The 125,730-nt window shown below is 39.2% G+C and overlaps 3 protein-coding genes across 7 annotated transcripts in view; 1 reads left to right on the top strand and 2 right to left on the bottom strand.

Annotated features, from left to right (window-relative positions):
- The first annotated feature begins 4,290 nt into the window (after window positions 1-4,290).
- On the top strand, window positions 4,291-76,786 carry ANKRD42 (ankyrin repeat domain 42). 2 transcript variants are annotated; one of them, XM_036747140.1, is made up of 12 exons: window positions 4,291-4,303; window positions 12,393-12,556; window positions 18,909-19,016; window positions 32,491-32,610; window positions 38,963-39,098; window positions 46,411-46,611; window positions 50,852-50,977; window positions 54,093-54,198; window positions 57,235-57,410; window positions 60,096-60,222; window positions 70,282-70,426; window positions 76,697-76,786. In XM_036747140.1, the coding sequence occupies exons 1-12, from the start codon at window positions 4,291-4,293 to the stop codon at window positions 76,784-76,786; spliced, it is 1,512 nt and encodes a 503-aa protein (XP_036603035.1). The 2 variants fall into 2 exon arrangements, with proteins under 2 accessions (XP_036603035.1, XP_036603034.1); XM_036747139.1 differs by lacking the exon at window positions 4,291-4,303 and adding an exon at window positions 4,488-4,521.
- A 12,526-nt stretch (window positions 76,787-89,312) lies between these two features.
- Window positions 89,313-113,819, bottom strand: LOC118838009 (coiled-coil domain-containing protein 90B, mitochondrial-like). Of its 2 annotated transcripts, XM_036745204.1 has the most exons (9): window positions 113,683-113,809; window positions 106,062-106,181; window positions 105,774-105,877; window positions 104,127-104,228; window positions 103,035-103,076; window positions 102,865-102,936; window positions 102,724-102,777; window positions 96,414-96,528; window positions 89,313-90,234 (listed from the first exon to the last, which is right to left on the bottom strand). In XM_036745204.1, exons 1-9 carry the CDS (start codon window positions 113,801-113,803, stop codon window positions 90,179-90,181), a joined length of 786 nt encoding a protein of 261 aa, XP_036601099.1. In that variant the 5' UTR covers window positions 113,804-113,809; the 3' UTR covers window positions 89,313-90,178. The 2 variants fall into 2 exon arrangements, with proteins under 2 accessions (XP_036601099.1, XP_036601100.1); XM_036745205.1 differs by lacking the exon at window positions 104,127-104,228 and having other exon boundaries at window positions 113,683-113,819.
- Window positions 113,820-124,121: 10,302 nt separating this feature from the next.
- Window positions 124,122-125,730, bottom strand: part of LOC118838008 (coiled-coil domain-containing protein 90B, mitochondrial) — a 22,572-nt gene continuing 20,963 nt past the window's right edge. For all 3 annotated transcript variants that reach the window (XM_036745203.1, XM_036745202.1, XM_036745201.1), the window contains exon 9: window positions 124,122-125,044. In XM_036745203.1, coding sequence (XP_036601098.1) covers window positions 124,989-125,044 — 56 coding nt within the window. In that variant the 3' untranslated portion in view covers window positions 124,122-124,988. The remainder of the gene's footprint in view (window positions 125,045-125,730) is intronic.

Genomic DNA, 125,730 nt, shown 5'->3' with positions numbered 1-125,730 from the left:
TGCTTGAAAAATTCATTACCTTGTGGTCAAACTGGTACTGATACTATGCTAGCTATCGGGAATACAAAGGCAAAAATAAATTAGACCCTGCCCTCAAGGAGCTTACATTCTAGGAATAGGGATATAATTTAATGTTCAGTTAATAGATGGTAAGAAAGCACTGTCCATCATTATGCTAGTACCTGAAGCCTTTCTGGTTTGATAGATCTTGTCAGACCTCTACTTGCATAGGCTTTTGAGACCCCAATTCCACCTTGTATCATTAGGTGGGAATGGGGGTGGTGGTGTTGAGGGCAGATATAAAACTAAAAGGAACGTTGGGGGCCTTTTAGTCCAACAGGCTTAAAAAATGCCTTGCCTAAGAGTCACAGCTAAGTATTCATTGAACTTGGGTCCTCTAGAGTCTGAGTCAAAACTATCCACTATGCCATAAAGCCTCAAGGATTTTTAGATAGCAAAGTGTTCAGTAAATACTAGTTGAGTGACTAGTTGAGTTAACACATAATATCTTCAACTTCAAATAACATCCTATGATTTTATATTCATATTCCAAGAGTGAATGTGCTAAAATTGACGGCAATGTGGAATTACTGAGTTATTGCATCGAGTTCAAATGAATCTTGCAAAGAGCACCAACCTTTGCATCACAAATGATGGAAATCATATTGAAGACATTATTTGTTAATATTCCAATTAAATAAAATGTTGAAAATTTCACTCATTTCTTGAAAATATGCATTTTTGCCTATGTGTCCAGACTTTAGGAATACCCTGTATGTATGATTAATAATTGCCCTTATTAAAACAGGCTGGTAGTAAAAAAAAACTTAAAGAATTTTTCTAATATATATCAATGCTATGGTAGGTGAGCTAATATTGCCTGAATTTTTAAGTTAGAAATAAAAGTTGTTACTTACTATCCTACTACATTTTGAAATAATGTCTACCTAGTGTTGTTCAGTTGTTTTCGTGTTCCAACTCTGCGACCCCATTTGAGGTTTTCTTGATAAAGATACTGGATTTCCTTCTCCAGCTCATTGTGTAGATGAGGAAACTGAGGCAAACAGGGTTAAGTGACTTACCTAGGGTCACACAGTAAGTGAGGTCACATCTGAGCTCACAAAGATAAGACTTCCTGACTCTAGGCCCAGCACTTTATCCACTGTAACGCCCAGATGCTCCAAGTGATGGGTACACAATAGGAAATAGTGTGAGTGTAGGGCAGGATAGTCAAAAGTTCAATGGAAGAGGTAAAAGTTTCTTGTGCCACTGTCCTCACATGTCACCTTGATACTTAGGCCATGTTTAATTTCTCTCTCTTCATTCTTTCTCAGATTGAGCCAGCTACCCAGTCATAACATTTTTTTTTCTTGTCAAGTATCTCTACCGCTATATTTCTACTGCTTCTAGGTCCTTTAACCCTTCACATGTAGATTACTATAAGAAAAGCTGTTGTGGCTGTTTGGACTCCTGATTCTCTCCACTCCAAACTATTCTGCATACTGTTGTCAGATTAATTTCCTTAAATATTGCTGCCATTACTTACGTCACTCCTGTTAAAAAGTTCTACTGGTCCCCTATTTCTTACTGAAAAAAAAATAAAAACATCTCTGCCTGGCTTTTTATGCTGCATAGTGTGGTCTCATATCTATCTTTCAAGTAACTCCATTCGTATTGCTATCTTCACTTCCATAAAAATGAAATCCAGTTATGCTAATTCCCAACACTACATAACTCATGTTCTCAACTCTCCTCCTTTATTCTGCTTATAGTAAATAGAATCTTAAGACTGGAAGGGTTATTACAGGTCATCTAGATCCTGCGTTTAAAGAAAGGAGAAACTGATGTTTACTGAAGTGACTTGCTAGAAGTCACACCAATAAATATCAAAGACAAAGTCAGAAAATCATTATCTTCCATTAGTCTAGAGCTCTATTATACTACAATGCCTAATAGCATTTTTTATAACACTTTGGGGTTTCAAAGCACTTTACAAATATTATCTCATTTTATCATCCCAATAAGCCTAGGAGGGAGGTGCCATTATCATTCCCATTTTGCAAAGGAGGAAATGGGCAAACAGCTTAAATGGCTTGGTCACACAACCAAGTGGTCTGAGGCCAGATTTGAACTGTAGGTCCCCCTGACTAGCTGACTCCTAATAATTCAATTATTATCTGTTAAGCAGAAACTACTTCAAAATCTGCCTCAGACATTTAGTTGTGTGATCCTCGGCAAGTCACTTTACTCGGCAAGTCACTTTAGCTCATTTTCCTCATATACAAAATGGGAACGATATATAGTTATGTATATAATATATATTCTAATAATATATAATTATGTAATCTAGCATAGGATTGTGAGGATCAAATTAGATAAAATGTAAAAAACACTTTGCAAACTTTAAAGGGCCACAGAAATCCTAGCTATTTTATCATTATGTGTCTGGTACTGTGGGAAGTGGGGAATGCAGGAGAAATTGTAGTAAAATGAAGGATTTGGTCATCCCTTCCAATTCTAAATTTATGCTCCTATGACATGGTCTCTGCAAAGAGTGCTTCAGATACCGTACAACAAGATCACAAAAGAACACAACTGTAGGTATGGCACTGTTCAGGCATTCAGTTGTGTCTGACTCTTCCTGACCCCATGGAGCATACTGTCCTTCCACTTGGTTTTCTCGGCAAAGATGCTGGCATGGTTTGCCATCTCCTTCTCCAGTGGATTAAGATAAATTGAGATTAAATGACTCTGCTGGGGTCACACAGCTAGTAAGTATTGAGTGCCATGCCTAGAGTCAGGAAGACTCATCTTCCTGAGTTCAAATCTGGCCTCAGACACTTACTAGCTGTGTGACCCGGGGCCAGTCACTTAACCCTGTTTTTGCCTCAGTCTCACATCTGTAAAAATAAGGTGGAGAAAAAAATGGCAAACCACTCCGGTATTTTTGCCAAGAAAACCCCAAATTGGGTCACAGAGAGTTGGACATAACTGAAATCACTGAACAACTTTCTGGCTCCAAGTACTCACTGAGCCATCTAGCTATGTATAGCATATATACGCGACAATCAGTAAGTAGCTGTGACGCTGGCAAGCAACAGGCCTAAATCCCATAATCTCATCATCTAATGCCACCTCAATTTTGTACCGTCCTCCATAATTTATAAAGGGATTTTGCCACCATTACCTCATCAGGGCCTCCCAACAGGTCTGAGAGGCAGGCGGGACCGGTAATGATAATGGATTATTCTAGGTGGCAGGAAAACCTTGGTTTGAATCCTGCCCCAGACACTGGCGCGTGGAACCCTGGGGCGTCACACAAGCTCTCAGCATTGAATCAAAGGAAATAAAACGTGCCAAGAGCTTTGCAGTCTTCGAAGTGCTTTACAAATGCTGGCTGTTATTCTAAAATTCTAAGCAGAAAAGGACCTCTAGCCCAATCAACACCTTCATTTTTCAGATGAGGAAACTGAGGCCCTAAAAAGTGTGAGATTTGCCCCAAGTCTCTGAGCTAGGCACAGGGTAGCGATTTGAACCCATGTTTTCTGACTGACTCCAAATTCGACCGGCAATCTTTTCTTCTTTCCTCCTTCCCTCCTTTCCTTCCTCCCTCCCTCCGCTGGATGTTACAACCACGTTTTACCCGGGGAGGATGCCGAGGCCCAGAGGGTGGCAGTGACTTGCCCGAGGTCACACAGCTACGGAACGGGTCGAGCGTCAGTCCCCGCTCCACCACGCCCAGCAGCCCCCCGCGCCCCACCCCCGGCCGGGCCGGGCACCTACACGGAAGGCAGTCCGGGCCGTCCCAACGTCGGCGCTGTTCACACAAGCAGCGTCCGGGACGAGAGAGGAGCTGTCCAAGGCTGCCCCGCCACGACTGTTTGTGTGGATGAGGAGAAAGTTCTGAGGCCGAGCGAGAGGCGGCACCGTCCGGGCAAGCTCCTCCTCACTCAGCCTCGGGAAGGAAAGGCGGCTCGGCCCCCAAGAGACTAGGGTGTGGCTAGGAGGGGTGTGTGTCTATATATGGGTGTGTGTGAGGGTAGGGGTGTGGGGGTGTAGGAAGAGTTAGCTGGACTTCCCGGAAGCGGAAGTGACGCAACCGCCCCGCACGTTTACCCGTTCCCGAGGTAACCCGTACCCTCTAGATTGCTGGCTGTGGGAGTTGGTGGCTGAAAGCTGGAAACCTGTAGAGAAGAGAGAGACGACAGTGTCGCCGAGGGCGGCTGGGGGTCGTCTCAGTGGTCTCGGGATTACCCCTTCCCTGCGTCCTCCGCCTCCTTTCACGCTCCCATGACCGTCTCGAGTGAGTCCGCCCAGCTGGCCGCTCTCCTGGGCCGGGCTCCTGCTGCCTCCCGGGAGGCAAAGGCTTCACCGTTCCTCCCCCCCTCGATGGGCCCCAGGTGCGGCCGGGGCTGAGTGGGCTCCCCCTCCTCAGCTCCAGGCGCGTTAAGGGGCTGGGGAGCGAACTCGTAGCGCCCCCCTCCCCAATGGAACGACCCTCTTCCCCTGTCCCCAGTCTAGGTGCTCGCCAGCCTCTCCCTCCCAACCTCCGAGCTTCGCTTCTGTGCTTCTCCTTTCCGGGTGGCTCCTTCCCCACTTCTCTTTTTCTCTGCTAGGTGGGCTTATGTGCCCTCCTCCTGGGAACCCCTCCCCCTCATCCTTTTTTCTAAATCTTTCAACGTCCCCCTCTTCTGTCCCCCAACCCTTTTATTCCTGGTCGTCCTTTCTCTTCCAGTTTTTTGCTTCTGGTCTCTGTACAGTCCCACGTACATACCTCTAATTCTTTTTTTTTTTTCCTACCATATTAGTCCTCTTGGGAAAGAAGACAGAGACACAAAGGCACAGCTCTGATTCTTGAAAGTCAGTAAGCATTTATTGAGCTCTTCCTGTGTGCCAGGCACTTTGCTAAACACTTTCTTAGTATAAAAAAAAAAAAGCAGAACACAGCCCCCATTCCAAAGAAACTCACAATTTAATGGGGGAGACAACATACAAAAAACTATGCACAAAGGAGATGTGTACAGAATTATTTGCAAATAATCAACAGAAGGATAAAGAAAAGCTTCTTGTAGAAGGTGGGATTCCTGTTGGGACTTGAAGGAAACCAGGGACCCAGTAGGTAGACATGTAGAGAGAGAACATTCCAAACCTGAGAGACAGTAGTGGAAATGTGAGGCAGGTGTCAGAAGATGGTGAGTCTAGGAACAACAACGAGGCTAGTGTACTATCTAATTAGCCAAATAAGAATTTTCTTTGGTATGAAAATGATAAAATCAGAGTTTGTGGGCTGTGTGTGTGTATATGATAGAGCATCAGCCTTGGATGGAGTCCGGAAGACCTGGCTTTAAACGCTGACTAGCTGTGTGACTGTGGGCAAGTTACTTAATGTCTCATTGCTCCAGATAACTGTAAGACTATAAATTATAGATGAGTTACCTATCTATTTGCATTGATAAAGGGAATTTAAATACTACAGTTTCCCTACATTGATAAAATCACTTGGCTTAATCCAAAAAGACAGTGTGCATGTGTGTGTCCTCTTTCCACCTAAGTCCTTCTCTTATGCCTTTATTTGCTCTTGTTTCTCTGTCTTGGTGTGCAAGTAGCCCTGGGTTCTCAAAGGCTTGGCTAGTGGAACACAAAACCTTTTGTACCTTTCACCAAGCTAGAAAAGCTTCACATACGGCTCCTTGGACTTATGTATCTGCCATCCTAGGGACAAACTAGCAAAGTTTAGAAAAGTTCATTATGAACTTTGTCACCAGGTGATACATTTTTCCCCCCACAGTAACTCCTGATGATAGAGGAATGATAGGATTAAGATCTGCATTGATGAATGTAACATCCACACCAGTGAAATTTCAGATAATAGTTTTAGTCTAAAGGCCAGTGAAGAACATGGCTTACATAACTAGGGGAATATCATAGTTTAATAATAATATATATTTTTAAACTTTAGCCTAGAAATCATGAAAATTAGATTCTTGATTTGGCTGGGCTACTGATTAGCTTGGGCAAACCACATCACCTCTCTAGGCTTCATTTTTTCTTGTGTACATTGCACAGGTCTGACCTGATGATCTTGTAAGATTCTTCCTGGCTCTGAAAATTCTATAATTATGATTTTACGAACCTTCTTCCTTCTGTTAGAATTTAACAACATTCATTCAGTCAACCAACAAGCAATTAATAAGTACTTTCTATGTGCCAGGTACTGTGTTAAGCCCTGGAGATAGAAAGGCAAAAGATAGTTTCTGTTCTCAAGGAGTTTATGATCTAAGGGGGAGACAACATGAGAACCACGATGTATAGATGAGCTATGTACAGGATGAGTTGGAGATAATTTCCAATGGGAAGGCACTAGTTAGGGAAGATTTCTTGTAGATTGTGGGATTTTAGGTAGGGTTTAAAGGAAGCCAGGGAGGTCAGGAGATAGAGATGAGGAGGGAGGGAATTCCAGATATGGGGATCACAGCCAGTACAAATTCCCAGAGTCAGGACATGGAGTGTCTTATGTGAGGAATAGCAAGGAGGTCATCATCACTGGATCACAGAGTGCGTGGAGGTGGATGAAGTGTAAGGATACTGCAAAGGTAAGCGGGGGCCAGGTTACAAAAAGCTGTGAATGCCCAACAGAGGTTTTTGTATTTGATCCTCAAGGTGATAGAGAATCAACGGCATTAATGGAAGAGGGGAGTGGCATGGTTGGATTTGTGCTTCGGGAGGATCAAAAGATAGCCAGAAGTGCGCAAAGACTTGTGTCAGGGAGACCAACCACCAGGGTACCGTAATAATCTAGGTATGAGGTGATAAGATCTTGAACCAGTATGGTAACAGTGTGTAAAGGCAATCAGAATGTGAGAAGATCTCCCTACCCTTCCCCCAATGAAGGGAGGTCATGATTAGATCTTTGCTCATAAGTAGGTGCCAAATCCCTAATTACTAGATGGTAAGCCAGTGTGAGTGTGAAGCCCCCAGGGCCCTAAGGGGAGTTGCTAAGACCAGAGCCAATGGTATGTGCCTAAGTTCTGGTCGATCAGATGATATTCTAGTTGATCCGATGATGGCTAAGGACTGTATAAAAGAGAGAACAGAGCTTGGTGAAGCAGACATGGCAGAAGCAGGAGAAGGAGGAGCAGCAGAAACAGAACCAGCAGAAGGCAGAGCCATAGAAGCTGGAGGAGTGGAAGCTGAGGAGCAGAAGAAGCTGAAGAAGCCAAGAAGCTGAAGGAGCAGCGGAGGCTGGAGAAACTGAGGACTTAGGACCCATGAGTGATCTTCTTACAGGAGGGCCCTAGCATTGGGGGGAAACACAGGTATAGTTTGGCTTGCTGCCATAATATTTTTCTGTAACCCCTTGGTTATTATTGTGAGGTGGGCTTATTGGTCCTGGAAGATTTTTGCCACAACATAAAATTGGGGCATTGGTCCTTGGGTCTGGTACTTTGGAGCTTGAATTCCTCTGCCTTCTATTTAGAGAATTCCTTATATCCTGTGATTCTGAACCATTCAGGCATGCTCATGGTCTTCTTCGAAGTCATGAATTTTGCTTTAATGTTATATACAGTGTCAGCAGAAAGAATGGGGCATATTATATGAGTGAACAATGTTATATAAGTAAAATTGATAAGACTTGGCAACACATTTGATATGAGGAGTGAGAGTAAGGATTTGGAGTTTCAAGCCTGGGTGACTGGGAGGATGGTCCTACCTTGGCATGATGTAGGAATGTGTAGGGGGGTTTGGAGAAGGGGTGAAAGGTTTGGAGGGAAAGATAATGAATTTAGATCTAGACATGTTGAATTGGATGTCTGTAAGACATCCAGTTCAAGATGTCTAATGGGCAATTGGAGATGAGAGTTGAGAGATTAGTACTGAATATGTAGATCTGAAAATCATCAGCAGGGGTGGATAATAATTGACTCCATGGAAGCTGATGAGATCACCAAGTGAAACGGTATAGCAGGATATGAGAAGAGGGCCCAGGAAAGAGCTCCATGGGACACACATTTAGTGAGCATGACCTGGATGAAAATCCAGGAAAGGAGACTGAGAAGGAGCAGTCAGATAGGAAGAAAACCAGCCAAGAGTAGTATGAGAGAAACCTAGAGAAGAGTGAGTATAAAGGAAACAAAGGTGATCAACTGTTAAAGGCTACAGAGAGAATAAAAAAGATGAAGATTAAGAAGAGGGTATTCGATTTGGCAGTTAAGAGATCATTAGTAACTCTAGGGAGAGCTATAGAGTTGGAAGACAGACTGTAGAGAAGTAAGAAGAAAGGAAGAGGAAAGGAAGCGAAGGTGTCATTCAGCCTTTTCAAGAAATTTATGTAAGATAAGAGAGATACAGTATGCTATCAGGGATTGATGGATCGAGGGAGGGTTTTTGAGGATGGAGGTGATATGGACATGTTTGTAGGCAGTAGGGAAGCAGCCAATAGATAGGGAGAGATTGAAGGTAGATGAGAGAGTGAGGATGATAAAGGGGCCAGTCTGGTGGAGGAGACTGGATGGAATGAGATCTGTGATGAGATTTGTGCATGTAAAGGGTTTGCCTTGGCAAGGAAAAGGCGTTCTCATGTGAGATAGGAGTGAAAGAGGAGATAGTGGCAAAAGGCATCCAGATGATGTGAGAAAAGGTGAAAGGAGGGAGCTCTTGGCAAATAGCCTTAATTTTTTTCAATGAAATATGAAGCAAGACTCTCAGCTGAGAGAATGGGGAAGGGGGATCCATAAGAGGTTTGAGGAGGTCTGAAAAAGTTTGGAGAAGTTGCTATGGTCAGCGGGATAGTAAATTAGGTATAAAAGGATTGCTTTGCTACAGGAAGGGCCCAGTTGAGATTATATAAACTAAATTTGTAGTGGACCCAGTCAACAAGGTTTTGTAGATATTTCTCCAGCTTCACTCAGCTTTAAGTGAGTAGGAGTCAAGGTTGTGAATAGTGGGAGTAATCCAAGGTTTATGATTGGGCAAGATTGGTGATAGGATAAGGGGTCCAGGGACTTGAGAGATGAGGATAATATAGAGCTGAATGGATTCACCAAGGGATCAAGATAGAGAAGGACAAGAATATAGCCAGTTCATTAGTGTTAGCCTGGGAAAGAAGTGAGGGTCGGAGGGATTGGACATTATGGAGGTTGAAAAACAGGATTGGGATTATGAGGCAGAGTGAGAAGTGGAATGACAACAGATTGTTATAAGACAAGGACATTTCAGAGTTCATGAACATGGAAGTGGTACATTTGTAGCAAGAACAAAGTTATGAGTATCTCTGTGTGTAGATGAGGAAGGATGCAATATAAGATCATATGACATGAGCAGGAGGACAGGGTATGGGTATTTGAGGGAGTATCAGTATGTGTGTTGAAGTTTCCTACTATTAGGACAAGAGTTGTTGGGAAGAGAAGATAATATCCCAAGCACAAGAAAACTAGAGGATTGTCCTGCAGCAATTTCAGTGTGGTAGTGGATATGGATTGAGTGAACCTCAGAGGAAGAGAGGTTCCTGAATGATGACAGAGGAAGAAACTGGAAAAAGGAATAGGAAACAAGGAACATTTCACCAGTGATTGGAGGGAGTGCAATAATGCTGAAGAGGGTAGCCATTGAGGCTGTTTTCAGGATGGAGCCTGGTCTCATTGAGAGCCAGAAGATGAAAAGAGTGGGAAAGGAAAAGATTGAAGATGAAGCATGTTTGTTACCCATGGAGTAGGCACATTTATTTAACAAACTCCTGAAATCCAAGAATGTGTGAAATACTTTGCTGTGAAACAAAGCAAAGGCCAGATAAGATATGTTCCTTGCCTTCAAGGAGCTTATCCTATGTAGTATGACCTCTCATTACTTGTTTAAATTATGTCTGTCCTTTAAAGTCTCTAGTTCCACCTTTTCCATGAAGACTCATAGACCTAAAAAACCGAGACTTATAGAGGCCAACTAAGTAAGTGCTTTTGTCAAGTTAGTAGTGGAGCCTGATCTAGAGCTCTCATTTCCATGCTCCCTGGTTGAATGCTCTTTCCATCATAGTAGTTATAAGATAAGAGAATTAGTTGAGCCACTGAATCTGGGATGTGTGGTTACCACTTTGCTTCCCCATTGCAATCTGTCCAGACGCTGGAGCAACGCAACAGCAAAATCATAGGTTCATGTAACTATACCCCTTGTACTTCTGGTCATTTCTCCCAGGGGACTGATGACAAACCTTGCACATGTGTGTAGAGGCTGAAGGGTTGGCTACCTTGGAGTCTTAGACTCCTGCAACTGTAAGGCTTCCATGAGTTCTACCTAATCCCTGCTCCTTGCCTTTCCCCACTAGGTCTCTGCACTCTTCTGGATCAGTGCATTAAATAAGCATTTCCTTCATTACCTCAGAAATACAGAATTTTCAAGAAACATAGAATGAAGTTTGGTGGGCAAGTTGTTCAGTCGTGCCCAACTCTTCATGACCCCATTTGGGGTTTTCTTGGCAAAGATACCAGAATAGTTTGCCATTTCTGTCTCCAGCTCATTTTACAGATGAGGAGCTGAGGCAAACGGGGATAAAGTGATTTGCCCAGGGTCACACAGCTAGTAAATGTCTGAGGCCATATTTGAACTCAGATTAGTCTTCCTGACTCCAGGTCCAGCGCTCTATCCATTGAGTCACCCACCTGCCCCATAGGAAAGATATGGGCATAAATAAACTAAATTACAAAGTTGACTCTGCCAAGTAACAAATTAATGGTATAGCTTTTTTCTTCCCCAAAAGATTTTAAGCTCCTTGAGGACAGTGACTATATTACATATTTTTCTTGTAACCTGACATTTAGTATAATGAAAGGTCACTTAGGAGATACTTCATAAATGTGTGTTGTCTTCTCCTTTGCCAAGCTTGATATCCTTAACCAATATTTTCTATTCAGTGACTTCTCATCTTTCTGTTGCTATTTAGATACCCTTACATTCAGTTTGTCTAGTGCACAAAGCAGCTTGAAATGATTTGCAATATGATAGACTACACAGCTGGTGTATAGTATGTTGGATGACAAAATATGAAAGTATGAATGGCTAATTCATGGGTGTGTTACTGTAATTTGATATTATACTCATATTCCCATACTCTCAGAGAGAGTAACTTGGGAGCACTGACGGATTAAAAAGCACTGTAATTGTAGTTAGGAATGATTCATTCATTCATTCAGTAAACTTTTACTAAGTACCTACTGTGTGCCATGCAGTGTGCTAAATGCTAGGGATACAAAAGGATGCAAAAGATGGTCTCTGCCCTCAAGGAACTTATGATCTAATAGGGAAGACAATATACAAACAGAAATATACAAAGTAAGCTATATATAGGATAGGTAGGAGATAATTAAGAGAGGGAAGGCACTGGAATTAAAGGGGTTGGGGAAGGCTTCCTGTAGAAGGTGTCATTTTAGTTGGGACCTAGAGTGGTTGGAGTGGAGGAGGGAGAGCATTGCAGGCATGGGGAACAACCAGAGAAAATACCCAGAGCCAAGAGATGGAGTGTCTTGTTCATAGGATGGCCAGGAAGTGTCACTAGATCAAAGAGTACATGTCAGGGAGTTGGGTTCAAATCCTTCCTCTGATACATAGAAGCTCTGGGAGCCTGGGCAAGTCTTTTTACCTCTCTGAGTGTTAGTTTACTTATTGGTAAAGTAAGGTCAAATAATTCCTGTAGTACCTACTTCCTCATAGGGTATTTATGGGGATCAAATGGGGTCAGCTATATAAAGCCTGTAAACCTTACAGAATCACGTAAGTCCAGAGCTTAGGGCATCTAATCTAACTGTTACCCAAAACATGAATCCTATGTACAACATTCCTGACTTTTAAGTAGTTATCCTGCCTCCTTATGACAGTTATATCAGCCTCCCCTTGATGTAGCAGTAGTTTTTGAAAGAGAAAACTTAAATAAAATTCAACGTAAGTGCTTGCATCAGATTCTAGCTACTTGCAATTTTGGTATCACTAATGAAATAGGAGGAGACAACATAGCATAGTAGATACAGAGCCAGCCTTGGAGTTAGGAAAACCTGGGATCAAATCCTGCCAGCTGTGTGACCCCTAGCTGCTTTCTGTACTCTGTGCAATTCTCTAAGACAGAATAGTTGCCAATTTTCATTAGTTGAGGAATTTCCACACCACAGAGTTTCCTACACTGATGAAATCACACATGCAGACCAAAAAATGACATGTGTTTCAATAATTTTCATCCTATTATAGATTAATTTTGTGTAGACTGTGATTTAAAAAACAAGTAATTTTGCATATTTTTCTTCTATACAAATCATTGATGCATTCTTCTCCAATTTTAATTGCAATAATGTAGATGAAAGGACTCTATGTAAACTGTAATATTCTATAATCTTTTAAACTTCATGATATTTCAGATGTCAGGAAGAAGGTGCACTTTGTTAGTATACATGATGCAGTGAAAGCTGGTGATGTGAAACAGCTAGCAGAAATTGTAGAGAGTGGAGTCAACATTAATGAGGTTGATGTCCTCCATAAATTTACCCCTTTACATTGGGCAGCACATTCTGGAAGTTTGGAGGTAAGGAGCTTTAAAAATTCTTAAACTTATTAAAAGCGAATGATCTAATTATGGAATTTTAGTAACATCATGCATTCAGTTGAAATAATTTTTTTGTACTGGACCTGTGATTTCATTGGTATAGGAAACTTCTTTTTAAGTCATGATGGAAAATGCTATCCACGTGCAGAGAAAGAACTGTTGAGTCAATGCAGAGTGAAGCAAATGGTTTTATCTTTTTTCATTTCTTTCTTGTGGTTTTCCCCTTTTGTTTATGATTCTTCTTTCATAACATGACTAATGTAGAAATATGTTTAATATGATTGTGCATGTATAGCCTATATCAGATTGCACACTGTCTTGGGTGGGAGGGAGAAAAAAATTTGAAACTCAAAATCTTATAAAAGCGAATGTTGAAAACTAAAAATAAATAAAAACTCTTCTTTTCACTGGCAGATCTGTATCCTGTTTACAGTTTATAGTCTGAGATAGTTGCTTGGAGTATTGAAATGTCAAATAAATGACCTAAATATTCACCATTTACAAAGTTCAAAATAAGTGTTTGCATCTGAATTGGATAAAAATAGGATAATTTATCACGTCTTTGAATTTGATCCCTTTGGCCTTCTACTTATGTTTTCCCTTGTTACCCATTAAATTCTTCATTTTTCATATTTAACATTATTTAATATTAATGTTTCTCCTTTGGCTCTTCTGAGCTAGCATATGTTCTAAAAGAAAAGACAGTTAAAAGTACTTTAAGATTTTTTTTTTGGTCTAGTCGTGTAATCTTACTGCTTTAAAGGAATTCATGGTAAGGGAACTCCTTCTACTAGTTCAGGTTAGCAACTACTTGGAAGCTTAGCCTCAGAAAGAGTAGTTTGGGGGCTCTAAAAGCTTAAGTAATTTACTCAAAGTCATACAGCTAGTGAGTATCAGAAACATGAAGACCTTGAACCCAGGTCTTCTGACCCCAAGGTCAGCTCTCTGTCCATTTTGTCATTCCACTTCTTGCCTAAGGTTTATAAACTAACTCACATAAAATTACACTTTTTAATAAGACAGAAAAATGGTTGACTGACAGTTTTGGATATATTTCGGCAATTAAGTAGTACTCTGACAGTCTTTTACACCTTATACCCCACCACTTATTTACTCTTGGATCCAGTGACACTAGGCTCCAGGCTGTTTCTTGAACAAGACACTCTGGGCATTTTCACTGGCAGTCCTCCATTCAGGGAATATTCTCCCTCCTCATCTCCACTTCTTGGCTACCAAAAAGCTTCTGTAAAGGCTAGTTCAATCCTGGACTAATCAAGCCTGGACTATTCAGTTCATCTTTGTTGTCTTTTAGGAAAAAAAGCTTATGCTGGGGATGGGGGGAGGTGAGAATCCTAGTATGTCTAAGAATCAATTATATCCCATCCCATCATGGAAAGATCCTCAGGATTCCACCATTTCAATTTAACTTTCGTTGGATAATCCTGGCATAGGCAGTGCTAAGAGAAAAGGAAAAAGAAAAAATAGCCCCTGTCCTTGAGGAAATCACCATAAGGCAAAAGAAGAAAGAAGAAAAAGAAAAGTATAGTGGAAAACAAAAGCCAGAAATCCTAGGCTTTCCTTCTCTTGCTTTGGAAGGACCAAATATCAGATCTCCATAATCTTGCCCATGTGATGGGTAATGCCAAAACTTTTGAATTCACAGTTGGTCTCCCACTTAAGATGGTGATGATAAGCCAGAGGAGCACCAGGGACATCAGGGCCACTGTACAAATGATGGCACCTTGGGCACAGTCATAGATTCTTCATCATGAATCAGGCTGATCTGTAGTAAAGTGGATAAGGCATCATAAGCTTCAGTGTCCCAGGATCTAAGTTCATACCAACACTTTTCCTGTACAATCACCCACTCAGTATTCCTTGGCCACAGGAATTCCATCAGGGGAATGATAGCAAACCCTTTCCCCTTTAGATGCTTCTACTAAAGTGATTCCCTTTTTTTTTTGCAGGACCTGGGTAAAGACTGTCTCTTATCTTCTTCCAGGATTACCTTCAAGTTGTCTTAGGGGTAGTCTTTCTTCTGTATAAATTCACAGTCATCATTGGTAGGCAGAGGGTTTCACCTCCTTCATGTCGTTAGAAAGTAGGGTACCTCCCTAAAATTCCATCCTATGATGTACCAAAGCCTCTGTGGGAAGGAGCTGTCCAAACCATCTCTGGAAAAAGACATGTCAATTGGGGGGAACTGAGCTGTTTTCCCAGGGTGTATGGACCCTCTGAGGCAGCAGAGTCATTGAGGTCCAGGTGACTCCATGCAGGGAATGAAACAAGGAAGGACTTGACAAGGTCAGGTGGAACTATGTTCTTATCAAATAAGTCATCCTGGAAGCTATAACAAGAAGTCACTGAACTGGAGAACCCTCTGCCTTTCTGAGGTAATGTTGATTTGTTGAGGACATGGCTTCTGGGAGGTGGGACAACTAACTGATAGGGGCTGAGCAATGAAGCTGTTGTTTCAGAAGGCCATTCCAACATCTAACAGTGTCAGCTGTCTGAAGTAAAAGAGGTGGAAAACACAAGAGATAGGATGTTGGTAAGTGGGCCTAGTTGTGACTTTTCTTGAGGCGTTTGGGACAGGAGGCCCATTAGGAAGAAGGATCTATCCTGCGAGAGCTTGTTGCCTCAAGGGCAGATTTAACCAGTACCAAAATGCCATAGCTTGAATAGGTGTCATCTGCAGTAAGGGCATTGTGGAGGGGATTGATATAATACATTGATTAATTGGAAGCAGGTTGGGGACCACATGTGATAAGGCTGCACTGTTCTTTTTAGAAGTGGGTGCTCTAGACCGACTTCATTATATAACCTGGAAAGGTTATATGAACTGATGCAGAGTGAGGGGAGCAGAACCAGGAGATCATTATACACGATTACAGACACACAGTATCTGTAAGGACTAACTTGGATAGACTTGGCTCCTCTCATCAATACGAGGTTCAAAGACAGCTCCAAAAGACTCATGATGGAAAAAGCTGTGCACATCCAGAGAAGGAATTATGGAGTCTGAGTGCAGATGGAGGCAAACTACTTGCTCTCTTTTTTTTTTCCCTTCTTTGTTGGTTTCATTTCTCCTTTCTCATGATTCATTCCATTGCTTATAATTCTTCTTTATAACTGGACTATTATGTAAATAAGTTCAATGTGAAGGTATATGTGGAACCTACATTGGATTACATGCCTTCTTGGGGGGGAGGGGAGAGGAGAGGGAAGGAGAGAAAATTTGGGACCTAAAAACTTGTGGAACTGAGTGTTGTAAACTAAAAATAAAAAATAAATTTGTAATTTAAAAAAAAAGAAGTGAGTCTTCTAATTGGCATGAGGAGCAGAGGTGCGCCAAAGTGGCTACCTCATCCTTTGTCAGGAGGATCATATGGTTTTGCAACTTCCATAACATGGCATCTTGATTCTTATGTCCAGATTAGGAATGGACCCATTCCTACCTTTGCTGCTCTGGTAAGAGCATCACCTTCTTTCTGCAGTTTTGCTGAGGGCATATGATGTCTCTGATGCCCCATGAACAACTGTATGTGATGGGAGGCAATTGATCCTGACCCCAAAGAGGGAAGAGCTTTTGGCTGTCCAGTCCCATTCTTTCCAGTTTCCCAACCACTTGGCCACATCCATAACTACTTCCCAGGAATCAGTATAGATATAGATTTTATCTGCACTGTCCCTCAAGGCAAGCCAGCCTGGCTGAAGTAGCAGGGCACCCTGGTGGAGAGACAGGAGGCTACATGTGCCAGGCCAGTCAAATCACCACCATCTTTCCTCAGATCCTGATGGAATCAGCTCATACTCTGAGCCCAAGAGCCTTGGGAATAACAGTTCTTCAAGCCCACTGTCTGCAGTCATTATCCTAGGTGGTGACACCTGTGGAGATGTGGCCTGGTAACTGCTCCTGGAGGTGCTACAGCCGTAGCCACTGAAGACCCAAATGAGAACATTCTTGTCACAAGTCCTTGGCACTTTTAAATGATTCAAAATCAGAAACTGATGTGATTTTGTTTGTGGAAATGACATTAAAGGAGAGGCATTACCATCTGCTTTGCTACTGCACCTTAAGGATCATGGGACTTCATCTGATTTGCTTTTGAAACCTTCCATATATGTTGTCTCCCATATTAGAATGTGAGCTCTGTGAAAGGAGGGACCATATGACTTTTCTGTTTGTATTTTTCCATATGAAAAGCACAGGGCTTTTCATGTAGTAAGTACTTAATAAATCATTAATTAGTTCAAGGCCCTCACATGCCTCACATGCAGCCTGCAGTTCAGCCTTCCAGAAGGAATTGCCAGGACCCACATCCCTCAGAGTAGTCCCTGTTACCAAATTATGGGTGCTGAAGTCCAGTTTTGTGTAACTCTCATAATGGGTAGAGCTGTCAGCCAAACAGGTAGAATGGGGAAGAGAGGGGCAGGAAGGAGCATTTAAATTAGCACCTACTATGTATTAGGCACTATGCTAAGCGCTTTATATATATCTCATTTGATCCTCATTCCAACCTGATGATGTAGGTGCTATTATTATCCTCATTTATAGTTGAGGAAACTGAGGCAAACAGAGGGTAAGTGACTTGTCCAGGATCACACAGCTAATAAGTATCAAGGCAGACATGAATTCCGGTCTTCCTGACATTTTTGTGTGAGTGCGTGTTAAGGAAAACTCAAAGCTAAAGCCTGATGCCATTCAGGTCTGGGTTCACCCAGAAGGCTGGATCTAATTGCTCCGGAATCAGGCTGATTATAGGGTGTGCAGGCCTTGTTGGTGGGGAGGTGTTGTACAGATCAAATCTATCAAACCCATTCTCTTTAGGAACTTTATTCCCTCCCTGGTAGATCCCCATGGGGATTCAGCTGCAATAGGAATTCATATTTGTGAGGCTAGTGCCAATCTCTGTGACCTGAAAAGGGACAAAGGGAAGTTCTGGCCTGGAGCCTTTAGTTGATTTAGATGCCTTTGTTATAGTAAGTCCTCAGACAGTGCCTCAAGCCCTTGGAACTCTACTGCAGAAAAAGCTTATGCATTGTCTTCGTCAGTCCACTCTCTCAGGAGCTGTTGCTCCCGTTACTCATCAGGTTTCTATTTGATCTTCTCTTGCAACCTCCTCAGTTTCAGATGGTGAAAACTGGCTCACACCCTGATCCCTCAGTGAAAGCAATTACATTCTGGGGTATATAGAGTAAGACCTGTAGCAAATATGCACAGTCTAGCCAAATTCTTACATTAGCCATGTCCAAGAAAATACATCTCAGTTTATACCGAGTCAGTCATCTCTGTCTGGAGATGGGTAGCATGCTTTGACCTGAAATCTTTATGTTGGTCGTTGTGTTGATCAGAATTCTTAAGTATTTCAAAGCTGTTATTTTGTATACATTTTTCTCCTAGTTCCAGTAATACTTTTTAAATGTACAGACTTCACGAGCAACCAGTGAGTCTAAAGATAGCAAGTGTGGTGACTAGAAATGCATAGTCTTTCATTATAAAAATAAGGGACAATTATTTAGAGCAGAGGTGTCATACAACTGTTTAGCTCACAGAACACTCTGACTGAAGGTGAACCAGATTAAAATGTAATTTGGAAATATTAAGCAAAATAAATAAAAATATAATAAAACAAATAATGTTTATCTGCGGTTTTCTAAGTCAGTATGCAGCCTGCAGGGATCCTTATGCGTAATTTAGTAGCCCTTTTCTATTTAAATTTAACACAACTGATTTAGAGCAGTAAATATCATTTTATATGAATCTAAATAAAATCTACAAGTGATATATTTTGTGTGTTTAAATAAGCTTGTGGAGTTGAAATGTGGTCTCTGTTAAACTTCATTTCCTCATTGGGTTGTGAAGGGCAACCTGAGTTCTGGAAAGTTATACCAGTGGAATGCATACTCTGGTAGGCTCTATGAGTTGAAAAGTCTTACCAGTAAGACTAAGTAAGCTAACTGTGTTTGTCATCTGCCATCTTAGCTAAAGCTCAGAAAGGTTTATCACTAGAGGGTTGGCCACAACGAGATGAGTATTTTTGGCCATGGCAGCTCTTGAAGACTGTTTGCTAAGGTGTAGAGGATTGCAGTCTCTCTTATAGAGGCGTACCCATACAGATGAAATCACATATCTTTTGAAGTTTTGAAATAACATGAAAATCAAGGGTTTGGGGGCAGCATGAAAGATTTAGTGAATCACGTAATAAGCAGTTTACATATCCATAAAACTGTACCAAGTGGTGAATCTTTGATATGTTGTTATTGAGTTCCATTAGAATAATCTGTGTAATATAATTGCATTTTAACCTTTTCCTTCTCTTTAATTTAGTGTCTTCATTGGTTGCTGTGGCATGGGGCTGACATCACCAGTGTAACCCCAGGAGGTTGGACAGCAGCTCACATTGCTGCAATCAGGGGTCAAGATGCTTGTATGCAGGTAAAGAGAAATTCTTGTTGAATGGATTTAAAAAAATATTAATGAACCTGCTCACTTGAGTGCTCCTCTGTTGTTACACTCACCAGGTGTGTGCTAGCTCCTTCTCCTGGGAGCCATAGCTGGGAAATGTCTGGTCAGCACAGCTGTGCTTGGCATCCCATGACGGTGGAGAGTTCTTCATTCTTCTCCTACTCAGCCGCCAGACCCCACTGTGAAATAAAAGTTTCTGTGTCTGTCTGTCTGTGAAATAAAGGTTTCTGAGGCTGAAGTTGCCTCTCAGCCCAGATGCCCCCAGGGCTTGTTGTTTGTTGATTCGGAAGAGGCGTTTGCACTTCACTCTGGCCTAACCTCTGCCCCGGGGTCTTCTCAATTTATGTTAGGGGACTTATTTTCTTAAACATGTAGTACAGACAAAGAAATTACCTGACTCATAAAATCACAGAATTTTAGAGCTGGAAGGGCCCTTGGAGGGCATTTATTCCAACCCATGTGAGAGGATTAATACTTTTATGTAACATTTGATAAGTGATCCTCCAACTTCTGCCTAAAGATCTCCAGTGACAGAGAACTCACTACCTTAAAAGACTCATAGTATAGAACATTTAAAAGCCAAAACAGCTTCATTAGGTGATTAAATTTTTTTGTTAGAATGCTCATAGCTGAGAGGATTCTGGGAAGATGGTGGAGTAGGTTAGAAAACTTTCTGCTCTCCTGTTATGATCTGCTGCTAGATTCCTCCCACCGTGTGAGCCGGGGACTCAGGAAGCAGCCTCAGGAGCTTCCTGCTGCTGCTACTGCTACTGCTGCCCCAATTCCTCCACCCCCAGAGCTGGTGGCTGGACCACTCTGAACGCGGTCCCACGGTTTCCCCCTAACCTGCTCTTTGGCGTTTGTGGGTTGAGAAATCTGGTAACTGCCACAGCTCACTGTTTCATGGCCCCAAGGCCTGTTCCAGCTGGCTGATTGCAGGCCTGGTCTGTCCTGGCATGGTCCACACTGGGCTGCCCTCCGCTCTCAGCACCGCTTGATAGACCCTTCCTGGGTACCATCCAGGCTCTTCTGGGCTGGAGACCTGTTTCCCTCTGCTATTTCATGGGTTCCACAGCTGTAGAATTTGTTCAGAGCCATTTTTTACAGGTGTTTGGAGGGATTTGGGGTACAGCTTAAGCAAGTCCCTGCTTTCCAGCTGCCATCTTGGCTCCACCCCCAGTTTTTCCTGATTTCGAACTGGAATTTTCTTTTCATCTTCTACCCAGTTTCCCTGTTTCTCTCCTCTGGGACCAAATGAAAACAATCTAATCCCTTCTTCACATGACAAATACTTGAACACAGCTAAGATTTCCCTCTCCATGTTATCCCCATCCCCACCCCTTTTCCCTGCCCTGAGTCTTCTTTTCTCAAGGATAATGAAATCTACTTTATTCAAGTCATCTTCATATGACATGAAATCAAGGCCCTTCACTAGCCTGCTATCTTGGTTGTCCTCCCCTGGTTACTTCAGCATATCATTCTTTTCTTTTTGGAGGGGGGAGGGCAAGGCAGTTGGGGGTAAGTGACTTGCCGAAGGTCACACAGCCAGTAAGTGTTTCAAGTGTCTGAGGCTGGAATATCATTGTTATTCTTAATGGCAGCTAGAACTGAAATGCAGTACTCCAGATAAGATCTAACAAGGACATTGTGTAGTATACAAAACCTCCCTGTTCCTGAAAGCTATGCTTTTAAAAATGCATTTCAAGATCTTACTCACTTTTTTGGCTGCCACATCGTACTGTCAGTAATAATAATAATAATTCTTATCATCATCATCATAGCTGAAAAAGGAACAGCTCTTGTTGCAAGAGAACTCAGCAGGTATTGTATCCAAGTAATATCCCTGAGTGAAACAAGGTTAGCAAATGAAGATCAACTTACCAAAGTTGGAGCTGGATACACATTTTTCTGGAGTGACCACGGTGATGGAGAGCACTGTGAAGTTGGCATAGGTTTTGCAATCAAAACTTAATCTAGTCAGCAAGCTTGAACGCCTCCCAAAAGGAGTGAATGACAGGTGGTTAACAATGAATGATGGTAAATGACAGTATAATTGCCACTTGCAGGAAAGTGCCACTCTATCATCATTAGTGCATATGCTCCCACCATGACAAATCCTGATGAGGTCAAAGAAAAATTTTATGAAGACCTGGAGACCCTCATCATCTGTGTGCCAAAAGAAGACAAGCTTGTAATTCTGGGTGACTTTAATACCAGCGTAGGCACAAACTGTCAGACATGGTATGGGAGTCCTCTGGAGGAATGGAGTTGGAAACAGCAACAGTCACTACTGAAGACTTGTGTTTCTTATAACTTCATTATCAACACTCTTTCATTTGTCTAAACACAAGAAAACTTCATGGATCCACCCTTGCAGCAAACATTCGCATTCATTTAATAACTATGTCATAAGAAGGAGAGAGATAAGATATGAGAGGGATGAAAGCAATGTGTGGGACAAAGTGCTAGACCTATGATAAACTTATTTTCTCTAAGCTAAAAATTTACATTCAGCAAAAGTGGCAGCACCAAGGCAAGATGACTACCAGAAGATTTAATGTCAAAAGATTAGAGTGCTTTTCCAAGTGTGAACACTTTGTGCCTAACTTGGAGGGAAAGCTGAGCCACCACACAACTGGCAACAGTGGAACAGAAAAGGAGTGGACAGCTTTCAGAGGTTTGGTGTACAATATTGCATTTATTCATCTGGACCAGAACACTTGGAAACATCAAGAGTGGTTTGACAAAAATGATGGGGAAATTCAGAAGCAGCTAAAAGAAAAATGAGAATTCCATAAGGTTTACCAGTAGGATAGTTCATCTGTCTCTAAGAAAGTAGCATTTAACTCCATCAAAACTAAAGTGCAAGCAAAGTTTAGAGAGATGCAGGATTCTTGTCTCAGTAAGAAGGGAGATGAAATTCAGTTTATGCTGATAGTAACAATCCAAAGTGCTTTTATGATGCCCTGAAGGCTATTTATGGGCCAAAGACTTCTGGTGCCTCTCAGCTACACAGTGTAGATGGAGCCACATTGATTAGCGATTAAGGATGTGATCCTGGAGAGATGGACTGAACACTTATATAGTGTTCTTAACAGACCATCATTAATCAATGCTGAAGACACTGACCATGTACCTCAGGTTTAAGTTGAACTTGCAACTGAAGAAGGGGTTTTGAATGCCATTAGGCTCCTCTCTTGTGGCAAAGCACCTGGTGCTGATTCTGTTCCAGCTGAGATTTACAAGGCAAGGTAGTCTACTGCTCATACAAAAGCTGACTGAAATTTTTTGGATTATATGGCAAGAGGAGGTTGGTTATCCTTCAGGAGTTCAAAGATGAATTTATTGTCTATCTCTAAAAAGGAAAAGGAAATATGTGTCCTGTGACAATCAGGGGTCGGGGGTGTCTCTCTCTTAGTCATGGCTGGCAAGATTCTTACCAGAGTCCTCCTTAATAGGCTGATCCTTCACCTGGAAGATGATCATCTCCCTGAGAACCAATGTGGCTTCAAAAAGGACTGAGGAATACCATCTATACTTTTATCCAAGTCAGTGATAAAATACTAAATAGCACAGGGCCAAACCCTGGGGTATTCCACTAGAGACCGCCTACACACTGACGTTGAACCATTAACAATTACTTTTCCAGTCTGGCTATCCAATCAGTTCTCAATTCATCTGATTATAATATTGTCTAATCCGTATCTCTCCACCTTCTCCACAAGAACAGTATGAGATACTGTATCAAAAACTTTGCCAAAATCTAGGTAAATTATAGCTACTGCATCTACTAAGTTAGTAATACTGTCAAAAAAAGGAAATGAGGTTAACCTGGCCTGACATGTCCATGATGTCTTGCTGGCTCTTTTAATCATTTCCCTTTCTAGATGTACTCCAGCTGTCTCTTTCGTGACCCATTATGGTATTTCCCAGCAATCAAAACCAATATCACTAGCCTATAGTTTTCAGACTCTTTCCTTCTTTGAAAATCAGAGTGGTTGCCCATCTTCAAGCTTGTGCTTCGTTTTTTCTGTGATCTTTCAGATATCATTGATGGGACTTAGTAGGCAAATCTGTCACTTTTTTCAGAACTTAAGGATGTGGTTCATCTGAGCCATGTGACTTGAATTCCTCAAAAGTAGCTAGGCTTCTCTTGCTAGTCCTTTGCTTATCTTGTATATCAGCTGCCTTTTAGTCATTTTTGTTCTGTCATTTCTATTGTAATGGTCATCTTTTTCAGAGAAAACAAAATTAAAATAAGATTTGAGCAGCTTTGCTTTCTCTCTTTTGTCATACCTTATTTTCCTCAGCACCCCAAGCAAAAGCCCACTCTTTCTTTTGTCCTCTTTTTTCTTCCAGTAGAGCTGAAGAAAAGAAAAATCCCTTTTTTGTTGTCACTAGTTTCCCTTGTCAGGATCAGCTCACTCTGAGCTGTAGCATTGTTGACACTCTAAATGTTATGCCATCTTCTGTTACCTGCCCTTGCTTCCATAGGTTGTACGTTTATTTTTAAAATTTAGTTTGGTCAGCTCCCTTTGCATCCACACTAGTCTCTTCAGGCAACTCCCATTTTTCTTCCAAGTTGGAATTATCCTTGTGTATTTAGAATTTCATTGTTAAGCATTTCCCATGCCCCCCTGGGCTCATGTTCCTTGAATCATTTTACTTCTTGGTTCCTACTTTTTCTCTTAACTAATTTTAGTTTGGTTTCCCCAAATCTGAGGTGCATGAGAACAGTTGTGAAAGTTATATATTGAAAAGTAAATTCTACATAGAGATATAGTTTCATGTATAATATTCTCTGTTCTAGAATATTTGAAAATGCTTTTTGGTGTTTATTTGGTGTTTGTTAAGCTTAGAACTTTTTAAAAAATCAACAAAAACATCTAAAGTATATGTTAAACTATACCTTGATTTTTTTCCTCACAAACTCTAGGATGGAGTGGTGACTTTACCCAAGAGTTGCAGTCATATCACACTCCCAGTCCCCAAGTAGCCAGTTCCTTTCTCTTTGTAAAATAGAATAGAATTTTCCTATATTGGTTCTTCCATCTTTTGAAGGACTAAGGCAAATTAGGAAAGTTATTAGCTGTTTTGCTTTTGGCTGAGAGAGAACTGCAGCAGATTTTTATTAATTGAAGTTCCCCATCACTATGGTGTCATACCACTATGCCAGAGTCTTGATCTGTTTCTCAGATTCCTCATTGGTTTTCTTTTTCTGTCCATATGGTTTGTAGTATACAAAAGCACTTCTGTTTCTCTCTCCTTTGGCCTTCACCTAAGTACCCTCATACTTTTTCCCTCTGGATCTTCAATTTCCTCACATGAATATACCTTTTTAATATGCAGTGCTATCTCTGCCCACAACTTTTACTTGTCCTGTTTTCTGTGGGTTTCATCTAACCAAGTCTCAGTGATATGTATGAGGTCAAATTTGCCATTGTTAGGCCCTCTTGTTTGTTGTTTAAACTCTGGAGATTTATGTGTTAATACTTGATGCCATGTGTTTTACATGTACCTTCCTTGTATGTTGTCTACTGTGAATTTGTGGGTGTCCTAGCTGCTCTTCTATTTTGTTTCTTTGTGGTCTTATGTTATCTTATGATATTTAACTTTGTGACTATACCTAAACAGTTTACTCTTTACCCCATTTTTTTTAGTTTAAAACTATTTTGATTAGGTTTACAAGATCTTTGGTTCTTTTTTGTAAATTTACAAAGATTTTTACCAGTCTATGTATTTGTTTATTTATTTATTTAGTATTTTTTGTTTTCAGCATTGATTTCCACAAGAGTTTGAATTAACAAATTTTCTCCCCATTTCTACCCTTCCCCCACTCCAAGATGGCACATATTCCGGTTGCCCTGGTCCTCAGTCAGTCCTCACTTCTGTCACCCCACTCCCGCCCCCATCCCCTTTTCCCTTACTTTCTTGTAGGGCAAGATAGATTTCTATGCCCCAATTGCCTGTATATCTTATTTCCTAGTTGCATGCAAAAACTTTTTTTTTTTTGACCATCTGTTTTTAAAACTTTGAGTTTCAAATTCTCTCCCTTCTTCCCTCCCCACCCACCCTCCCTAAGAAGGCAAGCAATTCAACATAGACCACATGCGTATCATTATGTAAAACCCTTCCACAATACTCACGTTGTGAAAGACTAACTATATTTTGCTCCTTGCTATCCTGTCCCCCTTTATTCAGTTTTATCCCTTGACCCTGTCCCTTTTTGAAAGTGTTTGTTTTTGATTACCTCCTCCGCCTATCTGCCCTCCCTTCTATCATCCCCCCTTTTTATCCCCTTCCTCCTTTCCTGTGGGGTAAGATACCCAATTGAGCGTGTATGTTATTCCCTCCTCAGGTCAAATCCGATGAGAGCAAGATTCACTCATTCCCTCTCCCCTTCCCCCTCTTTCCTTCCAGTGGACTGCTTTTTTCTTGCCACTTTTATGTGAGATAGTTTACCCCATTCTATCTCTCCCTTTCTCCCTCTCTCAATATATTCCTCTCTTATCCCTTAATTTGATTTTATTTTTTTAGATATCATCCCTTCATATTCAACTCACCCTGTGCCCTCTATGTGTGTGTGTGTATGTGTGTGTGTGTGTGTGTGTGTGTATGTATGTATGTATGTATATTCCCTTCAGCTGCCCTAATACTGAGATCTCATGAATTATACATATCATCTTTCCATGTAGGAATGCAAATAAAACAGTTCCACTTTTGTAAGTCCCTTATGATTTCTCTTTCTTGTTTACCTTTTCATGCTTCTCTTGATTCTAGTGTTTGAAAGTCAAATTTTCTATTCAGCTCTGGTCTTTTCACTGAGAAAGCTTGAACGTCCTCTGTTTTATTGAAAGTCCATATTTTGCCTTGGAGCATGATACTCAGTTTTGCTGGGTAGGTGATTCTTGGTTTTAATCCTAGCTCTGTTGACCTCTGGAATATTATATTCCAAGCCCTTCGATCCCTCAATGTAGAAGCTGCTAGATCTTGTGTTATCCTGATTGTGTTTCCACAATACTCAAATTGCTTCTTTCTGGCTGCTTGCAATATTTTCTCCTTGATCTGGGAGCTCTGGAATTTAGCAACAATATTCCTAGGAGTTTTCTTTTTGGGATCTATTTGAGGAGGTGATTGGTGGATTCTTTCAATTTCTATTTTACCCTCTGGCTCTAGAATATCAGGGCAGTTCTCCTTGATAATATCTTGAAAGATGATGTCTAGGCTCTTTTTTTTTTTAAATTTATTTATTTAACATATTTAGTTTTCAGCATTGATTTTCACAAGAGTTTGAATTACAAGTTTTCTCTCCATTTCTACCCTCCCCCCCACTCCAAGATGGCGTATATTCTGGTTGCTCTGTTCCCCAGTCAGCCCTCCCCTCTGTCACCCCACTCCCCTCCCCTCCCCCTTTTCCCTTCCTTTCTTGTAGGGCAAGATAAATTTCTACACCCCATTGCCTGTGTATCTTATTTTCTAGTTGCATGCAAAAACTTTTTTTTTTTGTTTTTGAACATCTGTTTTTAAAACTTTGAGTTCCAAATTCTCTCCCCTCTTCCATTCCCACCCACCCTCCCTAAGAAGTCAAGCAATTCAACATAGGCCGCATGTGTATCATTATGTATAATCCTTCCACAATACTGTTGTGAAAGACTAACTATATTTTGCTCCTTCCCAACCCATCCCCCTTTATTGAATTTTCTCCCTTGACCCTGTCCCCTTTCGAAAGTATTTGTTTTTGACTACCTCCACCCCCATCAGCCCTCCCCTCCATCATCCCCCCCCTTTTTTTTAATCTTCTTCCCTCTTCTTTCCTGTGGGGTAAGATTCCCAATTGGTTATGTATGGTATTCCCTCCTTAGGCCAAATCTGATGAGAGCAAGGTTCACTCATTCCCCCCTCACCCGCCCTCTCCCCTCCTCCCACAGAACTGCTTCCTCTTGCCACCTTTATGTGAGATAATCCACCCCATTCTATCTCTCCTTATCTCCCTCTCTCAATATTTCCTCTCTCATCCCTTAATTTGATTTTATTTCTTTTAGATATCTTCTCTTCATCTTCAACTCACCCTGTGTCTCTCTCTCTCCCTCCCTCTCTCCCTCTCTCTCTCTATATATATACATATATATATATATATATATATATATATATATATACACATAGATATATACATACATACACATTCACCCGTATATATACATATACATATATGTATGCATATTCCCTTCAGCTACCCTAATAATGAGGTCTCATGAATCATACACATCATCTTTCCATGTAGGAATGTCAACAAAACAGTTTACCTTTAGTAAGTCCCTTGCAATTTCCGTTTCTTGATTACCTTTTCATGCTTCTCTTGATTCTTGTGTTTGAAAGTCAAATTTTCTATTCAGTTCTGGTCTTTTCATTGAGAAAGCTTGAAAGTCCTCTATTTTATTGAAAATCTATATTTTTGCCTTGGAGCATTATACTTAGTTTTGCTGGGTAGGTGATTCTTGGTTTTAATCCTAGCTCCATTGACCTCCGGAATATCGTATTTCAAGCCCTTCGATCTCTTAATGTAGAGGCTGCCAGATCTTGGATTATTCTGATTGTGTTTCCACAATACTCAAATTGTTTCTTTCTGTCTGTTTGCAGTATTTTCTCCTTGATCTGGGAGCTCTGGAATTTGGCAACAATATTCCTGGGAGATTTCTTTTTGGGATCTATTTGAGGAGGTGATCGATGGATTCTTTCAATTTCTATTTTTCCCTGTGGCTCTAGAATATCAGGCTAGTTCTCCTTGATAATTTCTTGAAAGATGATATCTAGGCTCTTTTTTTGATCATGGCTTTCAGGTAGTCCAGTAATTTTAAAATTATCTCTCCTGGATATATTTTCCAGGTCAGTGGTTTTTCCAATGAGATATTTCACATTGTCTTCCATTTTTTCATTCCTTTGGTTCTGTTTTATAATATCTTGATTTCCCATAAAGTCACTAGCTTCCACTTGCTCCAATCTAATTTTTAAGGTAGTATTTTCTTCAGTGGTCTTTTGGACCTCCTTTTCCATTTGGCTAATTCTGCCTTTCAAGGCATTGTTATCCTCATTGGCTTTTTGGAGCTCTTTTGCCATTTGAGTTAGTCTATTTTTTTTAAAATTTAATTTATTTAATATATTTAGTTTTCAGCATTGATTTTCACAAGAGTTTGAATTACAGATTTTCTCCCCATTTCTACCCTCTCCCCCACTCCAAGATGGCATATATTCTGGTTGCCCTGTTCCCCATTCAGCCCTCCCTTCTGTCACCCCACTCCCCTCCCATCACCTTTTCCCTTCCTTTCTTGTAGGGCAAGATAAATTTCTATGCCCCATTGCCTGTGTATCTTATTTTCTCGTTGCATGCAAAAACTTTTGTTTTTATTTTTGTTTTTGAACATCTGTTTTTAAAACTTTGAGTTCCACACTCTCTCCTCTCTTCCCTTCCCCCCCACCCTCCCTAAGAAGTCAAGCAATTCAACATAGGCCACATGTGTATCATTACGTATAACCCTTCCACAATACTCATGTTGTGAAAGACTAACTATATTTTGCTCCTTCCTAACCTATCCCCCTTTATCCAATTTTCTCCCTTGACCCTGTCCCTTTTTGAAAATGTTTGTTTTTGATTACCTCCTCCCCCATCTGCCCTTCCTTCTGTCATCCCCCCTTTTTTATCTTCTTCCTCCTTCTTTCCTGTGGGGTAAGATACCCAATTGAGTGTGTATGGTAATATGTCCTCAGGTCAAATCTGATGAGAGCAAGATTCACTCATTCCCCCTCACCTGCTTTCTCTTCTCTTCCTACAGAACTGCTTTTTCTTGCCACTTTTATGTGAGATAATTTACCTCATTCTCTCTCTCCCTATCTCCATCTCTCAATATATTCCTCTCTCATCCCTTAATTTGATTTTATTTCTTTTAGATATCTTCCCTTCATCTTCAACTCACCCTGTGCCCGCTCTCTCTCTCTCTACATATATACACATACATATATACGTACATACACACTAACATATACATATATATACATAAACATATATATATATATATGCATATTCCCTTCAACTACCCTAATACTGAGGTCTCATGAATCATACACATCATCTTTCCATGTAGGAATGTAAACAAAACTGTTCAACTTTAGTAAGTCCCTTGCAATTTCTTTTTCTTGTTTTTTTTTTTGATTACCTTTTCATGCTTCTCTTGATTCTTGTGTTTGAATATCACATTTTCTATTCAGCTCAAGTCTTTTCACTGAGAAAGCTTGAAAGTCCTCTATTTTATTGAAAATCCATATTTTGCCTTGGAGCATGATACTCAGTTTTGCTGGGTAGGTGATTCTTGGTTTTAATCCTAGCCCCTCTGACCTCCAGAATATTATATTCTAAGCCCTTCAATTCCTTAATGTAGAAGCTGCTAGATCTTGTGTTATCCTGATTGCATTTCCACAGTACTTGAATTGTTTCTTTCTGGCTGCTTGCAGTATGTTCTCCTTGACCAGGGAACTCTGGAATTTGGCAACAATATTCCTAGGAGTTTTCCTTTTGGGATGTCTTTCAAGAGGTGATTGGTGGATTCTTTCAGTTTCTATTTTACCCTCTCGTTCTAGAATATCAGAGCAGTTTTCCTTGATAATTTCTTGAAAGATGATGTCTAGGTTCTTTTTTTGATCATGGCTTTCAGGTAGTCCAATAATTTTTAAATTATCTCTCCTAGATCTATTTTCCAGGTCAGTGATTTTTTCCAGTGAGATATTTCATATTGTCTTCTATTTTTTCATTCTTTTGGTTCTGTTTTATAATTTCTTGATTTTTCACAAAATCATTAGCTTCCATTTGCTCCATTCTAATTGTAAAGGAATTATTTTCTTCAGTGAGCCTTTGGTCTCCCTTTCCATTTGGCTACTTCTGCTTTTTAAGGCATTCTTCTCCTCATTGACTTTTTGGACCTCTTTTGCCATTTGGCTTAGTCTGTTTTCTAAGGTGTTATTTTCTTCAGTATTTTTTTTTTGGTCTCCTTTAGCAAACTGTTGACTTGTTTTTCATGATTTTCTTGCATCACTCTCATTTCTCTTCCCAGTTTTTCCTGTACTTCTCTTACTTGATTTTCCAAATCATTTTTGAGCTCTTCCATGGCCTGTAACCAATTTCTATTTTTCTTGGAGTTTTTTGATGTAGGAGTTTTGACTTTGTTGTCTTCTTCTGGTTGTATGTTTTGATCTTTATCACTAAAGTAAGATTCTGTAGTCTGAGTTTTTTTTAACACTGTCTGCTCATCTTCCCAGCCAAATACTTGACTTTTAAACTCTTTTTCAAGATAGGACTCTGCTTCCAGTGGGGGTGGGGGTGGGGATGGGAGTGTGTATATTATCCCAGGCTTCAGGGGTTTTGTGTCAGCTGCTTAATCCCCCACTGTCTGTGGGCCCAGAGCTCTGGAGATAGCTGCTGCTGTTGCTGCTGCTACCGCCATTTCTCCCCGCCCCCCACTTCCCACCTCCCCCACCCAGGTTCCACAGAGCTTTCCCACAGATCTTCTATGCTATCTTTTGCGTTTGTGGGTTGATAAGTCTGGAAACTGCCACAGTTGCCAGTGATTCAGTCCTCTGAGGCCTGCCCCAGCCCTGTCTGTTCTGGTGCGGCCCATGCCAGACTGCTCTCTTCCCCTAGCTTGGTGCGATATACTCTTCCTGTAGTCTTTCCAGGTTGTCTTGGGCTGGAGATTTGTTTCACTGTCATTTTGTGAGTTCTGTAGCTCTGTAATTTGTTTAGAGTCATTTTTTACAGTATTTGGAGGGGTTTAAGGGGAGAGCTCAAGTAAGTCCCTGCTTTTACTAAAGTGTTTTTTGTAAACAACTTATTGGATTCTAGTTTCTAATCCATTTTTCTATCTGCTTCTGTTTTATTGGCGTTTTCATCCCATTCACATTCACAATTATGAATACTAGCTGTATTTTCCTATTTTTTCTGTTTATCCATCTCACTTTTTACTCTGTCCCTCCTCAAAAGTCTGTTTAGCTTCTAACTACTGCCTCCCCTAATCTGCCTTCCCTTTTATCACTCTTCCATCCCTACTTTATCCCCTTCCCCACTTGTTTCCCTGTTGGGTAATATAGATTTCTATATCTGACTAAATTTGTATATATGTTCTTCCCTCTTTGAACCAATTCTGCTGAGAGTGAGAGTCAAGCATTACCTAGCATACCACCTCCCCATTCCCTCTTCATTGTAAAAGCTCTTTCTTTTTGTGCCTCTTTTATGTGAGACAATTTTCCCCATTTTTTTTCTCCCTTCCACCTTCTTCCATCTTCCTTGATGTCCCATGGCTGTCCACTTGCCCACTTCTAATTTTTAAGAAATTGTTTTTTTCGGTGAGCTTTTGTACCTGTTTTTCTATGTGGCCAGTTCTACTTTGTAAGGAGTACTTCAGTGAATTTTTGTGCTTTTTTAACCATTTGGCCAATTCTGTCTTTTAAGGTGTTATTACTTTAGTATCTTTTTGTGCCTCTTTTACCCTGATCTCTTCTCATAATTTTCTTGCATCACTCATTTCTTTTCCCAAATTTTCCTCTACTACTATTACTGCCTTTTTTTTAAACTCTTCTAGGGCTTGTATCCAATGCACAATTTTTTCTTTTGAGGTTGTAGCTGCTTTAATGTTGTTGTCTTCTTCTGGGTTTGTGCTTGGTCTTCCCTATCACCACAGTGGCTGTTTATAGTCAGATTTTTTTGTTGTTATAAGCTTGTTTCTTGACTTTGAACTTTATGTTAAAGTTGGTCTCTGCTTACCTGGGGGGAGGAAGCACATGACACTGTCCTGTTTCAGGCTTTTTCACACTGCTGTTCTCAGAGCTAGCTATGGGGGGGTCTGTAAGTTTTTGGTGCATCCAGGAATGGTATGATCTGGGGAGAGGTGTGATCACTGCTCTCCTGGTCTGTGTTCTAATCTTTACTCAGGAAGGGCCTCTGCTCCCCTATAGCTGCAAGTGCTAGTGCTCCTCTCTGCCCTAAACATCTTTTGGCTGAGAGTTCCCAAAGCTACTATTGCTGCTGCTGTCACAGCCTCCTCCAAGGGCCTACCACTGTGGGCTGGCCCTTACCGTGGTGTCAGACCCCTCCTTCTAACCTCCCAAGTTGTCTTGGGATGGAAAAATGTTTCACTCTGACCTTTTCATGGCTACACTGTGCCAGAATTCAATTTAACGTGTCATTTTAAGGTTGTTTGGAGAGGAACATTGGGAGGGTTTGGCTAGGTTGCTGCCTCCATTTCACCATCTTGGCTCCCCCATGTGCTAGCTTTCAAACAGTATCTGTAATAATGCCAATATTCTTTATGAATAATATCCATTAGTACTTTTAGGAAACAAAAAGATAGTATCAATATTGACTAAATCTTGTAATCAAAGATTCTGTTTTGTGTATTTTTAGGCTCTCATAATGAATGGAGCAAACCTTTCTGCTCAGGATGATCGTGGATGCACTCCATCACACCTTGCTGCAACACATGGACATTCTTACACATTACAAGTTATGCTCAGAAGCGGAGTGGTAAGGAATTCATATTAATTTTGGAATATGTAATTTAGTAATAATAATGATAGTTCAGCTTTTCATATTGCAATAGAGTTTACTAAGTGCTTTCCTCAGAACACCTCTATGAAGGGGGTACTGCAAGTAGGATTATTATATCCATTTTACAGATAAGGAAACAGAAGCTTAGAGAGGTTAAGAGATTTTACTATAATCACACAGCTAGTAGATGGAAAAGCTGTAAGACAAATCTAGATTTTCTTACTCCTTTAGTAGTGTATGCCAGGCTGCCTCTTAGTAGTATGTAGAATATAAGCCTAGAGTATAAGTTGAAAGTTCTGTAATCTCTTTCTAACTCTGTCATTGACTTGCTAGAGAACTTGTGGGTGTCGGTGAAAGGTGAACACAATGGTTTTGTTGTGTCCAGATGAGACAGACAACTCTGGAATGTTGGTGTGGACTAGAACTACCTCTGGTGTGCATACTGGCCCAGGACCACAGGCAATAAACTGGGGCTCAGTGCCTGAGCACCGTGATAATCCAGATTTCTTGTGCAGAATCTTAAAAGGAATTAAAGGACAGTACTGGCTCTGAATCCTCCAATTCCTGTGGTTCTAGAAAATTTAAGCTTGGGAGATTCTCCAGTGTCCTGATTATGGAAGGATAATCTGAGAAAAAGGCTCAGTGTGAAATCTGGTTGATTGTCAGAATGTGAGTGGGATATAGAAAGTACCCAGGGAACAATGCACATGCTCTATCTCGGAGACTATTTGACTTTTTAGTAATCATCATAGATTGTTATCCTCTCAGAGATGGACCTCAAGAACCATTGCCAGTAGCTGTTAATTATTGTCATTCCAAAGATCTGTGGTTTACATGCCTGTAGTGCTGGTAAGTAGTAGAAACCATGGAAGATTAGGATTTATTGTGGATGTGTTAGGCTGTGTGGAGTGTTGGTCTTCAGATGAGAGAATGAAGGTGGATCAGTATACCATACCATAAGTTCAAAATGCTCTAGACTGTCTCCCTTTCAGCCAGTCATTTCACTGTTATATCTGTGCAGCTATATACTATTTATTCCCCATGGTGCCAGATGATAAGGAAAAGACAGCTTTCACCTATCCAGTGGCATTTTACCAGTTTCAGCACATTTCCCAATTGATTTTTTAAAAAAAGCTGGTCAGTTGCATTAACTGTCCGTTTTAGAGATGAAGAAGATGAAGGAGAACATGAGGAAAAATACTGAAGGTATTAGATTAATGAGAAACCACCTCTCTAACACTGTCAGTGACGAGTACCAGTTCTGTAGAATCTCGTCACATAGTATATTATCAGGAAGTGAGTACTGACCCTGAAAAAATAAATGTGCTCCCTTGTCACTTAATTATGTCTTTAGAATTTATCAGGAAGTGAAAGTTTTTTCTAGGATTTGATGGCTGTGATCCAAAGTTTGAAAACTATGCTGTCATAGCAAATCCTCTCAATGATCTCATCCATAAATGTGGTTAAGAAGAACCAAAAGTAGAAAGGTAAGAAGGGGATAATCTGTACCTTCTGCTTCATTGCTTTACATATGTTGGCTTTTGTAAATTCAGGCAGTCCTTTTGTCTTATACACTTACTCCAGTTGAGAGTGCTTAGGAACAGTTTTATTCCAGAAAGAGGATGGCCACCAAAAGTTAACCATTGCATTTAGTAGAGACTCATTGCCCATGAGCCTTGGCATTTTACCCACAAGTTGGGATTGTTAGCTTTGAAGTAGGCTGTCATCAGTAAGCTCCACAACCTTAGCTATGGCACTTGGTTTCAACTATGAACAGGAAACAACCAAAGACTTAATTCTGATGAGGGTCATGTTGGATGCTGCCTGCCAGCCATGGATAGTTGCTCTAGCCAACTATGAATTTATTGTGCTGGAGAGGCAAGTCCCATGGGGGTGTATATGCTCTGTCACTTAGCTGCACAGCATTTGCAACTTTGATGGTTCCCATGGAGGGGTGAAAGTAAGACACATAAGGAGCAAAATTACTCAACACAAGGTGGCACCTGCACCCCTGGACAGTATAAAGTTGTAGCACCAAGCCTTGATTGTTCTTGGATGGTTGGTAGAGAATGTAAGTTGAGGTTGAATGTCTATGAGTGGTGATAAAGACCAAGAAAAAAGGACGTGACCCTGGAAAGCTCAAGCTTACATCCTTACAGACACTCTGCTGTTGAAATAATAGCAAATGGTGACATGCATAGGGTGCTGCATCAGATTATTAATGATCCTCTTTGGGGTTAAAAGGTAGTTGATTGGGGCAGCTAGGTGGTGCAGTGAGTAGAGCACTGGCCCTGGAGTCAGGAGGACCTGAGTTCAAATCCAGCCTCAGACACTTGACACGCTTATGTGACCTTGGGCAAGTCACTTAACCCCAATTGCCCTGCCTTCCCCCCTGCAAAAAAAAAAAATTAGTTTTAAAAAGGTAGTTGATTCTACCAGAGGCTTCTCATAAAAGTGCTCCCTTATGATTTTAGATACTTGGGCCAAGGGAAGACTCTAGAGCTGACCTGGAATAGGTTCTGTGGGCTCAGGACAGCAGCAGTTATGTGTAAGAAATGTGCAACCTGTGCTTAATTTGTTTAAAGGAATGTGCTACCTTCTTGGACAGCTAATCTAGAAAGCATAAGAAGTAGCAAGACTTGGAAGTTAGTATATATAGACTTTTTGTCTCTAGAAGAGGATAGAAAGGACATAAGCAATATCCTACCCTGAGGGATCTCACGTTGTTAGCAACTGATTTATTTGGGAAGTGTGAACTATTTTGATTACTTATCTTGGAAGACTTCCTTGAAGTCTCTTAGCAAACTTTTTGAGGTCTAATTGCTTTTCATATGTCCATCTCTTGCCTTGAAATAGCATCCTCAATATTACTGGATAGAACATTTTGGTTTATGTAAGTTTTATTTCAGTTTCTCCAGTTGCCCTTCATCTTCTGTGGGAAGACTGCTCTGATCTTGGTTACTATTTCTAAGTAGGTAATTTAGGGCTTTCTTCAAACAGGCCCAGGTATTTTTTTCTTATTGTTATTGTTGTGCCCCCTCTGAGGCACACTGTGCTTGCTTCCAGTCTAGTTTTATTCTCTGGGTCTACAGGCCTAAAACTATGGCTCACAAGCCTATACTATTGTGCTTACCTTTAGTAAACCCATAGACACAGTTAGTTCAAAGCAAAGTCATTGATTAAGATAGTATAATAACAGCAGTACCTACTAAACACCATCCTAACCCGTAATAAGACATTAGCAACTTGTCGCCTCCATTATCTGCCCCTTCTTCAGATTGTATCATCTGGGATGAGGGGTAAATCATTTGGTAGGTGTCCTAACCAACTCCTGCCTTCCATCTTCAACCCCTTTCTCTCCCAGTTAAGCAGTTGCTATTCTCAACAAATGACCTATGATGCTTTGGGCCTAGTTTTCCATCTTCCCAATTCTAGATAGCACTGTAGGGACCTGGGCAGGCTCTAGAGTCTCTCAACAGAATCCATGTGATCAAATCAAGTCAAGTCATCAAGCAGTGATTAAGCACATAGTTTTAAAATAACATAGAAATGAATAGTCTTCTGTGAGGGCCCAGGCCTTTCATAGCTAGAAATCCTAGAGATTTATATTCACCCCCCAAATATATGGTTATATGAGTCAGTAAATAAAAATAATTTTACAAAATCGTCATAGCTTGTTGCTTGTCTTAATGCTTGTTAAAGGCCTGCACTAGCCCGAACACAATAAAAAGAAAACTGAGCCTTCCGGCCCCATCAAAGGAAAGGCCTGGTTCCCAAAGAGCTCCCAACAAGCATGGGAAGACCTGGGGTTGACTGGAAATTACTCCTTTGTCTTTAGATAAGAAACCAAATTGTTCTCGGTAAAAATTATTTTTTGTCCCTGTGACACACCGAACCCCTGAAATTTCTTTAGTAATTCCATACGACACACATGGCATTCCATGTGGAGGTCCAAACTCAACCTTCACTAGGACAGTTAGGTTAGCTTAAAAAGAAAATTAAACTCAAAAAACTCCCAAAGAAGCCTTCCCTCTGGAGATTATCTCCAATTTATCTTTTATATATTATCTTGCTTATATGTAGTTGTTTGCATGTTGTCTCCCTCATTAGATTTTGTCCTTCTTGAGGCCAGAGACTGGTTTTGCCTTTCTTTCTATCCTTATTGCTTAGTACAGTGTCTGGACAACAGTAGGTGTTTAATAAATGTTTCTTGACTTGACTAAGCTCTAAAGGCTGATTGCTCAGGGTTTCTAGGCCAGTAGGCAAAGTTTCTCTTATGGGCATGTAGTACAAAAATATTTCAGACAAGCCATATGGACTCATGTAATAATAATAATAATAATAATAATAATAATAATAGTTAACATTTATATAGCATCTACTACCTACTAGGTATTGTGCTAATTGCTTTACAAATACTATCTCATTGGATGCCCTACAACAGCTTTGAGATGTAGGTGCTATTATTATCCCCATTTTACAGATGAAGAAACTGAGATAAATACAGTTCAAGTGACTTGCCCAAGATCATATAGGTAGGTATCTGAGGCTGGATTTGAACTCAGGTCTTTCTGATTCCAGGTCCATTGATCTGTGCTACCTAGCTGCTCCCATGTCACAATAAAGCAACCATCTAATAAATCTGCTTGAAAATGTACAGAAAAAAATGAACTTAGATGAGTACTCATAGTGTGCTTTAGGTAAATTGGTAAGTACTAGTATTCAAGGGATACAACAACTATGCTGCTCATGTTAGCTACCATACTTGTAACAGGCACGTTAGTATAAAGATAGGAGTAATTAAGTTTTTAGCCATGTAAAAGTTGTCTCAAAGCAAGTGGTTTGACTTATAAAAGGAACACACCAGAAAAATGATTGTCTAATTATAGTCTGAAAATTAAATCAAAGAAACAATACTAATTTTTTCCCCCAGTGGATCCTTGCAAATATTGGGATGTCCAAGAAGTAGAGTCCTTGATGGAGATTCTCTCTGATGAGTTCAGGGCATCCCAGATTTACCCGAGATGAAGTCTGGCTCACAGTGTAGTACTCCCTCCAGGAGTTATTTCCCAACTTGTACTTGCTGGTTGAGTCCTCGCAGTGGGTAGTTCCCTCAGATTCAGAGTAACCTGTGGGTCTGCTTTCCTGAAACTGTAACTCAAAACCCTCCAATAGTATTACTTTTAATAGTCTGCCAGTAAATAATTAGTTCATTGGTATTTATTAAGTTGGTGTAGTAACAGTAGTAGCTACAAAACATTTCCCCCCCAAAACCTGAGATTCCTGCACTAGTCCAGTTACCTCATTTTATAATCGAGTAAACTGAGACCCAGAGATACTCATAGATTTGCTCTTGGTCAGCCAATTACTTTAATTCCTAATCAGGACAGTTAATTAAGATGCCATAGTTACTAACTTTTGTGTCATAGGTACTAACTTGTAAGACAGCATCCACTATTAGAACAGTGCTGGATGTGGAGACAGAAGACCTGTGCTTGAGTCTTGCCCATGCTTCTTAGTTGCTAGGTGCCTTGGGCATATAACTTCACTGAGTCTTCATTTCTTCATCCATGAAACTCAAATAGTACTACTTGCATTACCTACCTTGTAAGATCGTTGTGATAAAAGCACATTGTAAATAAACCTCAAAAGCTATATAAATGTGAAGGCAATAGAAAGATGGATGAATGTTGGGAAGAAGCAGATTGCAGCATATCTTCAGTGATGAACTATATGTGAGAAGTGGTAGAAAAGATATAGATGCTTTGAAAAGGTGGGCTATCCACATAGTGAGAGTGAGGGGTAATCATTGTTGCATTAGTATCTACAAAATATCCAAAGAACTAAAGGAAGGTCTCTGTTCATTGGAGAGATTTTCTATGGAGGATTTATAGAAAGATGAGTGGGATTGGATAGGTTTTGGACAGGTTACTCACCCTGATAAGATCATGGGTCTACTAAAGGATTGATATATAATTAATATTGTTCATAAGTGAATAATTGCTTTGTTTTTATCCAGGTTCTGCTTTTATTTCATATGTGGTGATTGCTTATTGTTTTTTTAAAATTTTTAATTTTTTGGAGGCAGTTGGGGTTAAGTAACTTGGCCAGGCTCACACAACTAGCAAGTGTCTGAGGCCAAATTCAAACTCAGGTCCTTCTGACTCCAGGGCTGGTGCTCTATCCGCTGTGCCACCTAGCTGCCCCTGCTTTTTATTTTTCAAAGGCTACAAGCCATTCTGATTTGTAGAATTAAGGTGTTGGGTACATAAAGTGCCTCCTAAATTATAGAGCAGAAAAATTTAGTAAATGTGAATGTTGTCTCCAGGATCCCAATGTTTCTGATAAGTGTGACTGGAAACCTGTGCATTATGCTTCTTTTCACGGGCGCCTAGGCTGTGTGCAACTTCTTGTTAAATGGGGAGCCATTATAGAAGATGCGGATCAGAATGGAAACCTTCCAGGTACAACTTCAAAATAAAAAAAAGAAGCAAATCTTTGAGTTTTGATTCCTTAGTGCTGTGAGTATTTAATTTCTGACAGTGTTTCTGGAATTTGGACAATGATCATTTGACAGCCCATGCAAAATTATGGACATAAATGGTTTACATTAAAATTCACTCAATGCCTTTTTCCAAACATTTGTTTACCAGTTACTAAATGAGATATGCAAAGATAAGCAAGACATAGTCTTTATCCCCAAGAAGCTTCCAAATGTTGGGGGTGAACAGAGATAGATGGAAGGTATAGGGAAAATAAGACATAGGCACAAGTAAAAGTCAAGATAGACATGGGTATAAGATTTATAGACAAGATGCAGAAGATAATTTAGTAGAAGTGGACAAGACTTTTTGACTGGAGATAATCAGAGAAAACTTCACTTAGAATGTTGCTTTTATATGTCCTTTGAGGGAGGTATAGGTAGAGCCCTGCTAGGGACTGCATGTGGGCAATTGCCTTTCAGACAAAGGGCATGAGTAAGGATATAGAGATAAGAAAGTATAGGATGTGACTTTTAAAAATATGAATTTAATAATATTTTTATTTATTGTTTTAAATTAAATTTTTTTTCAATTAACCAAATCGACCTTCTCTCCCTCCCACCTACCTTACCATCCAGTTGAAAAAGAAAGAAAAAACAAAGCTCTTGAAAAAGATATGTATGATCAAGCAAAACAAATTTCTGCATTGGCCAAGTTTCAAAAATATTTGTCTCAGTCTGTGCTTTGAGTCCATCACGTCTCTATCAGGAGCAGGGAACATAGTTCTTATTGAGTCCTTAGGAATCATGGTTGGTCATTTATTGTGTTGATTAGCATTCCTAAGACTTTAAAAGTTGTTTGTCTTTACGATCTTGTTTTTATTATGTGTTATTTTCCTTGCTCTGATCATTTCACCCTGCATCAGCTAATACAAGTCTTCTCAGGCTTTTTGAAACCATTTCCCTTATCATTTTTTAAAAATAATGTTATTTTTTCCCAATTACATGTGAAGACAAAAAATTTTTAAGTTCTAAATTTTTCCCTTCTTCTCATCTCCTCTCTCCCTAAGAGGGTAAGCAATTTGATACAGGTTATATATGTGCAATTATGTAAAACATATTTCCATATTAGCCATGTTGTGAAAGAAAAAATAGACCAAAAGAAAAAGAACGCCACAAAAATTAAATAGTATGCTTCGATCTGCATTCAGACTCCTCAGTTCTTTCTCTGAAGATGGGTAGCATTTTTCATCATGAGTCCTTTGGAATTGTCTTTGATCATTGTATTGCTGAGAATAGCTAAGTCATTCACAATTCATCAAACAACATTGCTGTTACTGTGTACAGTGTTCTCCTTGTTCTGCTTGCTTCATTTTGCATCAGTTTGTGTAAGTCCAGGTTTTTCTGAAATCAGCCTGCTCTCAATTTCTTACAGCATGATAGTATTCCTTTACAATCATGTACTATAACTTGTTCAGACAGTCCCCAGTTGATGGGCATCCCTTCAATTTCTAATTCTTTGCCACCACATAAAGAGCTGCTATAAATATTTTTGTACACAGTTTCCCCCTCCCCCCTTTTTTGTCTTTGGTATACAGATCTAGTAGTGGTATTGCTGGATCAAAGAGTATGCACAGTTGGATAGCCCTTTGGACATAGTTCCAAATTACTCTCCAGAATGGTTGGATCAGTTCACAATGCTACCAATAATTCATTAACGACCCAATTTTCCCACATCCCCTCCAACATTTGTAATTTTCCTTTTTTTATCATAATAGCCAGTCTGATAGGTGTGAAGTGGTACCTCAGAGTTGCTTTAATTTGTATTTCTCTAATCAGTAGTGATTTAGAACATTTTTTCGTAAGACTATAGAAAACTTTAATTTCTTCTTGTGAAAACTGCCTCGTCATATCCTTTGACCGTTTATCAATCCCCTCATCATTTCTTACAGAACAATAGTATTCCTTCACTTTGTATACCATAACTTACTCCGCTGTTTCCCAATTGATGAACATCCCCTCAGTTTCCACTTCTTTGCCACCACAAAAAGAGCTGCTATAAATATTTATATATATGGATCCTTTTCCTTTGATTTCTTTGGGATATAGACCCAGTAGTGGTATTGCTGGATCAAAAGGTATGCACATTAAAATAACGTTTTGGACATTGTTCCAAGTAAATCATGAGGTACATTCAGGGAAAGGCAACTAGTCCAGTACAAATGAAGTTTTAAACTAAGTTCTTAAAAAAAAACTTCAAAACTTTTGGTGTCTTGATAATCCTGTAATTTTCAATAACAGTTTATATTTATATAGCCCACTATAGTTTATAAAGTACTTTAATAACCCTGTGAAGTAGGAGTAGTCCTACTTTACAGATGAGAAAATAGGTTCTCTAATGTAGGAAGGAAGAAAAGAATGAATGAAGAAAAGAGTAAGCCTTTATTAAGTGCCTATTGTATGCCAGGCAAATATTATCTCATTTGGTCCTTATAATACCCTGGGCACGTGGGGTTGGGAATAGGTGCTATTATCTCTATTTTATGGTTGAGGAAACTGAAACGGACAGAAGTTAATGACTTGCCCAAGGTCACATAGCTAGTAAGTGTCTGAGGTCAGATTTGAGCTAAGGTCTTTCTCACTGCAGGTCCAGTGCTCTATCCACTAAGCTACCTAGCTGCCTCTGTGTAGGTGGATGAGATGAGACTCAAAAGGTAGTTTTGAGTCAGATTGTTGATACTCTTGAATGTCAGGAAAAGGGCTAGAATTTTTTTCAGTAGACAGAGTGATTTGATGGTAGCTGTCTAAATTAGTCAGTTACAGTGGGAAGATGAATCAGAGAGAGAAGAAGTTGGAGATAAGGTACTGTTACCTATTTTTTTTTTATTGTTCTTTTACAGTTTCTTGAAATGTATCTATTACCTTCGAATTTTTATGTTTTTCTTTTTACGTATGATTCACTTTTTGGGAGGATCATCTTACATTGATGAATCACTGAAACTAGGATGTAGTAAAAGAACACTAGGAGTCGTGAAAACTTGGGTTTGAATATCATCTCCAGTACTTCCAAGGTTTTTTAATGTGGGAATGTCACCTACTATCCTTGTGCCTTAGTTTCTCCATCTAGTTAAAAAAAAAGGGTGATAATACCTGTAGTACCTTTCTCATAGTGCTACCAGATGAGATGATATATAAAGCACTTTGCAAGCCTTAAAAGTGCTCTATAAATGTCACCTTTTATTAGTAGTAGTATGATAATCATTCGGTTTTACCTTTCCTTGCTACCATTAATAATTCTTTCTTGATTTTTTTTTGGATGAAGTAATAGGCTTTTGTTCAGTTTAGCAAGTGTAGGATAGTTGAGGCCTAGGTTTATATAAACCTGTCAGCCTCCCAAAAAATTTCACTAGTCCTTTCTTTCTCTAGTTATCAAATACATAATGATGATGCGTCTGATGGTTACTAATGTATCTAGAGAGGTGTACAGAGACTATTTTATTAATTTAATACTTGAAATATCTTGAGATTTAATACATGTGGGTTGTCTCTTCAGATGTAGAGATCACCTCTTCTACCTTTTAGTAGAAAGTTTTAGTGAATCATAGTTGAAAAAAATTCATCAGATTTTCTAGTAATGGGCCTTTCCAAATTTAGTAGGCTGGTCCCTGGATAAATAAACAGATAGTCTGTCTCCTGGTACATATTTGAAACCTTTCCAGTTTTTTGAAAATTTTATAATATTAGTATCTTATTTTTCCCAATTACATGTAAAGATAGTTTTCAACATTCATTTTTGTAAAATTTTGAGTATTAAATTTTTCTCCCTCCCTTCCTTCTTTCCCCCTCCCCAAGACAGCAAGCAATTTGATATGGGTTATATATGTAAAATCATGTTAAACATAATTTTACATTGGTCATGTTGTGAAAGAAGAATCAGAACAAAAGGGAAAAATCATGGGAAAGAAAAAACAAGAAACAACAAAAAAGTGAAAATAGTATGTTTCGATCTGCATTCAGACTCCATAGTTCTTTAAATGTGGTTAGCATTTTCCATCATGAGTCTTTTGGAATTGTCTTCAATCATTGTATTGCTGAGAAGAGCTAAGTCTATCATAGTTAATCATCACACAATGTTGCTGTTACTGTGTACAATGTTCTCCCGGTTCTGTTCACTTCACTTAGCATTAGTTCATGTAAATCTTTCCAGGTTTTTCTGAAATCTGCCTGCTCATCCTTTCTTACAGAACAATAGTATTCCATTACATTCATATACCACAACTTCTTCAGCCACTCCCCAGTTGATGGGCATCCTCTCAATTTCTAATTCTTTTCTACCACAAAAAGCTGCTATAAGTATTTTTGTGTATGTGGGTCTTTTTCCTTTTTTTTTGTTTTTGATCTCTGGGATACAGACCTAGTAGTGGTATTGCTGGATCAAGAGATGCACAGTTTTAATAGCCCTTTGGGTATAGTTACAAATTGTTCTCCAGAGTGGTTGAATCAGTTCACAATTCCACTAACAGTACCTTAGTGTTCCAATTTTTCCACATTTCTCCAACGTTTATCATTTTTCTTTTCTGTCATATTAGCCAATATGATAGGTGTGAGATGGTATCTCAGAATTGTTTTAATTTGCATTTCTCTAATAAATAGTGATTTAGAGCCTTTTTTATATGATTATAGATAGCTTTAATTTCGTCATCTGAAAACTGCCTCTTCATATCCTCTATCCACTTATCAATTGGGGAATGGCTTGTATTCTTATAAATTTGACTCAGTTCTCTTTATATTTGAGAAATGAGGCCTTTATCAGAAACATTGGCTGTAAAAATTGTTTCCTAGCTTTCTCCTTTCCTTCTAATGTTGGTTGCATTGATTTTGTTTGTGCAAAACCTTTTTAATTAAATGTAATCAATATCCATTTTATATTTCATAAAGTTCTCTATCTCTTGTTTGGTCATGAACTCTTCCCTTCTCCATAGATCTGACAAGTAAATGATTCCTTGCTCTTCTAAATTTACTTATGATGTCATCCCTTATGTCTAAATCATGTACCCATTTTGACCTTATCTTCATATAGAGTGTGAGATGTTGGTCTGTGTCTAGTTCCTGCCATACTATTTTCCAGTTTTCCCAGCAGTTTTTGTCAAATAGTTCTTATCCCAGAAGCTGGAGTCTTTGGGTCTATCAAACAGTAGATTACTATAGTCATTTACTATTTTGTCTTGTATACCTAACTCGTTCTACTGATCCACCACTCTATTTCTTAGCCAGTACCAATAGTTTTGATAATTGCCACTTTATAATATAGTTTTAGATCTGGTATGGCTAGGCTACCTTCCTTTGCATTTTTCCATTAATTCCCTTGATATTCTTGAACTTTAGTTCTTCTAGATGCATTTTGTTACTATTTTTTTTCTAGCTCTTTAAAATAAGTTTTGGTGGTTTGATTGGTATGGCACTGAATAAGTAAATTAATTTAGGTAGAATTGTCATTTTTATTATATTAGCTCAGCCTACCCATGAGCAATTGATGTTTTTTCTAGTTGCTTGGATCTGACTTTATTTGTTTGAAAAGTGTTTTGTAATTGTGTTCATATAATTCCTGAATTTGGCTTGGCAGGTAGACTCCCAAACATTTTATATTGTCTGCAGTTATTTTAAATGGAATTTCTAGTTTGATAGGACCTACCCACTAGAGATTGTGCTTTATTCTCATAACCTTAGGGAATATTGGGCCATCTTTGTACTACCACATGGTGCTGAAATAGGGTGTAAGTGAAGGAAATAGAGTCATATTTTTGATTTTTAAAATGGTTATACAAATAATCACTTGCCCACTGCATATTTCAAGTTTCAACCTGATTTCTTTCAGATAAAGAATCATAAAAATTTTATTGCTGTTGTAGCCTCATAAAAAGTCTCTACTCTCAGAACCAGAACAAAAAGCGAGCATTCTGACAACCTACTGAAGAACTGAGTGTGGAAAGTTCCAAGAAATTTGGTTCAAATTTACTTATACGCTTCTTTTCTCCATCTATAGTGTCACCTGGAGGGACTGAATTGAGAATCCCAGTAGAATAAAATATTTTTCCTAAAGAGATACATAGATATTTAATTTCAATAACTATATGTATATATAAATATATATACATACACATACATACATATATGAGATTGGAATTTTCCTAATCTGCTCTCTGTGAATGTGGAATGACATTGGAGAGGTAGAGATTTGCATACTCATTGTATCCAATACAATATAGTCTGAACCCCCAAATTAAAGTAAGAATTGGCATTTACAGAATACCAAATATGACATTAAAAATTTATCAGCCCACATTATAAATGGAAAGGAAGTAGATTTCTCTTCACTCCAGGTATTAATTTAAAGGACGTAAAATATAAATAGATTACTGTTGTCCTGTTGCTAGTCAGTCAACAAGCATAATGTATCAGGTACTGAGCTAAGTCCTGGGTGTACAAAGAAAGGCAAACAAGTTCCCCGCCCTTAAGGAGCTCATATGCTTATGGGGGAGACAGTGTACAACTGTGTGCAAACAACAGCTATGTAGAGTAGAGGGAAGGTAATCTCAGAGCGAAGGCACTAGTGGGGTTGGGGGGAGAGGAGGAAAGACCTTCTGCAGAAGGTGAGATTTGGGCTGAGTCTTGAAGGCAGCCAGGGAAGGTAGGAGGTAGAGATGAAGAAGGAAAGCATTCCATGTATGGGGAACAGTCAGAGAAAAAGGCAGAGAGAGCTGAGAGACCGATTGTCAGATGCAAGGAACAGCAAGGATCAGTGTATCTGGATGATAGTGTGTGTAGAAAGGAGTGAAAAATAAGAGGATTGGAAAAGTAGGAAGGAGCCAAGTTGTTATGAACCAAACAGATGATTTTGTGTTTGATTCTAGAGGTGATAGGGAGCCACTGAAGTTTATTAAATATGGAGGTGACAGGTCAGACGTGTTTTAGGAAGATCACTTTGGCATCTGAGTAGAGGATGGATTGGAGTGCGGAGAGATTTGAGGCAGGAAAACCAACCAGCGGGCTGGCTATTGGAGTAATCAAGGCATGAGGAGGTACTTAGTCAACCATTTTATTGCCTCTTGTCAAATGACAGGGGATTGGAAGTGGGCTAGAAGAAAGGATGCTCAGGATGGCAAAGTTATATATGATGGGAAGACTCAACTCCCATATTTATGCAGTCCTTTGAAAGTGAAAACTGGTGTGTGGTGATTATTTTTTAAAACAAAAACTTCAGTTTTGATGCTAATTTTGCCCCCTTTATTTGACAGTTCATGTTGCAGCCATGGAAGGTCACCTTTATTGTTTTAAGTTCCTACTCAGTAGAATGAGAAGTGTCAAGCAGGCCTTAAAAGTCTTCAATGATAATGGAGAAAATGCAATGGACCTAGCACAGAGATTCTTCAAAGATAACATTGTACAATTTATACAGGGGGCTGAATTTGAAGGAGATAATCAAAACAATCAGGAAAGTAAGTAATTAATAAATTTAGAATTTTTCTAGTTTATCATACTAGGTTTGGTTGACTTAGATGGATTTTTAGAGCTTTGATTTCTTCTGTGGGGTTGTTTCCTTTATTAGAATAAGTTCTAAACCATCTGCATATTTTCACTCTGCACATTTCAGTCTGCATGTTCCAAAGAAGATCCATCCAATATGCTGGAGATCTCCCTCTGAGGCATTCAGTCAATAAGCAGTTCTAAGTGTTATTCACTGGAGATTAAAAAAAAATTTATAGCAGCTCTTTTTGTGGTGGCAAAGAATTGGAAATCAAAGGGATGCTCATCAATTGAGGAATGGCTAAACAAATTGTATGAATGTAATAATACTATTGTGCAATAAGAAATGATAAACTGACGGACTTCATCGTAACCTGGAATGATTTAAGTGAACTGATTCTGAGTGAGGGGAGCAAAACCAGGAGATCATTATACACGATTACAAGACACATAGTATCTGTAAGGACTAACTTTGATAGACTTGACTCCTCTCATCAATACAAGGTTCAAAGACAGCTCCAAAGACTCATGATGGAAAAAGCTATGCACATCCAGAGAAAGAATTATGGACTCTGAATGCAGATCGAGGCCAACCATTTGCTGTCTCTTTATTTTCTTCTTTTTTGTTTTCTTTCCTCCTTTCTCATGATTCATTCCATTGGTTATAATTCTTTACAACTGGACTACCATGTAAATAACTTCATTGTGAAGGTATATGTAGAATCTATGTCAGATTACATGCTATCTTGAGGGGGGAGGGGGAGGAGAGGGAGGGAGAGAAAATTTGCAACCCAAAAACTTGTGGAACTGAATGTTGTAAACTAAAAGTAAAAAATAAATTTAAGAAAAAAAATTTTGATAACTGTAAAAAAAAAAGAGGGAAAAGACAGTCCTGTTCTCAAAGAGTTCATAATCTAATGGGAGAAACAACATGTAAGCTTGAATGTACAGACAATCAATATACAGGATAAATAGGAAATGATCAACAGAGGCGAGTCGCTAAGAGGGTTGAGAAACACTTCCTGTAGAAGGTTTAACATTTGAGTTGGGACTTGAATAAAGTCAGGGAGGTGACTAGGCAGAGATTAGGAGGGAAAGCATTCTAGGCATGGGGAATGGCTAGAGAAAATACCTGGAGCAGAGCTGGAGTGTCTTTTTTGAGGAACACCTAGGAGGCCAGTATCACTGAATAGAAGAGTAAGTGGGGTGGACGACAGGGTGTGGTGTATGAAGCATGGAAAGATGTGGGCAGGGGTGTGTGTGGGTAGATTATGAAGAACATTGAATGCCAAATAGAGCACTTTATATTTCATCCTGAAGATATTATAGAGACACTGAAATTTTTTTTGAATGGGGTGGGGATGACAATGTTGGGCCTGTACTTTAGAAAAATCACTTTAGTGGCTGAATGGAGGATGGATTGCAGTGGGGAGAGAGACTTGAGACAGGCAGAGCCACCAGCAGGCTACTTCAGTAATTATTAGTGTTGAGGGCCAGAGCTAGAGTGGTGGCCGTGTCAGAGGAGAGAAGGAGGCATATATTGAGAGATATTGCAAAGGTAAAATCAGGCCTTGGTAACAGATTGGATATGGAGGGCAGGGAAGATGAGAGAATGAAGTTGAAGATGACACTTTGGTTTCAAGCCTGGGAGACTTGGATACTGGTGTTGTCCTTGACAGTAATAGGGCTTGGAGGAAAGATAATGAGTCCAGTTTTGGACATGTTGAGTTTAAGATATCTGTATGTTGGACCTCTAGTTTAAGGTGACTAATAGGCAGTTGGAGATGAGACTAGAGGTCAACAGAGTTTATAAGTTTACAAATAGTTAATAAGTAGGCTTCATAAATATAGGCATGCCTTGGAGATATTGTGGGTTTGGTTCCAGACCACTGCAATAAAGTGAATATTGCAATATAGCGAGTCACACGAATTTTTTGGTTTCCCTGTGCATATAAAAGTTATGTTTACACTATACTGTTGTCTGTTACATGTGCAATAGTATTGTGTCTAAAGAATGTACATACCTTAGTTTAAAAATACCTTACTTTTAAAAAATGCTTCATCTGAGTCTTCAGCAAGTTGTAATTTTTTTTGCTTAGTGGAGGGTCAGTGTTGTTGGCCGCTCACTTGTCAGCGTAGTGGCTGCTGAAGGTTGGGGTGGCTGTGGAAATTTCTTACAATAAAACAACATAAGGTTACCACATCAATTGACTCTTCCTTTCACTTGATCACTTAGAGGCCATTGTAGGATTATTAATTGGCCTAATTTCAATATTGTTATATCTCAAGGAATAGGGAGGCCCAAGAAAAGGGAGAAAGACAGGGGAATGGCCTGTTGGTGGAGCAGTCAGAACACACACAACATTTACCAATTAAGTTCACTGTCTTATGTGGGCATGATTCATTGTGCCCCAAAACAATTAAAATAGTAACTTCAAAGATCAGTGATCACAGACCACTATAACATATAATAATAATAATGATAATGAAAAAGTTTGAAATATTGCAAGAATTAACCAAAATGTGACACATAGATATGATGTGACCACATGCTGTTGAAAAAATGGCACTGAGACTCAGTTGACGCACAATTACCATAAATCTTCAATTTGTAAAAAATGCATTGTCTATGAAGTCCAATAAAGTAAAGCACAATAAAACAAAGTATGCCTCTAGATTTGAGAATCATCAGCTTTAGGATGCTAATTGAATCGTAGGCTGCTGATGAGATCACCAAGTGAAGTAGTGTAGAGGAAAAAAAGAAGAGGGCCCAGGACAGAGCCCTGTGGGAAACTCATGCTTAGTGAGTCTTTTAATATGTCCTGGGTGCCATTGTACCACTTGGCTTTCTATATATTTCCTTTCATTTTCATTATGTGAGTGAATGGCCTTTTTTTTTTCAAAAATACTTGATATTGATGATGTCTTTTCTTCCAATTCTTGTGTGTAAGTAATCATTGGTAATGTGGTACACCCTGCTTAAGACATATTATGTCTATTTCCATTGCCTTTCAGGTCACTGGCAATTTTATTTTTTCAAGATTCTGGTGTTCTGTGATTCACATCCTTCTAAGAATCCAAAATATTTGTGTTAATGATAGGCATTTTTGGCAGGGAGCACCTTGGGGTCATTGAAAGTACATGTAATTTTCCAAATGTGATACAATTTCTTCTTCAAATGCTTTTTCTAAACTAGACAAACACCAACAAATGTGAACATTTCTACGTATAAAGAACAGAAAAAGAGGATTGTATATGTAACCAGAAATCTGAATACATATATCTTCCCAAAACAAGTATATAATATAGCACATTAGTTCCCTAGCTGTCAAACTTGCCTGTGTTGTCCAGTGAATCCTCCTCATCTTTTCTGTGCCTTTTCCTTAAATGCTTTGTTGACACAGTTTTCTTTCTTCATTTTTGCCATTGCTCTCATTACATATACATTTAGGTAGTGTTGTGGGGAAGGGATAATCTGCTTTTTCCCATTTCTCTCATTTCACATGACCTCAGTACCCATGTTACCTTGAGTATATGGCAGAAAGCTGTGCTGATACATGAATTGTGTGAACCTGATTGAAACCTTGGTTTTGAAGTCTTGGATGAATAATGGTTTGTGTATGATAAATAATACTCTTACTTTAGGATTCTTGCTTTATTGCTTTGGAGAAGCATAGGTTAGCTGGAAAATACTTAAACTTAGAGTCAGAAGACTTGTGTTTGGTCTCAATTTTTTCCCTACCTGACTGTGACTTTGGATAAAGCACAACCTCTCTGAAACTCAATTTCCTCATTTGTAAAATGGGATTAATAATGCTTACCATATTTATTTCACAGACTTATGAAAATCAAATAATATGATGCATATAAAGCACTTTATAAAGTTCTATATAAATGTTGTCTTTTTTAACTTGACATTGCATTTGCTAAAGTAATTTCAAATGTGAGAGTGTAATATACCTGAGATAACATTAAGGGCTAATATTTGAAACTGTTCATGGAAAGTCAAAGAATAAGAGTGTGTGTATGTGTGTGTGTGCATGTGTGCACGTAGGCCATAATAAGTTTTTGTATATATGTAGTCCATATATGTAAAAACTTATTCTTTGCCGTTCTGTGAACAGTTTCAAATATATGCAGACCATCTATCTATACATATATGTAATGAAATGTTGAACATTTTCTTGACATCTTATGAATTTTTTTCTACAGATTTAGCATTTCCAGGTCATGTAGCTACTTATAAAGGAGATTTGGAGATGCTTAAGAAATTAGTGGAAAATGGAATAATCAATATTAATGAGCGTGATGATAAAGAATCTACTCTTCTTCACAGAGGTTGGTAATCATGTTTCTCATTTCTTTTTAAAAATTATTTAATATTTTATTCCTTCCCCAGTTACTCATAAAAACAATTTTTAACATTCATTTTTAAAATTTTGAGTTCCAAATTCTCTCCCTCCCTATTTTCCCTCCTCATTGTAATGGCAAGCAATCTGATATGTTATACATGTGCAGTCATGCAGAACATATTTCCATATTAGTCATGTTGTAAAAGAAAACACAAACAAAAAAAAACACAAGAAAAATATAGTAAAAAAAAAGCCTGATTTGATCTGCATTCAGACTCCATCAGTTCTTTCTCTGGATAGCATTTTTCAACATAAGTTCTTTGGAATTGTCTTGGACCATTGTATTTCTGAGAATAGCTAAGTCATTCACAGTTGAACGTTGTACAGTATTGCTGTTACTATGTACAGTGTTCTCCTGGTTCTGCTCATTTCATGTAAGTCTTTCCAGGTTTTTCTGAGAGTATTGTGCTTCTTATTTCTTATAGCACAATAGTATTCCCTAACAATCATATACCACAACTTGTTGAGCCCTTCCCCAGTTGATGGGCATCCCTTCAATTTCCAGTTCTTTGCCACCACAAAAAGAGTTGCTATAAATATTTTTGTACACATAGGCCCTTTCCCCCACCTTTTTAAAAAATTTCTTTGGGATACAGACCTAGTAGTGTTTGCTGAGTCAAAGGGTTTACACAGTTTGATAGCCCTTTGGGCATAGTTCTAAATTGCTCCCCAGAATAGTTAGATCAATTCACAACTCCACGAACAATGGATTAATTTCCCAATTGTCCCATATTCCCTCTAATATTTTTCATTTTTCTTTTCTGTCATGTTAGCTAATCTGATAGGTGTAAAGTGGTACCTCAGGGTTGTTTTAATTTGCATTTCTTTAATCAATAGTAATTTAGAGCATTTTATCATGTTATTATAGATGGCTTTGATTACTTTGTCTGAAAACTGCCTATTCATATCCTTTGACCATTTATCAATTGAGGAGTGGCTCTTATTTTTATAAATTTGACTCAGTTCTTTATATATATTTGAAAAATGTGACCTTCATCAGAGAAACTTGCCATAAAATTTTTTTTTTGCACTTATGATTACCAACTGTTATTTCCCTCCATCTTATTTTTCCCACTGTTTATTCTACTCTCTCTCCTTCCACTCTCAAAAGTGCTGCTTCTGACTACTGCCTTCCCAAATCTGCCCTCTCTTCTATCAGTGCTCTCCTCTTTTATCCCCCCCCCACTCCCCACCCTTCCCATCCCCTTGCTCTCCTATTTTCCTGTAGTGTAAGATAGATTTCTATACTCAGCTGAGTGTTTTTGTTACTCCCTCTTTGAACTGCTCCACTCTCACCTCAGTACCATAGACCTTTCCTGCTGAACTTCTAAGTTATCTTGGGCTGGAAAATTGTTTTACCCCATCCTTTTGTGGGTTCTGCCACTCTAGAATTGCTTACATTTTTCTTCTAATTCTGTTGATTTTGCTATCAGTTTGCAAAAACTTCTATTTATCTGTATTATTCATATTTTGTTGTTTCTTATGGTATGATATGGTATGATATTATTCTATTACATATGGTACATATGGTATGATATTATTCTGTTACATTCTTATGCTGTCTTTTATTTAACCTTTCTCAACTGAAGGACATTCGCCTTGTTCCTGATTTTTTTGCTAAAGCTTACAAGTAGTTGGCTATTTTTGCTTTTTGAATGACTTCCTCTTTTTAGTGTCTGTGCCTGGAGACTCATGTTTCTCCACTACTTTCTGGATGTGGTATTTCCTTCTGGTTGAGTAGCTGTGCTTTAAATTGACATGGTCTATGGGGATGGTGGGAGGACAACAGATCCCTTTTCCCCCTCTTGTTGCCCTGTAGTAAATATGCAGGGGTCTCTTCCACAACCACATGAAACTGACAAACTATCCACCTGCTGGAGAGAGGGTCTCCTGCAAGAGTGTACCCCACTGTGAGATTCCATGACTGATGAGAGGGGTGAGGAAGAGAAATGCCCTCGTCTCCTTTTTTTGTTGTTGTTATTTCAGTTGTTTCTGACTATTTGTGACCCCATTTGGGGTTTTCTTGGCAAAGATACTGGAGTGGTTTGCCTGTTTCCTTCTCCAGAGGAAACTGAGGCAGAGTTACGTGACTTGCCCAAGGTCACACAGCTAGTAAAGCCAGATTTGAACTCATGCAGAGGAGTCTTCTTGACTCTAGGCCCAGTTCTCTATCTACTGCAGCACCTAGCTTACTTACCCTAGAGCAGTGGATTCTTTCTCAGGGCCCAGGTTCTTCTCACTATTGATTCCTAACCTGCCCTCCCAGCCTGATTTATGCTCCCCTCAAAACATATTGTCTCTATGGGTTAGCTTTGCATAGCCATGCAGGGATGTGGCTGAGTGGCCTTGCTCCATTCCAACTGAATCAGAGGCATTCATGCTTTGCGAAGGGAACATTTGGGGTGTTAACACACTAATATCCCATCATCTGTTATGATATCCAATGGATAGAGGGGAATCAACTGATCAAAGACCAAATTCGCAGACAAAAGAGAGTAAGTTATTTCAGGTGGCAAAAAAGAAAAACTAAACTAAAGTTACATGAAAGAATGAGGAGACCACCCTGGCTGGGATGGAAGGGTTATTTGGAGGATATAGAGTGGAATAGGTAACATGGAGCATGATTTTCCAAAGCTTTGAATGCCATGTTCAGTACTTCAAAAATCCCCATGATTTTATAGTTGTGGAAGAGCTCCATTAGTGAAGATTGCAAATGTTCTGTGCCTTAGTAGGCATACTCCAATATATTTTGTGTCCAAACTAATACTGTATGTCATCACCTGGTGGCCAGCTTTGCAGTTATTAGCCTTTTCATAATTTTCACACTCTGCTGGTTTTTGGAGGACAGACTCACAATCAGGGGCCAGGTAGGACCTGCCAGGGCTTGTATAGCTGGCTTTGAGATCTCAGGGTCATCTTCACAGCACAAGGAGGCTTTAGAAGAGGTTCTCCCATTTTATGAGAAAAGAAAGCGTAACTGCTTGTTTGTTTGATTCAGTAATCTGTAACCGCCTCTCTTTATGTTTTCTGTTTTACTTTAGCTGCTGGTCAAGGTCACATAGAATGTTTGCAGTGGCTGATTGAAATGGGAGCTGATGTTAACATTACCAACAAAGATGGGGAGACTGCAGCTGACACAGCTAAGAAGTAGTCAAGACCACCTATTTTATACAGATTTTTTTTCCCTCCAAATTTTATATTTGTTCTCCTTTGTACTTTTCAAAGCTAACAGATAGCTTGTATTAATGAAAGACTGTCAAATGAGATAATATATTTCAAGCTCTTGGACAGCCTTACAGCGCTACATCCTTTTTCTCTTCTTCCTCCTCTTCCTTCTCCGTCTCTTCCTCTCCTCCTCCCTTTTCCTCCTCCTTCCCAACTCAGTTATTTTCTAACGTGAAAAAAGGTGTTGGTATGAAAAAGTCATATGCACTTGTTTTTTTTTTTTGCTTTTTGGCAGGGCAATCGGGGTTAAGTGACTTGCCGAAGGTCACACAGCTAGTACATGTGTCAAGTGTCTGAGGTCGGATTTGAACTCAGGTCCTCCTGACTCCAGGGCCGATGCTCTACTTACTGCGCCACCTAGCTGCCCCAATATGCACTTGTTTTTGAACTATATTTTGATACTTGGATTTGGATATAAGTACATTTGAAGTTTAGGGAATTAATGACACTTGACCAGTGAAGATATTCTTTGAATTGTCATATACCAGAGACATCTGGAAAGCGACCTAGATTTCTTCTCTTGCTCCCTTGCTTAACTGCATCCTTTTTAGCACTTCGTGTTGGAATTGGATAGCATTACCTCTCTGGCAAAACACTGTACTAGTTTACACAGAGCTATACTCCCCCACCAAACTCCCCCTCCTCCCCTTTCTGTCTAATACCTTCCCCTAAATGATTTGTTGTGGAAGGCCTTTCCTTCCATTTTTTATGGAGCTGAAGAAATGGTAATAATACAGAATTTAGAATACCAATTACATTATAGGTTCTAAAATTCAAAGGTAAGATTTGCCCTCAACAAGTTGCAGTTGTATATAATAAGCCTCCAAGGGATAGGTTAATAGTGACTGCTATAGCAGTTGGTGTCTTGTCTTACTTCAAAAAGCTTTAGATCAAAAAGGGTAAGATGATTAGCACTGGAGTAGATTCTTACTCCTTTGCACTTGTACCTATATATTTTTCTTTTTTTCAAAAGATTTTTCAAAAATAATTTGGAAACTTTCATCTGTCATCTTTGGGCAAGGGTAATCAAATTGAGCTGGTAATCTGGAGGTAAAATATTAAAACATTTAACCTTGGAAGCACCTCCCTTTCCTTATGATTTCTTTTCTACAATCAGCTGTACCACATTCCCTTTTCAAGGTTAAGGTCAGCGCATAATATTCATAAAAGTTAAAATCATAGAGACAGAGAGCAGATGGTGGGTACTTCTAACCACAAACAACCCTCACCTGTTTAATCTTCATTTCCTTTACAATACAAATGGTTAGATTCTGTACTTTTGACCTAAGAGCAAAATTCTCTAAATGCAACTCAGTGAAAAATGAACATAACCACACAGCCCAAAAAAGTCTTTTAAAACTTAAGTCACAAAAGCTTGTAATAGAAAATAGAGGAAATTGAACTGTTAGGAAGAAGTTGAAATATCTAAATTGAACTGAGACAGTGTGGCTGTATGGGAGGGTCCTTAGTTAGGATGAATACCTGAGGCTGGAGACGGCTTAGTTGGTGACTTAGTAATCTTCGTTACTCCTAAGAGTTTGCTTTCCAACAACTTTATCCTCTCAGCTTTGTGCAGGCGATGTCAATCTCTGTAGCCACTGGCACAGAAGCTACTGGTTATTCTCATCAGTGGCTTATTTTGGCTAGTCTGACAAAATCAGGTCCCTTTAATGAAACTAATTTTTATAATTGTCTTCATTTAGTTAAACAACTGAAACTAAGCAACATTGTAGTGATTGATTTTCATTTATTAGTTGTCCACACGTGGGAACTATACCTCTCCTCTCACCACCACCCCCATTATAGAGATATTACAAATAAAGAGCCACATCCTAAATTATGTTTTCCCTACATTCATCCTTCCATTCATTCAACAAACTACATATGTAATCAACAGCTATATATGTAAAGGACTATGTTCTTAAGTCTTTTCTAGCCTAAACACATTTAGATTCACCTAATCTTCATATGACATGTTTTCAAATCTATTTATTACTCTGGTCTCCCTCCTCTGGTAACACGCCAGCTTGTCTGTGTCAGTCATTAAATGTGGCTCCTAGAACTAAATAGAATATCCCAGGATAAAATGGTGGCAAGATAGGATGGGGTAGAGAGGAAGGATGGGGAAATAAGAGAATGGAGGAAGACTGACCTACTTTCTACCTATTTGACCTTGGGTTAATCACTCCAGCTCTTTGGGTCTTAATGTCCTTATATGTAAAATGAAGAGGTTGAACTAGATGATTAGTTCATTGTCTATAGCTTGGAGGGTCCCTTCTAACTCGTAAGTACTATAGTCCTATCACACTAAGTACATGGAAGTATATTATTCTACTTCCCGTAAGTTTTAAAGTTATGCAAAGTGTTTCAGACTGCATGGGGAAAGAAAATTTGAAGTTTGAAGTAGGGGTCAGTTATAGAAGTGGGGCCAGAGCTACTTGAAGTATTTGGGTTTGTTCAGACATGGGTCTGATATCTAGGAAGGCAAAAGGTAGGGAGTAGAAAGAATTAATCACTGTCACTATGGATTTTTGCTGTGGTGTTCAATTCCTTTTTTTTCCTACCTGCTGAGTGAAGGCGTTCTATAAGTTAATACTTCATATATTTATTTGGGGGGCAAACTAATATAATATAAGACATAAAATTATTTGTCTTGTGGTTAGAAAATTCTTCCCCTGTGATCATTGTGTCTGTAATGCTGTAGAAACAGTGTCTGACCTTAAGTGTCCTATAACTGGTTATGTTTTCCATTATCTGATCCATCTCAAGTTGTCGTTGATTCTTATACTTTCTCTTTGTTACTCACTTTTGGTTGGTTTACTGGTAGGTAGTCATGTGGAAAGCCTTAAATTTTGTTTAGTTAATCGTGTAGTGCAGTTACCAGAGCATGTTAGTAGTTCTTGCTATGATGAGGAGGATCTTGAATCACATCAGCTTGTGATTTTTTTTTGTCTCCAGGTTTGCCCATTTGTCCGCAGTGTCACTTTTAGAGGGGCTGCAGAAATATGAAGTTGAAGAAAATACTGAAATTGATGACCAAGATGTGAAGTTTTTTGAAAGACATGGTGTCGAAGGAAGCACAGATGCAAAGGATGAGTTATCTCAGAGTGAAGCAGAAAAAACAGATGCACGAAGTGAGCCTGTTTTCTTTATCTCAATGTACCTTTTATCATCATCCATATTATTAGCCTTGAAGAAGTACTATAACCAAGGACTTTTTTTTCTCTTATGTAACTGCTTTCTGCAAAGATTTGGATATGATTCTAAGGAAAATCACAGTTCAACCAAATAAAAAAGTATTTTGTACCAGTTGGGTGCAATGTACTGTATTTGGTGCTGTGGGAGTAAAACAAAGATGAATAAAGGAGAGGGACCATTATCTAAGAAGCCTGGAAATACGTAAACATCCATTCATCCTTCCAGTCATTCAGCAAACTATAGATATAGAGAGGGACTATGCTTTCCAGTCTTTTCTTCTAAAAGACTTTAGAAAACCTAAATTAATGGTTCCATATTTAACTAACAACGGAAGAGTTGTTACATAGTAGCATATGATTAATTGCCAAATGAATTGTTATGAAAGTTGAGAGGGAAAAATCACTTGAGGCTGCATGGCTCATATCAGACTTTACAGAGGCAGTGGATTTTAGCTAGATCCAGAAGACTTGCAGGATTTGGATAGATGGGGCGGGGGGGGGGGGAGGGGGTGGAAGAGTACATTTCAAAAGATATCTCATTCATTTGTTTTCCCAAATATTTGAGAGCCTGCTGTGTCACACACTTAGGATCATGTCACACAGATTCAGAGCTGAAAGGAACTTTAGAGAACACCTGGTCCAACCACCTCATTTTATGGATGGGGAAAGGAAGTGATTTGCCCAGAGCCATGCAGGTTCTAAGTGACAAGGCCAGGATTCAAACCCAGATTCTCTAATTCCAAATCCAGAGATCATTTTGAGAGTATTGTGAAAGCACATTAGGAATAAAACTATCTAAATTGTAAGTACCTCTTTTGACATACCTGTTTATGTTTCATTGTAAAGTAGTATTTGATGTTATAAAAATTATATTTTATCCATTCTTAATTTAGAAACATTTTTAAATTATTAAATTAAAGTAATTTTAGTTTTGAGCTATTTGATTCACATAATAACAAACTTAATCATCTCTCTTAGGTCTATATAATAATAATTTCTCAAAATCATTCAATATTTCTGTATTTTTAATTTTTGTTTTTATTCATTTCATCATTTCCTATGTTTAAAAATGTCAAGAGATTTTAACTTTTTGTAACAACCAAAAAAACCCTAATTCTAAGTTTGAAAATGTGAGTATTCAAAATTAGTATTTTTAATAAGTTAATTTATTTATTTTTAGCTTTTAACATTCACTTCCATAAGTTTTAAATTTTCTCCCCCTCCCTCCTGTCCCCCTCCCCAAGACAGCGTGCAATCTGACATAGGCTCTACATACACATTCCTGTTAAACATATTTTCACATTAGTCATGTTGTATAGAAGAATTAAAATGAATGGGAGTAACCATGCGAAAGAAAAACATAAAAAAATTGAATAGTCTGCTTCTATCTGCATTCAGTCTCCATATTTCTTTTTCTGGATGTGGATGGCATTTTCCAACATGAGTCTTTTGGAATTGTTTTAGGTCCTTGCATTGCTGAGAAGAGCTAACTCTATAAGTCAGTCATCACATACTGTGACAATATTGCTGTTCCTGTGTACAGTGTACTCCCGGTTCTGCTCACTTCACTCAGCATCAGTTCATATATGTCTTTCCAGGTTTTTCTGAAGTCAGCCTGTTCATCATTTCTTATAGTACAATAGTATTCCATTACATTCATATACCACAGTTTGTTCAGCCATTTCCCAGTTGATGGGCAGCCCCTCAATTTCCAGTTCTTTGCCACCACAAAAAGAGCTGCTATATAAATATTTTTGTACACATGAGTCATTTTCCCATTTTTATGATCTCTTTGGGATACAGTCCCCAAATTAGTATTTATAATACTAATAATATTTGTATTCAAAAATAATATTTATGTTAAAAATGAGCAGGATAGTTAGAGAAACTTGCCTTATTGGGTGATGTTGTTGCAAATCTGTTGCCCTAAACCATCAGGGGAACTTTCTTTCTCAGTCCTACTATCAGACCAATTTTTACAATCTCCATGAAATACTTTCTTCTTGTTCAACTGGCAAATTTTAATTCTTAAGGCAAGCACTTATCAAATGCTCTCTTGTCCTTGAATGATGGTGGTAGTGGAGGATAATGGGGCTGATAAGGCAGGAAAATAGGTCAATTCAATGGGCTCCAGCAAAAAAATCCTTCTGAGGAATAATGGCAACACACAGTTTGCTAAAGTAAACAGGTCAAGCCAGAGTTCTCAGGGTAACAAATCCAAGGTAGACTGAAGGCAGGAAAAATGTTCATAGTAATTGGTGAGAACTGGGGAAGTCCCATAGATTCACAGGGAACGTTAATAGGGAAGGAATTTATAGGTATTGATGAAATAATACTTTATTTCACACAGTTTATCTCCTAAAGGCAGCAGATAAATTCTGATGGCGATGTGTTAGCTATGGTCTCTCTTTAGCCTTAGTACATTATGTAATAATAATACTGAAAGCCCACATCTATATAATCCTCTAAGGTTTTCAGAGCACTTTGACCACAGCAGCCACATAAAGTAAGGATAGGATTTTTTGTTTGTTTATTTGTTTTTTGTTTTATTGGTCTAGCATCCTAAGGAAGAGCATGTAGCCCTAATCTAATCAAGATTACAACACCACATTTGTTTTACAGTAAGAGCTTATGAAAAGGTTGTAGAATTGAGACGACTTCTAGAAATTGCTGAAAGTAACTATAAACAGCTGGGAGGGATATCAGAAGGAGACATAAGACAGAAGAAAGAAGAGCAAGAGTCTGAAAGGTAATGTCCTCAGGAATTAATCATTTTAAAAAGTTTTTGGATACCTTTCCAAATATTAGCTGAGGACTTGTCGATCAGCAGTTTTTACCTATACCTATTAAAATGGTATTAGATTTAATCCTTTCTATTTCCTCAGAATTCTGATAAAGAATAAGAATCTGCTATTTTTCAAGAACTCATCTAACTTTTATCTGTAATATAGCAGGGCCTTGCTACAGTTTCAATTGCAAGTATGTAAAGAACCCTTGCATAGTGATAATGGGGTGATTACCTCATAACCAGAGATCCACCCCAGCCTCCTTGAGCTGTTTTTCTTCCCCACCCCCTATCTCTCACCAAGGCGGTATATGTTGACTATAAGGGATGATGCCAGCAGTGGTTTCTCTTTCACCTTTCCTCTTCCTCACTACCATGGTCTTCATTTCTCATTGTTCTGCCCTTATCTGGTTCTTTGCCTTGTAGCTCACTGCCTACCCTTCCTCCCTCATTAATTTATGATGTAAGGGAGTTTCATGCATCATTCAGGTAGGTGACTTTTTATATCCTGGCAGTTATAATACCATGCTTCTGATTGTTACTGCTAGAACATGAGAGGAATGAACTTGCAAGGGTAGTGAGTCTTTCCTCCCACTACCAACTTGCCTGCCTTTCTTCTAGACAGAGTGGAGGTAGGAGCAAGGGGTTACAAGGTCTACTGCTTAGCAACTTCCAGTCTTCTGTGGGAGAACCTTGGTAAACCAAGCTGGGTTGTTTTGAGGTCTCCTCCTCCCCACCCTACTTTGCCCTTTCTAAATCTTTTCATACCTTAGTGTCGCTTGTCTCTCCCCTAGTCTTCTAATAACCTCCCAGTTCTTTCTGCTGTCAAATAGGATTTCAAAAAGGGAGCTGACACACTCATATGAAACTCAAGTTGCTGATAAGGATCAACTGAGTTTATTCCTCAAGGAGTATTTGCATTTTAAAGATCCCTGGAAGCTAGTAGAAGAAATATTTGGGGGTGGGAGGTAGGGCTGCATGGCCTTCCAGACTACTTTGAAGTCACTTGCTGAATAGACTCTTTCTGCCTACATATAAACTCTGACCCTAATTCAAGGATGTGGGTTTTAGAGAAGTCTCTTTCTATTTGGAAAATGCACATTTTAGCCATTGGTAATGTTTCCAGCATGATCCTGATATCAAACAGGAGGTATTGCAAAGTATTTCACATGGGAGCAGTACTTTCCCAGATGATGTACATAGATTTCAGTTTCCCTTGATTTTTTTAAAAGCATAAGTCAGACCTTTATTTTTAGATTCATTAAGTTTTTAATGGACCTTAATGGAATATTAATAGCCTACATTTACATAGCACTTTAAGGTTCACAGTGTGCTTTCTTCACAGTGATGCTGTGAGGTATATATGGTGCAAGTACTACCTCCATTTTCTATAGGATCATGCTCGGGTTCACTCATAGGTAAAGTTACCCCTTGGTGGAACTAAGATTTTGGATCTCTGACTTGAAGACCAGTGTTGTGCTATCTTGCCTTTGACTATATAATGTTACTAATGAAGCGATAGTGATGTTGATGCAAATGATTTTATATATATTTATATATGTGTGTGTGTGAATATATGTTATACACACGCACATATAATTTTCCCCCCAGTTACATGTTAAAACAATTTTTTAACATTTGAGATTTTTTTTAAATTTTGAGTTCTGTATTCTGTCCCTCCCCTCCCCGCTCCTAGAAATGGTAAGATATATGTTATACATGTGCAATCATGTAAAACATTTCCATATTAGTCATTTTGTACAAGAAGAAAAAGAATGAAAGTGAAAAATAGTGTGCTTCAGTCTGTATTCAAACAATATCACTTTTTACTCTGGAGAATAGTGTGCTTCATCATTAGTCTTTTGGTATTGTCTTGGATCATTGTATTGCTGAGAATAGCTAAATTATTCACGGCTCTTCATTGAACAATATTGCTGTCATTTCGTACAACGTTCTCCTGGTTCTATTCACTTCATTTTGCATCAGTTCATTTAAGTCTTTTGAGGTTTTTTTCTGAAATCATCCTGCTTGTTATTTCTTATAGCACAGTAATATTCCGTTACAATTATATACCACGGCTTGTTTGGCCATTCCTCAAATGATGAGCATCACTTTGATTTCCAATTCTTAGCCACAACAAAAAGAGTTGCTGTAAATATTTTAGTACAAATAGGTCCATAGGTCCTTCCCCTACCCCCCCCCCAGTTTTTTTTTATGTCTTTGGGATATAGACCCATCAGTGGTTATTGCTGGGTCAAAGGATGTGCAGTTTTATACCCCTTGGGCATAGTTAAAATTGTTCTCTAGAGTGGTTGGATCAGTTTACAACTCCACCAATGGTGCATGTATCCCAGTTTTCCCACATCCCCTCCAACATCCATCATTTTCCTTATTTGTCATATTAGCCAATCTGATAGGTATGAGATGGTACCTTAGATTTGTTTTAATTTGCATTTCTCTAGCCAATAGTGATTTAGAGCATGATGCAAATAATTTTCAAAGAGATTTTTCTTGTCCATGCAGATTGTCAAACATTTTTAAGGGTGCTTTGTTTTATATAAACAATGGGCCCCAGAAAAACTTTGGTTCCTCTCTTGAATTTATTCTATTTGCATTTTTTCCTTATAGTAATGACAGCATTCAATCCCTGAATCTGATTCTGATATTTCAGCAAGTATTAAGTGTCTACTATGTAGGCACTGGGGATACAAACACAAAAATGAAACTGGCCCTGCTTTCAAGCAGCTAACATTTTCCAAGGGGGGCCTGGGATACAACATGTACATAGACAAGTAAATAGGTGGCAATTTGAAGAGGAAGAGAACACTGAAATCTGGAGGGATTAAGAAAGACATTGAGAGGGAGGTGATACCTAACATAAACCTGAAAGAGATCTAGATAGTCTAAAAGATCTCTAGGTAAGAAGAGAGTAATTTCTAGACATAGGTTGCACCCTACCCAAAAGAACAGAAGTAGGAGAGAAAATGTGGAATTAGGAGAAGGCCCAGATTGTTTGGAATGTGGAGAATGTGAACAGAAGCAGAGTGTAATAATTCTGGAAAGGCAGAGGACTTTAAAAGCTAGGTGGAGGAGTTTGCATTTTATCCTGGGAGAACTAGGGGAGAGAGTGAAGATTTTTGAGTAAGGAAGTGAAACAAGTGAATGCATGGATGAATGAATGAATAAGGCGTTTTATTAGGCTCTTACTATGTGCAAAACACTGGAGATACAAATAGAAAAAATAAGGGGCAGCTAGGTGGCACAGTGAGTTAGAACATCAGCTCTGGAGTCAGGAGGAACTGAGTTCAAATGCTGCCTGAGACACTTGACACACTAGCCGTGTGACCTTGGGCAAGTCACTTAACCCCAATTGCCCTGCCTTCCCCCCTCCAAAAAAAAAAAAAGTAAGACAGTCTCTGTTCTCAAGTAGCTCACATTCTAATGGGAAAGACAACACATCTGGAAGGTTTCATGTACGAGGCAGGTGGAAAAGCCCACTACAGCACAATGACATAGCAGGTATTAATGCTTATTCTTCAGTGTCATTTCAATTGATAAAAATATCAGTTTCTGATATTGACTCATTCGACAATGCTGAGGAATTTGGTAGCAAGAACTTTCTTTTTTGTGTTGTCAGTAACAACAGCTGGGGTACCTGTGGAGCAGGGGCCAGGATGCATCTCTTGGGGCGGAGGGGGCAGGGCGCTGCTTCCCATGATAATGACTGAAGGCACTGGGCTGGAAACACTGCTAATTTCCTGGACTGTCTCTACTACGGCCTGAGGGGATGTGATGGTCAAGGTGGTGGCGGTTTGACTTCCTTGGCACATGCTGCCTCCTTTCTCTTCTTCAGGGTACCCTGCTGCTTCAGCAAGGCTGGCATGTTTGCTATACTTGCTTTTATGGCCAAACTTGTGCCTGAGAAAGATTATTTTGACAGCAAAGTGGATTAGAGAGTTGGGAAACTAGAGCCAGGGGGATCAACTGGTAGGGTAGAGAGATAGTCTAGGTAAGAGGTGATGAACACCCGAATGAGGGTGGTGGCTGTGTGATTCAAAAGAGTTAGATGTGAGATGGCATGTAGGTGAAAGTGAAAGCCCTGTTAACTTGGTGGATGTGTAGGGAATGGGGAGGATGGGTATAGTCGTTCATGGATGAATCAAAGGGTACAAACTTGTGTGACCAGAAGGGTGTGATGCCCTCAACTGAAATAAAGGAGGTTTGGAGGAGAGATCTGTTTAAGGAAGAAGGTAATAGGTTCTGGTTTTGACATGTTGAATTTGAGCCCATGAAACACTCAAGCGGACATATCTAGAATAAAAAGGATGCTTGAAAGAGCCTTGCATAAATACCAGGGCCAAGTGGCTGGGATATGGACAATCAGCAATGGAGACTAAGAAGGACTTCATTAGTTTAATGAACATATGCAGACCTGCTCTGAAACTTATGTTCTTAGAAACTTCCTGGAGGCACTGTGAGCAATTAGGCCCCACTGTAGTTAATTGATCAGGAAATTTCATGGTCAGACTTGTGCTATAGGTAGGGTAAAAAAAAAATACAAAGTAATATTTTGTTGGAGGCATTAATAGATGTGGAAATCAGAATGGACCTCATGTAAGAAGTGTTTTTTGAGGAAGGAAAGAAACAAACACTTATTAATCATCTGCTGGCATATATGCTGGGCACTGTGCTAAGTGCTTTTCAAATATTATCTCATTTTATCCTCACAATAACCCTGGGAGGTAGGTGTTACCTACCTATCTCCACTGATATAACTTGCCCTATTTTATAGTTTGAGGAAACTGAGTTAGGGATGAAGTGACTTGCTCAGGGTCACATGGCTAACTTGTAAGAAGTGTCTGAGGCAGTCTGAGCTAGTGCTCTGTCCACTGCACCACCCTAGCTGCCTGAGCTATCTGAGCTGAGCTTTGAAGGAGGCTGAGGAAGAAAATTTAAAGAGATGGGAGATGGAGGGTCTTGTGTGGGGACCAGTAAGAAGGCCAGTGTGACTAGACTGACCTATTCATGTAAGGGAATAATGTGCAGTAAAGTCAACAAGCATTTATTAAGCACTTACCATGTGCCAGGCGCTGTTCTGAGGGCTGGGAATACCAAGAAAGGGAAACACAGGGCCCCTGCCCTTAAGGAACAAGCACACATTCTTATGGAGGAGACAGCATATGTCCTCTCCAGGTTTTCATGAAACTGTTCTCTCTTGGCTCTCTTCCCTTCTGTCCAACTGCACCTTCTCTGTCTACTTTGCTGAGTCTTTATCCATGTCTGGATTCCTGACTAGAGTCTTCCCCAAGCTCTGTCTTGGATTCTCTTGGTGACTTCTCAGATCTCGTGAGTTTAATTATCATCTCCAGGCAGATGTTTTGCATAACTATATGTTCTTCCCAAACTCTGTTTTGAACTCCTGACTCACATCATCTTTTAGAGATTTCAAACTTGTCCCATAGACACTAGAAACTCAATATATCCAAAACAGAACTCATTATTTTGTCCCCCAAACCCTCCCCTCTTCCCAAGTTCCCTCTTATTGTTGGGGGCATCATGATTTTCTTGGTCACTCGGGTTTGAAATCTCATTCTATTTCTTGACTTTTCCCTTTCGTCCCACATAGCCAGTCTGTTGCTCAGTCTTATCAGATCTGCCTTAACAACATCTCTTGAATGTGTCTCCTCTTTTCTTTACTCACACAACCACCTTTTTAGTTCAGGCATTCATCACCTCTTACCCAGACTATGGCAATGCCCTAATCACTCTCCCTAACTCAAGGTCTCCCAACGGCAGTCAGTCCAGCTGTCAAAGTGATTTTCCTTAAGTGCCTCTCTGACCATGTCACTCACCTACTCAGTAAACTGAAGGGATTCCCTATTGTCCCTGGGTCAAAATCTCTGTTTGGCTTTTAAGGCCCTTCACAACCCAGGCCCAACCTGTCTTTTCAACTTCGTTATATATCATTCCCTTTTTCACATACTACAGCTCAGATAAACCGAGCATCTCTCTGTTCTTCATACATGACACTACATAACTTCATGGAATGAGGCAGCTGGGTGGCACAGTGAATTGAGCTCTGGGCCTGGAATCAGGAAGACCTGAGTTCAAATCCTGCTTCATAAACTTACCAACTGTATGACTCTGGGCAAGTCACTTTGCCTCTTTTTACCTCAGTTTCCTCATCTTACAAAATAGGGATAATAATAGCACTTTATCTCCCAGAGTTGTTGTGAGGATTGAATGAGTTAATATTCATAAAGGTGCTTAACACAGTGCTTGGCACTTAACAAATGCTTGTTTCCTTCTTCCTTACTTCTTCATAGAATCCTTTTTTTTTTTCAAGATTCAGCTTAAGCACTGCCTTCAACATGAAACCTCTGCTGATCCCCCCATTTATTAGTGCCTTTACTCCCTAACTACCTTCTGTCTATTCTTTCCCTGTCTGTCTGTCCTCTCTCTCATTCTTGTTCCCCTCTCTCTCCATATATACAAATGTATGCATATTATATCTGTCAATATGTACACACACACAAACACACATGGTCTATACTTTTATATTTACATGTAGAATATAAGATATTTGAGAAATGAGGATTACAGCATTTTTTTGTATTGTATCTCTAGCACCTATTGGACATAGCAAGTCCTTAATAAATGCTTGTTGATGGATGGATTGTTTGATAGAAGTAGTGGTGGAGAACATAGATAAAGGGGGGTGGGGTTTGTGACAAAAGAGTGATAGGTGATATCACTTGATGATGCTTACAGCTGATGACCAAACAGAAACCTAGTGAGTGGGGCAATGACAACCCAGGACAAGGAGAAGTACAACTTGTTCCAGCAACAGTAGAGTATGGGGGACTGACATCCCTTTGTGGGTTGGGGTGGGGTGGAGCAAGAAAAAAAAAACATCTTTACAGTTATCAGAGCAACCTTTTTTTTGTCAGTCAAATATGGTGAAGCTGGAAATGTGCTTATTAGGCTCAGAGATACAGCATTCTGACAAAAAAACAGTAACATTCTTCCGTTGTACCGCTGGGTGATAGCCAACACACTCAACAGTAAAGACAGGATCCAAAAAGAGCCTGACAGACTGAAGTATTGGACTCAGTCTAACTCAGTGTCATTCAGTTCTGTTTTCTGAGCTCAAGTCATACATCACCTATTGGACATTTCCAGCTTGGATTCACATAGGTATCCCAGACTCGACATTTCCAAAACAGAACTTATTATCTTTACCTGAAAATCATCCATCTTCATGTGTGGGATGAAAGACCCTTACCAATTAAATTTATAATAAGGAGCCATCTCAGGGTGGGAACAGAAATAAATTTTATTCAGTTCTCAAGAATAGGGCATCCTCTGCCAGAACAGATCTAGCAAGGGAGGCGCTTTTCAAGGGGCAAAGTACCAATAATTATACCTAACACAAGAGAATTCCTGCCTGCTTCTGACCCTTCTCACCATTGGTTGAGAGGCAGGCTTACAATCTGAGCATGAAAGCTAGACAAACAACCAGGAAATTGAGGCACAGAAACTCCAATTCCCATTCCCTTAGTTAATGATTACAACTGAGGTGACATCTATAAATCTAAAGAAGGAGAATAGGATAAGGGGAGGGAGAGACCCTCTCCATTCTCTTACAGTGCTTTTACAGTAAAGGAAAGCAGGTCACAGTGACCCTATTCTTACTGAGCAAATCTTTAAACCAGAACCAGAAGAAAGAACAAAAAGTTTCAGGGTAAACTTTCCCAGAGCCTGAGCCATCAATCTCTCACGGCCTCAGAATTTTTCCACTTCCCTATTTCCCTATTTCTTGATATTTAAACATTTCTTAGTATAGATATAGATTTATACTTATCTTACCTATGAAGTCTTCACATTTTATTTACCTCACACATTCAGAACTTCCTTATTTTTGCCAGGGGTTCCAAACCATCTTTCTAGTCACCCAGGGTAACAATTTCAGAGTTTTACTCATAACTCTCCCTCATCTCACTGTTCATTAAATCGCCAATATTGTTGATTCTGCTTTCAAGACATTTCTCATGTCTGTTCTCTTTTCTCTACTAAGATGAGCATTATCCTAATTCAGGCCCTTATCACCTGCCACTTGGACTATTACATACCTCCTAATTGGTTTTCTGGCTTCAAGTCCTTCTTTCATCTAATCCATTTTACACATAGCTCATATTCTTGAAATACGGATCTGATCGAGTGCCCTACTCAATGAACTCCAGTGGCTCCTTTGACCTTTGGGGTCAAACATGGATTCCTCTGTCATTTAGGGCTTTTCACAGTTTAGCATAAACCCACTTTTCCAGCCTTATTATATGTTACTGCATTTCATACATTCTTCAATTTGAGTGAAATTGGTCTCCTAGCTATTTACTGTCCTGACTTTGTGCCGTTGCACAGGCTCTCTCCAGGTAATGACACTCTGCCTCACTGCAGCCTGGTCCAATTCCTAACTTCCTCCTAAGTTCTACTCCAGTGCCCCTTTTCCTGATTCCCCAAGTGGTTAGTGCCTCCAATCAAATGACTTTGTATTTATTTTGTGTATGCTTTTAAACATGCACATACTCGCGCCCCTCTTCCTTCCCTTCCCCAGTATGATATAAATTCTTTAAGGGTAAGGACAATTGATTTTGGTTTTTGTATCCCCAGTGCCTAGAGTATAGAGAGTACTAAACGAATGCTTATTGATTGATTGACAATGAAATTCAGTAGGGTTCCAGGTAAATTTTTTTTTAAAAGGACAAGATGGGGGAGATAGAATCAGGAAGAAATTTATCTGAAAATGACCCAGGGGACTAAGTGTGTTTTCTTTGTGCTCTCCTTGTTAGCAGTGTGATAAGACAGCCCAAAACAGCTCATAAAATATTGATCTGCATTCAGTGATGCAGGCCTCTTGGCTGCCCCTGTACTCTGTCCTTATCATACCTCCTCTGAACGTTGTGTATGGTCTTGGTTTCCAGAGTTTAGGAAGGACATTGATAATTTGGGGAGCATCTCTAGGGCAACAGAATGGTGAAGGGCGTTGAGTAGTCCATGCCATAGAAGGAATGGTTGAAGGAATTGGAGTTGTTTAGCCTGGAGAAGTGAACACTTGGGTAGGGCTGGGGTATAAGATAGCTATGTTCAGATGAAGAAATTGTATGTGCAAGTAGAATAGTTCTGTTTGACTGCAGAGGGCAGATCCAGGAGCTGTGGGTGGAAGATCAGAGGATCATCTCTGTAAGATGATAAATATGGATCTAGAATCTACCGTAGAGGCCATTTAGCCCAACCCTTTCATTTTACAGTTGAGAAGACTGAAACCCAGGGACATTAAGTGATTTGTCGAGGGTCACACAGGTAGTAAGCAGGATTTAAACTCATATCCTCTGACTTCCTTGATGCAGGAAGAATCTTCTAATAATAAGATCTATCCAAAAGTAAAATGGACTGCTCAGGGAGATAGTAAGTTACCTGTCATTGGAGGTCTTCCAAACCAGCCTGGATGATGGTATATTAGAGTGGGGATTTCTCCTTTCAACTCTAAAATTTTGTGACTCCTTCCTAGCTGAATTATAGCAAGTGAATTCCTTTCACCCCTCATTGTACCTAGGTTCACCTTCATCAGCACCTAAGTTATACCAGTTACCTTGAAATTTGGGTGATAAGCATCAAGGCAGGGATTCTTAACCTGTAGGTCTGTAAAGTTGTTTTAAAAAATATTTTGATAATTATATTTCAATATAATTAATTTCCTTTATGATCCTACATATTTTATTTTAAGCATTTAAAAACATTCTCAGAAGGAGTCCATGGATTTTGCCATGCCAAATGGGTGCATGTTACAAAAAAGATGAAGAAACTTGCCTTAAGGAGACTGTTAACAGTGCTGGGGGAGAGGAGCAGTTGGCAACCATTGACCTGCCTTCCTGCTGCCTCCATTAAAGGTCCCTGTCTTTCTCACACAAGTATAGTTTTATGTTGACTGTAGACATAAACTTTTTTTGTTTGCGTTTTCGACAGGGTGATCAAAGAACTGCAGGTCCAATTGGAAGATGAACGATTACGAAGAGAGAAGCTGGAGTGTCAGCTGGATGAATTCCGAGCAGAGGCCAGTCATCATCTAACCCCTATTGGTCAGATTCGCCTAAACAATGTTGTTTCCATGGTGAGCTCATTAAAAATCACTCTCATGACATGATAATAAGGCTTTGTGGTTTGTTTGGTTTATTTTGGTAAAAAATTTTTTCCAATTACATATAAAAATAATTTTTGACATTTTTTTTTAAATTTTGAGTTCAAAGTTCTCTTCCTCCCTTACTCCTTCCCTCCCTCCCTCTCCTGCCTCCTCCTTGAGAAGGCAAGCAATTCGATATAGGTTATAAATGTACAGTCATGCAAAACATATTTCCATGTTAGCCTTTATTGTGAAAGAAAACATAGACCAAAAAAAAAACTCAAGAAAAATAAAGTTTAAAAAAGTATGCTTTGATCTGCATTCAGACTCCATCAGTTCTTTCATTTTTCATCATGAATCCTTTGGAATTGTCTTGGGTCACTGTATTGCTAAGAATAGCTAAGTCATTTACAGTTGTTCATTGTACAATATTGCTGATATTGTGTCCAGTGTTCTGGTTCTGCTTACTTCACTTTGCATCAGTTCATGTAAGCCTTTCGAGGTTTTTCTGAAAGCATCCTGCTCATCATTTCTTGTAGGAAATAGTATCACAATCACATACCACTACTTATTTAGCTATTTCCCACTTGATGGGCATCACCTCAATTTCTAATTCTTTGCCACCACAAAAAGAGCTGCTATAAATATTTTTGTACAAATAGGTCCTTTCCCTTTTTAAAAAAAATCTATTTGGGATACAGATCAGTAGTGGTATTACTGGATCAAAGAGTATGCACAGTTTGATAACCCTTTGGTCATAGTTCCATATTGCTTTCCAGAATGGTTGGATCAGTTCACAACTCCAACAGTGTATTAGTGTACCAATTTTTCCACATCCCCTCCAACATTTGTTATTTTCCTTTTCTGTTATGATAGCTAATCTGATAGGTATGAGGTGGTACCTTGGAGATGTTTTAATGTGCATTTCTCTCATCAATAGTGATTTAGAGCATTTTATTATATAACTATAGATATCTTTGATTTCTTCTTCTGAAAACTGTCTGTTCATATTATTTGACCATTTATCAATTGGTGAATGACTCATATTCTTATAAATTTGACTCAGTTCTCTATATATATGAGAAATGAGGTCTTTATCAGAGAAACTTGCTGTAGTTTTTTCCCTGTTATCTGCTTTCCTTCTAATTTTGGCTGCATTGGTTTTGTATGTACAAAAACTTTCTAATTTAATATAATCAAAATTATCCATTTTACATCTCATAGTGCTCTCATCTCTTGTTTGGTTATAAATTCTTCCCTTATCCATAGATCTGACAGGTAAACTATTCCATGCTCCCCTAATTTGCTTATGGTATCACTCTTTATGTCTAAATCATGTACCCATTTTGACCTTATCTTAGTATATGGTTGAAACAGTAAGGCAATAATAACAATGTAGCTGATAATTGTCAAAATGCCTATGTAGTTCTGTATCACAAAGAATACGAGACTCTCCACATAGAAGGTAGAAGAAGTAAATCATTTATTCAGACATCAGAGAACCATATCCCACGAGCCATTTATCCAGTCAGTCCACTTCATCATAACAGCAAGGAACCCAAAACATTCAATATACAATATAACAACCTGGACCCTGGCCATCCCAAAACCTCTCTGACCCCCTGTTGGGGTCTTCCCCAAAACAAACTCAGTACAGCTAAGTCAGCCTGTTCAGTTCTAACAATCACGAGGGTGGCCATTAGCAGCCATAACATCTTTTTTCTCTCTCAGCATTTCCCGTGACATAACTTCCTTTTCCTGTCAGGAAGCTCCTCCCACCATGTAACTTAGGCTTCCTGCGATGTAAGCAGGTCATGTGGCCTATTATTGGATGGGAAAGATCTTCAAATCTAATTGCTACTGCAATTTGCTAATGCAAATCTGCAAAGAATGATAGTTTTGTTTCTTCATTGCCTATTTTAATTCCTTTTTCTTCTCTTATTGCTAGAGCTAGAATTTCTAGTACAGTATTGAATAATAGTGATGATAATGGGGCATCTTTGCTTCACCCCAGTTTTATTGAGAAGGCTTCTAGCTTATCCCCATTACAGATAATGCTTGCTGATGGTTTTTTTAAATTAATTTTTAGTATTTTATTTTTCCCCAGTTACATGTAAAAACAATTTTTTTTAACATTTGTTTTTAAAACTTTAATTTCCAAATTCTTTCCCTTCCTCCCTCCCTACCTCCCCTCCCACATTGAGAAGGCAAGCAATTTAATATAGGTTATACATGTGTAGTTATGCAAAACAGATCCATAATAGTCATATTGTGAAAGAAAACAGACAAAAAAAAACCTCAAGAAAAATCATGTAAAAGTATGCTTCAATCTATATTCAAATACCATCAGGTCTTTCTCTGGTGATGGATAGCATTTTTCATCATAAGTCCTTCAGAGTTATCATAGATTGTTGTATTGCTGAGAATAGCTAAGTCATTCACAGCTGATCATCTTACAATATTGCTGCTACTTTGTACATGGTACATTTCACTTTGGATCAGCCCAAGGAAGTCTTTCCAGGTTTTTCTGAGAGCATCCTGCTCATCATTTCTTATAGTACAGTAGTATTCCATCATAATCACAGACCACAATTTGTTCAGCCATTCCCCAGTTGATGGGCATCCCCTCAATTTCTAATTCTTTGCTCCCAGAAAAGAGCTGCTATAAATTTTTTTATATATATAGATCTTTTTTTTTTTCTTATCTCTTTTGGGATACAGACCTAGTAGTGGTATTGCTAAGTCAAAGGGTATGCATAACTTTATAACCCTTTAGGCATAGTTCCAAATTGCTTTCCAGAATGGTTAAATCAGTTTAAAACTCCACCAATAGTGTATTAATGTCCCATTTCTTCCACATCCCCTCCAACATTTGTCATTTACCTTTTCTGTCCTATTAGCCAGTCTAATAAGTATGAAGTAGTACCTCAGAACTGTTTTAATCTGCATTTCTCTAATAGCTTTAATTACTTCATCTGAAAACTAATCATACTTTTTGATCATTTATCAATTGGGAAATGGCTCTTATTTTTATAAATTTGACTCAGTTCTCTGTATGTTTCAGAAATGAGACCTTTATCAAAGAAACTTGCTTCACTTTTTTTCAGTTACTATTGCTAACTGTATTTCCCTCCATGATATTCCCCCCTCCCCATTTATTTTGTTCGCTCTCTCTTTTCACCCTGTCCTTCCTCAAAAATGTTTTGCTTCTGACTACCCCCTCCCCCAACCTACCCTCCCTTCTGTCACTACCTCCCTCCCCCTTCTCTTATCTCTTTCCCCTCTTACTTTCCTTTAGGGTAAAATAGATTTCTATACCCAACTGAGTGTGTATGCTATTCCTTCTTTGAGCCAGTTTTGATGGGAGTAAGGTTCACTTATTCCCTCTCACCTCCCTCCTCTTCCCTTCCACTGTAAAAGCTTTTCCTTGCCTCTTTTATGTGAGATAATTTTACCCCATTCTACCTCTCCATTTCTCTTTCTCCCAGTACATTCCTCTCTCACCTCTTAGTTTTTTTTTTTAGCTATCATCCTTTCATATTCAACTCACACCTGTGCTTCTGTCTATATATACTCCTAACTACCCTAATAATGTGAAAGGTCTTAGGAGTTACAAATATCTTCTTCCCATGCAGGAATGTAAACAGTTTAAACTTATTAAGTCCCTTATGATTTCTCTTTTCTGTTTACCGTCTTATGCTTGAGTCTTGTATTTGAAAGTCAAATTTTCTATTCAGCTCTGTTCTTTTCATCAAGAATGCTTGAAAGTCCTCTATCTCACTGAATGACCATTTTTCCCCCTGAAGGATTATACTCAATTTGGCTGGGTACGTGATTCTTGGTTGTAATCTTAGCCCCTTTGCCCTCCAGAATATCATATTTCAAGCCCTCTGATCCTTTAATGTAGAACCCGCTAAATCTTGTGTTATCCTGACTGTGGCTCTACCATACTTGAATTGCAATATTTTCCCCTTGACCTGGAAACTCTGGAATTTGGCTATAATATTCCTGGAAGTTTTCATTTTTGGATTTCTTTCAGGAGGTGATCAGTGGATTCTTTGAATTTATATTTTACCCTCTGCTCCTAGAATATTGGGGCAGTTTTCCTTGACAATTTCTTGAAAGATGATGTTGATGCTCTTTTTTTGATCATGGTTTTCAGATAGTCCAATAATTTTTAAATTATCTCTCCTGGATCTCTTTTCTGGGTCAATTGTTTTTCTAATGAGACATTTCACATTGTCTTCCATTTTTTTATTCTTTTGGTTTTGTTTTATTGTTTCTTGATTTCTCATAAAGTCATTAGCTTCCACTTGCTCCATTCTAATTTTTAAGGAATTATTTTCTTCAGTGAGCCTTTGGGTCTCCCTTTCCATCTGGCCACTTCTGCTTTTTAAGGCATTCTTCTCCTCATTGGCTTTTTGGACTTGTTACACCATTTGGTCTGGTCTGTTTTTTAAGTTGTTATTTTCTTCAGTATTTTTTCATGTCGCCTTTAGCAAGCTTTTGACTCATTTTTATGATTTTCTTGCGTCACTCTTATTTATCTTCCCAGTTTTTCCTCTGCCTCTCTTATTTGGTTTTCAAAGTCCTTTTTGAACTCTTCCATGACCTGAGACCAATTCATATTTTTTGGAGGCTTTGGATGTAGGAGCTTTGACTTTGTTGTCTTCTTCTGGGTGTGTTTTTTGATCTTCCTTGTCACCAAAGTAAGTTTCTATAGTCAAGAGGTTTTTCCCCACTGTTTGCTCATTTCCCCAGCGTATTTCTTGACTTTTATCTGTTTGTTCAAGTAGGGCTCTGCTTCCAGGGTGGAGGGTACACTATCCCAAGCTTCAGGGGTTTTGTGCAGCTGTTTTCAGACATACTTCCAGGGACCTCTAAGTTTTCAGTTCTTCCAAGGTGGTATGATCTAAGTGTTTACTACTCTCCTGGCCTATGCTCTTATCTGTGAGTGACCACAAGTATTCTTTTCTGCCCTGGAACTGTGAGGAGGGTCCCTCCTCCACTGTGGCTGCAAATTCTGCTATTCTATGTGCTCCTCCTCACCCCAGGACTGTCACCCAGGACTGCAACCCAGATCCAAGCATGGGCAAAGCAACAGTGTCCTGCCTCAGTGCTGGCACAGCCTGTGTTCCTCTTTCACCCTGGTGTGACAGCGCTTTCCTGCTGACCTTCCAAGTTGTCTTGGGCTGCAAATTTGTTTCACTTCATCTTTTTGTGGGTTCTGCTGCTCTAGAATTCATTTAAAGTCATTTTTTAAAAGGTATTTGGAAGATTTGGGGGGAGAGCTCAGGTGAGTCCCTGTCTGTACCCTGCCATCTTGGCTTGGCCACTGTAGTCATCTTAAACTCAGCATGTTCAAAACAACTCAGTATCTTTCCCCTCAGGTCCTCCCCTATTCAGAACTTCCCTATTACTATTCCCTATTACACCATCATCCTTTCCAATCTCCCAGGCTCAAAAAGAGGCAAAAATTGGCTTGATGTCAGGAAGAATATTATGATAATTGAATTCTGATAATACAGAAGTGAAATGTGCTGTCTTAAGAAGTGGTAAGGTTCCCTTTTTAGCAGTCTTCAAGAAGAGACTGAATGACCCCTTATTGGATATGGGTTGGATTCAATGTCTGCCTGAGGTTACTTCCAATTCTCAAAAATTTTGAAGTGTCCTATGTTTGATGATAAACTTCTTGAGGACAGGGACCATGTTGTTTTTGTCTTTATATATTTCACAATGTAGTAGGTACTTATTAAACATTTTGTTGAATAAATATTATACGCTAACAGAATATATAGTTTAAGCAGTATGTGTTTTAATACTTAAAATTGGTATTTTATTTTGGTTTGCACAGTAATTGAACATTTATTTAGAGGCACCTAAGTAGAGCAGTGGAGAGAGTGCTGTGCTTAGAATCAGGGAAACCTGAGTTCAAATCCCACATCAGACACTTACTAGCAGTGTGACCCTGGACAGGTCACTTAACACTCATTTTCCTCACCTGTAAAATGGGGTTCATAATAGCACCTACTTCCCAGGGTTGTTGTGAGGATGAAATGAGATAATAATTGTAAAGCACTTAGCATAGTAGCTGGCACATAGCAAATGCTATATAAATGTTATTATTAAAGATCCTACAAATATTAGATGTTTCTTTTCCTTTTGGTACAAAAGTAATATTTCCTTTGGGGGAAAACGTGGGAAGGTGAAAGTCTATGCTAAAGTAGTAAACTTATTTAAAATCTTCTCCATTGTCCATAGGAGGATGATGCTTCTGACTCAAACAAAGATAAGAGAAAAGTGAAAAAAAAGATCACATCCTCTGGAGGGATATTTATGAGAAGGTCATAATCAGTGAGTGATGTCACTTTCAATGAAAATACCTGTTTGATTTTTCCCTTTCATGTTTATATTGACATATCTCCCTTTGCTCAGTATTCCTCCATAGGGCAAAGACCTGTGTTGTTACTTGATTGCAGAAAGCAAAAATTTAAATGAACTGTTGTAAGGAATTTAAAGTATTAGATTAGTAGTATCATTCCTCCCCCCCATGCCCCCATACACTTTTCAAATATCTTCGTAGACAATGTCAAAGATTCAAAAACAAGACTTACATATGAGATTTAGATTTATATATGTTGATAAAATTAGTTTTATAAAAATATAAAATGAACCAGTTTTTGTGATTGTTTCTTCTTTAAACAGAATTATTATTACCTTGCAATAGACGCTTCTCATTTAAAAAAAAAAGCTTACTTTAATGAATTTTGCCATGTAGATAATTTTATTAGCAGCGCTATTATTTATCATAATAACTCAAATTTATAAACTGCAGCTCTGAGAGTGGTTAAATCCGGAAATGAATACTTGAGATATGATTTAAGGCCATATCTCTGGACTCCAAATGTGAAGTGCCCTCTCTACTTTGCCAGTTTGCTTCTCATGTGATATTGATGCCAGTGGCTCACCATTCAGAGGACATCTGCCCTTTACATTTTTAAAAAATAACTTTTATGTTTTTTAATAAAATAAGTACCTACTAAAACTGGGGCCAAGGTTCCAAATAGAGAGTATTTTTACATTGGAGAAGAGTGCAAGTTTACACAACCAACCATCACATATTTAGTGAAATTAATGTTAACTTGCCAGGAAATTTAACAAGTAATCATTATCTTCTAAAACAAAAAAAATGCAAAGAGAATTGAAATATTCTAGAATTATTAGCTTTTGTATTTCCTTGCAAATTTATTCAAGGTGCATTATTGTATTTTCTTCTCTTTCTTTGAGTTTCAAAGTTAGTTTCTCCTTCATGGCACAAGAACCCTTGAAATTTCCATTTGGAATTTTTTTTAAAGTAAAGGAATTTTGGTTTCCTACATGCCACCACTTGTTTTACTTGGCGCAGTGGAAAGAACACTGGGCCTGAGGGTCACTGGGATATGTGTTGAATTTAGTCCTGCTGCATATTACCTACCTTCCTATAAGCAAGTCATCTAGTCTTGGTTGAGCCTTTATTGTCTTACTTGTAAAACAGGTGTTATTGGAACTAAGTACCTCAAAGGGGTTGTTGTGGAAGAAAACACTTATTAAATGTCTGTTTAATTGAATTGAACATTACAGGAGCCAGTTATTTCTAAAGGAAAATTATTGTAAATGGGATAATTGCATAAATGATGAACTTTGTTCATAACCTACTAATGATGTTGTGATACAGTACTGCCCCTTTTGGGGGCAGCTTTATGTGTGTCATAACTACATGGTGATAGATTTTTTGGTTTTGTGACCCATTCACACACTCACCTGGATCCAGATTTGCAGAGTGGTTGGAAGGGATGTAGTGTGTGGCTTTGGGACAAAAGGAAGATAAACCAATTTATCAATAAGCATTTATTAAAGACTTACGATATGCTAAGGCACTATGGTGGGCCTTCAGGATACAAAGACAAAAATTAAATGGGCCTTGCCTTAAGGAATTCTATCAAGCATAGTTGACTCTGATGGAGGCTTCACATACTGTTCTAACCATTGAGCTAATCAGCCACAAACAAGTCTACTAACAATTAAGATGAGTATCAGGAGCCTATAATAAATAAATTTTTTTCTACTCCAAGAAAAATCTTCCTTAAGGAAGCAGCTGGACTTAAGAATTTCTAAGGTGTGTGTATATAAACACCATACATATATCTATATCTATCTATATATATATATATGTACATATACATGTATCTATTATATGTGTGTGTATGGGAGTCTATGTGTAAAAAGGTAGATTTCAGATGAATCTTGAGGGGGGTCTGGGAAGCCAAGAGGCAGAGATGAGAAGGGAGACATTCTGGACATTGGAGACAGCTAGTGAAAAGGTATGAAGTTGGAAGATGTGAAGTGTCTTTTGTAAGGAACAGCAAGGAAGCCAGGGTCAGTAGATCCTAGATTATGTGGAGGGGAGTAAATTCTTAAAGGATGGAAAAATAGGAAGGGGCCAGATTGTGAAGGGCTTTAAATAACAAACATTTGGGAAGTTTGAAAGAGGGGAGGGTTTTGAGGAAAAGATGAGTTCTGTTTTTACCATGTTGAGTTTGAAATGTCTGTAGCATATCCAGGTCAATATGCAATTCAAAGTGTGAAACGGGAACTCAGGAGAGAGACCAGACATAGAATCATCTGTATAAAAATAATCATTGAAACAGTGGGAGTTGTTGAGATCACCAAGTAAGATGGTGTAAAGGGAGAAGAAAAGAAGATCGAGTTATGTGTGTAGGACACCCACAGTTGTTAGGCCTGGCCTAGATGAAGATCTGCAACAGAAACTGAGGAATAGTCAGGCAGGTAGGAAGAGAATCAGAGAGAGCAGTGTCATGAAAACCTAGATCAGAGAGAGTATACAGGAGAAGAGAATGACTGCTGATAGATTAGAAAGATGAGGACTGGGAAAACACAATTAAAAGACCTTAGGTTAACTTTGGAGACCTTCGGTCTGGCTTCTCCAGCTAGTCGCTATTGGACATCTACAACTGGCTGTTTGTAGACAGCCTACCATAGGCAGCTTAAACTCACCATGTCCAAGAGAACTCATTAACTTTCTCCCCAAACCCTTCCCTCTTCCCAGTTTCCCTGTTACTGTCAAGGGCACCAGCATCTTCCCAGTAACTCAGGATCACAACTTAGGTGTCATCTTCAACTCCCCACTCACTGCTCATATCCAATTCCTGTCCTTTTTACCATTGCAATGTTTTTTGTATGTTCTCATCTCCGATAGAACTTCCACTTTGGTACAGGCTCTCATCACCTCATTCTTAGATTATTTTAATAGTCTTCTGGGTGGTCTCCCTGCTTGAAGTCTCTGGCTGCTCTGGTCCATTCTCCACTCAGCTGTTAATATACCTAAAGCACAGGTCTGACTACGTCATCCCCTTACTCAATAAATTCCACTGACTCCCTATTACCTCCAGAATCAAATATAAAATCCTTTGGCATTCAAAGCCTTTGATAGCCTAGTCTCTATCTACTTTCCATTCTTCTTGTACTTTATTCTCTTCCTCATGTTATAAGATCAATAACATTGGTCTCCTTGCACATAAGGAACTGCACTTCCCACCTCCACACCTTTTCACTGGCTTTCATGCCTCATACCTAGAATGCTCTCCTTATCTTTACCTCCTTCAAGACTCAGCGCAGATCCTCTCTTCTGAAAAGGGATTTTCTTGGTTCTCGTCCCACCTTACCCCCCAATTTCCATATATCAATATCTGTCTATATCTATCTATCTATCTATCCATCTATCCTCTATCTTTTGTGTGTGCATAGTTGTTTGCATAGTGTCTCCTTATTAGAATATGAGCTCCTTTGAGGGCAGGGTCTATTTTCTGCCTTTCTAGCCCAAGTACTTAGCACAGTCCCTGGCACATGTAAGTGCTTAATAAAGTTTGTTGACCTCTTGAATGATAAAGTCAGAAAGCCAGATTGCAAGGGGTTGGAAGAGGGTGAAAGGAGAAGTGGAGAAACTGAGTGCAGTTAGCTTTCTTGAAGAGTTTAGTGGAGAAAGGGAGAAAAGATTTAGGGCTGTAGCTGGCAGGAATAGTTAGATCAAGTGAGGGTTTTGTTTTTAAGTATGGAGGAGTACTGCATGTGTTTGTAGGAAGCAGGTTAGGATTCTGTAGAAAGGAGAGCTTAAAGATTAGTAAGAGAGTTGGGATGATAGAGAAGGGGCAGTCTACTGAAGAAAATGGAATGGGAGTGGAATCAAAGGTTCATGTACAAGGGTTTTCTTTGGGAAGAAGAACTACCTCTTCATAAGAGATGGGTGAAGGAGGAAATGTTGGGGTAGATGAGGAAAAGGAGCTCTTGACAAATAGCCTCAATCTTTTCATTGAATTATGAGTTGAGGTCTTCAGAGGGTTGGGGAGTGGGTCCTGGGGGTGGCTTGAGAAGAGAGAATGTTTGGAAGAGACATTTCCAATGAAATAACAAATTGATTAGGGAGGTATAAAAGTATTGCCTTGGGGCAGTGAGAGACAAGTTGAGAATATGTAACAAATTTGTAGGGGACCCAGTCAACGTGATTTTATGATTGTTTTTTCCCCTACTGCATCCAGGAGTGAAGGAGATTGATTTTGGAAGTAAGCCAAAGTTGGGACTTGGTAAAGTGTGATTGCAAGGGAGTCTAGTCTAGAACTGATTACCCAAGGGGTGGAGATAGTGAAGGGAAGACAGTATAGCCTCTGAAATGGTGCTGGCCTCGGAAAGAATAGAGGGGTGGAGACATTGGAAGTCACTATAAAGACAAAGAACAGTGTTAAAGGTAGTATGACAGCCAGAAAGATGTAAAGATAAAAGATTTCTGGAAATTCAAGCCACAAGGGAACTAGGAAATTAAGCTGGACAATAGGCCCTACCATTTATGTAGCTAGAACACAAACGTTTCTTTGATTTAAGTACACAGTATATTACTATGGAAGGCTTTAAGTACCAGTGACCTAGTGAGGGGTGCTTGGGTGCTTGTGCTTGGACCCTAATTCTAACATTTCTCCTTAGCCTCTGCTTGGGTGCCCATGCCTGGACCCCAATTCCAAAATCACATCCAGTTCTAAAATCACATCTCTCCCTGTTTTAAAAGCATTGGCCCTAGCACTTCCTCTCCAGTTCAAGCGCAGCATGCCTTAGCAAAACACTTATCTCTCCTCCTGATACTGCAGCCAGCTGCACCTATAGGATTTATTAGTTTGGATTTCCTGTGTACATGCTAATTGGCTATGCACTGAGCCATAATGATATTTACTACTTACCAACCTTACTGTTACGTATCCTAGTGTTTCAACAATCTGGCTAGCAGCTTCTGTGGGAGTATAAGATTCACCCACAGCCAGCACCCAGAAAGCTGCCAACAGCACAGGTTCTTCTGATCTGCTTAATTAAGGAAAGCAAGGTGAAGGGGTTGACAAGCTTACTTTTAATTCAGCATTCAAATATCATTCAGTTAGTTCAGGGGAAAAAACCAGTACCCTGAACTTCAAAACAAAATGCAAACAAATTACAAACATCAACAGCCTTTGTCTGATTCAAATCCCAACACATAGTTACCAGAGTTCAACAAAGTTTCAACATCCGGGTTTACAAGCTGGAGGGCTCCTTAGCTACAGCTGCCCAGAGTCTCCTCATCAACACCATCTCCAGAGCCCCACACAAATGGCTCTGTCCTCCCTTCTTATAGGGCTTCAGACATCTGACATCAGACATCATCTGAATCTGATTGGTTCTTGAATTGGCCCCTCCCCTTAGGGCCCTAAGAGGTTCACATCCACATGGATTACGTTAACACCTAATGGGGTTTGGGCCTGGGGCTTAGCACCTAGTAAAGCTCACTGAGATAAATTGAGTCACTCAAAGAAAACAAAGGCCATTGTGGTTACACCTAGACATAGTCAAATGTATGCTCCCTTACATTAATATTGTCTAACAAGACATTTGATGAGAGCCACCTGGATATTTCCAGTCAGCCCTGAGTGTTAGTTGATTCAGTGACGGTTCACAGTCAAAACCACACCTCCAGGTCATACCCCCCCTTCCCCCCCCACCTCTTGGGCTATGTAAGATACCTGCGCAGTAGATGCCAAAAGTGCATGTTCCTTTCAGAACTGACCACCCCTTAACCACTCCCTAATCCCACCCCAAAACACTTAATTGATATGTTTCACCCCAAATCTTGTATAAAAACTTTCCTGCACCCATGTAAGGTTTCAGGTTACCTAAGAACTCTTGCCCGCTGTAAAGCGTAATAAATCTTTGCTACCTTGACTTAAAGAATGCTTGAGATCGTGAATTCATTCCAGTTGGCCCTGACCCTCTCCAGTACTTGGAGCCTTGAGGGGTACTCCCCCTCAATGACCCCATCTGGGAGCTCCAGTCCTGGGAACTTTAATTTTGGGATTTTTACCCTCAACACTAGCACTTGGAAGTCACCCAAGTGTATGAAGGAGGCTTAGGCCCTCCTCAGAGCTGGCAAATTCCTCACCCTGTGTAAAAGCCACTATGAGAGCACATCTCAAAGGGGAATATGGGAGCCACAGACCACCTGGTGGTTACCACATCTAGGATTATCCTTGTGTCTGACAATTGTATCCATGCATATTAAGGAAACCTATTTGATAACTTTTATGTTAGGTCAGTCATTTGTACCACTGTGATATCTGAGTTTAGGGCCTCTGATACAGCAAAGAAAAAAAGTACAATAGAACCTCGGTTTACGAATTTAATTTGTTCCAAGATTCTGTTCGTCTTGCGATTTGTTCATATTACAAAGCACATTTTCCCATAGGAAATCCCCCAAAATATTCACATAAAAATAATTATGTATAATTTTAAGTAAGTTTTTTGTCCCTAATGCACCTGAAATACAATAGCAATGATTAATACACAATATAAACTGAAAATAAAACAAAATTTTTTGAGGCTGTGACCTACACACATATTTATTTGGGATCTTTGTACATTTAAACCAGTGAGAGTCGCCTGGCTCCAAGCACACATTTTTGGTCTTTAAAGTGACAAAAAGAAAAAACCCCAAACCCCCACATCCCATGTCTGTTCTCTGTACTTGGCTGTGACACCAAAGAGTGGCAAACTGGTCTGGGCCCCCAGCTTGGAGGAAGCCCCCATGGGCAGGAGCCGGAGTGGAAGACCAGGTCATGCGGGCAGGAGAGGCAGCAGCAGCGGGGTAGGGCTCCTGCCTCAACTCAAATGGCAGGAAGGAGGTGAGCTGGGGGGGGGGAGGGGGCATGCTTTAATTAGCAAAGCCCCAATGAAAACCAAAAAAAATCCAAATAAAGTTTTCTTGGGGGTCTGTTCTCCCCACGCTGTTCCAGCCCCCAATTCCAAGTCCTGAGTCCAACAGGGTGGGGTCCCTGGGGGTCCAAGGCACTTCCCCCACCCCACCATAGACAAATCCACCCCTGCCTCCGGGGTCCCAAACAGTCCCAGGGGAATGCAGCAAAAAGGCACACTGGGCACCTTGCTACAAAGTTTCCATCTTGCCCCAGGGCTGAATTCCGAGTTTCTGGGTTCCTGGTCATCCAGTTCAGGCTGGCCTCTCCTGGCTTCTGTCAGAATCACAGTTGCTGAATCACAATTCTCCACCTTTGAGCTCACCTCACCAAAGTCGGCTCCAAGGCAGCTCATGGGTCTCACCTTTCCAAAGTTCTCATGCAAGCAGTCTTCACATCGCTCACTGTCGCAATGTGAATCACAATCTCCATGTAGATGGTTCTCCACCTTTTCCTGATCCAGCAGAGCAAATGTAAACCAGGTTACTTGTAATCTGAGGGTCTTCTGTATTTGTTTCAATACGGGCCAAGCACTGGGGAGACAAATCTGAAAATAGTCTCTGCTCTCAAGGGAGAAACTTACATTCTAACTGGAGAGGGATAACCGGTGTAGGGAAATGGGGACCAAGGATGCTGATTGGGACATAGGGAAGTAAATTGACATAGCCTTCATTGTCACATGAAAATACTATGCACATGCTCATGGGTAGGGTGAGCTAATATAATAAAATGACAGTTCTACCTAAATTAATTTACTTATTGCCATACCAATCAATCTACCAAAAAATGATTATATAGAGCTAGAAAAAAATAATAACAAAATTCATCTGGAAGAACAAAAGGTCCAGAATATCAAGGGAATTAATGAAAAGAAAAGCTGGGGAAGGTGGCCTTATCATACCAGATATTAAATTGTAATTTAAAGCAGTAATCATCAAAACTACTTGGTACTGGCTAAGAAATAGAGTGGTGGATCAGTGGAATAGGTTAGGTACACAAGACACAGTAGTCAATGACTATAGTAATCTACTATTTGATAAACTCAAAGACCCCAGCTTCTGGGAGAAGAACCCCGTTTGACAAAAACTGCTGGGAAAACAGGAAAATAGTATGGCAGAAACTAGGCACAGACCAACATCTTACACCCTATACCAAGATAAAATCAAAATGGGTACACGATTTAGATATAAAGGCTGATACTATAAGTGAACTGGGAGAGCAAAGAATGGTTTACTTGTCAGATTTATGGAGAAGGGAAGAATTTATGACCAAACAAGAACTAGAGAACATTATGAAATGCAAAATGGATAATTTGATTATATTAAATTGAAAAGTTTTTGCACAAACAAAGCCAATGCAAGAAAGATTAGGAGGGAAGCAGAAAACTGGGAAAGATTTTTTCCAGCCAATGTTTCTGATAAAGGCCTCATTTCTAAAATATACAGAGAACTGAGTCAAATTTATAAGAATACAAATCACTCCCCAATAAATGGTCAAAGGATATGAACAGGCAGTTTTCAGAGGAAGAAATTAAAGCTATCTATAACCATATGAAAAAATGCTCTAAATCATTATTGATTAGAGAAAGGCAAATCAAAATAACTCTTAGGTACCACAATCATATCTGTCAGATTAGCTAACATGACAAAACAGGAAAATGCTGGAGAAGATATGGGAAAACTAGAACACTAATGCATTGTTGGTGGAGTTGTGAACTGATCCAACCATTCTGGAGAGCAATTTGGAACTATGCCCAAAAGGCTATAAAAATGTGTATACCCTTTGACCCAGGAATATCACTTCTATCATAAAAATGGGAAAAAGATGCACATGTACAAAAATATTTATAATAGCTCTTTTTGTGTTGGCCCAAAACTGGAAATTGAGGGGATGCCCATCAGTTGGGGAATGGTTGAACAAGTTGTGGTATATGAATGTAATAGAATACTATTGTGCTATAAGAAATGCTGAGGAGGCAGATTTCAGAGAAATATGGAAAGACTTCTATGAACTGATGCTGAGTGAAATGAGCAGAAACAAGAGAACACTGTACATAGTAACAGCCTTATTGTGCTATGACTAACTTTGATAGACAGCTTTTCTCAGCAGTGCAAGGATCTAAGGCAACTCCAAAAGACTCATGATAGAAAATGCTGTCCACATCCAGAGAAAGAACTATGGAGTCTGAATGCAGGTTGAAGCCTATTACTCACTTTTTTTTGTTTTTTTTTTCTTGTGGTTTCTCCCCATTCATTCTAATTCTTCTTTACAACATGAACAATGTGAAAATATGTTTAATAAGAATGTATATGTAGAGCCTTTACCAGATCATGTGATGTCTTGGGGATGAGGAAGGGGGGAACATTTAAAACTCAAAAGCTTGTGAAGGTGAATGTCGAAAACTGAAATAAAATTAATTTAAAGAGGGGAAAAAAAATACTGTGTACAGAGGAAATGGACCAGGTGTTATTGGTTGCTCTATTGACCGTTGGTAAATTACTACTAGATCAGGATTAGGGTACTCAGTAGCTCTTTGAAAACAAAATTTTAAAATTATATATGTGTTTGTAAATATATGCTGGCATCAGGAAATTAAAACAGGCAGTCATACATATGAAAAGTTCTTTCTTTGGTTCACTGCCCTCTAAAACTGGCTTCAGGTTGGGAAACCCAGCGCGAGGGGCACAAGGGGCCCTGATGACATCTTTCACTGCAGTTACTCAGAGTTCCTCATTAGTCATATTTGCTAACTGCTCACACCCAGCACCTACCTTCCCACTGTTCTCTGTGAAAATCCTTTTCAATTCCTCAAAGACTGTGATGTCCCATGCCTTCCAGCCACATTACAATGGGTGAATAAAGGGAGGAGTATAATAAAATGGGAATTAACTTGCTTTTAAAAAAAAAATACCAGGGGCAGCTAGGTGGCTCAGTGAGTAGAGCACCGGCCCTGGAGTCAGGAGGACCTGAGTTCAAATCCAGTCTCTGACACTTGACACATGTACTAGCTGTGTGACCTTGGGCAAGTCACTTAACCCCAATTGCCCTGCCCCCCCCAAAGCAAAAAAACAAAAACAACCAGAGCAAAAAATGAACATGTCTTGTCATCATCTTATTTTGCCAGCAACGTAACTCTGCAGCTGCTATTCAGATTTGCCTGTGAAGCATCAGGTTGGGCTTGCTTTCACACCTTCATGTCCTAATATTCCCTGCATCCCAATTCCTTCATGGATTTTGCTGTCAATGGGTAAGGGGGATAGGCACTTGATAACTGCTAAGTGAATTTCTTGTGTGTGCCTGCAGGTTGTGGATGGAGACCAGCCATTTTCCTCATATAGATGTTGCTACTTGAGCGCTCTACTTTAGCCTTGTTCTTTGTCATTCAGAGAGGGAGGGAACCACACCACCAGCACTACCCATGTTAATTGAAGATGTCTGATAGTTTCCATTTGGCTGTATCCCAATGACCAAGAGCCTTTACTTGTCTCTGCTTGTGATGATTATAGTAGCTTTGGTGGTGACTCAAGGGTCTCCTTTGACCTACCCTACTATCTTCTACACTATTGCAGCAAATCTCTGTTTGGTCAGTACTGAAGTCTATCTAGCATTGGTCTGTTCTGGGCTTCCTTACTGCCTTTCCTTTCATGCTTCCTGAGACCTATAGCTCATCTTTTTCCTCTCTGTCACTGGCAGTCTCACTGTTGGCTCCCTTCCCCATGTGAGGCCTGTAGGTACTATTATAATAACTCCTTCAGGTTTTTGCTGCACACTCAGTTTTCCATATGAAGGCCATCTAGGTTTATTTTGGCTGGTCATGATTACTAGGTGACCTCATTTCCATAGCTAGAATATTAGGGGATTATAGCTTTAGACCTAGAAGGGTTGGACCTTAGAGGTCAATAAGTGCAAACCCATCATTTTCAGATGAAGAATGAAGAGGCTGTGACTTGTACAGAGTCACAGAGCCTTTAAATGATTGAGGCAAGATTTGAACCTAGGTCTTCTCCTCTGGGCAGCTAGGTGGCACAGTAGATAAGAGTGCTGGGCCTGGAGTCAGGAAGACTCATCTTCCTGAGTGCAAAACCAGCCTCTGATACTTCCTAGCTGTGTCACCCTGGGCAAGTCACTTCACCCTGTTTGCCTCAGTTCCTCATCTGTAAAATGATCTGGAGAAGGAAATGGAAAACTACTCCCGCATCTTTGTCAAGAAAGCCCCAAATGGGGTCATGAAGAGCTGGATATGACTGAAATGACTGAACACCTTCTGACTCAAAATCCTGAATCCTATCCACTAAGCTATTATTATTTCTTTAAAATTTTTTATTACTATCTTTTGTTTTCTGAAATACTAACCTGCCCATTAACTAAGTCTGGCCAAATTCAGCATCCATAGTTTCCACTTCTGACAAGAAAGGTGGGAGGCCCATTGTCTTATCATCTCTTTTTCTGGGCCAAGCTGGGTTATTAATAATTAGTGTTCAGTTTGTTTTGTCTGGATTTTCCATTTACATACTTGTAGTCATTGCATATGCTGTTTTCCTCATTCTGTTTACTTCACTTTGCATCAGTTTCTATTTTCTCTTTCATTTCTGAATTTCTTGTGTTGTTTCTTGTGGTAATAATCCATTACATTATAATTGAGGGGCGTCTTTGGTTCTAGTTTTTTGCTATGACACAAAGGGCTACTAAAACTATCTTGGTGTATTGAAACGTTTCTACTTTGAACTCACTGGAGTATATGCCTAATAGTGGGATCACTAGGTTAGAGGGTGGCAGGCAGGAGTGTGTCTTCTCCAACTTCTTGTAGGAATTCTATTATTTTCATTTTCCTACTTAAAGAAAAAAGAAAAGTTCTAGCAGCTTTATTGTTATCTTGTGGTAACTTAAAGTTTACAAAGTCCCAAAAACTTACTATATTTATAATGTTTCTCTATAAGACAAACTCTAATCTGGCAGTCTGCCACCAGAACTTTATTATTCTTAGTAATTCAAAGTGGCATTCCTCAATATTTGCAAGAATGAAACCTGGAGGAAAATAGTAGAGAGTAAGACAGATTACAAATCCTTCTTATATTTCCTCATGTGGTAGATCTGGACTTCAAAATGGTATACCCTATCCTAATTACTACTTCTCCAATACATAGATACCATTTCTAAATAGCAGAGGATTTAAAAATCTTTGCAAAGCATTTTGATAACTGGTGGCATTTTAGAGAAGAAGAAACCAAGTCACAGAGGTTAAGTGACTTGCCTAACTAAAATAAAACAGTAAATAATACCTGCGACTGGAATTGGTCTCCAGACCCAGCCTAGTGTTTCCCTGAGACCACACTTAACTTTTTTTCTGGCTCCAAACAACTCCAAATACCTTCCAACTTTCATATCTTTTGACTTCAGATATGCTGGCTTTTCAAAGTCCACTAAAACTCAAATAAGCTCTGAAGTAAAATAAATCACAAAGTAGAAGTACACAGGTAGCAATGGGAAATTATGGTATTTCCCTCCACTTAATGTTTCAAAGAATGTTTCATCTGTTGAGTCATCAGAGTCTGAGCACAAACATGGGCTAATTTTTAATTACTTCAGGTGGGAAATAGGATTTCTAATAATGAATTCATTTTTAGCACAATTCCATGACAATAAAACTTAGGTGTCCCTTACAGTTTGTTATAATGGTTTGCATGTATATACTAAATGGAGAAAGAGGTTTTACAGTAGGTTATATAATACAAAAAGCCTGAAGAAGCACAAGTTTTCTATTATGGCCCTGCTGGCTGTTCACAGGGACAAGTTGCTTGGTCTTTCTCTGCTTTGTTTCCTTAGTTGTAGTAACTTATACCAACTGACATATATCAATTATAACATACATTAAAAATCATTGCTTTTGGTCACAAAGTAAATTTCAGATTCAGATATTAAGACTTAAAATTCAATGAGTGAAGTTATAATAGCCTTTTATTTTACTTAAATATGTAAATATGAATATAAGAATTTTTCTTACTACTTAGTTAAAAAAACCCCAGAAATAGGATCAAGTCATGATGAAAAATGAATATAGACACACTGAGTACTTAAGTTTGGAGAACAGCTTACTCATATGTGGTCAAAACCATCGAAGATGAATCCAGGCCCAAACTGCATAGGTTATATACATAGGTTAGGTTATGCAAGGACACAATGAACAAATTATGTTTCCAACTCTGTAAACTACCTGCAAGTATAAACTGTAAAATACCTTTCTATCACACTGCAATTAGGTTCTGAATGACAGCTTTTTGGCATCAGGGAATAAAGGCAAATAGATTTATTCAGGAACTGAGACAGGCCAAACTGAATCTGTCCCCAGAGTGTTATACAAAAGCAAAGATCTTCAAATGTACCAAAAAGCAGCCTTACTCCTGCTGGTGGTGATACTGAAGAGCTGCTGTTATTTCCAGAAGCGGTAAAATCCCAGTGCTATGGCCAGGCAAGTAAAAACAGATGCTGTAAAAAAGAACAAATTATTACTACAGTACGTGGAGCAGTCATGGCCCCTTTTCCAAGGGTGCAGCAAAAGCAATTTTATCCTATTTCTAAACAGGAAGCAAAAATCTAAGAGGTCAGCAAACTAGCCTTCTAATCCATATTCCTCAAACTTGTCCAAGTATCATTAAGGACCATGTGGGTGAATCATCCTCATGTGACAATTTACAGACTTTTCAGCCTCATTCAGATTATAGCCATGTTACAAATAATCTATAACTGACAGTGAAACAACATTTTGAAGAACAAGTTTATACAATTATTAATTGTGGCAGGTTAAAAGAAAACTGTTGTATGGCTAGCAGAACAGAAGCCAATATAAGCTGAGAGGAGAAATCTGATTTGCCTTTAAAATGGAATTCATAGATGAAATTTATTTTATTTTAATGGACAGGAAATATCTACTGATATGGGAGTCACTATGTAGACAGACCACTGACTTGTTAGAAAAAAGCCCAAAGTTAATACAAAGCTAGAAAAATAAAAAATGAGACAAAGATATGGCATACAATTAAAACAACTCAAACCTGACCTATTTAGACAATTTATTATTGCTGCAATATGGTATGTGGATGGAAGAAAGGCCCTAAGCACAATTAAAGTAATTTCTAATTGATGTAAAATCAGTTGCTGTACACAGGAGCCCCAAAAGGCCTAGAAACACCTCAAACAGCAAACACCTGACTTCCCTGTCAAATGGAGAGATATAGTAAGCAAGATCAATCCTGCTTAATTATATAAGCCTATTTATAAAACTTTATAGAGAATGATAGCGAAAGATTGGGAGCATTAATGTTCCATAAAACAGTGAGGCAGTGGAGAAAACCCTTGGTTAACAGACCTTAGTAAAGTCATTCCAAAGTCACTTAAGGATGGCCCTGATAGTGTAACACAGCACTCAAGCAATCTACAAAGAATTTTATGACAAACGCTTTTCATCATAAATCAATCTCTCTCTATTATAAAATTTCCAATGGAAAAGTACACAGCGAGTATAAGCTAGCCGCAACACATTAAAAACAAATAATTACATAGAAAATTATATGTCAAAGATTCCATATAAAAAACCTAGGAGTAAAATATATGGGCTGGTCACATGGCAAAGTGTGCGGGATGACCAATGGGTCCCAAAGCACAATGGGAAGATCCTTTGTAGTGAACTTAAGAAAATGGAAAAGAAATGTACCAGGTGGGCAACCTGGATGGGTGGTGATCTCTGCTGGCAGGAGTCCTTAGATCAATGAGATCATAGATCTATTCTCAGTATCTTGTGGTATGCAGGTGAAGAAGGCTGCAAACTACCAAATGAGGTGACGTGCAATGAATAATGTTGGCTTCAGTTGTCAGAACTGTGAGACCTGGGGGAATACTTGCAGAGTCCCTATTTAGGCTGGACGTAACAAAAAAAAAACCCCAAAAGTCCTAATAATTAGAGCTGTCCAAAACTCGAATTGGCTGTGTTGGGTTCATGTGATTCCCCATCATCAGAAGCTGCCAAGCAGTGGATGACTCCTGTCATCAAGTTGTTGAAAAGATTTATGTTTGAGTACAGGTTGGAAAAGATGACTTCTGAGGTGCTTTTCAACAATAAGATTCTTTATGGGAAAGCACTTTTAAACATATAAAATGTTATACAAATGTAAGGTATATTAACATCTCATTTAGGGTAGTTGTTTTTGATAGTTATTTCTAAAATGTACTATTTGTACCAAAATATACAGCTTCCTCTCCTTCTTAAACAGAGGGTATAAAATCCAATTTGACTTCTTGGTAAATGCATGGTTACCATTATTATAATACACAGCAGTTAGTGTTATCTGAATTTTCCATCTCCTTCACTATTATCTCTTACATCAGAGGGCTGTCAAAAAAGCCTATTCTGTACATTCCTCCCACTTCCCTTTTTAATTTGCTATTTCTCATCTTCTAGGATCAATGAGATTCTAAGAACTCTTCTTCAGAATTAAGTAGATAAGCTTTAGAGTGCATTTTTTTGGTTTGTTTGGTGTTTTTTTGGGCCGGGCAATTGGGGTTAAGTGACTTGCCCAAGGTCACACAGCTAGTACATGTGTCAAGTGTCTGAGACTGGATTTGAACTCAGGTCCTCCTGACTGCAGGGCCGGTGCTCTACTCACTGCGCCACCTAGCTACCCCTAGAGTACATATTTTTTAAAGGATAATTTAGGGCTGTATTCAGATGGAATGAAGTTGCTAAATTATGCCCGCCAAAAAAGTAAGTGGAAAGAATTACTGTTTAATTATTGCCACCAATCCTTCTGGGTACCTGAAGGAAAAGGAGGGAAGGAAAAGGAAAGGGAGTGAAGAGATTATGTTACCCTTTAACTGTAAGAGTCTTTTAAAAAAGCATGTCAATCTGAGGAATGACACTTGGATGGTGAGGAAAGAGAAGAGTCCTTGGTACTGTTTCAAACAAATGTTTCTAAGTAAAATGATATGAGAAAATAGCAAAAGGTGCCCAAAGAAAATATGTAAAGTGTGGAAGAATTATCTAGACATAATTCACAAATGTTTATCAATTATTCAAGCTTCTCAATTTTAGACAAGTAAAATATTTCAGAGGCAGTGCCAATGAGTGATCTTCTAAAGTAAAGCTGCCACCTTTAGTCTGCACAGAGAAATTAAATTAAAAGAAAAATGTAGCTAACTCTACACCCCAAGAGCTAGAGCCTGGCTGGCAGGTAGAGGGAAAACAGATGGCTCTCACAAGGGACTGTCATACAATGCAAATATCAAATCACCCCAAAATGTAAAAAGCTTATGCTACACCACAGATGTAGAGTTCTGTTCTTATAGAAAAATATTCTTGTTCAGAACTCAAGTACAGTCCCCTAACATGCATGTTCTAGTGACATTTTTCATTGGTATATCAATACAGGCAGTAGTACCTATCATTCCTTTGATTTAATACTCCATTTATCTTTGGAGGAATGTTACCTCTCGACTCAGAGAACTTTTTAACTCCACCATTTATGACTTTGGGTGAGCCATATACAATATCCTTGGGATGGAGCAACTAAATAACCCTCTTGGAGGAGAGAACAAACTTAAGAGGGTTTTGATTTTACAAGCAGTAACTCTTTTTAAAAAAGAAAAAGCAGTCACATTACAAAGCAAAATTTAAAGAATCCACCTTTGCCCTCTCTGCCAAATGTAGTTAAAAATCACATGTCCCCTCTAATAACATCACTGTTTGCTTCTACCCTGTTATTTGACCAATTCTTATCAGAATGTTATGGGGAGAGTCTCAATGGAAGAAACTCTTTTGTCCAAAGGAGAAACCTCTCCAGAAAAAAAAAAAACTCTCCTGTCCAGGCTTGCAATCTTTAACACTAGTGAGAAATTGGGAGTCATTTTATCCTCCACATTGCCAGTTACATGGTTATTAGCAATGTGTAATGTAGGAACTACAGAAGCTACTGGAAAAGGGGAATGTAGGAGGAGTCTATAGTTCCAGTCTTTCAGTGAACATGGGCTGTTATGGCTGGTGTGTATCTACCAGGTGCACTAAACATGAATGTGCCAGGGGAGCTACAAGAAAGTGTCAGATTGTTGCATGTTAGGGCCACATACATATTACTGGTGAGTCTTCTGGATTGGAAAGCTGCCTCCTCAAGTGCCACATATGGACCTTTATGTGCTTGGTACAGAGGAAGCACTGGATGGGGAATGAGAGCTAGGCTTGGCATCGGGAATAAAGGTGAATCCTGGTTCCACCCCTTATGGGCTAAATGCCCTGAACAAGCTTCTGATCTCTCTAAGCCTCAGTTTCTTTCTCTACTAAAAAAAAAAGGGTATCATAATATTTCTACTACCTACTTAAAAGAGTTGTGATAAAAGTACTCTATGAGCCTGTAACAGGAATGGTTACATATGGCGTAGTCTTGGTCAGGATCTGGCTTTAACAAGAGAGCATGGCATTTTGGGGTGCTGGGTTGGCTGAATGTTTCCTTCTTTTTGGATTGCTCTTTGTACTTGAGGTGGCTATGGTTCTGTGGAGCCTCAGGAGCAAGGAAAACAGGCAGGTGCTTTGGAGCCTAAGGAGCAAGTGGAAGTGCTGGGCGAGGTTTCCCAGGGGCCCAGAGCAGGAGATAATCCCTTCCTCCGAGGGCTTAAGCTGATAAGCCTGGCCCTGGAGGACTGTGCTGAAAGGGCCAATATCCTGAGATTATATTGTACATGGAGTTTTGAAACAGGAGCAAAAGGGTCTTGCTCCATTGATAGAATAAAGTTGGGAGCTAAGGTATGGGTAAAATGGAAGCCAGATGAAGTCATACTCAGAGGGAAGGTGGCCTCATGTGATTAACAGAGGAAAGCTTGTACATCTGGGGACAGGCTGGGAGGACAATCCTAGTCTCCATCTAGGGTGGGATCCTCTTGGCTTCCTCAGCATGTTCCTTTTGAAAAGAAACATTTTCCACCTGAGTTTGGCTTCTGATATTGGATCTTTGCATAACTGAAATCTCAACCAAACTGGAGATGATTGAAGGATAATAGCCCATACTTGCCTACTTTTTTTTTTGTTCTATGAGATGATTTTATTTAAAGGATAATAGCCCATACTTGCCTACTGTTTTTGTTCTTTGTTTTGGTTAACTTTGTTGCTAGTTCTGTCTCCTTTAGGCTTAAGTACCCTGCACTTTCCGTTGACTGCCTAAGCCTAAGCATATAGGTTCTTGGAATTCCTGCCAGCTCGCTGAAAGAACTGACCTCTGGAATGGGACTCTTTGGGGCAGGCACAGCTCTACGTCCAATTTCAGCATGAAGAAGCTATGGAAAATGAGACCTTCACCCCTTACCCCAAGATTTTGAGCCCCAATTGTTTGGTGGGGGGGGAATGATGATAGTGTCCTGAGTACTTATTTTGTGTTATCCTTGCTATATTGTTTTATTGTTATGATATTATTGATCCTAAGTAATGGATACAAAGATCTATGGGTGAACATTTGAATTATTAATAATTATTTTGGGATGATTGATTGAAGAGATTATCTGGTTGGGATCTAGGGGTGGATTACATTTGAATCGTAAACCAATATTTGGGAATGTCACCGAATGATATGTTTTGCTTTATTGTAAATGATATGTTTTAGTTTCCTTCGTAATTGGATAATAGTGTGTGTGCTCTAGGATACATAATCTAGTCAGACATGTATCCTAGAGCACAAGGGGTGGAGTGTAACCGGAATGGCCTTTGTTTTCTTTGAGTAACTCAGCTTACCTCATTGAGCCTCTGGATGCTGTGGCTTGCTCTTCTGGGGCAGGAAGTCAGCGACTGTGCCAGGAATCAGAACTTCCTGTGTGATGAGTCATGGGGCTGGCTGAGGGGAGGTGTTAGCTCCATAGCCACACCCTATTGGGTGTTAACCTGGTCTACGCTAGGGGGAGGGGTCAGCTCAAGAACCAATTGGCTCTGGTCATTCAGGTGGCGCTTGATAATGTCAAAAACTCTATAAGAGGGGAGAGGACAGCTTGAAGAGCTCTCTTTCCTTTTCCAGTTGGTGTGGGAGCAAGCGGGGAGCGTGACTGGGCCAGCCCTTGCTCTCGGGCTGAGCCTAGATGTTGGTAACTATGAATTGTATTGGGTCTGTCTGTTGATATTTGTAATTTGTTTGTATTTTGGTTTTGAGGTTCGGGATGCTGGTTTGTTTTCCCCCGAACTAAATGAATGTTTTGAACCTCAGGGTGCTGGTTTTTTCCCCTGAAGTAAGTCAGTGAATCTGTATTTGGTCTGTCTCTTGATGCTTGTCTCTTTGCTCCCCTGAACTAACTGAATGCTAACTGAATGCTGGCATTTTTTTCCTTGAACTAAATGAACGTTGTCTGTATGCTAACTGAATGCTGGATTAAAGTAAGCTGGTCAACCCCTTCACCGTGCTTTCCTTGTTTAAGCAGATAAAAAGAACCTGTGCTTTCCCGGCATTCCGGCAGCCTCCTGGGTCCCGGCTGTGGGGGGGGATCTTACGCTCCCACTGAAGCTGCTAGCTGGGTTGTTAATACAAAGCCTTAAAAGTATTTTAGAAATATAACCTCAAAATGTGAGTTCTTAACATCCTATCACAAACCTACACATTGTAGCAGTTCTTAGATTGTACAAATCTGAAAAAACTAATAGTACTTACCTGCGAGATAACGAATTGTCTCATGTTTGTTTGACTCCATCAGAGTTTTTAGTGAAGCAATTTCAATGTCAATTTTATTGCTGGTCTGTGAAATAACATTTTTGATATCGGTATCCTGAAATACATAACACAATTTTTAGTAATTTGCTCTCTATGGTATTTTAAAATAAATTGTCATAATGCACAATTCTTTTAGCTCTTTGACACAGAAAAAAATTTTTTTAAAGGCTAACATACATTAAAAGCATAACCTGGGGAAAACTAAATATTGGGAAAAGTCAGAGTAACATTACAAAAAGAATGTTTGGTAAATACTGCAGAACAAGAAACATTTAGGAAGTGCCTGCTTTGTACAGTTCACCATGCTAAGTGCTGGGGCAAATGCAAAGACTGGATAATACACCTTCCCCTGCCCCAAGGTACTCTGAGTCAGCAGGTATAATGATACAAATCCTTCATTGGAAGTCATGAAACCCGAGTCATTTTCTGCCACTAAGCAGCTGTATGTCTTCTAATACCAATGAGTAAGTGTCTTCTAAATGCCAAGCAATGTGATAGGAGAGATAAAAAGATTAAAAAAGACAGAGTACCTACTCTCATGGAACACAAAACCTAGTACATCTGTACAAATTCCTTCACAGAACCGCAGAGTTTAAAAATCTAACTCATATCTGACCAAGAACCTGCTCTATGACATAGCTAGCAAGGTCATCTAGCCTTCTCTTGAAAGCCTCCAATGAGAGAAAATTTACTACCTCCCGAAGCAGCCCGTTTCAGTTTGGGCTGTGAAGAACTTCCTGCTTAAGTAGATGCTAGATCTGCCTCATCACCACTTCTGCCTATTAATCCTATTCCTGCCCTTTGAGGCTACACAGAAAACTCTAGTCCCTCAAATACTTGAAGACTGCAATCAAGTCTCCTCTCATTGTTTCACCATAAGACTGTTCTTTTCTAGGTCAAAATCCCTAGTTCTTTGAACCCATTTTTTGGGCATGTTCTCCAGGTTCCTTGCCAGCCTTATTCATCACTCCTGGATTTGCTTCAGATGGTCAATGTCCTAAAAATGTGGCACTGAGAACAATACAGTATTCTAGATGTGGTGTGAGCAGGGCAGCATAGAGCAGGAGCAGCACCTCACTCAGCCCTGCACACTGGCTTTCCAGGAGATGGTCAGCAGACAGCTGATAAGCAATAGTTAGCATTCAGGAAAGAGGTTAGGGTTACATGCTGATTTCAGAGTTCTCTATGTAGAGATGACACTTGAACCCTGGAGAGGGGAAGAGATCCCCAAGGAACTGAGACTCTAAGGCAAGAGACAGATGATTCAGCAAAGCAGAGTGAGAAGGAATGATCAGACAAATGGAAAGAGAATCAGAAGAGGTCAATGGTATCAAAAGTTACAGAGAAGTCAAGGAAGATAAAGAGTGAGAAAAGGATAGTAGTAGCAATTTCCTTAGTGAAGTAGGAGGCTACGCCACCTGCTTACAAGGGTGTATGGACTTTGGAGCTGTATCAACAATGGGAATTCCAACTGCTATGGAGGTGAAAGACCAACAAGAGCACACAGGAGGGCTGGTAGGACAGGTTCTTTGATCTGCTTTTCTTTTTTTTGTTGTTGTTGTTGTGAAAGACTAACTATATTTTGCTCCTTCCTAACCTATCCCCCTTTATTGAATTTTCTCCCTTGACCCTGTCCCTTTTTGAAAGTCTTTGTTTTTGATTACCTCCTCCCCCTATCTGCCCTCCCTTCTATCATCCCCCCTTTTTTATCTTCTTCCTCCTCCTTTCCTGTGGGGTAAGATACCCATTTTGAGTGTGTATGGTATTCCCTCCTCAGGTCATATCTGATGACAGCAAGATTCACTCATTCCCCCTCACCTGCCTTCTTTTCCCTTCCTACAGAACTGCTTTTTCATGCCACTTTTATGCAAGATAATTTACCCCATTCTATCTCTCCCTTTCTCCCTCTCTTAATATATTCCTCTCCCATCCCTTAATTTGATTTTTTTTAAATGTTATCCCTTCATATTCAACTTACCCTGTGCCCTCTGTCTATATATGTATAAACATACATATATACATACACACACACATATATACATACATACACATATATGTGTGTATATATATGTATGTGTGTATATATATATATATATATATACACACACACATATATATATATATATGCATATTCCCTTCAGCTACCCTAATACTGAGGTCTCATGAATCATACACATCATCTTTCCATGTAGGAATGTAAATAAAATGGTTCAACTTTAGTAAGTCCCTTGTGATTTCTTTTTCTTGTTTATCTTTTCATGCTTCTCTTGATTCTTGTGTATGAAAGTCAAATTTTCTATTCAGCTCTGGTCTTTTCACTGAGAAAGCTTGAAAGTCCTCTAATTTATTGAAAATCCATATTTTGCCTTGGAGCATGATACTCAGTTTTGCTGGATAGGTGATTCTTGGTTTTAATCCTAGCTCCACTGACCTCTGGAATATCCTATTCCAAGCCCTTCGATCCCTTAATGTAGAAGCTGCCAGATCCTGTGTTATTCTGATTGTGTTTTTACAATACTCAAATTGTTTCTTTCTGTCTGTTTGCAGTATTTTCTCCTTGATCTGGGAGCTCTGGAATTTGGCAACAATATTCCTAGGAGTTTTCTTTTTGGGATCTATTTGAGGAGGTGATCAGTGGATTCTTTCAATTTCTATTTTACCCTCTGGCTCTAGAATATCAGGGTAGTTCTCCTTGATAATTTTTTGAAAGATGATATCTAGGCTCTTTTTTTGATCATGGCTTTCAGGTAGTCCAATAATTTTTAAATTATCTCTCCTGGATCTATTTTCCAGGTCAGTGGTTTTTCCACAGAGGTATTTCACATTGTCTTCCACTTTTTCATTCCTTTGGTTCTGTTTTATAATATTTTGATTTCTCATAAAGTCACTAGCCTCCACTTGCTCCAATCTAATTTTTAAGGTAGTATTTTCTTCAGAGGTCCGTTGGACCTCCTTTTCCATTTGGCTAATTCTGCCTTTCAAGACATTCTTCTCCTCATTGGCTTTCTGGAGCTCTTTTGCCATTTGAGTTAGTCTACTTTTTAAGGTGCTGTTTTCTTCAGTATTTTTTTCTGTATTTTTTGCGTGTCCTTTAGCAAGTCATTGACTGATTTTTCATGGTTTTCTCGCATCCTTCTCATTTCTCTTCCAAATTTTTCCTCTACTTCTCTAACTTGCTTTTCCAAATCCTTTTTGAGCTCTTCCATGGCCTGTGACCAGTTCATGTTTTTCTTGGAGGCTTTTGATGTAGGCGCTTTGACTTTGTTGACTTCTACTGGCTGTATGTTTTGGTCTTCTCTGTCACCAAAGAAAGATTCCAAAGTCTGAGACTGAATCTGAGTGCGTTTTTGATGCCTGGCCATGTTCCCAGCCAACTTACTTGACCCTTGAGTTTTTCATCGGGGTATGACTGCTTGTAGAGTAAAGAGTTCTTTGTTCCAAGCTTGAGGGGATGTGCTGTTGTTTTCAGAGCTATTACTATACAGCTAGCTCTTCCACACCAGCACTCCTCCTTCCCCAAGAACCACCAATCCGGACCTGATGCAAATCTTAAGCAGGCTCTGCACTCCTGCTGTGATCTGCCACTTAATTCCTCCCACCAGGTGGGCCTGGGGCCAGAAGCAACTGCAGCCATAGTTCTGTAGCTGCACCACCTCCACTGCCTCTGGGGTGGTGGCCGAACCGCGAACTCCTTTCACTCTATCCCCACAGCTTTTCCCACTAACCTTCTCTGTTGTTTTTGGTGTTTGTGGGTTGAGAAGTCTGGTAACTGCCATAGCTCACTGATTCCGGGTGCTAAGGTCTGTTCTGCCCGGCTCCAGGTCTGGTTGGTCCTGCCGCCACCCATGCTGGGCTCAGCTCCCTTCCACTCCCCTCTGCTCCCAGTTCCGTGCACGCTAGACCTCACCCAGTGACCATCCAGACTGTCCTGGGTTGGAGCCCTGCTTCCCTCTGCTATTTTGTGGATTCTGCAGTTCTAGAATTTGTTCAGAGCCATTTTTTATAGGTTTTTGGAGGGACTTGGCAGGGAGCTCTCGCAAGTCCCTGCTTTCCAGCTGCCATCTTGGCTCCACCTGCCTTGATCTGCTTTTCTAAGGAAAGCAACTTTAAGGAGTTAACAATCTCACTGTAATTAAACATACATATATCATTCACTTAATTCACGGGGAAAAAGTGAGCACCCTAAACTTCTGAGCAAATACAAATAGAAATTACAAGCAGAAATTATATAAACAGAGCAAAATAACAGAAATCAGCAGACAAGCTTCTAGCTGTCTGTTCAAGGACTACATAAACAGTTACCAGAGACAGAAACACCAACATGTGGGTTTTTAAAGTGGGGAGGGGGGAAGCTCTTGACGGCTACCCAGAGTCTCATCTGGCCAAATCACCAACACTATTCCAATGAGTGAAACCCTCAAAAGCAAAACCTCAGAGCTCATACACCCTGTTCAGGGCCCTGAGGGCTGAGTGCCTACTTAGCAAAAGGGTGTGGGAAAGATCTTTTATCAGTTGCACTGCATCATATACATGGTTTCCAATCAATGACTCTTGGTTCAAAGAAAGACAAGACTCAAAGACACCCAATTGCCTCAGTGGTGAGAAGTAACCCCCCAAAAAAAAACCAGCAAAAAGTTCCACTTTGCTAGCCATTACATTTGAAAGGCAAGACTCAAAGGTACATGATTACCTCAGTGCCAAGAAGCACTCCAAAAAATAAGACAACAAAAGGTCCCATTTTACCTGCCCAATTCAAATAAAGGCAAGACTCATTAAAGGCACTTGACTACCTTAGCATTCCAAAAGAGAAAATAGAAAAAAAAAGTCCCTCCCTGATTACCAATACAGGAGCTGAAGGAAAGTGGAAAGAGTTTTTTTGCAGACTAGTAACAACTCTTTGTCATTAAATGCATCAAGAAGCTGGGTGAGAAAAGAGAACTCAGAAGGACAGATGAGACCTTTCTCCTGATAAGTCACAAGGAAGAGGCAGTCAAGTCTTACTTGCTGGAGTGAAAATGAAAAGGTAAAAGAAAAAATGTAAAAATACACTAAAATTAGCCCCAAAATATAAAAATACCCAAATATTGGAGGCACAAATACTGGCAAGGGCTTTTGTTTCTTAAGATTTAGGGTGAGTTCTAATGTACACAAATCAAAGAAAGAAGAAAAGGACCCATATGTACAAAAATATTCATAACAGTTCTCTTTGTGGTGGCAAAGAATTGGAAAGTGCTCATCAATTAAGGAATGGCTAAATCAGCCAACCAACCAATCAATAACCACTTATTAAGCACCTACTATGTGCCAGGCACTGTGCTAAATGCTGGAGATACATAATGAGGCAAAAGAGAGTCCCTGCCCTCAATGAGTTTACAATCTAATGGGCGAGGCAACATAGAAACAAATATACAGAAAGCAAGGTATATACAGGATAAATAGGAAATAAGGGGATACATTGGAATTAAGAGGGTGGGATTTTAGTTAGGACATAAAGGAAGATACGGAGGTGAATAGTCAAGGAGGACAGCCAGAGAAAATGCCTGGAACTGAGAGATGGAGGTTCTGGTTTGTAGAACAGACAGGAGGCCAGTGTCACTGTACTGAAGAGTAGGTGTTGATGTGTAAGGTGTATGAAGATTGGAAAAGCAGAAGGGGGCTAGGTTATGAAGGACTCTAAATGCCAAGCAGAGACAGCATTTTGTATTTTTTTTCTGGTGGCAATAGGAAGTCACTGGAATTTATTGACTAGGAGGTGACATGATCAGACCTGTGCTTTTGCAAAAATCACTTTAGTGGCTGAATGGAGGAGAGATTGGAGTGGGGAAAGACGTGAGGCAGGCAGATCCACCAGTGGCCTACTGGAATAGTTCAGGCATGATGTGATGAGGGACTGCACCAGAATGGTGGCAGTGTCAGAGGAGAGAAGGAGACATACTGGAGAGATGCTGCAACAGTGAAATCAACAGGCCTTGGTGACAGTTTAGATATGGAGGGGTTGAGAGACAGTGAGAACTCCAGGATGACTGCTAGGTTGTAAGCCTGAGGAACTGGGAGGATGGTGGTGTCCTCTGTAATAATAAGGGTAGTAGGAGAGGTGGAGGGTTTGGGGGAAAGATAATGAGCCCCATTTTGGACATAGAGTTTTAAATAATTAAGTTTAAGAAATCCTAACCCTAGAAGGGAACAAAAAGAGTTGATGGATCCAAGGAAGTTATACTCATAATTAATAAGGAAACATACCCTAACTTACCCTTTTGCTCAATTCAGTGGTTGCTTCTCTGAGTTTCTTTTCTTGATCTGACAACTGAAAATTTTAAGGCAGAAAGTGATTAAAAACTGAAGAAATGAAAAAGAACAAGTAACTAAGAAAGAAATCTTAAATGAACATTACCAGATCTGTCATTCTGCTCCTCTCTAGGTTTATATCCAATTTATTATTTGCTCTGATTCGGATAGTTTCATTCTGTAAAGAAAATGAAAAATATATTTTAAAATGACTTCTTATTCCTTTTGGAATTTAGAATTGGTTTTTGTATGGCAAAAAGGAAATGCTTTACTTACTATTAATTGTTGTTTGAGTTGGTCCAATTCAATTTTCATTTTCTAGGTATAAAGAGGACCACTAAACATTAGTACTAATCAAAAGACCATCTTCCATCTGACCTAGAAATTCTATAACATAAGATTACTAAAAATCTGTGCAGTCTGTGGATTTCTACAATAGATTTACCCCAAGATTAAAATAGAAACCACAGAAATTCTCTGAAGATTATAATTGTGGCTTGTCCTTTGTTCTCAAAGAGGACCATGACATCAGGAAGATCATGCCATGACATGCAATTGACTTAGATTTGAGTGAGGGAGGGCTGTGCGAAGTCATCAGCCTTACTTTCTCCTCTGGAGCCATGTGGTGCCAGTGGCCATATATAGATTAGGACAGCTAGAGACAGCCCAGTTCTCTGAAGATAGCTCATTCTTTTTTTTTTTTTGGAGGGCAAAAGGCAGGGGGATTGGGGCAAAGTGACTTGCCCCAGGTCACACAGCTAGTAAGTGTGTCAAGTGTCTGAGGCTGGATTTGAACTCAGGTCCTCCTGACTCCAGGGCCAGTGCTGGTGCAGATAGCTCATTCTTAGAACTCCAAATTAGATTTACCTTAAAAGCTAGATTTATATCTGAACACTAATCTTTTTAAATTACTGTGATCTTCTTTTAAATGAGAGAGAATCTGTATTATCTTTTATTTAAAATGAAATTCTCAGATTGATAAGTAAAAGAAATCCTTTTACCTTTTTGAGGACAGAGGAAATTAATGGAAAACTAAAATGTCTCAGTTAGGCATAAGATTCAAGTGAATTTGAAATAGGATCTTGACAGGTTTTTTTTGGTATTGATTTAGTAAGAAATGTACACAGGGCAGGAGAAACTTCATTAATTACAACTGTGTGTGTGTGTGTGTGTGTGTGTATTTCTCCCAACAACTATGAATTAAATATAAAGGTTCAGGTTTCTTATAAAATATTATTGTGAAATTTTTTTTATAATTGTGAAGCATGAAATGTAATTTTGCTATCTTCTTAAAACATTTTAAAACACCAAATTTCATGATATAATATATTCAGTATAATGTGTTTATTATTTAAAAGCTTATATCACCTCATTCTGTGCTCTCAGATTTGCAAAATCACTTTTCTCTAGGATGACCATATCTTTCCGGATTGAGTCCAAATGTGTCATTACTTGCTGGACAGTAATTTCCTAAGAAATAATACAGTATTTATATACTGAATTAAGAAATGCTAGACATGGTATTCATGGAAATTAAGATAATGTATTAACATATATAAAAATCATAATGTTGTTTCACTAATCTGAAGAACAGTAACAAATATGATAATTGTTGTATATTTGGGGAACAAATGTCAAAGGTAAGAATATTTCCCAGAAACTGAAAAAAATGGCTAGGTTTTACCAAAGTATGAGAGAAAAATTTTGAAATTCATTTCTTTAGCTTTAAACACAATGCTATCAGAGGTGAGAAAGGCAATACAAGTAAAGATCACTGGACTTGGATTCAGTCCTGGATTTGAATTCTTACTCAGATAGTTACTAGCTGACCACATACACATGTCAGAAACTCTCTGAACCTGAATCTCCTTATCTACAAAATGATAGTAGTAATTTTTTTACTGCTTACTTTTCACAGGGTTGTCAGGTTAGGCACTTTGTCAACCAGTTATTGGTGTTAAGGGGCCCTATGAACTTGTCTTCTTGAGGAGCCATATTTTCCAGACACACTGGGCTCTGAGAATGCAGGAGGCTCTAAACGTTTCAAGAACAAAGACCCCCACCCTGAGCTGACATAATTTGTTGTTTGTATGCCAAGGTGGACTCCCTGTGTGTCCTTGGGAGTCAAGATAGGTACCAGTCAGGTTACACCAGACTGAGAAACTGCAGCTGGGACCCTTGTAGATATGCAGACTAAACTATCTTCATAGTTTAGCAGTTCCCAAGAGAAAAGAATGTGCCTTTTGTCATCCAACTTTGTTAAGTTCCCCCTCCCTTTCTTTGCTCTTTCTCCTCCTCTTCAAGAGGGGATTAATCCTTTCCCCACCCCTGCTGCTCTATTCCTCCTTCCAAGCCACTCCTATTTAGGAGGGGGTTGCTGTCCACTGCTCCCTCTTTGTTGCAATTTCATAAATATACGAGCGTTTGTTTGGATTATAAACTACTTGCACCCTTCTAGGAGTTCCACATGAACATTCGTTTCTCATGGACTTGTGATATTTTTTCAGTTAACATAATAGGAAATCCCAAGGTACTTTATGGCACCAGAAACTGATAATTAAACAAAACTGGTTGGAATATGTTTGTCTAATCACCTTGGCCATCATTTCAGCAGGATAAATTATGGGTCATTTATTAGGCATCCTCACACTATGCTTTGTATTGGAGAAAACACATTTTAAAAGGTGGTTCCAAATCCACGGTTGAGGATGTCACATGGCATTTATAAGGTTTCACCTAGCTAGAGATACCACTTACAAAGAGTAATAGAAAAGATAACAGTTCAGAATATAAAACCGGTTTAAAGAAGCTAGACCTTTATTTCTAAAAACTGAATAACTATAGGTCTGTTTTATTGCCTTAACCATCTGGACATGAATGATTTGGGTTTTCCAGGAATAGGAACTTTTATATCTTAGGTTTTATGGGAAACAGATTAAAAAACAAGTTAAAGGGCAGCAGATGTGATCTAGTTTTTTTGGCTTAAGGTATTATAAATAATAAATAACCAATTACCTGTTGAGCTCCAGTCACCATCTCCTTATAGACTGTGTCTAGGCTGATATTTGCCAGAATCGTTAATGCAAATACAATGGTTTCTGCTTGGGACTTTTCAAATCCTGTAGAGAATAGGCATTAGCATTTTAAAATTTGTAAATCTTTATCAGAATAGAACTTTATGGCACACTATAACTTTTTGCAGCTTATAAGTGAATCATAATCAATGTGATGAGATAATGGATTATTTTATGACTATAATACTATTTCATCTTTAAAGTATGTATTCAATAATCATTTTCTCACCCTGACTTTCGAAGTCCTGAATCAATGCACGGGAATCAAAAGTTAACTTCCTTTGATCTAGAGGAGTTATGTTTACCCTCCTCATGTCATAATTTTTCTTGGAGCCAGTGGTCAGAAAACCTGAAAAGAGAAGGTGAGGGTCTGGTTTTTCTTATGAAACTGATTTATCAAATGTCAAAAAACTTCTTTTAGAGGCTATAAAAGGAGGAAAGGGTAGCTAGGTGGCACGGTGGATAGAGTGCCAGGTCTGGAGTCAGGAAAACTCATCCTCCTGAATCCACATCTGGCCTTAGACACTTACTATGTGACCATAGGCAAGTCACTTAACCTTGTCTGCCTCAGGTTCTTCATCTGTAAAATGAACTGGAGAAGGAAATGGCAAACCACTCTAGTATCTTTTCCATGCAAACCAGAAATGGAGTCAAGAAGAGTCAGACACAACTGAAGAACCACTGAATAACAAAAGGAGGGGAGCTTTAAGGGTATTTGTAAACTGCTTACATATTACAGGTACTTCAAGCAATAGACATTTAAGTGCCTATTACGTGCAATGTAGTGCAATGCTTTGTTATGGTTCCTTTGGAAAACCATTACCCAAGGAGTCAGTCCAAAATGGAAAATTGTGATAACCAGTGCCTGGCCAGGAACACTTCGTCACTAATAAAAGGAGGGAAAAAGCCTTAAAAACCTGTTAAAAGATGACTATGTTCTATTTTGAAACCATGCCTTCATTATAGTAGGCCCTGAATAAATCTACCTTGAATAAATTCCTTATATTTCCTGCAATAGTTTTTTGTTTTTCACTTTTTACCCTGATAACTTTTTGTTGAACGCAAGAAGTTTGTTATTATTACCTGTGTTGCTACCTTATATTTAATCAACAGTGAAAGACTGTGAGAGGCATAAAGTGCATAATGCATAGAGTTGGCCTCAGAACCAGGCATATCTATTTTCAAATTCTATCTCTGACACATAATGGCTGTTGGAGCCTGGCCAAGTCAGTGCTCTAGGTAGCTCTCTAAGGCTCTTATGTTGAGGAGCAGGCAATGAATCATCTGTATTGGTGGAGAGAATTCCCTCATCTGAGAGTACCCTGTATCAAAGAAATCAGAGGTCCAGTCTATTTTATTACCCTTATTCAATTAAATCTCTTTTGACCTATTTAACCAAATTATTGATGGCAAAAAATGACATATGGATAGAAGTGCATATATCAACTAAAATAATTTTATCCATAAGTTAAATGTAAATCATTTGCCCTAACAAGGAAGAAAAGAGGCTAAACAGTGGCTTACTGAACAAAAACTTGACTTGCCAATAGGAGAGCTATGGAAGCTAAATGCAATACCACTTTACAATAGAAACTTGTTTGTAAAATGTTGGAAAAGAATTTAGATTATAAGCACTATCATCTTTCATAACAGAGAGGGAGTGGAGGGTGAAGTCAGTTTAAAGACTAGAGAGAGATAACTAAGCAATGTCAGCTTGAGAGCATTGAACGATGAAAATGGAAGGGTGGGTGACAAACAGAAGAAAAATGGAGAAAATCTGCAAAGATTTTTAACTTTTCACCTGAAAGAAAGCAGAGCTGCAACACCTTAAGACTCAAACATTACTGTCCTAAATATGCTTAGAGTGGAGATAGAAACTAAAGAGAACACAGACAAGAAAATCAGCTAGTTTAGATCACATCTTCATTATCACATAATTGACTAAAGAATATAAAACCTCACTGTACTTATTATTTATGGAGTGTTTTAAAAAATTTGAATTTAAAGGACAAAAAATATTATTGCCTTAAAGGCACTTCTCATGTATACATCAAAATTATTCAGGATTCCTTTTAAAAAAAATTTATTTGTTCCATTTTAAAATCTTAACTGTCTCCCTCCCTCCCCACCCCACACTAGAGGCAACCCTATGTATGTGTATATATATGTAAAGTCATACTAAGCATACTTCTATATATCAGTTCTTTTTCTGGAGGTGGATAGCATTTTCCTTCATAGGTCCTTTCTAGTCGATCTGAATATTTATACTTCTCAGAATCACTCAGTTGTTCATAGTTGTTCTTGGAACAATATTGCTATTATGGTATAAAATGTTCTCTTAAGGTCTGTTCTTCTCATTCTTCATTATTTCATGCAAGTCATTCCATTTCCAAGTCTTTCTAATATCAATCTGCTGATCATTTCCTACAGAATGGTAGTATTCCATCACAATCATATACCACAATTGTTAAGGCTATCCCCAATTGATGGGCATCTCCTTAATTTCCAGTTCTTTGCCACCACAAAGAGAGTTGCTAAAAATATTTTAGAACATACAGATTCTTTTCCTTTGTCCCTGATAACCTTGGGAAACAGACCTAATAGTGGTATTGCTCACTTACAGGGAATAAATAGTTTTATAACTCTTTGAGAATAATTCCAGATTGCTCTCGAGAATGGTTGCTTGGATCACTTCACCGTTCTACCAACAATGTATGAGTGTCCCAATTTTTCCAAACCCCCTTCAATATCTATCATTTCCCTGTTCTATCATTTTAGCTAATCTGATAGGCGTGAGATGACATATCAAAATTCTTTTATTTTTTTCTAATTCATAGTGATTTTTTCATGACTATACATGGCTTTGCTTTCATTGAAAAACCGCTTATTCATTTCCTTTGAACACTTATCAACTCATATTCTTATAAATGTGACAAATGTATTTGTGGTATATATTTGAGAAACTGTCAGTTTTCTCCAATTTTCTGTTTTTCTTCTAATCTTGGCTATACTGGTTTTATTCGTACAGTGTATCTTGGACAGACATTATATACATGGATATTGCGTTAGGCCAGAATTAAATAGGAGTGGTCTGCATTGTCTGTGAAATTGTGAAGCTCCTTTAACAATCTCCAAGTTCTCAATATTATTCTGGTTGTGTTATATAGCTTTGAGTAATGAAATATTATAGTCTCAGATGCATTAAAAATGTGTTACATAGAACAATAGATATACCATTTATGGTGGAAGAATGAGAGTAAAGGATGTGATCTAGAAATGTATGAGTGAAAAGGAAGGTGGGGGAGAGGAGGGCGGGCACATAGAGACAGCATGAGAAAACCAATGGACAGTGTGTTACATTGGTATCCTTGTGATATCAGGACAAAGCAAGGAAGGCTCTCAGCACATTGGACAAACCCTACATGGAAAACACTTAGGAAGGACAAGGGATGGGCAGGCATATATCACTGGAGGAAACATTCACTTTCTTGAGATCACAGATCCATTGGATTATTTAAGTGGGGTTCAGAATATATATTCATTAGTAGTATAGAGAAAGGAGTGGTTGGGATATTCAGAGAAATCCATGAAAAAGATGGGTCCTGAGCTAGGCCCAAAGGACTAACGGCATTTGGACAGCTTTCTAGGATCAGATTCCATGTTTTCTATCATGTGGTCAAATATGCACATGACACAAAGAGAAATAGGTAATACACTGGATGACAGGATTCAAAAAGAGATCAAAGCTAACATTATAGACTGAAGAGAATATGATGGTATCTAATAGCATAAATAAATTAATAGTGTTAAAATCAAGTTCACTACTATGGGATTAAGGAAGTGTTGCTAAAGAACAGTTCATGTAAAAGAGGTCTGGGGGTCCTGTTGGTTGCTCTCCCTATCTCCAGTCTCAGCTGTCAAACTGATCACTCAGGTCTGACCATATCATCCTTCTTACCCTTTAATAAGGTTTAGTGGCTTCCTATTGCCCCCAGGATCAAATATAAAATCCTGCTTGGCTTTCAAAGCCTTTCATAACCTGGCCCTTCCCACCTTTTCAGTCTTCTTACACCTTAATTCCCCCAGGATACTCTATGATGCGCTGACACTGGCCTCCTTGCTGTTCCCTGAATATGACATTCCATCTCCAAACAAATGTTTTCACTGGCTCCTCTCCTCCCCAACCCTCCATTACCAGAATGTTTTCCTGCCTCATTTCAACCTCCTGCCTTCCCTGGCTTTTCAGTCTCAGCTAAAGCTCACCACCTGCTAAAAGCCTTTCCCAGTCTTCAATCTTAATGCCTTCCTTCTGAGACTGCCCACATACTTGTCCTGTCTAGATCTTGTTTGTACATAGTTGTTTGCATGTTTCCTTGAGAGAAGAGACTTGTTTTTATCCTTTGTATCCCCAGTGTATAGCATAAAGTAGGCACTTAATAAATGTTTGCTGACTGCAAGATCAGTATGTTGGCAGTTTGACAGAGATGTGAAACTATCTAATGCAATTTAGGCTGTTACTAGATATAACGTACAGACTGAGGGAGGTGACTGTCTCAGTGTACCCTACTTTTTTCAGACTTCATATTGTGTGAAGTAGTGAGACAATAAAGTGTGAAGGCTTCACAGGGAATATGTATATATATGTATTCATATCTAAAATGTTTGAGAATCAATATTTAGAGAAAAGGGAAATGGGATAAATTTGAGTCTGTGGGAATCTCATTATTTAGCCTTTAGGAATGTCTTTCTCCCTCTCTTTCTTTAGATTTATAGATGTCACCTCAGCTGTGAATGGAATACAAGATTGTGAAAGCTTCCTTATGAATAACTCGGGCAAGGCAATATTCAAATAGAGATAGTACAAATTTAGTTAGGATGTGAACCTCACCAGGCCTAAGTTTCATTTTCCTGTAAATCATATGATTTCGGGGAAACCAGATGATATTCCCCTCTCCCCCTCCCCTAGCCTACTTACAAACTGCCATCTTAGCATTAAAATTTCCCTATAAGGTAATTCTGTAGTTTCTGTGCTTGTACTGGGTAAACACTTATTTCTGGTTAGATTGTGAGGCCACTAGTCTCTGCAAATGGGGAGAGGGGTCCAGCCTCTGGGGTGGGATTTCTTAGAATTGTTTGTACAACGGCATATATCTCCCTACTTGTCTTCTTCCCCGGCCTCTCGTCACTGCTATCTCTGCTCTGGTAGTGAGAGATGCCCAATTCTCCCGAGAGTTGATCAAATAAAGCTTCAGTTTTTTTTCTGCCTTGAGAAGCTGAGACACCTCTGTTTTTTTTTTTTTAACTTGAGTCAGTGGTCTTTTGACCCACACAATATGAAGTTATCATGTTTACTTTTAGGTGCCATATCTTAGATATTGACAAATTGGAGTACATGAAAAGAAGGGGATCAGGATTATGAGAGGATCAAGCGTAGTGCCATATAAACATCAGTCAAAGTGACTCTGAGGATGGTTAGACTACAGAAAACTCAGGGGTAACCTAATTAAGTCTTCAGGTAACTGAAGGGCTGTGATCCATAAGAGGGATTATTACACTTGTTCACCTTGGCCTCAGAGGGAAGAAAGAAGTAGAAATTAACAGGTAGATAAAGGTAGATTTTGGCTCACAACACAGAACAACTTCCTAATCGTTAGAGCTGAACTAAAGTATAAATGGCTTTCCCAGAAGGAGGTTTCAACATCAACAAGCACCTTTAAATAAACTTAAAAAAAAAAAGATAACCATTTGTTGATTATTTTTGTAGAGGAGACTCGTGCTTAGGTAGACACTGGAATACAGAATCTCTGAAGCCAAGACAATGTTAGGATAAATGCATGGTTAGCATTTCATCAAATCTGAGCTGAATCTATCTTTTGTAATTGTTGCACAGCATAGGATCTGATTACCAATGCTTTTCATAGCCAAATCTTCATTTAGCCCTGAGTTCCATCCCTATCGCCTAACAATCAGAAAATACTCTAGGACAGGGGCTACCATTTTTTATACCATGGATCCCTCTGCAAATCTGGTGAAGCCGTGAACTCCTCAGAAAAACATTTTAAGTGCAGGAAGTACAGAAGATAAATACTTAAAAAAATAAAGTTCACTCATACCAAGTTAAGAACCTCTGCTCTAGAAATAGTCTCTCTTTTCAATTACAGGTTGCATCTTCACCAGCAGGATATAAGCTCAAAAGTGTAAGTACTGCTTTGTCTTGTGTTCTCACTTATCAAGACTGTAATAAATGTTGAATAGAATACTTCTCTCCCTTGGGAACTAAAATGAATTGTTTCAAGTTGTGCTTCATTGTGTCCTTAAACTGTTAAATGCTTTTCAACTAAAATTCCACATTTAAGATATTGTGGTTTGCCTAGTGAAATTCAAACTTATAAACTTAGCATTTAAGACCTTCCACAATCTGGCCCAAACCTACATTCCCCCAACTTTCTTCTAGCCAAATTTAGCACTTTTGTGCATTTCCACCATTTCTATACTTTTGTTCATTCTACTTTCTTCCTGCTGGGATGGTCTCCACTTTTTAATCTATCTTCCTAGTCCTCTAAAACCCAGCTAAAATGTTCCTGCCTTCATAAAGGCTTTTCCTCATAACTGAATGTGATGTTGTCCCATTTGTATAGCTCTTTAAGGTTTGCAAATAGTTTTATGTGCCATATCACTTGATCCTCACAACCACCTTGAGAAGTGCTATTCTTCCCACTTTGCAGCTCTATGTTATCTTGTTTTCTCAGGGTCACAGAGCACTGCCTTAGGTAAGAACTGAACCTAGGTCTTCCTGACTTCAAATTCAGCAGTTTATCTGCTGTCTCATGTTGCCTTAATTTCACTTTTTATTGGTACCCCAAAGATCCCTCAGCCAGTCAAATTACTTACTCCTCTGTCTGTGCTGGATGAACATAACCTGCTGGTAACCATTAGGCTGTTTCTGCCTGTCACTGTGGACATGTACAGTATTATGTGTATCTCGGAGCTGGAAAAGAACCCCAGATGTCACGTGGCCTAATCTCTAACTGAACAGAAGTCCCCAGGTCAAGTCACCAAGCATTTATTAAGTGCTTAGTAGGTACCAGGCAAGATGCGAAGTGCTGCAAAGAAAGAAAAAAAAACCACCTAACCCCCAAACTAACCTAACTAGAAAACACCCCAGACAAAGCCCCAGCTCTCCAGGAGTTCAGCTTAATGGACTCAGTTGGGGGCAGACTTAGCTTTGCCAAGGCGGGGCTCCTTCCTTCTGGAGGCAGCCCGTGCAAGGTCTGTTGAGCCAGTTTTCCCTTACATCGAGCACAATTTCAACTCCGGTAACAATACTCATAAAGCCTTAAGAAGCTACAAGCCTGGGAAGCAGGGGCAACAAGCTCAGAGAACAAGTGACTTGCTCAGGATCACACAGGTGCGAAGCACCCAGACCTGCCGAACTGCAGAGTTCAGCCCTGCATTGCGCACCTGTCATTTAACCTCCCCGGCCTCATCTTCTCATCTACAAAATGGGTATATTGGGTTGGACGATCTGCTATGCTTAGAGCTAGACCACCGCTCCTAGTTCGGTCCCATCGGGCCCCATCACCAAGCCTTTTCTTGTCCATCTCAAGTCAATATCTTCCCCAACTCCGCGGCTAGGCGGAGGTGACGCGGCTAGGACAGGCAGGTACGGAGCAGGCTCAAACACGCAAGGGCGGGGGCGGAGCCCGAGCGAGGACGGTGGCCAACGAGGTTCAAAAAGGAGAGCTCGCACGCCCGGGCATGGCTTCGCCGCACTTTTAACGGGGTCAGTAGTCCCTGGCCTGTCTGACCAAATGAGGCGAGCTGGAAGGGAGCGGGAAGGCTCCTCTCACCTCTCCACTGGGTCAATGGGCTGCCTGGTATGCCCATGGGCCTCCTGTGAAGGGAAAGAGCCCCCGAAAGGCTCCCACTACCGCTTGGGCAAAGAAGTCGCAAAGCCCAACGACCCCTCATGTTTTCCAAAGCTTGGAGCTTCCGGCGGAATGGAGTGGGCGGGGGTGGGGGTGGGGTGGACCCGGAAAAATAGTTCAATCTCGCACGTGTTTCTGGGAAGAGTAGGCTCATTGTTCGCATATCCTCCTGGGAAATGTAGTCTCGGATAACCAAACACAGGAAACGTTGTTTGGCCACCACCTCAGGGTACCCGGCATGCATACCAGTGAAATTTGCCCACTTTATGCAAGGTTAGTTCATAGACTGGCATACTTCCTCTTCTCCCCTCCATCCTTTCCATTCCCACTTTTTCGATCTGTGCACGACCTTAAGGTAGGGATCGTCCAGGAGGAAAGACTTGGTTTTCCAGTTTATACTAGTTCTTAAGGATGTACAAGGGCCTCTGGCATCCTGTTTCGTGCTTGGCCGTGGTGCATCTAGGGAGGTGTGGAGGCCCTGTAGTCTTGTAGCCTTATGGGAAATGTAGTCCAGCCAAACCGTAGGTCTTCGCGTATCTATTCATTCTAAAACCCCTTGATCTTTATAATTTTGTTACATTTATTTTTGATTTTTTGGGTATGTTCCATTGTTGTTACTGTGTATATTCTTTTCTTGGCTCTGTTTATTTCATTCGGCATCAGTTTATATAGATCTTTTCGTGCTTCTTTGTATTCATCACAGGAATCATTTCTTACAGCACAACAATATTCTGTTACATCAATATGCCCCAATTTGTTTAGACATTCCCCTATTGATAGGCATCTACTTTGTTTCCAATTCTTAGTGTATCACCAAAAAAAAATGTTCCTATGAATATTTTGGAGTATATGAAGACTTTTTTCTTATAGATATCTTCCTTGGGGTATAATCCCACCAATAGAGTCGGTGGTACAAAGGGTTTGGCTATTTTAATCACTTTATTTGCATAATTTCAAATTGTTTTCCAAAATGATTATACTATTTCATAAACTCCAGTTAGTGTGCCAATCTTCCAGTGACCCCTCTGACATTGACTGTTTCCATTTTTTAGGTGTTTTTTTGCCAGTGTGCAGGATGTGAGGTGAAACCTCAGGATTGTTTTGATTTGTATCTGTATTAATGGAGCTTTTTTCACGTGGATGTGACTAGTTTGCAATTCTTTTGAGGACTGTTCATATCCTTTGGCCATTTATCTGTGGGAGAATCTCTATTAGTCTTATATGTCCAGATATTTTTAACCTTTTTGATGTCATGGACCATTTGGACAGTCTGGGGAAAGCTCTGGTCCCCTTCTCAGTCTCCTGGTTTTTTGTTTTTTCTCTTCACAAATTCCCAATTAAAGAAATGCTGAATTTCAGTTCAAGGAAGGTGAAAAGAAAGATGGAATTGTTTTCCCATCCAGGTTCATAGACCCCCTACAATCTATTCATGGATACCCAATAGATTTGTAGACTGCAGGTTCAGAACCCCTGATGTAGTCCAAACTTCTTATCTTATATATGAGGAAACTGAATCTTAGAGAGGTGAATAGATTTGCCCAGCAGAGCCAGTTCTTTTCATTCTCCCATAGTAGAATATGAACTTCTTGGTCCATGTATTTCCTCTTGATGTACCTGTGAGAATTTTAAAAAACAAAACCAAGCTCAGAGATATGGTTTGGGGTACTGGGAACCCCGAAATGTCAGGGTACAGGGCTGCATCAGCCTGAAATGAATTCACACACTCAACTCTTCTTTCAGTCAAATGACAAGGTTTATTATAACTCCAGTAGAAGCTGCTGAGATTCTTTGGGGATCTACAACTTAATGGGGATATGACTGATGATTATATACAAAAAAGACAGTGAAAGGACTTCAGTAGGATTAAGGAGTACTAAGTAGCCTGGGGTGGACCAAGTGTAATTGTGAAAGTGAGCTGTGGACCCTTAACCCACACTGTCCTTTCCCCTGAGGCATCTGGTCCATCCCAGCCCTCCTAGATACTCAATAATCCTTTTAACTGCCCTTTCACTGTGGCTGTCTGACCACTTACCACTCCTTAATCCCACCCAGATCTTCTCACTGTCTTTTCTTGTATATAAGTACCAATCTTACCCCCCCATTAAATTTCAAAGAATCACTAGGAGCTCTGCCAACTCCTGTTGGCATTAGAATACTGCAGATTTACTATGAATCTGCCTGCCTTACTGGTGTTAACAATAAACTGCCCCTTGACTGAAAGAAGGTTTGAGTGGTTGCATCCTTTCGAGGCAGACCCCACTGTACCCTTACATTTTGGGGTTCCCAGAACCCCAAATTGAAACAAAAGGAGTATTAAGTAGTCTGAGTTGGGCCAGGTGAAGTAGTGAAAGGAATTTAAGTAGACTGCTGTGGGCCAAGAGTGTGACTGTGAAAGGATGGCAAGTAAGCTAATTAAAGAAGCTAGATAGGTGGAAGTGGGCCAGTTGCTTTGGGCAGAGGCCAGTGATCTGGGCTGCTGAAATGTATGGAAAAATTCAAGGACTGAGTTGCTTTCAAAGACATGGTCTTTTCCTTTTAGGGGTCCAGGTTCCATCACCCCATCAATAAACAGCCTCCTTTTTAATCTTTCTTCTTTGATGTTTTAGATTAGGAAAAAAGCAGCAAATTTAACTGGTTTTTTTTTTTTTTTTTGCTGATAAGCTATATACACTAGTTTGTTAATGGGGCTGCAATGAGACCATTGTCACTACATGGCTCAGAATATGTAAGCCCGCAAGTAGCTTCACAATTCAGAGAATCTATTTTGGTAGAAGTGAATATTTGTATTGTATTTTAGTCTAATGGTTATATGCTCATTAAATGGGTATTTTCCCTCCTCTCCCTTTATTTTTTAAATAAATTTATTGAATATACATAGATCTTAACGGGGAAGAGGAGAGTAAGGAAATAGGAGAGCATATCTATGTCTACTGGAATGTTCTATGTACAGAATATCAGAACACAAAACTAGACTGAATATTTGGAGCATGTGAAATTTAGAGATCTCTTGATACTCGGAATCTGAATATTTCTGGTAACAAAGCTCAGGACATTAATACCACCTCCCCATTCTCTCACACCCATAATAACCTGATTAAATTACAATGTAAGAAATTACTGGATCAGTGTGGCAGAATAAAACCAATAGAAACTGAAAATGAGGTAGCAAATGGAGATACTATAAGTAAGATATTCAGGAATATATGCATATGTGTGTGTATATATATATATATATATATATATATATATATATAGTAAGAGCTATAGTTCAGGAAATCAAAATTGAAAACCACAAGACAAAAAGTAAATATGTGAGGATTCAAGTATACACACACACATATACACATACACATATACACATATATTTAAGTCTATATACACACATTTTATATATATGTATACACAGACACAGATGGAGAGAGAGAGAGTGTGTTTGTGAGAATGTTTTTACAAACTCACTCTGGTCCTACCCTCCCCATATCATAGCCAACTAGATGGCACAGCACATAGAGTTATAGGCCTGGCATTAGGAAAGCCTGAGTTCAAATGCTGTCTCAGACACTTATTAGCTATGTGACTTTGGGCAAGTTATCTAACCTTTCTGCCTCAATTTCCTTATCTGTAAAGTGGGGATAGTAATAGCACATACCTTCCGGGGTCCTTATGAGGATCAAATGAGATGATCATTATAAAGTAAGCAATAATAAATGCTTGTTCCTTTCCTTTCTCCTTTCCAGTGAATCTAAACTCATTTCCTGGTCTCTACTGCCTGGACCCTTATTCTCATTCCATTCCTCACTCTAAAGCTACCTACTCCACTGTGATCTCTACAATGCCTGCTCCATAGGCAAAAAAACTTGTTTCCTCTTGAATTTCTTCCTTTCCCACTCTTTGCACCTTTTGCTTCTCACTGAGACTTGTCTTGATGACACAGATTCCATGGTCACCATTTCCAGACGTTGTTGCACTTTCTTCATTTTACTTCGCTTTACTTCTCGCTGGTTAAAATGGGGGAGTTGGAATACTCTTTGCTCCCCGTTGCCATTTTCAAATTTTCTTTCTACTACCATCACTGTCCTCCTTTGAGGTTCACTTAATTCCTATCTACCACCCAATCAAAAGTTCTGGTAACTATTGTCTGCCACCCTCCAAGACACTCTCCTTTTTTCCTCATTGGGTTCAGTGCTTGGCTCACAGGCTTTCCCTCACAACTCCTGCCCTTCAACCTAGGGCACTTCAATATACATATTGATACTCCCTCAAATACCCTTACTCAGTTCCTCAATTTGCTCATTTCCTGTGGCCTGCTCTTCCATCACAGTCCTCAGCTATTGTGGATAGTCATACCCTTGATCTTGTCATTATAAATATTCCATTTCCATGTTTAGGAACTCTGAAGTTCCCTCTGTTGATCACATCTATTGTCATTTCACTTCTCCCTCTGTCTTGCAACTCTGTCTCCCATTCTTCATCTGTACTATGACCTCCAATCCCTTGACTCCTTAGTTCTCTCCCAGGCCATCACCCTTGTACTAGCTACACTCACCTCTGTTTCCCATCTCGACTCCTTGGTGAACTAGTTCAAATGTGCATTGTTCTCTTGAGTCCCTTCCCCCCTAATCATATCACAGATCTTGCCAAGGCTCCACTTTAGATTTCTTCCACTGTCTGCCTTCACACCTACACATGTCCTGTTGAATGAAAGTGGAATAAATCATGACACTGTGCTGACTGGGTCCACTGCACAGGTATGTTTAATAAACCAAATAGACCTCTATTTAACTCACTATCCCATTCACCTCAGCAGCTCTTCTAAACCTTGTCAATCCTCATCAAACCTCTCATGCTTCTTCCTTCCCTCACACTCTCAGCTGAGAGCTTTCCTTCATTTGCCAAGGACTCTCTTTCTCTCCTCCTCATCTCTTATCACCCATATATGCCTTCTTCTCACCCTCCTTCACCCCTATCTCAAATGAAGAAGTGGCCCTTCTTGCCAAGATAAACTGCTCCACATGCCCAAGCGATTCCATTCCAGCCAGTTGTCTGGAGAGGTTTCTGCATCATCCCCATTTTCTCACTTATCTGGACTCCCTCCCTGTTTGCTGGCTGCTTCCCTAATGCTTACAGATGTGTCTTTGTCTACTCCATCCTCAAAAAACCCTCACTCAATCCATTCATCTCTGGTAACTATTATCTCATATCTCTCCTCTCTTTCATGACTAAACTCCTTGAGATGACTGTCTCTAAAAGGTGTCCCCTCCACTTTCTCCCCTCTCACTCTTTTTAATTCCGCGTCTAGCTTCTCAACCTCCTCATTCAATCAAAACTGCCATATCCAAAGTTACTAACAATTTCTTAATTGCCAAATCTAACTGGCCTTTCCTCAGTCCTCATCCCTCTTGCCACCTTGGCCATTGTTGATGATTTTCTTCTTGATAACTGTCTTCTCTCCAGGTTTTTGGGATCTGTCTCTCTCTCTCTTCTATCTGACTGCTCTTTCTCAGTCTCCTTTGCTAGATTTTCGCCCAGGTCATGCCCACTGTTAGAGCCCTACAGGACTCTGTCCTGGGCTCTCTTCTGTTTTCCCTCCATACTGTTTTACATATTGATTTCATCAACTCCCATAGATTCAATTATTGTCTCTATGCTGATGTTTCTCAGATTTATTTATAAAGCCCTAACTTCTGCTGACCTGCAGTCTCACAGGTAGGCAGGCTCCAACTTCCTGTTAAATGTTTTCAGCTGGATGTCCCATAGTCATCTTAAACTCAACATGTTCAAAACAGCCCATTATCTTTCCCCTGAGATCCTCTCCCATTCATAGCTTTGCTATTACATCATCATCCTTCCCAATTTCCCAGGCTCAAAAAGAGGCAAAAATTAGCTTGATGTCAGGAAGTGTTCTGATAATTCAAGCCACCCAAAAGTGAAATGTGCTGTCTCAAGAAGTGGTGAGGTTCCCCTTTTAGAGGTCTTCAAGAAGAGACTGAATGACCCCTTGTTGGGTATGGGTTGGATTTATGTCTGCCTGAGGTTACTTCTAATTCTCAAACTTTTTGAAATTCCCCATGTTTGATAAGCTTCTTGAAGTCAGGGACCATGTCTTTGTTGCTTTTATATCCATCACAATGTAATAGGTACTTATTAAATGTTTTGTTGAATAAATGTTGTATGTTAATAGTTGGTTGTAGTCCTTCATTCTCTGAAGAGGACCAAAATGACATCACTGTTAGAGTCAGGTTATAGTGTGTCTGACTGTGGCTAATCAGACCAATAAGAACTCTGAATACTTTACCACAGGTTGGGCACAGACAATGTGAACATTTTGGGTGGATTCTCTAAATTTGCACATCTCGTGTTTCCTTTGAGCTGTTCTAATTCTGCTTTGCTCATAGAGCATAGCACCTATTCTGATGGGCTGTCCTGTGCCAGTGTCTCCCACATCATACAATCGATTCCAAAGTTCTTGAGACCTTGAGAGTGTCCTTATATTGCTTCTTCTGACCACCATGTGAGCGCTTGCTTATACAGGGCAAATACATGTGCTAACAGAATATATAGTTTAAGCACTATGTGCATTAATATTAAAATTTTTTTTGGGGGGGTTTGCACAACAATTAACATTTATTTAGAGGCAACTAGGTGGCACAGTGGAGAGTGCTTTGCTTGCAGTCAGAAGACCTGAATTCAAATCCCACCTCAGACACATACTAGCTGTGTGATCCTGGGCAAGTAGCTTAACCTCTGCCTCATTTTCCTCACCTGTAAAATGGGGATAATAATAGTACCTCTCCCCAGGTTTGTTGTGAGAATCAAATGAAGTAATGATTGTAAAACACTTAGCACTAGCACACAGTAAATGCTATATAAATATTAGTTATTATTATTAAAGATTCACAAATATTAAATGTTTCTTTTCCTTTTGATACAGAAGGAATATTTCCTTTGGTAGAAAAGGTGCGAGAGGGAAAGCCCATGCTAAAGTAATAACTTTATTTGAGAATCTTTTCCATTGTCTGAAGGAGGATGACTCTTCTGACTCAAAGATTAAAGTGAAAAAAAAATCACATCCTTTGGAGGGATATTTAGGAGAAGGTTATAATCAGTAAGTGACACCACTTCCAATAAAAAAAAACTGCTCCATTTTTCTTTCATGTTTATATTGACATATCTCTACACTATGTCTCCACGCATACACCCCCTCCTTCCCCCCACCTCCCAGCAAGTTTCCCTCTTACTGTCAAGGTGCCCAGTCTCACAGGATCAAATGAGAGTGTTTTGTAATTGTGTTCATATAATCCTGGATTTGTTTTGGCAGGTAGACACCCAAATATTTTATAATATCTACATTAACTTTAAATGGAATTTCTCTTTCTATCTCTTGCTATTGGGTCTTGTTAGTAATATATAGAAATGCTGAGGATTTATGTAGGTTTATTTTATACCCTGCAACTTTGCTAGTTATTTATTATTTCGAGGAGTTTCTTCCTTGATTCTCTAAGTATATCATTTTATCTGCAAATACATTTAGTGATATATAAACAAGACCTACTGCAACTAGACAATATTTAGGGGTATAGCCCCTATCATTTTTAATCAATTTATCAATTCATGTAATCAATTATTTTCCTGATGACATCTTTCACTGCAGTTACTCAGAGTTCCTCATTAGTCATATTTGCTAACTGCTCACACCCAGCACCTACCTCCCCACTGCTCTCTGTGAAAATCCTTTTCAATTCTTCAAAGGCTGTCGTGTCCCATGCCTTCCAGCCACATTACAACTGGTGAATCAAGGGAGGGGTATAATAAAATGGGAATTAACTTGCTTTAAAAAAAGAAAAGCCAGAGCAAAAAATGAACATGTCTTGTCATCATCTTATTTTGCCAGCAATGTAACTCGGCAGCTGCTATTCAGATTTGCCTGTGAAGCATCAGGTTGGGCTTGCTTTCACACTTTCATGTGCTAACATCCCCTGCATCCCACTTCCTTCATGGATTTTGCTGTCAATGGGTAAAGGGGATAGGCACTTGATAACTGCTAAGTGAATTTCTTGTGTGTGCCTGCAGGTTGTGGATGGAGACCAGCCATTTTCCTAGAGCAGTTCCTACTGTCTGAGGGCTCCCCAGGGCTTGCATCATATAGATGTTGCTACTTGAGCGCTCCACTTTAGCCTTGTTCTTTGTCATTCAGAGAGGGAGGGAACCACACCACCAGCACTACCCATGTTAATTGAAGATGTCTGATAGTTTCCATTTGGCTGTATCCCAATGACCAAGAGCCTTTACTCGTCTCTGCTTGTGATGATTATAGTAGCTTTGGTGGTGACTCAAGGGTCTCCTTTGACCTACCCTACTATCTTCTAAACTATTGCAGCAAATCTTTGTTTGGTCAGTACTGAAGTCTATCTAGCATTGGTCTGTTCTGGGCTTCCTTACTGCCTTTCCTTTCATGCTTCCTGAGACCTATAGCTCATCTTTTTCCTCTCTGTCACTGGCAGTCTCACCGTTGGCTCCCTTCCCCATGTGAGGCCTGTAGGTACTATTATAATAACTCCTTCAGGTTTTTGCTGCACACTCAGTTTTCCATATGAAGGCCATCTAGGTTTATTTTGGCTGGTCATGATTACTAGGTGACCTCATTTCCATAGCTAGAATATTAGGAGATTATAGCTTTAGACCTAGAAGGGTTGGACCTTAGAGGTCAATAAGTGCAAACCCATCATTTTCAGATGAAGAATGAAGAGGCTGTGACTTGTCCAGAGTCTCACAGAGCCTTTAAATGATTGAGGCAAGATTTGAACCTAGGTCTTCCCCTCTGGGCAGCTAGGTGGCACAGTAGATAAGAGTGCTGGGCCTGGAGTCAGGAAGACTCATCTTCCTAAGTGCAAAACTAGCCTCTGATACTTCCTAGCTGTGTCACCCTGGGCAAGTCACTTCACCCTGTTTGCCTCAGTTCCTCATCTGTAAAATGATCTGGAGAAGGAAATGGAAAACTACTCCCGCATCTTTGTCAAGAAAGCCCCAAATGGGGTCATGAAGAGCTGGTTATGACTGAAATGACTGAACACCTTCTGACTCAAAATCCTGAATCCTATCCACTAAGCTATTATTATTTCTTTAAGATGTTTTATTACCATCTTTTGTTTTCTGAAATACTAACCTGCCCATTAACTAAGTCTGGCCAAATTTCAGCATCCATAGTTTCCACCTCTGACAAGAAAGGTGGGAGGCCCATTGTCTTATCATCTCTTTTTCTGGGCCAAGCTGGGTTATTAATAATTAGTGTTCAGTTTGGATTTGTTTTGTCTGGATTTTCCATTTACATACTTGTAGTCATTGCATATGCTGTTTTCCTCATTCTGTTTACTTCACTTTGCATCAGTTTCTATTTTCTCTTTAATTTCTGAATTTCTTGTATTGTTTCTTGTGGTAATAATCCATTACATTATAATTGAGGGGCGTCTTTGGTTCTAGTTTTTTGCTATGACACAAAGGGCTACTAAAACTATCTTGGTGTATTGAAACGTTTCTCCTTTGAACTCATTGGAGTATATGCCTAATAGTGGGATCACTAGGTTAGAGGGTGGCAGGCAGGAGTGTGTCTTCTCCAACTTCTTGTAGGAATTCTATTATTTTCATTTTCCTACTTAAAGAAAAAAGAAAAGTTCTAGCAGCTTTATTGTTATCTTGTGGTAACTTAAAGTTTACAAAGTCCCAAAAACTTACTATATTTATAATGTTTCTCTATAAGACAAACTCTAATCTGGCAGTCTGCCACCAGAACTTTATTATTCTTAGTAATTCAAAGTGGCATTCCTCAATATTTGCAAAAATGAAACCTGGAGGAAAATAGTAGAGAGTAAGAATCCTTCTTATATTTCCTCATGTGGTAGATCTGGACTTCAAAATGGTATACCCTACCCTAATAACTACTTCTCCAATACATAGATACCATTTCTAAATAGCAGAGGATTTAAAAATCTTTGCAAAGCATTTTGATAACTGGTGGCATTTTAGAGAAGAAGAAACCAAGTCACAGAGGTTAAGTGACTTGCCTAACTAAAATAAAACAGTAACCTGCGACTGGAATTGGTCTCCAGACCCAGCCTGGTGTTTCCTTGAGACCACATTTAACTTTTTTTCTGGCTCCAAACAGCTCCAAATACCTTCCAACTTTCATACCTTTTGACTTCAGATATGCTGGCTTTTCAAAGTCCACTAAAACTTAAACAAGCTCTGAAATAAAATAATTCACAAAGTAGAAGTACAGAGATAGCAATGGGAAATTATGGTATTTCCCTCCACTTAATGTTTCAAAGAATGTTTCATCTGTTGAATCATCAGAGTCTGAGCACAAATATGGGCTAATTTTTAATTACTTCAGGTGGGAAATAGGATTTCTAATAATGAATTCATTTTTAGCACAATTCCATGACAATAAAACTTAGGTGTCCCTTACAGTTTGTTATAATGGTTTACATGTATATACTAAATGGAGAAAGAGGTTTTACAGTAGGTTATATAATACAAAAAGCCTGAAGAAGCACAAGTTTTCTATTATGGCCCTGCTGGCTGTTCACAGGGACAAGTTGCTTGGTCTTTCTCTGCTTTATTTCCTTAGTTGTAGTAACTTATACCAACTGACATATATCAATTATAACGTACATTAAAAATCATTGCTTTTGGTCACAAAGTAAATTTCAGATTCAGATATTAAGACTTAAAATTCAATGAGTGAAGTTATAATAGTCTTTTATTTTACTTAAATATGTAAATATGAATATAAGAATTTTTCTTACTACTTAGTTAAAAAAAACCCAGAAATAGGATCAAGTCATGATGAAAAATGAATATAGATACACTGAGTACTTAAGTTTGGAGAACAGCTTACTCATATGTGGTCAAAACCATCGAAGATGAATCCATGCTCAAACTGCATAGGTTATGTACATAGGTTAGGTTATGCAAGGACACAATGAACAAATTATGTTTCCAACTCTGTAAACTACCTGCAAGTATAAACTGTAAAATACCTTTCTATCACACTGCAATTAGGTTCTGAATGACAGCTTTTTGGCATCAGGGAATAAAGGCAAATAGATTTATTCAGGAACTGAGACAGGCCAAACTGAATCTGTCCCCAGAGTGTTATACAAAAGCAAAGATCTTCAAATGTACCAAAAAGCAGCCTTACTCCTGCTGGTGGTGATACTGAAGAGCTGCTGTTATTTCCAGAAGCGGTAAAATCCCAGTGCTATGGCCAGGCAAGTAAAAACTGATGCTGTAAAAAAGAACAAATTATTACTACAGTACGTGGAGCAGTCATGGCCCCTTTTCCAAGGGTGCAGCAAAAGCAATTTTATCCTATTTCTAAACAGGAAGCAAAAATCTAAGAGGTCAGCAAACTAGCCTTCTAATCCATATTCCTCAAACTTGTCCAAGTATCATTAAGGACCATGTGGGTGAATCATCCTCATGTGACAATTTACAGACTTTTCAGCCTCATTCAGATTATAGCCATGTTACAAATAATCTATAACTGACAGTGAAACAACATTTTGAAGAACAAGTTTATACAATTATTAATTGTGGCAGGTTAAAAGAAAACTGTTGTATGGCTAGCAGAACAGAAGCCAATATAAGCTGAGAGGAGAAATCTGATTTGCCTTTAAAATGGAATTCATAGATGAAATTTATTTTATTTTAATGGACAGGAAATATCTACTGATATGGGAGTCACTATGTAGACAGACCACTGACTTGTTAGAAAAAAGCCCAAAGTTAATACAAAGCTAGAAAAATAAAAAATGAGACAAAGATATGGCATACAATTAAAACAACTCAAACCTGACCTATTTAGACAATTTATTATTGCTGCAATATGGTATGTGGATGGAAGAAAGGCCCTCAGCACAATTAAAGTAATTTCTAATTGATGTAAATCAGTTGCTGTACACAGGAGCCCCA

The sequence above is a fragment of the Trichosurus vulpecula genome, chromosome 2, assembly GCF_011100635.1.
Source record: "Trichosurus vulpecula isolate mTriVul1 chromosome 2, mTriVul1.pri, whole genome shotgun sequence".
Classification (NCBI taxonomy): domain Eukaryota; kingdom Metazoa; phylum Chordata; class Mammalia; order Diprotodontia; family Phalangeridae; genus Trichosurus; species Trichosurus vulpecula.
This window is presented reverse-complemented; position numbering and strand designations above follow the sequence as displayed.

Excerpts from the sequence above, each read along its gene's own strand:
- ANKRD42 (XM_036747139.1), top strand. The coding sequence starts at position 4,488 with ATGGAACGACCCTCTTCCCCTGTCCCCAGTCTAG. Across the intron at positions 4,522-12,392 it reads TTCCCCTGTCCCCAGTCTAG|ATGTCAGGAAGAAGGTGCAC; the intron begins GTGCTCGCCAGC and ends ATGATATTTCAG. Across the intron at positions 19,017-32,490 it reads GTCAAGATGCTTGTATGCAG|GCTCTCATAATGAATGGAGC; the intron begins GTAAAGAGAAAT and ends GTGTATTTTTAG.
- LOC118838009 (XM_036745204.1), bottom strand. The coding sequence starts at position 113,803 with ATGAGGGGTCGTTGGGCTTTGCGACTTCTTTGCCCAAGCGGTAGTGGG. Across the intron at positions 104,229-105,773 it reads TGGTGACTGGAGCTCAACAG|GAAATTACTGTCCAGCAAGT; the intron begins GTAATTGGTTAT and ends ATTATTTCTTAG. Across the intron at positions 96,529-102,723 it reads CCACTGAATTGAGCAAAAGG|GATACCGATATCAAAAATGT; the intron begins GTAAGTTAGGGT and ends TATGTATTTCAG.